General features: G+C 45.9%; 1 protein-coding gene and 1 pseudogene across 1 annotated transcript; one reads left to right on the top strand and one right to left on the bottom strand.

Annotated features, from left to right (window-relative positions):
* Positions 1-26,572: 26,572 nt before the first annotated feature.
* LOC111145907 (Kruppel like factor 4) lies at positions 26,573-31,303 on the top strand. Its single transcript, XM_022501210.1, has 5 exons — positions 26,573-26,978; positions 27,091-27,211; positions 27,866-28,859; positions 28,958-29,122; positions 30,191-31,303. Exons 1-5 carry the CDS (start codon positions 26,974-26,976, stop codon positions 30,364-30,366), a joined length of 1,461 nt encoding a protein of 486 aa, XP_022356918.1. The 5' UTR covers positions 26,573-26,973; the 3' UTR covers positions 30,367-31,303.
* A 42,009-nt stretch (positions 31,304-73,312) lies between these two features.
* Positions 73,313-131,239, bottom strand: LOC111146235 (annotated as a pseudogene).
* Positions 131,240-144,179: the final 12,940 nt, after the last annotated feature.

Below are 144,179 nucleotides of genomic sequence, written 5' to 3'. Positions count from 1 at the left end.
TGATACAGGCTAATCTCTACTGGTCCATAATGTTAACAGTTCATTTTAAAAGAAATTGTGACCATCTCTTTTCTCAATGGAACAAAACTTCAGTCCTACCTTTGGATGGGTTTGGAGGTCTGAGCATGAAACAGAGCAGTGACAGGGCAAGTGGAAGGGGCAAGATGGTAGAAAGGATTCCAAGTCCAATGGTTGAAGGCATTGGTCTAGAAAATGCTTTCTTTGGGAGGTCTCTATTCTTTAAGATATAGTTACATAATAAAGCCTAAGAACTAAGGACTACCATAAGTAAAATAACTTAGCATATTAATTAATGATGGGCTATATTCCCTCCCCCCACCCAATTTTTAAACACAACCACTTATCTATGTAAAACTTCAGTCAGAAGGGGAACCACAGGAATCTTTCTTCTCATATTTTTTGGAGAATAAGATAATAGCTACAGTTGATTGACTCCATCAAAGGTACAGTACTAAGCCCTTTAAAAATTATCTCACATAACACGCCCTCTGTAATAACTCTGAGGTTATTACCATCTGCAGTATACAGACCAGGAAAGGGAGTTTCCTAGAAATGAGGAAGTAATCTGTATGCAGCCACCATTACCAAGGACAAAGATTCAATCCCAGTGACTCCAACACCCAAGGCTCTAAAAGCCAACAAGGAACACATGACTGTTGAGATGGAATTTTGGAGAGTAGGAAGTCCAGCTTGACAGATGGGAGAAATTCCTTTCTGAAGGATTTAGTGCCTTCTATTTATATATAAACTGGTCAAGTCTGGAAGGACTTTGGAAGTCATTTAATTCAGTTTCCTCCTTGCACAGATAGAGAACCTAGAGCCCAGAACAAAGAGCTGTGGCCCAGCCAGCTAGCTATTCACTGACTGCTCCCCTAAAACTCTGGGTCTCTTCACCCTGTGCAGTGCTCGTAATCTCCACATGGCCTCAAGATCAAAGGCCCAAAGATGGAGTGGAAACATACTTCATGCTTCACAGTGTGCATAGTGGGAAAGACCTGGTCCTGGCCCAAAGAATTTGGCAAATCAGCAAGGGAGAGGATTTGGGCCCATTGACAGCAAACACAATGAACGAAAAGCTGAAAAGCACGTGAAGTCCCTCTGGCTAGAATCTGGGAAGACTTCCTGGAGGAGGTTGCAGGAGAGCTAGGTCTGCCGCACAAATGACAGGAAGGGCATTCCAGATCGAGAAGTCACACCTAGGAATACTACTAATAATGAGAGCTAACATTTATTACTTGAACCATGCAGATTCTACCCTAAAGGCCTTATATGTATTAATTCCTCCAAACCCCACATCAACACTATAAGGTGGGACAAAAATTATCCCCATTTCAGAGAAAGGGCAATTGAGACACAAAAGATAAGTGACTCGCCCAAGGACACACAGCTAGGAAATGACAGTTCCAGAATGAGAACGCCAGCGGGAGTGACTCCTGCATTCTCAACACCTGAGGGAAGACTCAGGGGTCAGCTACGGGGTCTAGGATGTAGGATGAGGGAGTAGAAGAAAGATGTTTTTTCCCCCAGGACAGGTCAAGTTCCAGTTGGCCCCAGGCTCTTCCCTGGCCATTGCAGACCTCCTGAGGTAGGCAAGGAACTACTCAGTTGGTGAGGGTCAGGACCCAGACCCACTGGCCTCTGAGCCTGCCATGAGACCTTCCAGAGGCCACCAGGACTGAGCTAAAGGGTCTTGGATGAAGGGCCATACTCTGAAACCACAATGTCCAGGAACCCATCCTGACTGATCTTACACCAGGCCCCAGGGCCTCTATGGCGCCAGGCCTTGGACCTTAGTCCTAGACTCTGGCAAATATTTTCCAAATGCCAACCATAGCTGTGCCTTAGCCCACCTGGGGGCAGTGGATTTGGAGTTGAAAGCCCAGGGTGCCACAGCAGCCCAAGTCTGGCTCCAAGAGCCGTGGGGCCTGGAGCCAACTCTGACTCCCTCTGGACTTTAGGGAACACCTGAAGGGACCATCCTGACCCTGTGGACTTAGGAATGTACAGAACCACATGGATAGGGGCCAGCACTATGCCTGGAGCCCAAGGGTGCCTAATAAATGCTGAATTCCTGCACCTGATCTTGAAACTCCTCTTCTTTTTGGAGCGGGCTAAGAATAAATAGACCAGGCCCAGACCTTGGTTCGTAAAACAGATCCAAAGGCCCTCTGAGTGTTGTGAATGTCACTGCTAAGCAGGGCTAGAAACAGAAGACAAAAGGAACAACGTGGGGAGTGATGAATCTCAGAACGGATACAAAGTCACTCATCTAGGGCGCCTGGCTGGCTCAGTCAGAAGAGCATGCAACTCTTGATCTTGGGGTCATGAGTTCAAGCCCTACGTTGGGTATAGAAATTGCTTAAATAAATAAATAAACTTTTTAAAAATTCTTAAATAACTAAATTTGCTCATCAGCTTCTTCCCGCTCTGGTGACAGCAGCCTTCCTTGGACTGTACCCACTACTTCAAGGAAGGAAGCTTCCTTCTGCTCTCCTCCACCTCAGACTTTCTCGAGGTGCCATCATCATTCATCCACTAACCACTCGCTGAATGCCTACCCAAAATGCTGGACACAAGATAACTCAAAGGCCAATCGGAAAACAACCTAAGTATCCATTGACAAATAACAGATAAACACAATGGGGTGTAGAAATACAACGAAATATTATTCAGCCTTAGAAAGGAATGAAATTCTGACACCTGCTACATCATGAATGAACCTTGATGACATTATACTAAGTATAATAAGCCCATCACAAGAGGACAAATATTGCATGATTCCACCCATGCAGGGTACACAGAGTAGCCAAATTTACACAGAAAGAATAGAAGTCACCAGGGGAGGTTAGTGTTTAAGAGCTGTAGAGTTTCCGTTTGGAAAAATGAAAAAGTTCTGGAGATGGAGGACAGTGATGGTTACACAACAGTGCAAATATACTTAATAACTCTGAACTGTACGATTAATAATGCTTAAGATGGTGAATTTTATGTTGTGGGTATTTTACCAAATTTAAAAAAAATTTACATCCAAAATCTTAAAAAAAAAAAAAACAAATTTATGTTCTGTAGTAGCTGATTGGATAAATACACCATAGTACATTCAGACAATGTACTTTAATTCAAGTGGTAAAAAGAAATGAAGCTATCTAGCCATGAAAAGACATGGAGGAATTGTAAATAGATATTAGTAAGCATAAGAAGCCAATGGGAAAAGGCTACATACTATATGATTCAAAGATTCCAACTACCTAACATTCTGGAAAAGGCAAAACCCAGGAGACGGTGAAATGATCAGTGGTTGCCGGAGATGAGGGGAGCAGGGAGGGATGAATAGGCTGAGCACGCAGGATTTTTAGGGCAGTGAATATACTCTAGGATACTACAATGGTGGATACATGTCATTATACTTTTGTCCAAATCCGTGGGACGTACACCACCAAGGGCAAACCGTAATGTAAACTGTGGACTTTGGGTGATTGTGTGTCAATGTAGGACCAATTGTTACAAATACGCCTCTCCAATGGGGGAACGTTGGTAATAGGGGAGGGAGGCTATGCATGTGTAGGGGCAGGGGTATATGAGAAATCTCTATACCCTCCTTTAATTTTACTGTGAGCCTAAAATTTCTTTAAAAAAGGATTCTTTTTTTTTTTTAAAGATTTATTTATTTATTTGACAGAGATCACAAGTAGGCAGAGAGACAGGAAGAGAGAGAGGAGTAAGCAGGCTCCCTGCAGAGCAGAGAGCCCAATGTGGGGCTCCATCCCAAGACCCTGAGATCATGACCTGAGCCGAAGGCAGAGGCTTTAACCCACTGAGCCACCCAGGCGCCCCTAAAAAAGGATTCTTTAAGGGGCGCCTGGGTGGCTCAGTGGGTTGAGGCCTCTGCCTTCAGCTCAGGTCATGATCTCAGGGTCCTGGGATCGAGCCCCGCATCGGGCTCTCTGCTCAGCGGGGAGCCTGCTTCCTCCTCTCTCTCTCTCTCTCTTTCTCTCTCTGCCTGCCTCTCTGACTACTTGTAATCTCTATCAAATAAATAAATAAAATCTTTAAAAAAAAAAAAGATTCTTTAAAAAGGGGGCGGGGAGATGCAAATGGGAGCTCTCCTGCTCCCAGAGATCTCAGTCTAGTTGGCATAGACAGATAAGGCACCAGTTACAGTGCCCTGTGCTAAGTGATCTCAGTAACACAGGTGGCTGCAGGTGTCTCAAACTTGACTTTCTCTAGCCCAGAGGGCAGAAGGTTTTCTGGAGGCAGAGAGTCCCAAGTGGGGAGGCCTGCAACCTGGGTGTGGCCATCTCGGTGGGTCCCTGACCGTCACTGGAGAAGTCCCTCCTAATAGGACTGGTAGGCCTGTGGGTCCCAACCTTTCCCACTCTGGTAACTATCAACTCCTCAACTGGAATTCACTTCTGTTCAGTGAGCTTTGACCTTTACAGACATGAATGTCATGAACTCAGCACTCCCCGTATTCCTCAACAACCCACTACTGCCCCTGAATTTCTAACCCAGACAATGGCCCTGCTTCCTCTTTTTACCCACCCTCCTCCTACCTTCTTTCTAAAGCTCTCAAATCTATCTTGACCTTTTCTTACCCTCTTCCAGGGCCCTAGGCAGGGAGAGCTGCCCGGGTGTCAGCAGGACCTGATTCTAATAAGCCATTTAACTCACGCAGGCCAGTCACAGGGCTAGAGTCAGAAGGGAGAGTAAGGTGCCCTGAAGCTTTAGGGACAAGATATGCAAAAGTGAGAAGAGATAGGATGGCTCCTCCAGAGCAAAGTTAAATTTGATTCAGGATTAAGATAATCTACAGAAGGAATGTGCCCATCAGAAGTGTCTGGGGGCAAGAACGAAAGGAGTGTCCGCCAGAGGCTAACAGAAAAAGCAGATCCATTCATTCAATCAATTAACAAAACGTAACTAAACCAAGGACCAAGAGCTGTTTTAGGTGGGAGGACAAATAGTGAACCAGACAGGAGTGCAGCTGTTGCGTAGCTTATATTCTAGAGAGGGAGTCAGGCAATTAAAAGGAAAAAAAAAACAAACCCTAAGGAAAATAAATTATATGTCAGATAGTGACAAGTGATATGGAGAAAATAAAGTCAGCAAAAGGAATGGAGATTTCCAGGTCTAGGAAGTGGAGATTGCAAAAAAAAATTTTTTTTTTTAATTTAACAAAGAGATTAAGTGCAAGCCGGTGGAATGGCAGGCAGAGGGAGAGGGAGAAGCAGGCTCTCCACTGACCAGGGAGCCGAATGCAGGACTTGATCCCAGGACCCTGGGATCATGACCTGAGCCACCCAGGTGCCCCGCAGTATTTTTATTTTTAAGATTTTATTTGTTTATGTGACAAAGAGCACAAGCAGGTGGAATGGCAGATAGAGGGAGAAGCTGGCCCCCCACAGAGCAGAGAGCCTGATGTGGGGCTCGATCCCAAGACCCTGGGATCGTGACCTGAGCAGAAGGCAGAGGCTTAAACGACTGAGCCACCTGGGCACCCTGGGATTGCAGTATTTTAAAGGCCCATTATGTTAAGAAGTTGGTTCTTGAGCAAAGACCTGAAATGGAGAGAATCTACCATTGGATGTCTGGGGAAGAGTGACCTAGGGAAAGGAAATTACAGACGTAAAAGACGCAGGGAGGTGGCACTAGAAGGGAGTTTGCAGGTGGGGGTAGGGTCGGGGTCAGGAATCAGGGAGAAAGGTCATCTAACACCTTGCAGACCATGGCAGACTGGGTAAGACTCAGGGGTTAGCACTCTTCAGGGAGAGGTCCACACCAATGTATTTTGAGTCTTCCCCTCCCAAAGGCCCATTGGGTACCCCAGGCTGTCTGGGGCTAACACCTTTGAAGAGTAAAGGCCCATAACAGACCTCCTGCTTGGTTTCCAGACCCATGAGGCAATCTTCTAGTCATACCCTGCCTGCCCAGAGGCAGGTGTTCCAGAAGGAGAGAATGCTAGCACCTAGGACATTGTCCTTACTGTGACATTTCTACTTTTTACTGTAAATCAATCTGTAATGTGGCATGATATGGCATGGTATGGCGTGGTATGGTATGGTATAAACCAGTATGGCATAATATAACATAAGTATCCATATCCCAGAACTTGGATAATGTGATTCTACCCCAAGAGTTGAAGCAGCCCTAAACAGATGGATTAATCCCATCTCTAAACCTGCCAGGACCCTGGACTAGTCCCCAAGGTCACAGAGTCCTCTCCCCAATCAGGCCACTCTGTGAGGCCACTCAACAGTCACCCAGCTGGCCTTCCCTTGGTACGATTCTGATTTTACCACTCAACTTTTGATCTAAACCACTGTGCCTCATCTGGCCTCAGTTTACTCAACTGTAAAATGGGCACAATACATCCAACCTCTAGGTGTGGCTGTGAGGTTCAAAAGCCAGCAAGACTCATGACTTCCCATCTCACTCTTCCTTTCCTCACATGGACCCTTGCCCCTCTTTGGTGGGACCACTCAGCAGCGCCTCCCCATCCTCCCAGCTCTGGTCCTCATGTCCATCTGGCACACTGCCAACAGACTCTATTCTAAAAGGAAGTCTTGATCATGCCTCTCCCCTGAATAAAACCAAACTCCTTTAGCATGCTCCTCAGAGCCCTCACTCATCCTTTCCCCAGTGGCATGTGCATCCTTGCCATTGCACGTGTCCTCCTGGTTAGAATGCCCTTCCTCTTCTCTGCCTGGTGAACTGCCAGGCATCCTTCAAGTTCTAGTTCCAAGGCTACCTTCCCTTGAAAACTACTTTCTGCCTGGTCACTTCTCACCTGCCTACCCACAGCACCCTGTGATTTCCTCTCTTGTAGCAGTTACTGCCATCCTGTTTCCCCCCTACCCAAACGTGAGCTCCTAGAGCACAAAGAAGGATCACCTCATCTACCATATTTTATCAAATTTACCCCTACCCAAACATGAGCTCCTAGAGCACAAAGAAGGATCATCTCATCTACCATATTTCATCAAATTTAGCCCACCAACAAATGTTTCATTTAAGATTTTATGTCTTTTTTTTTAAGATTTTATTTTATTTTATTTGACAGGCAGAGATTACAAGTAGGCAGAGAGGCAGGCAGAGAGAGAGAGGAGGAAGCAGGATCCCCGCTGAGCAGAGAGCCCGATGCGGGACTCGATCCCAGGACCCTGGGATCATGACCTGAGCCGAAGGCAGAGGCTTTAACCCACTGAGCCACCCAGGCGCCCCAAGATTTTATGTCTTTTTAAAGTTTTCTTTATTTAAGTAATCTCTACACCCAACATGGGGCTTAAGCTTCCGACCCTGAGACCAAGAGTTCCATGCTCTAGCCACGAAGCCAGCCAGGCAACTCCAACAAATTTTTAGTGTACCATCATTCCATGTACCACTCAGAAAGAAAAAAAATGTTGCCAACTACACCATGACCCATTTCCTTCTTATCAATGAGAACTTCTACTTTTGAACTTAATTAGAAATAGATTTTAGGGGACGCCTGGGCGGCTCAGTTGGTTAAGCAGCTGCCTTCGGCTCAGGTCATGATCCCGTCGTCCTGGGATCGAGTCCCACATCGGGCTCCTTGCTTGGCGGGGAGCCTGCTTCTCCCTCTGCCTCTGCCTGCCATTCTGTCTGCCTGTGCTCGCTCTCTCTCCCTCTCTCTCTGACAAATAAATAAAATCTTAAAAAAAAAAAAAAAGAAATAGATTTTAGTATCACTTATCACTCACACATATTATACATATTTATATATAAAATCCATTGGTTAAGGCATTCACACACCGTGACTGGCACCTGTCCTGTAGCAATCACAAGACCCATTGATTGTAAGGTATATCCCAGTTTTAGAGATGTTGAAATATAAAAACAAAAATAAAACAAAAAAAATGAGAAACACCTGTGTCCTAAACTCAAGAAAATACAAATCAGCCCTTTCTCATAGACTAGTGCCTAGCACAGAGTAGATGTTCAGGCAATGATGGTAGGTTTGCTTTGGGTTCATGACATGCTCCTATAATCTAGAGGGAGACTGGTCGTTTCCATACTGCCCCAGACCTCTCGTGTGTGTTCAAGGCTTCCAGAGGACAGGTTGGTACCAAGGCCATGCTATAGAAGGTCATTCAGGAAAGGGCAGGAGGCAGGGGAAGAGTACCGGGGTTCTTGGAGGAGGTCCTGCTTTCCTGGTGAATAAAAGGCCCAGGAAGGGGGTGGTCCTGGGAAGATAGGAGGTGGATGTAAAGTTTTTTAAATCCCCAGATGCTTGCAGAGTCCAGCTGGACTATGGGCTTCAGAGCACAAAACCTGGGCCCTTAGAAGTATGTTTTTAGTCATGTGTAAATTTTGTACCCCATGTCCAGAAACAGCAACAAGTACTGTGCTCCGTGCTCTGTCTCAGGCTGCCCCACTCTCCCTCAGTGACGTGTGAGCTGGAAAAGGGACTGTTTTTTGGGTAGTGAGACACAGGGAAACAGTTATAACCTAAGGAAAAGAATTACGCATTCAGGCCAGAAACGCCCCACTGTGCCTCCGTGTGAACATAATTTTGTTTGAATGCGTTGAACTAAATTCACTCTGGCCAGTCTTGAATTTGCAACATGCACTTGGCTCTCCTGAGCCTTACTCTGTGCACTGAGGCGTTTGCCAAAACTCAAGGGGGTTCTGCCAGCCCAGATACCTGCCATTACAGCAGAAGCAGGAGAAGGAGGTTTAACTGTGTCCTAGGGAGAGCCCTGGATTCCCAGGCAGGGGCATCATGAATCTGCTGGGGCTTCCTGTGTAAAATGGGGCCTGGAAAACCTTCCCTCTGGGCAGGGGTGACAGCACACAATCATATAGTAATGCTGGGGGGGGGGTGTTGGTTGCCCACAGGGCCAGAGTTAACTCTTCCGTTGCTGAATCATAGGCATAGGGAGGACCATAGGATTCCAGGGGGAGGGCCAGTGTGATGAGGAGCTCTTGGGACGGTGGCTATTTATTTACCAGCCATGATGCTGATATAATATCATATGAATGGCACCCTGTCTGTGGACCTCCAGGACTGAATGTGATCCTGTCAATGAATGAACAAGTGCCTGAATGAGTGAACGGGCATCTGGGGCTGTGCTCAGGAGCTAAGAATACTCTCATCCAGGAAATATTTACTGAACATCTACAGTGGGCCGGTTTGGGGGCCAGGTGCTGAAGATGAAAAGCAGATTCAAAACAAACCCTTCTTCCAAGAGTCCCCCTTGGGACGATAAGTGACTTGTGAGAAAGGGCATTCCCCAGTGCAGGGAAGCTAGTTCAGCGCAGAGACACAGAAGCAAAAAACAAAAGAAAGCAGAAGCAAGCAACCGAAAAAGCACAAGCAAGGAAACAAATGAAAAGCAGCTTACCTTGTCACGGAAGGTACAAACCATCATTGTGGTCAACATAAAGCTTGAGGCTAGAAGTAGCAAGATGTGGAGCTCATGGAGACGTACGTGATGGCCAGTCTTGGCTGAGCCAAGCACTGCTCTGCAGGAGAGGGTAGTGTTTTCACACTAAAAGAGTCACTCCATCAGCAGCGTGAGAAGGGTCCCAAGGACCCAGTGTGGAGGCACTGAGGCCACTTAAAGGAATTGCCATGGTCCAGGCAATGAGAGTATAGCCCAATAGAAACCAGTAGAGTAATTAAAAAAAAAAAAAAAAAGGAAGTATTTTGGTTGTATTCTTTCTTTGAAGTGGAAGAGTGAAAGAGAGGGGAAAGGGGCCAAAACAGGATCAGCAAATCTAGGGCCAGAGAGAAAGTGACAATATTAAAGACAGCCTTGGAAGGAAGGTTAGTAGGTCAGGGAGACTCTTTAAGACGTGTAAGGGAGAGAGTAGTCAAGGGGAACTCCCAGGCTTCCGGGCTGAGTGACCAGAGACGACAGTGTTACCAAGATCAAGAATGAGGAATCTCTGGGACCTCCGGCGGGGAGGGGTAAGTCATCTCCACAAGCCCCCTGGTCTTCCCAAGATTTGCTTTGGGCCACACTCCATGAGCCATGCGCCAAGAAAGGTTAATTCTATGGATTCCAATTTCTTTACCATGATCATTGTTTTAATGAGCTCAGCTTGTAGTTTAAAAAGTTGATCAAGATTCCGCCCAACATGTCATTTTTTTCCCCTTTGTTGTTGAGGCAGAGTTTGCATACAGAAAAGTATGTGAATCCAAAAGGTACAGCACAGACAGCATGATGTTCTGAAGATATTAAAGACCTTCACAACACAGACCTGCGCACACACGCACCACGCGAAAACAAAGCCAGATTTCTAGGGACCCTCATTTCAGGAGGATGGACTTTGAGTGGGCATGGCGAGATGGGAGTTGGGAGGCCCGGGTCTGGGTCTGAACCCTACAGCTCACCAACTGCAGATCACGGACAAAATCAGTTCGTTCTCTGAGCCCCAGATTCCTTCCATTTTTCCAACCTCCATGATCCTCAAGCCAAGAATTTAGAATCATAATAAATAGTATGTTAGAGATCTTAGTCTTCTCTTTCCACCGTCTCTCGTTTGGTCTCCACTCAAGTGAATAGAACCTGATGCAAAACATATTTCTTTTAATTTCTTACACTCCAAAATGTGAAACGGAGACACGGCCAGGGAGAGGAACAAGAGATGCTGAATTCTTCCTACACATGATACAATGGAGTTAAGTAATATGGGGTTTTAATTGTTCTACATGAGAGCCACGTAAATAGCTTGGTTAGAGTGTGTCCATTGGCCGTCTCTTTTCCTTGAGGAGGGCAGGAGCTGGAGACACCCTCGAGGGTAAACCAGCTAACCCGCTCTGCATCACTCTTTCTCTTTAACGAGGCGCCTCCATTCAGACCCCATTTTCTTGTGCACAATTCATTCTATTAACCGGCTGCAGCTGCAATTAGGAGTGGGAGAATCCAGGCATGTGTTTGGGTTCGAGATGTGTCTTGTGTGATTTTTCACATACTTTGGGTTTGGCAAAAGCCAAGACACATTTTGTCAAGTTCTTTTTCCCCTTCGTTTTTAAACCCGTGTGCATTCAAGAGAAATGTGGTCCATCTGATTCTTATTCGTTTTCGCTTAACTCAACAAAAAGTTGTCTCAGAAGAGCTAGAAAATGTCCAAGCAGCAAATCCAGCCGCTTTCATGGAAGTCTTATTAGAATCCCTTTCTCTCAAGTACCCCGACCGTTTGACATTCTCCAATCGGGCCAAGCATTTTCATTTCTTTGTGCCATTGCGCCTGCCCCCTAAACTGGAATGCCCTTCCCTTTTGCCCCCTTCTCTGCCTTTTGACGCTACTCCTCCGAGCCCAATGCAACCTCTTTCTCCTCTGTGAAACCTTTCTCCCTTGCCTAACTTGCAAATAATACATGGTCCTCTGAGCTCCCGCTATGCTGGAATCCCTAACCAGTCCTTTATTTGTCTGTTGTTAAATCAGGTCAGCCAAGCCCTCACTGATGTCTGCTTCAGTGTGAAGCCCTTGACCTTAATTAAAAGCCTTCACAAGAGATGGCAGACAAAAATTGGCATTTATGGCTAAAGCTGTTGCCAAAGGTCTTGTGTCTGACATTGTCCCCATGTGGGCTTCCAGGTAAGAAGTGGACTTGAGGCTTGGAGACCCGAAAACACAACAGGCTTCTTCCTCCGTGATAATGAGAGCTATGGAGCTCAGCTTGTTCCCTTTTTGCCTTGGCTACCAGGAAGCTGAGAAGCAGATCTGATGTCCAGTCATAGTCGTTGCATTGCATGCTAGCTTCCTTCTTCTTTCACGGACCTGGTTTCCTATTTCTGTATTAACGTTATAAAGGAAAAGAAAGCACATCATTTACTGTGAGTTACTTCAAAGTCTTTGCAGAGTGGAAGAGAAATATAAAAAATAAACATAATGAGAAGCTATTCATGATGGTTTCACCCATAGAACAGAACTGGTATTTAGGAACAACGGGAAAAGGTTTTGCTTTCCATCTTAGATTTTTTTCATAAATTATTTGATTCTTTTACCATGTGCATGTTTTAGTTGATACAAATGTAATTTTTTAACTTAAAAATTAATTAAATTTGATTGTTAAAAACATAATCGCTTCAATTCTAACCTGCCCCCGCCAAGAAAACAGCCTACCTCATTTACATTCTTCTCTGAATCTCCCTTTATTTAGCAGGGCATTTTGTGCAGAACTGACAGGATCAAATGTCTGTTAAGCGGATGAGGAACAAAGTTCACCCAAGCAAATTTAGAAGCCAAAGAGAGAGCCCTCAAGGCTCTGGATCTCCAGACAGTCCTGAATACAAAGCTTGGCTCCGGCCAGCCACATAGCCCTGAGGCTAGCCATTTGCTCGCATCCATCTCAACCCTAGTTTCCCCATCTGTAAAATGAAGCTTTAACTTACTGCTGTTTCAGGGTTGTTTTGAGGATTGGTTCAAAGAGAAGATGCTTAATTAGGGCAAATTCCCTACTTATGAGTTTCATTTATTTACTTATTTATTTGACTTATGAGTCTTCATGGGCAGAAAATACATTCTATATGTTTAAACAGGCAACTGACCGCCAAAAGCATCATCTTTGTGGAGCACAGGAGGGGATACATGGGTGGACTGTGTCACCGGGTGAACAGGGCACACTCTTCAAAACCAGATCGATGGGAGAAAATGAAATTTTCCAAGACAGAGAATCCAAGCCCAAAAGCGGAAGGATGAAATGGCCTTGAGCTGTTAGTCATAGAAATCAGTTTCGATAGAAAAGATTCTGCTCAGTTGCTGAATGTAACATGACTGATGGAAGAAATAAGTAAGCTTCAGTTTTTAACATCTAAATTGCCCTAGAGTTATGGCAGAATGGTTTTTTTTGTGAAAATGGAGTATAAATACCACTCCCAGGGCTCAAGAAGACTTTTTTTTCCTTAAGATTTTATTTATTTATTTGACAGACAGAGATCACAAGTAGGCAGAGAAGCAGGCAGAGAGAGAGGAGGAAGCAGGCTTCCCGCTGAGCAGAGAGCCTGACTCGGGGCTCCATCCCAGAACTCTGGGATCATAACCTGAGCCGAAGGCTGAGGCTTTAACCCACTGAGCCACCCAGGCACCCCTCAAGAAGACTTTTAATGGCACATGGAGAAACACTGATTATTTTCATTGTTGTGCATTTATGGTAGGATATGTTATAAAACATTAAGCTAGTACATCCACATTGTGATACTATACTTATTAAGTATGTCTTTAAAGTTTTTAAAATCAGTGGGTTTAAAGAAAATATTAATCATATTATGACTGGGAGAATAAATCTAGGACAAAAAATTTAACATAGCTCTAGGATCACTGAAAGCATACAAAGTACAACTTCAACATGTGGGTCTTGAGTAGCATCTGATTTAAGGGAAATCATCACACTGGGCCCCTCAATTTTTTTCCCCAAATGACTTTTCCAGAGATCACCAATCCCAACTATTCATTTTACATTGGCCCGCCCGGGATTTCATACCATTCCATCTACACTCTACACTGCCCCACCACCATGCTTTGTGCTGCCTGAACCCCACTAGATGTGGGGCACCCTCCCTGCCAGGGACACCCCAAGCAGAATCAATCCCTCTTCTGGGCTCCCGGGCAACCTTTTGCGTCCTGCTTGCTATTATGACATTTCACACCTTGTACGACAATTTCCTTAAGGGGGTTGTCTCCTAGGCGATGTCCTGCTCATCTCTGTGCCCTAAGTCCCTCACCTGGGGCATTAAATAACTTGAAAATGAAATAATCTAAAAATACCATTGAGGCCATGCTAGCTCTAGAAATTTAAGGCTGAGATACTTGGTCTTAATCATTTATTGGGGATCATAGCTCACAAAGAGAACGTGACTTTCATCTACACTCCTTGGGACACCCCATCCAGACCAGCTGCCCCTCTTATAAGCTTTCCAACACTGTGCATCCTCCTTCATAACTGTTTGCTATTCCCTTTGTGACTATGTGATGAGTATATTTCTCCTGCCAATAGACGGTGGGCTCACTCTGGGGTAGGGTCACATATATCTTGGTTCACCATCAAAGTTCCCAGTGTCCAGCACTGAGCCAGACCCATAGCTGGTGCTCCCTAAAAATCAGCTGTATGAAGGAGTGAATGAATTTTTCTCCCTACACACACACACACACAGACACACAGACACACACACAGACACACACACAGACACAGACACACACACACACACACAGTTGGTCTTCTAGCACTTACATTGTTGTAAAGATCATTGAGTGGGCAGATGGTTGACACAGAGACCAGTGTAAACTCTCCTGTTTGTTTTTCAGGCAGATTACAGCAGAAACATGATGCTTGCCAGCGAGAAGGGGGAGAAGTTCAAAATGGTAAGCAGAGCAGTCTCTGCACAGGGCTCCATGAGGGCTTGACAAACTACACAGAGCCAAAATAAATTTTTGAAAAGTATCCTCCAGCAGAAGAGTATTGACCATGTGCTTTCAAGAATTTCCCCAGCCATCAAGAAGAAAAACTTTAAGGTCTGGAACTTCGGGAGGATGAAGGCAATCAGGGAATCCAGTCCACACCCCCACAGCTTCGCGGAGCTGGGCGAACAGTGGGACCGCAGAAAGAAAGAAGAAAAGTACTGGTGTTCTATGAAAATGAAGGCAGAGCCGCTCTAAGAACTGCTTTGGTCCAGGCAGACCGTACATGTTTTAAAGGATCAAAGTTCCTGCGGGGAAAGTGAGGACGAAATGTCTGGGTCCTGAGAACTGGCAGTTTCCTTTTTTTCACTTCTTACCATTGTAAATATAGGTAAGGCTGAGGCCATCTGAAGTCAAGAGCAGAGCCAACCATCCAGGTTAATCCTGATGCTTTTGAGCCACAGGGGATGTGCTCCTTCCCGCCATGGGTTACAGTGGAAGAGCCAAGGTGCGGGTGAGTGAATGACTGACCCAAGGTCACTTGTGCGGTCGCGGAGCCCAGACCGGAGGCCAAGCCTTCTCACCGCATGGTCCCTCCCAGCTTGCATCCCTGCGCGCCCGGCTCTGTGACTACATGAGACGGAACATCAAGCCACCACCCCTCCTCAGCTGGAATGGGGACAAAGCTGACTGGCTTGGTTTCCGGGTCAGCCATTTTAGCACCAAGCTTTAGCTCATCTATGGTCTGTTCTCTCTTCATGGGTTGAGGCATCTACAAATGGTGCCAATTTGGAAAACAAGCCGGGAGTCTCTTTGGTACCACCTTTTCTTAACTGTTCACTGGTTTCAGGCCACCTGAACGGGTCCTGTCCCAGGGGTCTTGAATACCAGACCAGAGCGCTTTGGCTGGTCCTGGAGCTCTTTGATGGCAGGAACCACTTTTTATTTCTCTGTGGAGCCCCAGTGCCAAGGCTACCGTCTGGCTTACAAAATGGGAGGCTGTCCGGAAAAAAAAAAAAAGGAAAAATGTGCAGAGTCTGAAATCGAAGCCAGAAAGAACCGTGGTGGAACCCTCGGCCAAAAGCCGGCAAAGGGACCTAACCCGGCGGGCCTCAGTATCCTCCCCCCACAAAAGAACACAGATACCAACGGCCCCCCAGAAGGGCAGAACGAGACAGCGCTGTGTGCAGAGCACCAAGCCGGGGAAACGCTCCGTCAATCACAGCCCTACCTCCGAGTGGAGGCGAGGAAAGGATGAAGTCAGTCAAATGCTACGTTGGTTCTTTTCTAGGAGACAAGGGAGAAATAAAGAAGGAGAACAACAGATGCAACTGCCCAGCCTCTGAATGGTCAGACTCTCCTCGGCTGTTTATTGTCACAGCTTCGAGCCCTGTGTGAGAGCCCGGCCTCATCCCCGACTTCTGCTTCATCTCCCAGTGAAGTCATAAAGATGGGCTTACTCTCTGTCTATTGACACAGAGAGCCTGTGAGTCACAAATTCAACAGGATGACTTTGCTGCAGTGTGATTGACTGGAAAATGTTCCCTCATCTGAACTTTTTTTTTTTTTTTTTTTTTAAGCAAATGGATAGGCTTATTTTTGCAACATGGAGTGCGGGCCCTTTATTTATTTGACATTGGTCTCTGTGACATTCCAGCCGGCTCAGGGAGGGCTCGCACGCTCCTGATTTGCCTTGTGAAGTGACATACATTTTCCTTCCTCCCTCTCCTTCTCCTTTCCTGCTGACTGTTCTATCTAAAGCAAACAGTCCCAGCACCATAGTCAGATTGCACTTGAATTTGGTGTTTACTTGACATTTCCACACCAGCCATGCCGGACTGTTCCGTCATTCCAGAACATGGGCTCGGCCAGCAGGCATTGTGCTGGACTTGGGCTTAGCCCTGAGCGACAACAGGATCCTGAAACAGCAAGATGCCGCCTTAAGTGGCACCGATGCTGCCCGTCTTTATTCTTAACCTGAAGGAGCACTTGCTGCCGTGAGGAAGAAACAGAGGCTCTCCAAGCTTCCTGGGAAACGTCCCCCTTCCCCACACAGGACCAATTGGCCTTGCTGATACCACTCTTCCTCCCTTTAAATCTGACTCCCGTGCTGCCACAGCATTCAGTCTGTAATGAATCTCATCTAGTCCCGGAGCTAAATCTCCTGGCACTGGGCGCAGATGACTAATTTGATTAGCTGAATCTCCAGTTCCTCCATTTCCTCCTGGGTACTGGAGCTAATAACACCAACCTCGTGGCAGGATTATGGCTATGACCTCTGCAAAGTACCTGGGGGCAGGTGGAGGCTCTTCGAAGATGCCCTGAAAATGCTCTTTCTCATCCCTTCCCCGAGGTGCATGCTTCTGGCTTCAGAAGGGAAGGGGAAGGGCAGGTTATGGGGTTCCTCCGTCCAAGCAATCCGATGCAGGGAACACTTGGACTTGGCTGGGAGTTGGGACAAGGGTGGTATAGTCGCAGCTCTGCCAGCATGTCACTCCCTAGGCCTCTGGTTCCATCTGTGTACAGTGGACGCCTCCAACAACATTCTAACACGTTGAACAATTTGCCAAACTTCAGAGTCTGAAGGAAGCAACTTACTGCCAAAAGAGGCTGACCAGCCCCAAAGCTGATATACGTCAGCACCAGTGTTTAAAAGGAGTAGCAAAGGGTGCCTCGGTGGGTGGCTCAGTTGGTTAAGCCACTGCCTTAGGCTCAGGTCGTGATCCCGAATTCCTGGATGGAGTCCTGTATCAGGCTCCCAGCTCAGCAGGGAGTCTGCTTCTCCCTCTGACCGTCTCCCCTCTCATGCTCTCTCTTTCTTTCTGTCTCAAAATAAATAAATAAATAAATAAATAAATAATTTTTTAAAAAGTATAAGGTATATTTATACATTAACATGAATAGATATCTATGGTATATTGCTAAGTGAAAATCAAAGCAAATTTACAAAGCTGTGTGCAGATGATAACCCATGTTGGAAAAATAAATGTCAGTATTTTTCTATAGGCATAAAAATTCTGAAAATGTATATGCCAAACTGTTAATCACAGCCTAAGCTGGATTGGTAGGATGTGGATTTTTTTTTACTTGAAATATACATTTATTGATTTTTTTATAAATCTTTTTTTTTAAAGATTTTATTTATTTTTTTTGATAGAGATCACAAGTAGGCAGAGAGGCAGGCAGAGAGAGAGGAGGAAGCAGGCTCCCCGCTGAGCAGAGAGCCTGATGTGATGCGGGGCTCGATCCCAGGACCCCGAGACCATGACCTGAGCCGAAGGCAGAGGCTTCAACCCACTGAGCCACCCAGGTGCCCCATTTATTGATTTTTTTAAATAGCAAGCATTAATTTTTGAAATCAGAAAAAAAAATCTAACTTAAAAAAGTAAAATAATAAGAGGCACCTGGCTAGCTCAGTCAGTGGAGTATGCAACTCCTGATCTTGGGGTCATGAGTTCCAGCCCAAATAGGGCCTAGAGCTTCCTTAAAAAAAAAAAAAAAAAAAAAAAAAAGGTAAAATAATAAAAGGAGTAAGGGATTTTTGGTTTAACTATGGTGTACCAAACGTGTTTTCCAATGCTCCCTCCAAAACCCCATTTAAAATACAGTAAAATAATAGAAAAGGTAAAATCAACCAGGACAGAGGGTGGGTACTGGGAAGCAAATGGACAAATGACCACAAATATAGATCACAGAAAGTAGAAAATAAAGCAGACTGATTTCAAGGTATAGGACCATTGGAAGGCTCAGGAAGGAGAGACCCCAAGTTACTCAGAAAGTAAAGTGCATATGAGAATGAAAACAGAACTATTGCTTTGGGGGGAAAAAAAAAAGAGTAATGGTTTGAAAGTCTGTATAAGCAGCAGTTGGAATAGCTATCCACCCTGCCTCCCAGCCAGCCAGCCACCCACCCACCCACCCATCCATTTATCCTAACAGTTAGGCCCTAAGATTCCTCCCTAACCCCATGCTGCAGATTAACTGCTTTTCCCCCAACGTGGGCAGAAGATTAGAGCTTTAGTCTCTGGAGAACGTGATGTATGAATGGTGGATCCAGGGAAGCCCCACACAGCTGAGGACAGGAACAAGCAAGGATGACTAAGCGGAAGGCTACATACAGAGTCGTGATGCCATAGGCCTCCCTCCCCGTGTGGGCTCTGGGAACACTGAATGTTGCCCTTCCTTAGCTGCATGACCCTGGGCTAGTCACCTAACCACTCTACACTGCACTAAAATTGCAAAATGGGGTTCACTTATTTTTTTGGAGGGTTCACTTATTAAACAAATATGTATGGAGCACCTCTGATGCCTTTTAGAACTGTGCTATGCTCTGAAATTAGAATAAGTCAGGTTGGGTCCTCACCCCCTACTAGAGCACTCAAACTAGAGCACCAGGGCATCAGCAACCTCACAGGGGTGAAGTGAAGGGGACAGAACTTACTATATACACAGGCCTTGGCTTAGTACTGGCTACGGGGTCTCACAGCTGTGATGTTAATTATTAATTTGAAAATCGCTACTCCCTCTGAATCCTGAAGGGAGAACACAGAAGATCCTTCTAGGACTCTTCCAAGAAAGACCAGGTTAGAATTTTGCCAATATTATCAGCCAGTACATAATTCTTCAATTACGAACTTGACCTTGGAACTCTCCTCTGGCCAGCTAAGCTCTTGCATGGCCTATCAAGGGTCAAGGGTCACCGCCTTCCTAGATTTGATGCAAAGAAGACCCCTGTAAGTTGTGACATGAACCCACGCAGATACATGACCCGACTTAATGACAGCATCTTTGTGATACTCCTTCGTTGTTGCATCCGCAATGATGCTGGGATATTTGTGGGGGGGGTATAAGATTCTGTGAAAAAGCATTTTTGTCTTCATTTTCTTTTTGTCTTCATTTTTAGCTAATCTCTATGCCTAAGGTGGGGCTCAAACTTAGGACCCCAAGGTCAAGAGTCCCGAACTCCACTGACTGAGCCAGCCAGGTGCCCCAGCATTTTAGTTTTCAAAGCAAAGTACTACATCATCACACACACACACACACACACACACACACACACACACACACACACGCACCCCTACCCCACCCCTCCCGTGTTGGGTATTGCAAAACCCATTTTCAAGTTTATCAGACTGGGAGGACTGTGTCAGGTTTCACGGCCAGAGGGGAGAAACAAACATTCAGGGTAGCTTTCATAACCAAATTCTCAGCTTCGTAAGGCAGGTATATTCACAGCCCCATGACACAGACCAGGAAAGTAGAGTGTAGCTGGGTGACATCACTTGCCCAAGGTCGTGCAACCAGTAAGAGGCAGTAAGAGGCCTGGAATTCAAATTCTTGGGTGGTAGCCCCGACCATCTCCCCCAGAGTAGCTGCACTCGCTACTTTCAATGCAAGCCCTTCCTTCCTCTCCCATAACCCCGTGAATTCTGCCAAGACACCCCGCTACACTGGGTTATAGCAAGAAGGCACAGAGAATTCAACTCAGATACAGAAGGACACTGTAATCTGCATCCAGATAGCCCAAAGATACTGGCCAGTCCTTTTAAAGAATTCTGCCCAACGATCTATTTGAATGGAAAACTGAGTTTGCTGAATGAAACAGAGAACATTGAAATTCAACAGTTCAGTGTTTCCCATAAACACTTGGCTCTGAGACTTTTGTTGGGTAAATGTGGCAACCAGAAAAATTCATCAGTTAACTGACAACATAGACTGAATGCAGTCTGAATAGATTACCTTCTTGAATCTCTATTAAAATACTGGGAATTCCTCTCGGGTTAGGTAACTATTCTAGGGTTTCCTCTTTCAAAAAGCTTCTGGTCATCCCTTGATATAAGCATGTGTCTAGATTTGAGCTATTGACTTTGAAAAATGCATCGAGCACAATGAGATATTTAGTGCTGCCAGAAATTAATTTTGGCCTTTTTAAATTTTTTTAATACATTGGCACTGGCCATCCTCCTACACTATCCCCACCAGCCAGGCAGTATGTTAACATTGATTAACAAACACAATGTTTGTGAAAAAGAGTCAACCGCAGGGTAATCAAATGCATTGTTATTATTATTTTTTTTTTAATAATTTCCTTGGCTCAAAGTACATAATGTCAAATTGGCAAAAATAACCTATCCTCTTGTCCGGCCCACAAACTGAGAAGAAAATTAAACACAGAATTGTTTCTTGTTTGCATTTCTCAGGGTGTGAAGCATTCATTTTTGAACGCTCAAAATCCCTACACTTTCCATAATGCAAAATTTTTACCTCCATTCTGATTTAAACCAGGGAACCATGTTTTATTTGCGGAGAAATAACGCTGTCCCATGCTAAGAATCTGAAGTACTAATGCCTTTAAATTAAGAAAATATAACCTGAGAATATGCTTTAGTTCTCTCAATGCTAATTCTCTCCAGGAAAGAGTTTAATAAGCCAGGGAAATTTGGTCAACCAAGTCAAGGAGAAAATTCCGGCAATAGGTTTTTTTCCTGCTGATTTGCCTTGTTTTCTAGTTCTTTTACTTTTAGGTGCTATTTGTATTTTCAAATACGTATACTATCAGAAGATTCTTCTGGTGGCCTTAAAAACAATCACGGTTGATGAAGAATGTAAAGTTAGACCCTAATTTTTTTTTTAGGGCTAGAGAAATATTACCACTATGTATCTTGCTCTTAAAAGATACTACTCTGCACTAAACAGAAACCACCTAAAAAGAGGGATTTGTATCTTAACATCTCAGAACAAGATGAGGACACTGAAAACCTCTATTTAGCCCGCTGCTGCCAGTTCAAACAGCTTTAAGATAATCCCATTAACTTTAGAATTTCTTTTTGAATAGCTTAAAGAGGGTAGAGCTTAAAATTTGGGGGCTAAAAATGTAACTTAAGTGATCAAACCTAAAGGTTCACGAGAGAGATTTTAAATTTCTGAGAATTTTCAAATGTCTGTGACTCATTTTCTGCTCTAAAAACTTCAATACCCAATGTTTGGGTTTTGAAAGGCAATGGACTTGGCTACAGAAAAGAGTTGACTCTTTCTCCATTTGGTTTTAGTTTGGCTTTTGGTTATTTTTGTTTGTGTTTTCTAGTTTGTTTTATTACAATGCCTTGGCCAGGGTTGTTCTCTCCCTGCTTGTCTGTTTTGTGAGGTCAGAGTTATTATGAAGGACTTTATTTTCTGTCTCCTTCATAGCACTTTTCAAAGGAAGAAAAGAAGTGGGTGGAGGGGAGAGAGGGATTGGAAAACAGCAAACCAAGCCAGTGAACCCTGCACCAGAGAGAAACGTTACTGACAAGATAGGAAAGAGCAGGGTTTCCAGATGAATCACTTCATACCAAGGCAGCTTTGCTCCTTTCATTCTGGAATGTGTCCTCACTGGGCATTTGTCTTAAAGATGCCATGGTGGAAAAGGAGCCACGAACAAGCCACCAGACCACGGGAGTCCACTAGGTAAACGGCAGAGCAGAGTCACCACCCAGCTTTATTGGAAGAGGACTCCCCTAGATGGGGACTGAGGGACCAAGGGACAATTAGAAGGGGCTCCACAATTTGAGGATGATGAAGGCCCCCAGGGGAGAAGAGGCAATGAGATAGAAAAAGAGCCAATGGAGAAAAACACATCGTGTGTTCAGACTTGAGAGAACATCCAGTTGAAGTTTAGGGAAGGTGGGGTCAGTCTCTACAGATGAGTCCGCAAAGTTTGTTGAGGGCGCTAGTATGAAGAGTGTGGTACACCAGGCTAAGAAGGGATTTGTGATAAAAATGGATTAGATCTAGCAGGGAAGTTTCAGTGGGATTATGGGGGAAGCAGTGGAGAAAAAGGAGGAGGAGGACAACGGTTTGGGGAAGCCACAGTGATAATTAAAAGCCATAAATGAGGAGAGCTTGAACCAAGGCGCCCAATGTTGTCAAAGGTAGCAGAGTCATTTAGGAATGGAAATGGTTGAGCTCTGGAGATGCCTAAATGCCCAGGCCAAAGGAAATGAGGGAGGAGTTGAGGAGAATCTAGGTTTCTAGTTTGGGAAGCTGGGAAAGGGTGATCAAACAATGGCGGGGTGGGGTGGGGGCGATTTAGGATAAGACTTTGGGTGGATTGAAGCTCCTGACAAAAAAGGATTCATGAGCCTCCAAGGGAGAGCTGAAAGGAAAGGCCAACTTCCTGCTGAAGTACATTATTCATTCATTCAACAAACACAGAGCATTACTATGTACCAGACAGGCACTATACTAGGACGTGGGGATATGGCAGTGAACAAGACAATAGCTCCTGCCCTTAGGAAGCCTAGGGTGCCCTGGAGAATTCTGGTGACAGGAATACCCATCATGCACTCAGCACCAGGGCCTACGTTAAATACTTTACCTGGATAATTCCACTTATAATCCTTATCACTTTAAGAAGTAGGTACTGTAACTATCCCTATAAAATAGCATCAAATAACCTGAAAAGCTAAAAGCAACACAGCTGGAACACAAGCCGAGGCAACTCCGTGCTAAAGCCCACTTTCTTAACATCTCCCATGTAACCCAGGTGCAAGGAGAGGCTGGACTTTCCAAGGAATGAAAGTGGGGGCTGAGAAAAGCTTTGCCACCTTCTGAAAAAACAAAACAACAATAAACCAGCCATTCCTGAGTCCTGCGCCAGTTCTCCAGATACCCCAGGCCAGGGTGCAGCCAGGCTCCCTGGGGAGTTCTATTTGTCCAAATCTGGTGCTCAGTCCTGGGTGCAGGGGTCCTTCACTGGAAGCATGTTGAGCCTCTTTTCAACCTCTCACACCCCTCCAAGTCTCCATGCCAATCCCCTAACACTGACAGCTTCCATCACTTCTTCTGCCAACGAATGCAGTTTGTGCTTGGAAAAAAAAAAATCTATTCTATAACTCCATGGACATTAATAATTAACATCCATACCACAAAACTTGTAATATCAGTTTGCTGAAATAGTCACCAGTAAGTATGTAATTCTTCTTTAAAGGGTGTCTTCTATTATTATTATTTTAGAGTGCAATTTAGTCATCAAAGGTTTACTCAGCCTCATGTTTATAAATTATACAGGGCAGGGATTTAACTCTTCTGGACCTACCTGTTCTGAAAGAGGGAGGGTCATAACCCTGTTGTCACACCAGGCACCTGCCTTGAAAAGGAGATGATTTGTGAACTTGAAGTTCCTTACCACTTCTAGAAATCCAGAATAAATATAGAGATTTCATTTTATGATGCAATCAGAGAAATAACCAGATAGTTGCTTGCCACAAAGAGGCATTGGCTTTAGTCCTCCTGAAGGCTGTTTGGAAACTACAAGTTCATCTTTTTATTAATCGTCTTTTTTTTTTTTTTTAAGATTTATTACTTCACAGAGAGAGACACAGCAAGAGAGGGAGCACAAGCAGAAGGAGTGGGAGAGGGAGAAGAAAGGCTTCCCGCTGAGCGGGGTGCCAGACGCTGGGCTTGATCCCAGCATCCTGGGATCATGACCTGAGCTGAAGGCAGATGCTTAACGACTGAGCCACCCAGGCGCCCCCAGAATCTTGTCTTGATTGTATGACATGAGAATAGTGTCTTTCTGATTCATCTGTGTAATACTGTTTTTTTTTTTTAAAGATTTTATTCATTTATTTGACAGAGATCACAAGTAGGCAGAGAGGCAGGCTGGGGGGGGGTGGGGAGTAGGCCCCCCGCTGAGCAGAGAGCCCAGAGAGCCCCATGTGGGTTCCATCCCAGGATCCTGGGATCATGACCTGAGCTGAAGGCAGAGGCTTTAACCCACTGAGCCACCCAGGCGCCCTTGTAATACTGTTTTTTCATTGGGGTGGTTAACTTTTGTTGAAAGGGATGGGTTACTGCTTTAGATAAATAAGAGCAAAACAGAAAAAACAAAAACAAACAAACAAAAAAACCCTCATGCAGTGGCTACAAACTCCAAGTCCTGATTTACGTCGTTTACATGCCTAGGGAAATGGCTACCAATCAAGTTCATTGGGGTTTAGGAACCTAGGCCTTGATGTAAAAGTGTATAACGTTTTCATGCAATCCTCAAGTTCTAGCATCCCAAGAAATTTTTGCCATCACAATGAAAGGAGTGGGGGGAGGGGTAGCAGGTGTTTTCCTTTCTTGCCTTCTCCGTTTGAAAAGGGCAATGTTTTCAGAGTTAAAGTAACTGGGCTGCTCCTATGGAGTGAGGCCGAACCCTCCAGCCCGAGGGAGGGTCGGGTTTTCCCTGCTAAAGCAGCGCACACACCCCCCTCCCCGCAGGCCCTGGCCAAAGGATGGAAGTCATATTCAAAGGCGTCCAACTCTCTGTACCTAGAGGGATTCCTGTCGTTGGCAGAGGGGGCACAGTGGATTCACTCGGGATGAGATGCATTCCAAGAATGCTGCTGTGGTCGGCAAGAAGTGGGAAACTAGGGGATAACAAATACTCTGAGGAAACCTAATAGGTACCAGAATCGCAGAACTCAAGTAACAGGTGACAACGACTTAAAGTAGGACGCAACAACTAGAGAGCTCTGTGAGAGTAAGCGAACACTCCGCCCCGTGTTGGGGCTTCGACCCTTTTCCTCCTCCCCCTCGTCTTTCCTGGGATCGACAGCGTTCACTGGAGAGGAGGCTCCGTGGATAGGGCGGGTGGAACCCGGCACTGCGCGCCTCAATCCAAACCAAACACTTCGCAAGCCTACGTTTAGCAGGCGATACCGAACACCACACTCACGTTCGGGGGCGAAAAAAAAGTCAGTTTGCAGAGATGAGGGCGAAAACATTTCCCGGCTGGAAAATTACTGATCACAAACTAAGGGGACTGTGGGGGTGGGGAGGCAAAGTTATAAGGCTGAAATAACGATCACCATTTCCTCTTCTCTTCCCGGTGGGCAGGAACGGCTGCCGCGAGCTCGTTGTGCCCTTTTCGGGAACCGGGGTCCCCCCGCACCGCTCCACTTCCTGGCATGTGGCCACTTTCCAGCTAAGTGCCTCTCGGTGGGCTTGACCGCTCGGAACCTGAGCCAAGGGAGAGAACTCCCCGTCCGACATTTACCTCGCCGTTTCACCTCTTTATGACTCAGTTTGCCCATCCATAAAGTGGAAAGGAGGGTGCGGGCTTGCGCCCTTGAGATTCTCGGGTTGAAAGGTGTCTGCGCCTCACGACCCCTATGCCTTCTCCACCCCACAATCAGTCTTAAGCCCTTTCACTCACTTTCTGGCTCCCCGAAATATCCAAACCGTAACTCCGCTTCCCGCTCCAACCTCTTTCCACCCTTTCAGGCCTTTTCTGGCTCTCAGTTCCATCACAGTGCTGGGCACCCACCTTTCCTTGCCTCCCACCCCCATCCCACCCGGCCGGAGAACCCACGAAAAACCCCGCGAAGCCAAGCCAAGAGCCCGCACTGGCACTCGGGGGACCAGCGCCGGGCTGCTGCGTGCGCAGGAAAAGGACGGAAAGCTGAGTGAGTCACGCGGATAATCGCGCTTTTCTCTAGCGCGCAGAGTGCGCCGCGAGGAGGGGCCCGAGCGGGGGGGGGGGCGCGGAACCGACCCCTCAACCCCTACCAGACTTCTCCGCCACGGGCTTCGAACCCCCGGAGCGGACCACCGCGACGCAGACTGCCCCGGTCGCAGAGCGACCGGACGTGCGCCCAGTACGCACCGCCCCGCACTAGGACAGCCGCCGCCGCCGCCGGGGCCGCCACCTCCGGCGTCAGCGCGGCTCCTGCTCGCCAGCTGCCGGGCTGGCGTCACGGCTCGGCCGGGCCCCGCCCGCGCCCCTCCCTCCCCCCCGCCCCCCCCCCTCCCCCCCCCCCGCGCCCCTCCCTCCCCCCCGCCCCCACGTGCGCCGAGTTTGTTTATTTAGCTGCCATGGCAACGCGCGGGGGGGCCGTAGGAGGGAGGGGAGAAGAAAGGGAGGGGGCGGGGCCTGGCGGCGGGCCGCGGCGTACAGCGGGTAGGAGGCGGGGGTAGGGCGGGAGCCGAGAAGTTAAGTAAGGAGCGCGCGGCGGCCGCCGGCAGTTCCCCGGCCCGAGACAGCGAGCGCGGCTGTGGGCGCGCGGGGAGCAGAGGCGGTGGCGGGCGGCGGCGGCACCGGGAGCCGCCGAGTGCCCCTCCCCGCCCCTCCGGCCCCCCACCCACCCACCCGCCTGCGGCCAGCGCCCATGGCCGCGCGCGCCCGGCGCAGCCCCCCGGACTCCGCACCCCGCGCCGCCGCCCAGACCGCAGATCCGCGCCGCTGCGGCCAGTCTCACCTGGCGGCGCCGCCCGCCCGTCAACCCGGCCACAGCCCCAGCACCCACGGCGACAGCCGCGGCGACCGCGACAGTGGTGGAGGACGCTGCTGAGGCGAAGAGAGCGCAGCTTGGCCACCGGACCTATTTACCGCCTTGTGGATCGTCTGTTTTTACGAGTTTACAACTTTTAAGAACTTTCGTATACAAAGGAACTTTTCTTAAGGCGTCTCCCGTTTATATTCAATCCAAAAAAGGATTTCGGGCAATTTTGGGTTTTTGGTTTTGGCTCCGTTTCTAAGCCTTTTCTTTTTTCCTCCTAACTTTGGGGTTTGGGTACCCCCACTGCTTTGAATTCCCGAGGACCTTCTGGGCCCCCACATTAATGAGGTAGGTGCAGCGTGGGGCGCGGGGTGGAGGGTGGTGAAGGCCGGTGGGACGCACCCGAGCGGCGGTCGAGAGTGGCCCCCTCACTCCGGCCTCTGCCCCGCCCGGCCCGCAGGCAGCCACCTGGCGAGTCTGACATGGCTGTCAGCGACGCACTGCTCCCGTCTTTCTCCACGTTCGCGTCCGGCCCCGCGGGAAGGGAGAAGACCCTGCGTCCAGCAGGTGCCCCGAATAACGTGAGTACTATCCGGAGAGGTTGGCAGCGTCCAGTGGCCTTATGTGGGTGGGGTAGGGACGGGCGGAGCCCAGGGGTCGGCGGAGGGAAGGAGGGGCCACCGCACCGGCCCCGAAGTCGTTTTACGATGGTTTCCGTGTCTTTGGCTGGGTTGTACATGCGTGTGGTCCGGACGCTGGGGAGCCGCCGGGGGCGCACACCCAGTCCGCACACGTCTTGTAACTCTCAGGCTGCTGGGCTGGCGCGGGGGCCACTGGATGGGAGGTGAATGGGTCCCTGGACACTGGCTGGGCCCGAGTGAGCTTGGCGCGTAGGCGTACCCGTGGTGAGGGCGCATAGGGAGATCCTGGTGTCCCAATTCCAAGGGTGGCTGGAGCGTCCCCGGGATCTGGCTGGGGAAGCACCGGAGCTGCCCAGCCGCGGTGCTTGCTCTCACGCAATCGGGCAGACACAGTATTCTGAAAACCGACGCACCGCCTCTCTCCGGCCCGGGGATGGGCCGAGATTGCAGCACTGGCACCTGGAGTCTGCCGGCGCTTCGTGTCTTTATGGTCCCGGCGCCTGGGCGGTATAGGCGCGGGCAGGTTCACCAGTATGTGGTATGGCAGCAGGGGACCAGTACCGACGGTTTCTCTTCTCCGTCTTATACCCGCAGCGCTGGCGGGAGGAGCTCTCTCACATGAAGCGACTTCCCCCCGTCCTTCCCGGCCGCCCCTACGACCTGGCGGCGGCGACTGTGGCCACCGACCTGGAAAGCGGCGGAGTCGGCGCGGCGTGTGGCGGCACCAATCCTGCTCTCCTACCCCGGAGGGAGACTGAGGAGTTCAATGATCTCTTGGACCTGGACTTTATCCTCTCCAATTCGCTGTCCCATCCGGAGTCAGTGGCCGCCACCGTGTCCTCGTCGGCGTCAGCGTCGTCATCGTCCTCCCCATCGAGCAGCGGTCCCGCCAGCGCGCCCTCCACCTGCAGCTTCAGTTATCCGATCCGGCCCGGAGGGGACCCGGGCGTGGCGCCGGGCAGCACTGGCGGCGGCGGTCTCCTCTATGGCCGGGAGTCTGTGCCTCCTCCCACAGCTCCCTTCAACCTGGCGGACATCAACGACGTGAGCCCCTCGGGCGGCTTCGTAGCTGAGCTGCTTCGGCCGGAATTGGACCCAGTGTACATCCCGCCGCAGCAGCCGCAGCCGCCAGGTGGCGGGCTGATGGGCAAGTTTGTGTTGAAGGCGTCGCTGAGTGCCCCTGGCAGCGACTACGGCAGCCCGTCGGTCATCAGTGTTAGCAAAGGCAGCCCGGATGGCAGCCACCCCGTCGTGGTGGCGCCCTACAGCGGCGGGCCTCCGCGCATGTGCCCCAAAATAAAGCAGGAGGCAGTCTCGTCGTGCACAGTTGGTCGGCCCCTAGAGGCCCACTTGGGCACTGGACCCCCTCTCAGTAATGGCCACCGACCACCAGCACACGACTTCCCCTTGGGGCGGCAGCTCCCCAACAGGACTACCCCGACCCTGGGTGCCGAGGAACTGCTGAGCAGCAGGGACTGTCATCCTGCCCTATCGCTCCCCCCGGGCTTTCATCCCCATCCGGGACCCAACTACCCACCCTTCTTGCCAGACCAGATGCAGCCACAGGTCCCACCGCTCCATTACCAAGGTCAGTCCTGGGGATTCATAGCTCGGGCTGGGGAGCCTTGCCTGTGCCAGCCCTCCGGGGAGAGGGGATGATGCTGACCCCACCTTCTTCACCCTTAGAGCTCATGCCTCCTGGTTCCTGCATGCCGGAGGAGCCGAAACCAAAGAGGGGGAGAAGATCGTGGCCCCGGAAAAGGACCGCCACTCACACATGTGATTACGCAGGCTGCGGTAAAACCTACACGAAGAGTTCTCATCTCAAGGCACACCTGCGAACCCACACAGGTAGGAGAACAGAAACTGCGGGGGGCGGGGGGTTGGTCTGCAGCCCCATTGGTTAACTGTGGACATTCTTAGGGCCTCCCTTGGAGAAGTGGGGCAGTCTATCTCCTCCATCTCTTGGATCAGAGGCGAGAACAGCAAACCAAACCGGCGCCGCCTCTTTTGCCCAAGAGCCTTTTGCTTAATGGATGGTATCAGTGCTTGAATATGCGGTTCTGTTAGGCTTCTGAAAGGCAGGGAGATTCCAGGCTGCTTGTGGGTCTCTCCTTGTTTGAGCAAAGCATTGGCCTTGTAATCAAGAAATTATTACACTTTGGGGGCGCCTGGCTGTCGCAACTCTTGATCTCGAGGTTGTGGGTTCCTACCCCAAGTTGGGTGTAGAGATACTTAAAACCTTAACAAGAAATTAACACGTTGCAGTGCAAAAGTACGTTAGGTCTTGTTACTAGTTTCTAATTTTTAGGCAGTTTTCACTGGTTGGTCCCAAATTTCATACTGCTTTTTATTTTTAGTTGTAGCCTTGGTAAGTAGGTTTTACTTGAATTTCAAGAATTAAGCGGTTGTGATGGTTAAGATTGTGGTTTAAGATGGTCACTTGCAGAGAATTTTTCATCTCGTTTAAGTATAGGTACATAAGGTCATTTTAGGGGTAGGACTGAGGAAAATAATAGAAACGCTGATGCGGAAAAACTAGTTGCTGGTGGCGTTTTCGACCCAGTTGTAGTGGGATACAAGATGTGAGTGATTGGTTTGGGTGGGGGAGAGAGACTAGCAGACAGATTTTATCTACCACGGTGACATTTGGGCTTAAGAGAATGAAAATGTTAGCAATATAGAAGTGTAGGTCTGTTCCCTAACAAACACAGAAACAAAAAAACCCCAAAGAATATTTAGGTTTAATATTTCAATTTATGATACGGAATTGAGTGTGGCCTTGAATTGGTCTAAAAACTTCTCTGGCTGCTTTCAGAGTGGGATGTTTGCGGGGAGTTGGTTTGCCATTCAGGCTCCAGTTTGGTCATTTCTGCGTTAGGTATGGATGGCTTCACCGGGTTTCTTTTCCTCTGCCAGGTGAGAAACCCTACCACTGTGACTGGGACGGCTGTGGGTGGAAATTTGCCCGCTCTGATGAACTGACCAGGCACTATCGCAAACACACCGGGCACCGCCCATTCCAGTGCCAGAAGTGCGACCGGGCCTTCTCCAGGTCGGACCACCTAGCCTTACACATGAAGAGGCACTTTTAAAATCCCCAAACAGTGGATATGACCCACACTGCCAGAAGAGAGAATTCAGTATTTTTTTTTTTTAATCTTTCACACTGTCTCCCCCCTCCCAACTCCGGGGAGGGGGGGAGGGGAGAATCCCAGCTGGAAAGCACTACAATCATGGTCAAGTTCCCAACAAGCCAACTTGTGAATGGATAATTAGGAGACACAAGGAAACCAGAAGACCAATCAAAGAACAGATACGGGGTCTGTGACTGGATCTTCTATCATTCCATTGCTAAAGCCAACTTGAATATTCCTGGACTTACAAAAACACCAAGGGGGTGACTGGAAGGTGTGGATATCAGGGTATACATTAGATCCATGAGTTGTGGGGGAGGGAAGACCAGAATTCCCTGGAATTGTGTTCGAAGCAGTATAAGCATAAAGATCACCTTGTATTCTCTTTGCCTTCTAAAAAGCCATTATTATGATATTTAGAAGAAGAGGAAGAAATTCAGGTACAGAAAATGTGTTTTTAATAACCTAAACGATGGTGCTTGGTGAGTCTTGGTTCTAAAGGTACCAAAAGAGGAAGCCAAAGTTCTCAAACTGCTGCATACTTTGACAAGGAAAATCTATTTTTGTCTTCCGATCTACATTTATGACCTAAGTCAGGTAAATATGCCTGGTTTACTTCTTTAACATTTTTATGCAGACAGTCTGTTATGCACTGTGGTTTCAGATGTGCAATAATTTGTACAATGGTTTATTCCCAAGTATGCCTTAAGCAGAACAAATGTTTTTTTTCTATATAGTTCCTTGCCTTAATAAATATGTAATATAAATTTAAGCAAACTTCTATTTTGTATATTTGTAAACTACAAAGTAAAAAATGAACATTTTGTGGAGTTTGTATTTTGCATACTCAAGGTGAGAATTAAGTTTTAAATAAACCTATAATATTTTATCTGAATATTGCTTTTGTTCTGTTTCTCCTCTGGAAAAAGCATGTCCTTGAAATTTCAGTTTAAACATAGGTGGGCATGGGAAAGGCACACTGAAAGGCCAACATCATCTCAAGAGATTAAAGGTAAAGGAGGATGTTTTTAAGGCTAGTTTTACTGTGAGAACTATTTAAGTTGTGAGGCTGGAACCTATTGGAGATCATAGAAGTAAACTTGACCTGGTTCAGGTTGCTCTTTGTGTAAAAAGTACATGAAAGCAATTTCCTTACCTGAACATGAATTTCCAGGTAGACACCACCCTGTCATTCTTCAGTATGCTCAATTTTTAATAGGAAAGTATATAGGAAAGTATTCATAAAATACATTCCAGTTTCATATTTTAAAAGATCCTTATGGTTTCTCTTTAAAATTAAATGAAAATATAAAAACCTTTTAGGGGCCCTGCCTTGCACTCAGAACAATTTGAGGAACAAAAGAAATTTCCCACTGCAGAGAACCCTGAGAACATAGTTCCACAGTGCCCTCCTGAGGATTAAAGGATTCATTTATGCTTCATGTGTGTTACAGATAGAGTAGTTAAGAGTCCTCAAGAGGTTAGAACCAAATTTTCTGGCAGAATGTTTTAAAATTTCATCTGTCTTCTCTGCAAACTCAGAGCGGACTGAAATGCATTAATTAGAAAGTACTCTGTCACAAACTACGGCATAAAGTTTAAGTACATCTTTAAGTGGTGTTTTTGTAAGCTGGTTGCATATTTCTGAAGTTAACTCGGCTTCAAAACTGCACAGACCCTTTTTTGAGAGTGAGTACACAAGAGTTTGACTTTTGTTTGTGGAGGTTACAAAATGGAAGAAGCATTTGTGACCCTTGTTGGCACTTGATAAATTTGTTATGGTGATGCGGGTGACCAACATCGTTAAGCAAACAAGCTGACACCTTCTTAAGGCTGCTTATTAACTATCCATTATACGTTGTGTCCAAAGTGTGGGTGCATCTTATAAATAGAAAACAAATTCTTAAGAGCCTTACAGTGGATCAACATGAAGTATTTTCCTTGGCTTTTAAGAGTCCAGCATGACTGGAAAAACACGGCATGTGTCTTAGCTTAAAAGAAAACAGGTGCATCGATAGGATGGAATTTTATGTGGCCAAGAACATATTCAAAGCATATTTAATGACACGGAAAAATGCTCATGGAATGTTAAGTGGAAAAAGCAGGACCTAGGAGTATAAACCGTATGATTCCTAATTGTATAATTTAGTGTATGTGCATTGAAGGAGAGAGGGAAGCACCAGAAACATTTTAAGAGGAAGGACTGGAAGGAAATAGCAAATACTAACACTGGCTTTCTCCATTTTAGATTTTCTACAGTTTCCTGTAGTTTCTGCAGTTTCTCTTTAACATGGGAAAACTTTTTAAGAATGCAGGTGCAAATATTTAGGCTTGATTTTTAAAAGCAGTTAAAGGCATTTAAGCAAGAAGCCTGGAATGTATTTCTCTGTTATATTGTGGTGGTTGCTCTTCTAATTCACCTTTCTCTTAACACACACACTTCTGGCACATGGTTGTGTATGAAAAGTGTTTACTGAATGGCTGATAACCATCTTCATGTTCGCTAAGTGCTTATTACCTCAAATAGGAGAAACATCCCCAAATACCACAACATATTAATTAAAATGTTCTGATGTCACTGGGAAACATCACTTGGCGTTGACGTTTTCTAGCCTGAAAAAGCAAGCTTCAGTATCCAGGTTTTCCAAAAATGGTGCAGGACAAAACTATTTAACGTGCACACACATACAAAAAAACAAAACTATTTACTCTCGTACCTATCAGTTCTGAGTGCCGAGATGTCCTGTCATTACCACATTACAGAGCCGTTTATACTGTATAATAAAGAGCACCTAACAATTGAGATGCTTGCTTATTACATTTTCTTATGACATTTAATTTTATATGTCCTAGATTTTAACTTGTGCGCGCGCGCGCACACACACACAAAAGATGAACAATGGTGTTTCCAACACATCAACATATCTTTTCAGTCTCTTACTTGTCCAGCGAAATGTCTTCTCTGGCAAAATACGCTCCCTGAAAACCTGCTTAACTCCCTATCATCAATTCTGTTTCAGTTTGTTAGAACAAGAACCTTCACCATCTCAAATAGGATGGTCAAAGGGAATAATTTTTTTTTCCATTTAAAGACTGTTCAATTTTTAGAAACATGAAACATTTCATATTTGGAGATTAACAATTTTTACATGTAATTTCTTTGCATGGGAGAAAGCCCAGGTGAGGCACTCCTTTTGCCACGGAAGCAGGTCCACAGGAAAAATATTAAAAGATAAGCAGGGAAGGTACCTGTTTGATTTTGATATATGGGAGTATCTAAATTCAGCAGCCACCTGTTCTATTGTATGCTCCGGCTTCTGAGGCCCCATTCAATACGCTATCACACATACCTAAGTGAATTTGTAGTCCATATTCTAGTTTCTGCCCCCCCCCTTCCTCCTCTCTTAAACACATAGACACCAACCTTTTCAGTTTATGTATTCCATTCTTCTCTCATTTTACTTATTATATATTTTATGTATTCCATTTCTTCATATTAGCGCCTTCTAGTGGCTAGTGTATAGTGACATGTTTTTTGTTTTTTGTTTTAATATTTTACTTATTTGTCAGAGAACACAAGCAGGGAGAGCGGCAAAGGGAGAGGGAGAAGCAGGCTCCCGGCTGAGCAGGGAGCGCGATGTGGGACTTGATCCCAGTCCTGGGATCATGACCTGAGCCGAAGGCAGAGGCTTAACTGACTAAGCCACCGAGGCGCCCATCGTGACATGTTTTTATAGCGCTAAACTGAATCTATGGTTCCTAAAGTTTGTTTATGAAACCATCATTCGCTGTTCACATGCAGTCATTCAATCATATTTCATATAAAACTACCAAGAGCTCTCTACCTGATGAATGCTGTGGAATGTATCACGGAATGTTCTAACTGTGAAAATGCAAAGGAACTACTGTTAGAATCAGAATGCTCTACGAAAATAAAACCTTTTTTTTTTTTTTCATATTAAGTGAAACTAAAACGAAAGTTGGAAACCAACACCCTTTGGAAGCCTTTACCTTAGAACAAAAAAGTAAATCTTGAGTAAATTTCTTACCATCTCCTGAAAAACAAATATTCTTAAACCCTGAGGAAGGTACCTAGAGCTTCAATGCCCTGGTTGTGGTCAAAACAGGGAGGAAACCAACGGCTGCCATATTAGCATAAACACAGAAACTCTTTCGGGCTAACATCTAGAAGGCTCCCAGAGCCAGTTAGCTTAGCTGGGCAGGAGGAGGGTGCCTAGGGTAGGAGCGTCAATCAGACTGCTTCTCTGGCATCACGTACATGGGGAGTCCACCTTTTTTAATTGTTTTCCACGATACCATTGATGTAACACTTTCGAATCGCTTTGGTCTTCTCTGGCACCCTAGACAACTCAGCATGTTGCCACCTGCCCTCCTGAAAGTCCTCCACTTGTTCTTAAAGGAAAAGGAGGAAATAAATACAAACGCAACTTCACAACCGTGGAAAGTAACTTCACATTTCCGGAATCCTTTTGACATCTGACTGCACCTAGCACAGCATTTTTCACTCATACTGCACAATAATTATAATGATCCCCTAAAGTGGGAGGACCATTTGTCATCCTTTTATGTTTCATGTCCATCGTATGTGATCCTCTAAACAGAGCAAAAGACGAGAATAGCTCTTTATGTAGACATAGGTAGGTAGGTAGACAGACCGATTGATGGATGGGCCCTCAGGTGGAGGTTTGGCAATGATCTGAAGTCAGTGAGGGCAAGCAGTCAAACCTGTCCAGCCCAGGGGGCGTTGAGTAGGATTCTAAAACCCATGTCACCTATGCTGTTTCGATTTGTACTCACTGGCACTGAATCAGCAGGTTACTGAATGGTGGCTGAACCCCTGAGACACTCAGATGCTGTATCTGCATACCCACTTAGAAGCTAAAAGAGGAAAAAAAAAAAACACCAACTAAAATTGGTAAAGAAAACTTTACAGAGATACTGAAGGAACTCTAGATACACTCGCTGAAAGCTAGGGAGGTAAATGAATCTGTGTCAGCTACAGGCAGAGTCCCTTAGACACAACAGATGGAAGGGACTGTTTCAGGAAGCATGTGTCCTGTCTGATCAGGTCACTTTTCGCTGGTATATAGTAACCCCTTCCTTCTGCATACCCCGGTGACACCTCTGAAGCCTGTACACTCTCCTTTACCTCAGTAGATCCTCACAACAGAGGAGGGGTGGGAGTTCCCTCTCCCACCTCCATTTTATGAAAGGGGAAACTGAGGTTCCCTTTACAAGTTAGTGTTTGATTTTTGTTTCTCATTCTTGTTGACATACTCAAAGCATTTTTCTCCTGATACTTCCGTCCTCAGTCTGCTGGGCAGGTAAGGCAAAATGGATATACCCCAATTTAGAAGGATTTGCCAATATCCAGGTTCTTCCAATAAATCCTCTAAAAAGTCAAAAAAACCCAGACATTCTGTCTCCCAACCAATGTACTATTTCGGGGTAGTCTGACAGGGAAGCCCGAGTTTCCCACAGATGTTTCTTAAGCTGGTCTCTACACCAAGAGCAAAATCTATACTTTGAGTTGGAGGTGGATGAAAAAGTTCCTGTTTGATCCCCAGTCCTGGCCTAGCACATGGCTCTCCTGTTCAAACAGATCTGGCCACCCCTTCCCCTACTCCTTAATGTCCCACGGTCCCCAGTTCCTGGTGGATAAAGATTTAACATGGTCAGCCTTCCAACTGTGGCCACTACCAAGTGTCCAGTATTTTCTTCTTAAATATCCAATCACTCCTTAATTGTACCAACTGTGCTAAACTACTCTTGACCCCCAATGCAGATGTGGGTCTTTGCTTGCTGATGTGGGTCTCTAATGCTTCTGGAAAAACCCATAGTCCCCTGACAAGCTCCTATTTAACCTTCAAAGCCCAGCTTTTATTAAAAATCTCCTTCATTTCAATCGATCTAGATCTTTCATTAAACTCTTATCCTCACATATTACAAGGTTTTATGGGTCTGGCTCCTCCAACAGAAATGAGTTCCTGGAGAGCACTGGAAGCTTCCCTTATTTGCCCTTGAATACCCAGAATTACTGGATTTAATTGAAAAAAAAAAAATTAATCGGTTATGGAATAGTTAGCCCCTAGTCCTGGCATCTCTCTTCAGAGGACTCCTTCTTGCCAAGTGAATTTCTGCTTTGATTCTGGAAAGAATTTTGTTCATTTAGGGGTTTTTGTGATTTGGGGGAGGCAGATGGGTGTCAGGAGACCCACAGGAAACAAGGGATCACTGGACATGGCCTTCAGGAAGCCAGAATTTGGAAGCAGTTCCCAAAAAGGCAATGTTTTATCCTTACCCTTGGAGGTCTACTGTGCCTCTCTTCAAGAACAAAATTGTAAGTGTCCTGTATACCTATGACAATGAAGTATTCTTTTTTTTTTTTTTTAAATCACACTTTAAAAGCTTAACAAAGGGATGCCTGGGTGCCTCAGTAGGTTAAGCATCTGCCTTGGTCTCATGATCCCAGGCTCCTGGGATGAATCCCACAATGGCTCCTTGCTCAGCGGGGAGCCTGCTTCTACCTCTGCCTGCCACTCCCCCTGCCTGTTCCCTACCCCCCCGTCCCCCAACCTTGCACTCTCTCTGGCAAATGAATAAAATCCTTAAAAATAAATATAAAGAAAGAAAGAAAGAAAAAAGAAAGAAAGAAAGACAGGCTTAACAAAGACACTTTACAGGATCCTGGGTGAGCCCGTCCAGCCGAATAAGGGAGGGTCAACCGCTGGTGGCTGTGAAACCACCACCCACCTGGTTTGCTGCTCTTCAAGCTTGAACTCTCCTTCCTGCTTGCATGGCAGCAGTTCTCTGACTTTTGAACATGTCTAAGTAAACTGAATCTAGAAAATCCTGCAGGAAGTTGTCAAAGTGCCTCCTCTAAGCCTCACAGAGGAATGGGGAACGGATTGCAAACCCTAAAGCTAGAAACTAACATAGATTTTGAAATAAATAAATATATAAATAAAATTCCATGGACTTTCTGAGCTGGAAAGTGTCTTTAAGACCATTCCACTCCAGAAGAAAATGGAGGCCCATCTAAAAAGCTAGGCTTGCCCAAGGTCACATCAAGTTCAGATCAGAACACCAACCACTAATGACCTCATTTGGGGTCAACAGGCCAGCAGCTGAAGGCTGTATCCTGAGGACCCAAGGGAAGCTTAGAGGGGCATAAAGAATTTTTAAAACACCATGCAAAAAGGATGGTTTTAAAAGGAAAGTTCTGGTGCTCGCTTTGGCAGTCCATATACTAGAATTGGAACAACACAGGGAGGATTAGCAGGGCCCCCTTGTTCGAGGAGGACATGCAAATTCTTGAAGTGTTCCATATAATAAGGGCGGGGGTGGGGGGGAGATAGGAAGAAAGGAAAAATAACCCAGAGGGAATAAAAAACATTCTCAATTCAGTGTCACATTGTGAGCTGAGGTCCAAAAAAGTATTTGATTGCTCTCTCTAGTACTTCTAAAGGACTGTCAGCCAGCTGAGTCAGGTACTATAATACTAACCCCTGTTTCCTTCTACAGAGGAACATAGGAGCCATTCCACAGAAGTGTTAATATATACTTCTGGCTTTGTTCTGCTTCTTTCTCTTCTCCTGCAATTCCGTTCAAACATATATAATCTACCTACTTGACCAGCCACTGGTGCAAAGGGCAGGGGAGCCAAAGGTGAATAAGAAAATGTAAATACGCAAGTCTGCAGATATATTTCCTCCTGGTAGAACTGCCCCACGGGGGAATAAAATGTGACTGCAGTGAAAAACCAGCCAGTAAAAATTGTTTACCTCTCTTAGAAAGTGATTGGATAGTTCTTTGACAGATTCAACCACATGAACTACAATGACATACACCATTTTTTCCCCCACAATTTTCTTGATTGCTTATTGTTCTGGATACATCCAATTTGTTTATCAGGTGCATGCTAAAGCATGTTAAAACGTGTTATTCAGGTTTAGCATGAACGTCTCAGCCTTATTCAACAAAATATTTCGAACTTCTGTTGGAATTAATGATTCAGGCAAAATGAAACTTAATCTGCAAACCAAGACACCTTTCCATGGTTTTGGAGATTGTATATCTAGACCAGGGGGACAACCTGATTTTGTTAGGCACAATTAACTTTATAGCTAGGGAGCATAACTGACATCTAAGGCTCTTTTGGTGCCAAAGCTTGTAGAAACAGAGGAGTCTTTGCCTAAGGGATTCTTTGCATTAAAGACTTTGTTAGGCAAAGCCACTCTGGCATGGGAGTCTGATTTGCAATTTGTGCCTTTGTAAAAAGGATTAGAAGATCCCTATTGTTTAATGTTTGGATCTCAATTTGCATTTGGAAATGCGTGACCTCTTCAGAGTTCTTCATTTTCATTTTCTTGTCCTGATACACAATCGATACTGTATGTTAAAAAAATCGATAAAACTGCTTAGCCAAAGTTTGCACTGATTAAAGGAGTGTAATAGATTGATTTTCTCTCTGAATGGTGGAGTCTACTTGGGCTCCAGCCATACTGATGGAGTAATCAATCTATTTAGGAACTGACAAGTAATTCATAGGGTATAGGTACACACATATTTCATTTATTTCCTTAATCAGAATGCACGGGCACTTTGTTTAAAAACAACCAACCAAAAAAAGAAAGCACTACGGTGGTCCAATCGGACACTGGGTCTACAAAAGGAAATAAGAAAAAAAATCCTCTGACCGCCTCGGGACACATTTGAACACTTCTGTCCAACGTCTCCCTTTATAAATAAAGGTTAGAGAAAAATTATTTTAGGTTTGTGATAACAATACTCTCCGCTGTACACACTATTTAATTACCTGTCCCTTGGTAAACAACTTTTAACTAATATTTGCTTTGACAATATTCCCAGATTGGCAACATAAAACCTAGAATAGAAACTGCGTGAGGAGGGACGATTTCTTAGATTGTGGGTTTAGGACGCGTGGTTTATTTGTTTGTTTTCTTTTTAACTCTTTAGTTTCTTGCTCCTTTATCATCACTGACCACAGGAGAACATTTCTTGTGCGTCAGGATGAATGTGCTTGGCACCAGGACTTGGAATTGTTGACTGTATGAGCTGGAGGTTGATGAAAAGTATTCACATTCATAGAGCACCGATGATATGTCCAGGATTTTGCTAGATGTTTAAGAATTTGTTATCATACCCATTTTGTAGTGGGCAAGACTGAGGGCCACAGGAGTCAAGTGACTTGCCCAAGGTCATACCCTCCCCTGTGATCAGAACCCAGGTCAACCTGGCTCCTAGTCCCAGGCTCTTTCTGCCACATCACAACTGCCTCCCAGATAAAGTAAAGCTAATTTCATTTGAAGGATTATCTGCTCCTCACCTCCTTGGAATGTGCTTATTTTTTAATCTAAACAGGGGATATGTTTGGTGCACAGGAAGCTACATGGACAAGACTGACCTAACCCATCCCTCTTGCTAATAGAAACAAGTAATCTTATCTGTCATTCTATTAAAAATACACCGCATTCCTCTATGATCCAGTTCGGAGAATGACTCAAGAAAGGACAATCTGTTTCTGCATCACAGCACCCCCACAGCCTCTATAAAATCAAGAGTAAATAAGCCATTGCTTTTCCTCTCAAATATTTCATTCAACGATTCCAGAGCACTTTATACATGTAACCAATTAGAATAAAGACCTGGAGCCCTCTTGAGAGCACGGCCACTTAGAGGTAAGCCAAAGAAAGTCTCTGTTGCTGAAGAGCTCGCACTTTGTAGCCCCCCTCAATGGAGAACACCGCTGGACGGTGACATTAGCCCAGGGGAGTGGCCTGTCGGCAGGCAGTGCCTTGAGCCCACGTTCTCAGTCTCATCCCATGGGAGACACTCCCGCTTTGCCACCTTCCAGAACGCTCTGCCAACAAACATTCTGCTGCTGCTCCCAATACCTAAAGATAATCCTCTTTCCCCTAAACGGGATCTCAACCTAAAATAGATCTGAGTATGTGCTACAGGGCATGAACAAATGACTCAGAGGGCCATTTCAGATCTCAGAGGCAGGGAAGATGCTTCACAGCACGGGGGCAAAGCCTGGAAGTTAGCTCGTACTCAAGGAACAAACCAAAGACAGCTGGAAAGAAGTTCAAAAGAACGTGTCACCTGAAGGCTCCTTCGCTCAAGGGAGAGGGCTGAAGCTTAAGTACCCCACAGTTATGTCACTGCAGGACCTCATTCTGGCCTGACTTCTCCAGGTCTTCATTCTCAGCCTGCACATGAGGCCATAAATTAACAGACAAGGCCCAGGGGTCCCCTAACCTAGGCATAGGTGGCAAATGGACAGATTAAAAAAAAAATTCACATTTAAATTCAATTAATTAACATATAATATATATTTTTTAATTTATTTGACAGAGATCACAAGTAGGCAGAGAGGCAGGCAGAGAGAGAGGAAGCAGGCTCCCCACTGAGTAGACAGCCCGATATGGGGCTCGATCTCAGGACCTTGGGATCATGACCTGAGCTGAAGGCAGAGGCTTTAACCCACTGAGCCACCTAGGTGACCCATATAATGTATTATTGGTTTCAGAGGTACAGGCCAGTGATTCATCAGTCTTATATAATACCCAGGGCTCCTAGGGCACCTGGGTGGCTCGGTGAATTAAGCCTCTGCCCTAGGCTCAGGTCATGATCTCAGGGTCCTGGGATCCAGCCCTGCACTGGGCTCTCTGCTCAGTGGGGAGCCTGCTTCCCCTTCTCACTCTGCCTGCTGCTCTGCCTACTTGTGATCTCTCTCTCTCTCTCTCTGCTAAATAAATAAATAAAATCCTTAAAAAAAAATACCCAATGCTCCTTACATCACATGCCCTCCTTAATGCCCATCACCCAGTTACCCCATCCCTTAAGCAGACAGGTTTTTAATGTGTGGATGTGATTCAGCATCAAGGATGTCAGAAGGGAAATGAATCTTTCCTAGAAAATGTGTTGATTTGGCACATTTTCTATATTCGGGTTTTGTTCTGTTGCTGTTTTATGTTTCTCCTTTTGTTCATTCGTATCATCTGCCTTTGGTTTGTATTCAGTTCTCAGTGTTCAACAGTAGGGCAATGGTTAAGTAAATCCTAGCACATCCTTCGAACGGACTACCATGCTCTATTAAAATGATCTGGTAAACAATAATAAATAAGAGCTAACACTTATTGAGATTTACTGCATGCTGCTCCTATACTCAACATTTTACATACATTTTTTTCGTTGAGTTCCCACAATGACCCTGTGAGATAGGCATATCATTCCCCTCATTTTAAGGCTGAGGAAGCTAAGGCAACGAGAGCCTAGAATCCCAAAACCATTGAGCACTGAGGCTGGCATTTAAACCTGATTCTACGGAGTCCCATATTTTTTGTTTTGTTTTGTTTTTTAAGGTTCTATTTATTTATTTGTCAGAGAGAGAGAGAGAGAAAGCACAAGCAGGGAGAGCTGCAGGCAGAGGGAGAAGCAGGCTCCCCGCTGAGCAGGGAGCCTGAGGTGGTTTCAGTCCCAGGACCTGGGGATCATGACCTGAGCCGAAGGTACTTAACCAACTGAGCCACCCCAGGCATCCTGAGTCCCAGGGTCTTGAGCCATATATTTTCCTACACACGAAGAAGAGTGTTCTGAAGTTAATGAGACGGGGAAACTCTATATAGTAAGATCCAACTTGGTAAAATAGATTCACGTTGACGTGTTTTGGGGTATATTCCCATTGAGAAAACTCTAGAAGGACCATTCAAAGATCAATTCCTTGGGGCAGCCTTCCCTGACCATATTAAAGCCATCACACCCTGCCCCTGTTATTCTCTATCTCATTCACATGCTCGATCTCTCCTCATGGCACTTCTCGTTACTTGAGATGTAACATATGCTGCATCCGAGTGTTGTCTAGCTCCCCTTTAGAATGAAGGATAGGACAATTTCTACTAAAATGCCTGCCATGTTGCAGGTACTCAATAAATATTTGAGTTGAGTAAGTGCACCAAACCCTAATGTTGGTGGTTTTTTCCCCCCTCTCACTGTCAAAGAGGAACAATTTAGATTCTCTTTTCAAGTAGGCTCAGCACCCAGTGTGGGGCTTGAACTCATGAACCTGAGATCAGGAGTCTCATGTTCTGCCAACTGAACTAGCCAGGCGCCCCAGAACAATTTAAGTTCCTGATACTTAAACGGATTAGGCTTTTTTTTTTTTTTTTGGTTAATGTTTCATTTAAATCCTGAGTTAAAAAGAAAACAAAATTCATTCCACTTAAAGATCAAGAAGCTAAAATGGTCTCCTTCAAAATGTAAAAAGTTGATCTCCCCATAGTGGAAGGTTCTTTCAATGGCAGGAGGCCACTGGAAATCTCCTTAGATAAACTTGCTTGAGTCAAAAGAGACTCATTAATGTTTCAACTGCTAATCCATTTAGTGTCCTATTCACCTAGATGGCTTTTCTGAGCACCCCCCTGGTGGTTTTAGAAAGATAAACCTTCCAGTCACCAGGCTCATTTGGGTGAAAGCGAAGGACAATTGACGGCCTCTGAAGGGACTAACTCAGTTTTTGAGATGAATGGATAGCCGCCTATCTGGCCAATGTGAAAATGAAAGGAACACTTGGAATGAACAGATACCAGTCGGTTACGTGTTATCCCAATTATAAGCTCTCCTTTCTCTTCTAAAAAGGATCAGGCCTCCTATGAATGGGAATGTTGTCTTCAAGTCCTACGGCCTTGACCTTCCTTTGTATGGTCCTACTAGTTGAAACTATGCGTGGCAGGTTTTTTTTGAGATTTTGCGTTCTCAGCCACGTCCTTCTGGAAGGCAAGTCTTGCCCCATCGGCAGCCCCACAAACTATCTCAAAGTCAGAAGCAAAGCATCCTTGCATTCCATGCTGAGGAGGGGGCTGCCTTGGCTGGCTTCCTTCTCCTTTCCCCAAACAGAACCAAGCTCCTATATAAAATTCATAAATTCTTGGCAGGAAAGGAATCCTCCCATTGGAAGGAACAGATGTTCTACGAGTAACTTTTGCCATTATACTCTGTTCCTAATACCGTAGTTTTAAAGTGTGGGGGGATGTTAACTTTTTTTTTTAAATGTCAACATGTTCTGGGCAGCTTTTCCATCTCCATCTGTGGCATACACATCACCAATCCTCCTGCCGCCCCTTTTTAAATTTCCAGAGACTAGTTGGGAATTGGAAAGATATTTCAAAAGTTGAAAGCGGAAAATTCACTTGAATAAGTATGCTAATGTATAACCTAATGCAGGAAGTAATATGATGTTTCCCTCCCAGTTGTAAATCTCAGAAACTTTCCTTCCCTTGTCCTCTTAGCTCTTGGAGGGGTCCACCAGACTTTTAACAAGGTAATTATGACGAATTAACATTCAGGGGTTATTACTGGTAACAGAGTTCCGTGGGAGTGACCTATTCATAAACCTTCCTTTCTAAAGAAAGCCTCAGTCAGGCTTCAAATTCAAGAGGCTACTAGACCATTTTCACTTCGTTATCACCTCGTTAAATTGCCCACCTTAAATGCCAGGGTCCCACGTGACCCCGGGTAGGGTCAAGGTCAGTGGATTGATGCCTCCTAACTCCCCTGGGAGTAACTTCAGAAAGCGTGACCTCACCTTGGCTGGCCTCAGGTGGGGTCCCCTCCCCAGCGACAGCGATGCCCGCTCGCAGGGATTTTTAGTGAGGCCCAGAGCGCCTCGCCTGCTGGCTGTGGCCCAAACCACACACTCGGGACCGCGTTTGGGTTCAAAGTCAGAATTCGGTGAGGCGGCTGCTTGGGGTGTGGACTCCGCAGCATAGGAGAGTAGGTGACCGCATGCGCGGGGTGGAGTGAAGAGGCAGCAGACAGACATCGTCGCGGAGTCCCGGCTCTCTGGCCGGGTTCCCCTCCTCCGCCCGGCGGGAGCCAGAGGCGTCTAAATCCCCAGATGCCCCGCAGGGCCCAGTGCCCGGAGCACCACGTCCACCTCGGAAGACCCTATTCCTGGGGGCTTCCCGTGCCTAAGTGGAGGTTGAGCGTCAGCACACGCTGGGCGGGGCGCATGGCGCTTGGGGTCCGGGGCTGGCGGGGGCGGGGTGGGGGCGCGAATCGCGCACGCGGACGCAACGGCCCGGGGCGCCGGGAGCTGGAGGCGGGCGCCGAGGCGAGCGCGGTCTGCAGTGCCCCCAGCCGGACGGCCGGGCGCAGGGCGGCTCCGGACCGCCGCTCCCCGCGCCGCGCCTCTGCATGGGAGACCCGCGCTCCTCTGCCTCTGCCTCTGCCTCTGCGGAGGCTGACCCAGGGTTAAGAAATTTAAAGTCACGTCCAAGTGGATTGTCACCAAGTCCAAGTGACTTTGTCACTTACTGGCTTCCTGCTCGCGGGAACTCGGGAATGCTGCCTCCCTTTGGCTAACGTGAATAATACCGGACAAAAAATAAATTTGAGACCATGCACTCAAGTACCTGGGTATATAGTTAAGTAGTCAGTGAATAGCCATCATCATCATCATCATCATCACCATCAGCTGGCTAGGCCTTGGATGGGAGTTTCACTGAAGTCCACTCTTTTTTTTTTTTTTTTAAGATTTTATTTATTTATTTATTTGACACAGAGAGAGAGATCACAAGTAGGCAGAGAGGCAGGCAGAGAGAGAGGGGAAGCAGGCTCCCCGCTGAGCAGAGAGCCCGATGTGGGGCTCCATCCCAGGACCCTGAGATCATGACCTGAGCTGAAGGCAGAGACTTAACCCACTGAGCCACCCAGGCGCCCCTGAAGTCCACTCTTCTGTGGTGGGTTTGGGCAAGGGCAAGGCAGGATGGTTTCTCCTGTGAAGTGGAGGAGGAACCTGAGCACCCAGCTGGGATCCTTTCTGGGCCACCAACTCCACTTATAGCTGTGGACTTAGCATCCTCTCTTCGAACCTAATATCCTCATTGCAAAATAGGAAAAATCATATCGGACTCCCAGAGTTGCTGTGAGATAAGAAAGGCAGAACTCCTGGCACGTAGTGCATGCTCAGGGCAAACCTCACTTCCAGCTGGCAGCCAGCAGGTGCCACAACACCTGTCCCTGTAGCACATGCTGGGTACCGCGCAAAACTTGTGTGCCCGTATACACAGGCAGTCAAGACACCCAGCTTCTCTTCTTTTGCAGCATCTAGTAGGTGCTCAGGGCAAGCTGCCCGCCCCATGTCAGTCTGTACTCATTTACTGAGTACTTAGTATGTACCTGTCTGACTCAGCCAGCTTGGGCTGCAGGAGACTTTAACTGCTGGGGTCCCTCTATATCATTGCCCCTGGAAAACCCCTTCCAGAGATGCCTCATACCCTTTCTGGAAACTAGTAGTGTGAAAAATAAGAATGCATGCTCCTGACCATGGAGGAATAAAATGTACAGTGGGAGGACCTGGCTGTCAAGGGCTGCCCTACCAGCCCTGGCTGTCTTTATCCTGCAACCTCCCTGAGCCTCAGTTACCTTGACTTTAAAAACTGAGGCAACAACACCTTCTGGAATGGACCAGTGTGAGGATGAACACATACGTGTGTATTGTGGGTATAATAGGTGTTCAGCAAATACTGACTTATCATTATTTGTTATAAGCATCAAGCAGGTGCCCAGTGGATATTTGTTGGATTGAACTGGGCTGCCCTCTTTGCAGGGTTCTGTACCTGGAAAATCTTCCCTTTAGGTGTTCTCCCTGTCCTCCACTTTGTCAGATGTCTTGCCCTGTGACCTGCCTTTTCCACCTGCTTTCTAGAGTTTGGTGCCTTGTGTATAGGAAGAGTGATGGATCCTTCCAGAGTTCAAAGCCTGGTATCACTTCTCTAAGCCTGTTCTGAAACTGATCGTGTCCCATTTTCCAAATGGGGGGAAAATACAGCATCCAGTCATTTCCGGGATCTTGGCAGTCTCATTACACTACTGTGTCTGTTGTATCATTTAATCTTTAGCACAGTTCATTCTCCAGATGGACCCTATGGAGACAGAGGGACTGACACAGCACTCATTTCCACAACATGGAGCTGCCTCTTGGTCCTGCCGCATTTCTGCACTGCTCTCCTAGGCTATGACATGGGGCTGCTCATCTGGCCATCTGAGTAAGCATTCTTAGAGGCTCTTTAGAAATGATTGGCAATAGAGTGCCTGGCTGGCTCAGTCAGTAGCACATGTGACTCTTGATCTTAGGGTTGTGAGCGCAAGCCCTACACTGAGTGCGGAGCTTACTTTAAAAAGAAAGAGAAATGACAGGACATGCACTTGACTAATACATAGCACTAAGCAAATTAGAGTTTTCCCATATTGTGACAAGGTGTGTGAAAGCTGTTACTTTACCAAAACTATTCATTATGGGGCCCTTTGTTTAAAGGCTGTCCTGGTGGCTTGGGGACAGTGTCTTTGGCTCTCTGACTCACAGGAAACAAAAATAAGTTACTATCAGGTGATGGTCATACTTAGAAGCCAAACTAAAAATGAGAAGGTTTGTCATCCTCGAGAGGAGGGCAATTGGCTGCACTTTCAACTAGGAAATGCCAGGCTGCTCAAAATTTAAGCTTTTCTTCATGTTCTGCATTTTTAAAAAATCTGTTTTTTTTAAAAAAGATTTTATTTATTTATTTGACAGACAGAGAGAGAGAGAGCACAAGCAGGGAGAGAGGTAGAGGGAGAAGCAGGCTTCCTGCTGAGCAGGGAGCCCAAGGGGCTTGATCCCAGGACTCAGGGATTAAGACCTGAGCCAAAGGCAGGCGCTTAACTGACGGAGCCACCCAGGCACCCCCCTACAAATCTATTTACCAAGCATTTGTTAAATAATTACGGTGTGCCAGTTTCTCTGCTGGGTAACACACAAAGGGATATTATGTCAGCCCGTCTTTCAGTGTGGTAGAAGGGATGCATTATACTAAGTGATCCAGCAGTCACGTCTCTGCAAAGCAGGGATAAGCCCAGCAACCACTTGACGAGGGCTTGTGAGGTCAGGTCACGGAAGGCATGGGTGAGAAGCCACTGGTTGAGGGCCCACCCGCAGGCAGGCGTTCACAGGTTTTGGCAGCCTCATTTTCAGACAGAGAAGCTGAAGGCTCTGAGAGCAGAGGAGATTTGCTGTTTGGTTGTACAGGCGGGATTCAGATTCAGGGATCCAATTCAAAGCAATTTTGTATGTCTTCTTCCAGCTCAGGGCAAGTCATTGGCACTGTGAGAAAACCTTGTCTGTAACCGGTCTCTGTGTACAGAGTGGGAATTAACGTTTGTCCGGGTGTATGCTGGCTCTTTGGCTTGTTAGGTTTCTAAACCATGCCCAGCGCAACCCCATCCTCTCCTGTGTTTTGGTTTTCCATAGAGTTCTTTTGGAAGAGACGTCTAACTTGCAGTCTCTGTTTTTATGCTGGATATTGAATTATTGAATGAAACAATTTCTCTCACTCATTCCCCAAATGACTGATTTTTATTTAGCAAGCCAATACATCAGGTGTCTCAAGCTCTTTGGGGACAAAACAAGTTTTTGATTGTTGTTGTTTCTTGTTCTGTGTTATGGAGATACCCTTGTGCACCAAAACCTGCACAAATTTAATGTATAAAATTTGATGAGTTTGAACATATGCATACATCTGTGATTCTATCACAACAGTCCAGATAATAAACATAATCATCACCGTCAAAAGTTTCCTTATGCTTCTTTGTGTGTGTGTGTGTGTGTGTGTGTGTATGTTGTAGTTTTTTATGACAAGAAGAGTTAACATGAGGTCTACCCTGTTGACAAATTTTGAAGTACACAACACCCTATTGTTAACTCCAGGCACTATGCTGGAGAGCAGATCTCTGGAACTTATTCATCTTGCATTAACTGAAACTTTATGCCCCCTGAGCAACAACTCCCCCTTTCCTCCCCTCCCAACCCTTGGCAACCACCATTCTAATTTCTGCTTCTATGTTTGACTAATTTAGATACCTCATGTAAGTGGAATCGTGCAGTCTTCATCCTTCTGTGATGGGCTTATTTCACTTAGTATGATGTCCTCCAAATTCATCCATATTGTCCCAATTGTTAGAATTTCCTTCTTTCTTTCAAGGCTGAATGATATCCCATTGTATGCATATCACATGTTTTCTTGGATAGATACTGGGTTCTTTCTATATCTTCACTATTGGGAATAATGCTGCAATGAACATGGTAACATGGATGCCTCTTAGAGATCCTGATATCAAATATTTTGGATATATACCCAGAGGTGGGATTACTGGACTATTTGGTAGTTCTATTTTTTAATTTTCTGTGGAATCTCTACACTGGTTTCCATAATGGCTGCACCATTTTACATTCCTATCAACAGTATACAAGGGTTTCAATTTCTCCACATCCTTGCCAAAACTTGCTGTCTTTTGTTTTGTTCAGTTTAGTTTTGTTTTTGGTAATAACTGTCCTAATAGTTGTGAGGCGGTATTTCCTTGTGATTTTGACTTTATTTCTCCAATGATGAGTGATCTATACCCAGTGGACATATATATATTTTTGGAGAAATGTCTGTTCCAGTCCTTTGCCCATTTTGAAAATTGGGCTATTTGGTTTCTTTGCTATTGAGTTGTATGAACTCCTTGTGTGTGTGTGTGACTTTATCTCTTACCAGATAAAAGGTTTGCAAATGGTTTCTCCTCTTTCACTCTGTTGTTTCCTTTACTGTGCAGAAACTTTTTATGATGTTGTCATGATGAAATTTCATGTGTCTATTTTATTGCCTGAGCTTGTGGTGTCATATCTAGGAAATCAGTGCCAAGATCAATGTCAAGAAGTTTTTCTTCTATGTTTTCTTCCAGAAATTTATAGCTGCAGGTCTCATGCCCAAGTCTTTAATCCGTTTTGAGTTAGTTTTTTTTTTTTTTTTAAGATTTTATTTATTTATTTGTCAGAGAGAGAGAGAGAGAGGGAGAGAGAGCAAGCACAGGCAGACAGAATGGCAGGCAGAGGCAGAGGGAGAAGCAGGCTCCCTGATGAGCAAGGAGCCCGATGCGGGACTCGATCCCAGGACCCTGAGATCATGACCTGAGCTGAAGGCAGCTGCTCAACCAACTGAGCCACCCAGGCGTCCCGTTTTGAGTTAGTTTTTGTGCATGTTGTTACATAGGAGACTCGTTTCATTCTTTTGCATATGGATATCCAATTTTCCAAACATCATCTGTTTGGAAAAAATGGTCCTTTCTACATTATGTACTGCTGGCACCCTTATTGAAGACCACTTAACTGTATACGTATGGATTTATTTCTGGGCTCTTTATTCCATTCTCTTGGTTTATATGTCTGCCTTAATGCCAGTACCATACTGTTTTAATTACTATAACTTTCCAATATCTTTTAAAATCAGAAAGTGCGGGACGCCTGGGTGGCTCAGTTGGGTAAGCAGCTGCCTTCGGCTCAGGTCATGATCCCAGTGTTCTGGGATTGAGTCCCACATCGGGCTCCTTGCTTGGCGGGGAGCCTGCTTCTCCCTCTGCCTCTGCCTGCCATTCTGTCTGCCTGTGCTTGCTCTCTCTCCCTCTCTCTGACAAATAAAAAAAAAAAAAATCTTAAAAAAAAAAAATTAAAATCAGAAAGTGCAATGACTCCAGCTTTGTTCTTTTTTCTCAAGATCACCTTGGCTATTCTGGGTCTTTTCCACATGAATTTTAGGAGTTTTTATCTATTTATCTATTTTTATCTATTTCTATAAACAAACAAACAAACAACAACAACAACAACAACAAAAACAACTTCCTTTAGGACTTTGATGGCAGTTTGAATCTGTAGATCACTGAGAATAATGGGCATTTTAACAATATTAAATCTTTCAGTCCATTGACATGGGATATCATATATTTTTGTTTTCTTTGGTTTCTTTCATTAATGTTTTGTAGTTTTCAGTGTATAAGTCTTTCACCTCCTTGGGTAAGTTAGATTCTTTTTTTTTTTTTTTTAAGATTTTATTTATTTATTAGTCAGAGAGAGAGAGGGAGAGATATGGGCATTTGTTGCTATAAACTTCCCTCCCAGTGCTGATTTTGCTTTATCCTGTAAGTTTGCGTATGTTGTGTTTTCATTTGTATTTATGTCAAGATAAGTTTTTATTTCCCCTTTGATTTCTTCCGTGACCCATTTGTTGTTAGGTGTCTGTTTGATTTCCACATATTTTGGAATTTTTCTATTTTCATCTTGTTATCAATTTCCAGTTTCATATCATTGTGGCTGGAAAGATGATTTCAATCTTCTTAAATTTTTAAGACTTGTGTGGCCTAACATGTGATCTGTCCTAGAGAGTGGTACATGTGCACTTGAGAAGAGTGTGTATTGTGCTGCTGATGGGTGGAATGTTCTGTACATGTCTTATATCACTCTTTTTTAAAAAGACTTTATTTATTTATTTGACAGAGAGAGCACAGACAGGTGGGAGTGGCAAGTAGAGGAAGAGGGATGCGGGGCTCCATCCCAGGACCCCAGAATCTTAACCGACTGAGAGGAAGGCAGATGCTTAACCGACTGAGCCACCCAGGCGCCCCTGTCTTATGTCACTCTTAACAAACAAATGCATGTGTATATAAAGAGAAGATGGCCTACTAATTCCTAGTCTTTAAAAGCATAGGCTCAAAAAGTATTCTCAGAGATAAACACTAATAAAGAAGCTAATATAAATTGAAGATCTTTTTTAAAAAAGATTTTATTTATTTCTTAGAGAGAGAACACAAACAGGGGAGGGGCAGAGGAAGAAGCAGACTCCCGGCTGAGCAGGGAGCCCAGCATAGGACCCCACTGTCATGACCTGAGCTGAAAGCAGCTGTTTAATCGACTGAGCCACCCAGGCGCCCAATAAATTAAAGGTCTATTATCATTTAGTCCTCACAAGTCCTTGGATAGGAGATATTATCTCTCCTAGAACTCAGGCAACTGAAGCTTAGGTGGCAGGACAAGCCTGAGATTCCAATCTTTGCTCTGTATCAGAACTACGAGGGGATTCTCAGCAGGTATGGCCCCCAAGGCTGCCTGGTGACCTGCAGCATGAGCTTTCTGGGCAGGGGGGAGGCGACCCGTGTTCTGTCGTTCTACCGGCAGACCTCTACCAGTCCCTTGCCGTCATTGAGGTTCAGGTTCTACACCCCTACCCTCCAGTTATTAATGTCATGAATAGAGGAGATAAAAGATAAAAAAAAATTAGTGGCATTACTACTCTTACCTCTATTTGTTTTGTTTTGTTTTTGCAATTGTGTTTGGCATTTCATAAACTCAAACATAAGAGAGTTATGTATCATTACCTCGGTTCATTACTCTGTCACATCCAGAACAGTGCCCGGCATGCAATAGATGCTTAATACGTATCTGGGAGGAGTGGGTGAACGACTAAGGACACCAGTTTGGGAGAACTGGGTGTCTCAGCAGGTTCTCGTTTTGACTGAGCTCAGCCCTCTTGGGAGTGTGCGCCAGCCAAGCTCACCACGAGAAAGCTGTTTCTCCCAAATATTGGCCTCAGCTGCTGACGGTCGCTGATGGTGGCAGCTAGTACATGAAGAAGTGATTTGTTAAAGATGAAATAATCTGAAAACTTCAGGACTGGGAGCCTTAATGACCACTGTCCTATTCTGGCATACAGGAAGTAGCATTATTTATTTATTTATTTTAAAAATATTTTATTTATTTATTTGACAGACAGAGATCACAAGTTGGCAGAGAGGCAGGCACAGAGAGAGGAGGAAGCAGGCTCCCCGAAGAGCAGAGAACCTGACGTGGGGCTCGATCCCAGGACCCCAGGATCATGACCCGAGCAGAAGGCAGAGGCTTTAACCCACTGAGCCCCCCAGGCGCCCCCCAGGAAGTAGCATTTTTTTAAAAAGACTTTTTTTTTCTTTATTTGAGAGAGAACATGCATTCAAGAACATGAGCAGGGGAAGCGGCAGAAACAGACTCTCTGCTGAGCAGGGAGCCCGATGTGGAGCTCCATCCCAGGACCGTGGGATCATGACCCGAGCCAGAGGCAGAGGCTTAATAGACTGTGCCACCCAGGCATCCCCAGGAAGCAGCATTTAGATCAGCAGGTGGCTTTCAAGTTTGTTCAGGTAACACAGCTCTTCTGACTTTCTTTACAAAACACCGGGCATTTTGAAATTCCTAAATATATCATTCTATGCTTGCTCACATCTCATCTGCCTGCTTGGGTAGCAGAATTGTAAAAAACGTAGGCCAAGGTCAAATCTCCACTCCATCAGGGTGTGGGGCCTGCTTAGGATTCTCTGTCTCCTTTTCCCTCTGCCCCTCCCACTCCCTCTCTAAGGGGGGAAAAATGAAAATCTCCACTCAGTCAGAATAGCCATGGGACCCTGTAGAATTCATGGAACGACCTTGAAGCTTATGTTCATCTTTTTGCAAATGGGCAGGTGGAGGGACAAAAGGAAACAACCAATGGGAAGTGTCTGCAAACACCCAGTTGTGAGGAACAGGAATTCTGGAACATATTTGAGAAGCCCTACCTGACCTCCTCCAACTCCTCCAAAACCCAGACCCCCGAAGGCCCCGGTGCTCACTCCCTTCCTCCTGGAGCTGTGGTTAAAGAATCTTGAGACCGGAAGCCTAGAATCAAGTGCTGATGTACCTGCTTTCTAAGGGCGGGAACTTGGTTAGGTTACTTAACCTGCCTAAGCCTCAGTTGCATCACCTGTAAAATGGGGAAGACAATATGGTTTGTTAACAGTAAGGTGGTTAATAAGAATTAAGTGGGACACTGCATAAAGGTGTTGAACATCGTGTCTGTCTCATAGTAAGCATGCCCTAAGTGTCACCTGTTTTTATCAGTATTATTACTAACTGGGTCAAATTTCTCGGGTGTTAGGAAGAGGAATGCAAGCTGAGGTTCAGTCACGAACGCTGACAATGCCATCTCTGAGAAGAGCTCTTAGGAATGAAGCTTTTCGGGCCCCAGATATTTGGTGGTTTCTGGCTCCGGTTCCTCCCCTGATTTGCTCCCTGCCCTTAGGGTCTAAGACATACAAAAATTCCTTTTTCCTCTATCCAATTCCAATTCCTTACCCCGCAAGCAGAAAAGAATCCAAATTAATTTTACTCACCATGGCTGGGAGTTGTGCACCCCAAGGACCAAATCTGGTGCCTGGAGACAAGACTCCATATAGTCAAAACCTCTTACACATTGACTGACACCACTTGGAATATGGATGGTACAGAAGACAAAAGTCCTGTATCAGTGGAAATCTATGGAGTCAGTCACTGAAATTGAATGGAGCTGAGTGTCCTTAGGGCAACAAACCATGATGCATGTAACTCACTCTTAAATAGAGTCAAATCTTAGCAGTAGGTGAATCTGGGTAAAGGGTAAATGAGGTGATTTGTACTTTTTTTTTTTTTTTTGCAACTTTCTGTAAGTTGGAAATGATTTCCAAGTAAAAATTTAAAAATATAGAACCCAGTAAAGGACACGAACCCCCTGACTGTTTTGTTAATCCTTTCCCAGCTAAGGGGAAGTGCTCTAAAGCAAAAAGATGAGGTTCTGGAATGAAGGTTTGCAAGCAAATACTCCATTGTAAAGTCCTGACTTTCCAGGGGTATGCAGAGCCTCTGCGAGCCGGTCACCGGATGGGCTTCTATGCAGTGTCTTCTAGTTCTGCTACGAACAGCTGCCAGGTATGACCGAATTAACCGGTCACACAGCCAGCATGTGGTCGAGCCTGCCTTTGGTCCAGAGACATCTGTCTTCGAAGCCCAGTGCCGTTGACACCATGTCCCCACCACACGCCAACGTGGGCCCTGTGCTTCGTGGAGTTTACTAAGGTTCCAGGGTCAGTACATACCTACCTAAAAAAGGAACCAGATCTTGCATATAAATCCTATATGTGATTGTAGAAACAGCTGTAAAAATAATGGGATCACTACAGAAGGATTAAAATGGAGCACATTTCAGTCAGAGGAAAGGCTTTGGGAGCTTTTGGTAGGAACTCCGCAGACTGAACCTGCAATTAAAAGGAAACCCCTGGATGTGCTCTAAGCAATGTGTTTCTAAACCAGATTCACGTGAGGAAAGAAATATGTTGGCATTTGTTACCACATTTACCATTCTGTATCTTATCTTCCCAAACACTTACGTTGCTACATCATTGTTTTGCCCGTTTCTTCATTTCCAACAAAGTCGCTGGGCATTTTCACGATCAGTACAAGTGTTGGCTGACAATTCATTCCAAGTTTCCTTTTCCTGGGAATTCAGACCTCCTCTGGACAAATGACAGATGGGCCATCTTCATCCCGTTTGGCTCAGAAAGGACCATCCTGCTGAAGGGAGGATGGAGCTGATTTCTAGAGACTGACAGAAATGACGCTGTCCATTCAGGTCCCCTCACCAGAAGCTTTTATTTATTTATTTATTTATTTGTTATTATTAGTATTAGTATTATTTACCAGAAGTTTTTAAACAGGATCATCCACATTTCATAAGATCTGGCAGAGGCACCTGGGTGGCTCAGTCACTAACCATCTGCCTTCGGCTCAGGTCATGATCTCAGGGTCCTGGGATTGAGTCCCACATCGGGCTCCCTGCTCAGTGGGGAGCCTGCTTCTCCCTCTCCCATTCTCCCTGCTTCTGTACCCTTTCTCACTGTGTCTCTCTCTGTCAAATAAATACAATTAAAAATATATATATATATTTTTAAAAAGAATAAATCTCTGGCACAAAAGCAGATGAGAAGTCTTCCAAGGACGCTCTTATGAGCAAATTCTCAGATCCTCAGTTTCCTTCCCATAAGTCAGGGTTAATGATATGCCCTTGGCCAGTTTCCTGCAAAGGCTCCGTGAGGTAATGGGTATGGAGGGAGCTGCGCCAGCATACAGCAAGCGCCTGGCAATAGGACCTGTAGGAAGAGTAGTAAGAGTATGAGCAACAATAACCTTTTCTTGAATGCTGACTCCGACCCAAATTCTGTGCAGAGCATCCAAGACGGCCTGTTAGGGAGACACTACAGAAGAACATGGCTGAATGTGGCTTCTAGAGTTAGCCTGGGTCTCAGTACTGGATCTGTCATGTACCAGCTGTGGCCTGGAGCAAAGAAGTCAACCCCCATCTCCCTTGGTTTCCTGTTTGTAAAATGGGGAGCAGTGTGGATGGGAAAGCCATGTAAAGTACTTGGTACAGTGTCAGGTGCCCTGTAGGTGTTACTGGCTGCTGTGAGCTCATTTGAGTACCCCAGCAACCCTTGGAGATCAGGACTGCTACTACTTTCATTCACAGAGGAGGGAGCTGAGGGCCTGGGGGTCATGGTCTCAATCTCCTTCCTCTTCTCATTGCTCCCCAACAGGTGCAAATGTTAATGCCCCTCCCCATTATGTACCCAAACTTGCATTTACATTGTAAGCCCCTATGTGCATTCATACATAGTCAAGGGTGCACGGGGCCAAAAGTGTAGTACATGCCCATAGGGTATTTGTAAACTGTATACATGAGCTGTTGTACTAACACAGCATGTACATTATAAAATGCATGGGTATTATTAAAGAATGACATGATAGTAGGCAGAAATTAGAGTTCAAGTGCTTTTTTTTTCAGCCCCACAGGGGGTCAGGCAAAACTTCCGGATCACTGTTCCAAAGCAGCAAGGTGCAACATGGCAGGATGGCCAGGATCAGATCACAGAGGGGGCTTGTTACAAATGTCCATTCAGGACCACTGCCCCCCATCAGGATCTCTGCAGAGGGACTAGGAACTAGCATGTAAAAGGTGACCCCAGGTGATTCTTAAGTTTAGGAAGTTGGAGAAGATTTCCAAGGCCTTAGGTCTAAAACATGCATATAAATCTGAGATCATGTATCTTCTGGAAGCTTCAATCGGTTCATTTGTAAATGAGGATAACAATCCCCATTCTCCAGGGAGACGTGGGTAAAGGGGCCTAACAGGGCATGCACCGTTTTTCAAACTCTAAAAAAAGGGTGGCCTGTGGTAGGGAATACACTTTGCATCACAACCAGCGCACACATCCAGAAACGTGTGCCTGTGCACATGTGTGTAAGTGCAGTAGACACTACGAAACACTCCTCGGATCCTTCCTTCAGGCAATGTCTTTGGAGTTGATTCCGATTTTGTTTAAGAAAACATGCTGGTAGAGATCCTGGGTGGCTTTTTTGAATAATATATGCCCCTTAAAAAGTTCTCCTGCGTGAATGATTTCACCATCCTTTGGATATTCTCAATAACCCTGTGATATTAGGAGTAAGTTGGTAGCCGAGGAAGCAGAAGACAGGACTAACAGTCTGGGTCTAGGGCCTTCCCTTCAGCTCACGTGACTCCATGCTCTCCCCAGGGTCACCTCACCCAAGCCTCCCAGATGGTCCCCACAGGGCTTTTTGGAAACCAGAGCTGAGGTCATTCTCATTTTTTTTTTTAAGATTTTATTTATTTATTTGACAGAGATCACAAGTAGGCAGAGAGGCAGGCAGAGAGAAAGAGGAGGAAGCAGGCTCCCCGCTGAGCAGAGAGCCCGATGCGGGGCTCGATCCCAGGACCTTGGGACCATGACCTGAGCTGAAGGCAGAGGCTTTAACCCACTGAGCCACCCAGGCGCCCCCTTTTTTTTTTTTTTTTTTTTAGATTTTTTTTTTTTTTTGACGGACAGATCACAAGTAGGTAGAGAGGCAGGCAGAGAAAGACAGGAGGAGGGCAGGCTCCCTGCTGAGCCGAGAGCCCGATGCGGGACTCGATCCTAGGACCCTGAGATCATGACCTGAGCCGAAGGCAGAGGCTTTAACCACTGAGCCACCCAGGCGCCCCGGTCATTCTCATTTTTGAGGTCCTAGTTTATTTTAAAAAATGAAGAAGTTGGGTGGCTCAGTGGGTTAAGCCTCTGCCTTCAGCTCAGGTCATGATCCCAGGGTCCTGGGATCAAGCCCTGTGTCGGGATCTCTGCTCGGCAGGGAGCCTGCTTCCTCCTCTCTCTCTCTCTGCCTGCCTCTCTGCCTACTTGTGATCTCTCGCTCTCTCTCAAATAAATTAAAAAAAAAAAAGAAGAAGAAGTGCCAAAAGAGGAGGAGAATGATCCTAGTTAGCAGATCAATGCCCTGAACATACAAACACATCAACAGCAATGACTGCACATTATTATCCTTATTTGGAGATTATATCAGAAACCTACATTTGAGGCCACTCGTGATGCAGGACCCTATTCAAATAACCTTCCTGTGCCCCTCCCCCTTGACAGGGGAGAGGTCCTCATGGCCAAACACATTTTGCATGAATTTCCCTTGACAGAGGTTGTTGGTACCTTGCTGGGACAGGTTCCCTGCAGGCTGGGGCTGGAAGCCGGCCACCAGCGAGCCAAGGAATCAGAGGAGCTGAAGTCATGGATAAAGTGAGTAAAAATGCCTTCCCAAAGCACGGCTGTAAAAGTCAGGAATGAACCAGGATAGCAACTGTAGCCTGGGCTGCTTGAAGGATATTGATATGAGAGGAGACAGATTGAGCACATAGAAAATGATAGGAGGATTTAGCTAATGGACAGGTTGAACTTGAAGTCACAACAGAAGAAATTCAAGTGTGGGAAGATGGGGGAAATATGCACAGGCAGGCTGGGAGGAATCAGCCTCTTACACAAAAAGTCACCTACTTCCCCTCCAGAATCAGATGTGCTGGGTAAACCACATCACCCTGCAACCAAATAACAGATGAAGAAAACTGTCTCCTTATAAGATTTTCCAAATAAAGGGCACCTGGGTGGCTCAGTGGGTTAAAGCCTCTGCTTTCGTCTTGGATCATGATCTTGGGGTCCTAGGATTGAGGCCAGAGTCAGGCTCTCTGCTCAGCAGGGAGCCTGCTTCCCCCTGACCCTCGCCTGCCTCTCTGCCTACTTGTGACCTCTTTAAATAAAATCTTTTAAAAAAAAGATTTTCCAAATAAAGTATGAAAGACATGAAAACCAGACATTATGTGTCCCCTGATGAAAGAATGCAGTGTCCTCTATAAGATTGCCAAAGAGATCACTTCTGTGTCTGACAAAGACTTTGGGGCCAGCTACCAATTTGCAAGGAATACAGGGGATGGAGGGAAATGTTGAGCTGCACCAAGAGTGTGTAATACAACCAGAAAATTCAGAGTGTGAGAAACCACAGCTCATTCTCTAGAGTTCTTCAAAATATAAAGTGTAGGGAAAGGAAAAGGATGAAGGGGAAACCCACAGAGGGAAATAGACCTAAGAGATATATCAAGTTTTTTAAAAAAGAAAAAATATTATTGGGGCGCCTGGGTGGCTCAGTGGGTTAAGGCCTCTGCCTTCGGCTCGGGTCATGATCCCAGGGTCCTGGGATCGAGCCCCACATCGGGCTCTCTGCTAGGAGGACCTGCTTCCTCCTCTCTCTCTGCCTGCATCTCTGCCTACTTGTGATCTCTGTGTGTCAAATAAATAAATAAAATCTTAAAAAAATATTATAATGTTTAAATATGCCTAATTAGATGATAAATTCAAGCAAATGGCTATTTTTAGAGGGAAGGTCAGGGCTGTGACTAGGATAAGGCATGTAGAGAGCTTCTGGGGGATAGCAAAGGTCTTTTTTTTTTTTTTTAATTTATTAGAGAGAGAGAGAGGGAGAGCGTGTGCACGGGCAAGTGGGGGGAAGGACAGAAGGACAGAATCTTTCAAGCTGTCTCCCCACTGAGCCCAGAGGAGCAGAACTTGGGGCTCTATCCCATGACCTTGAGATCATGACCTGAGCCAAAACCAAGAGTTGGATGCTTAACTGACTGAGCCACCCAGGCACCCTTCAAAGTTCTGTTCCTTGACTGGTGGAATTTAAGAAGGTGTGTGCCTCATTAGAGCCTTGATAAAAATGAAATACAATTTCTAAGGCCTTGGGTACCAGCAACACAGTTGGCAGAGGGATTGTGTTTATCAGGAGAGAATGATGTCTGGGATTTGTCTTATAATAACACAGGAGAGGGGTCAGAGGATGGTGGTATGGCAGGGACGTGACTGGCCATAGGGTAGTGATTCTTGGGGTTGCTTGATAGGTCCATGAGTGTTCGTTATGATCCCACTCCATCTACTTCTGCGAAGGTTTTAAGTTCTCTTAAATAAAAAATATTAAAATTAAAAAAAAGATGTGTGCCTTATAATAATTCACCAAGCTGTCTATCCGTGTGGTTTTCTGTACCTGAGCTTAATTTTACAAGGTTGAAAATATCAGAGGCAGGTTATTCCGGTTTTATGTGCATGTGGCTTTAAGCTCGGGCACCCAACTCAACAGTTAGGATGTCAATGACAGCGGTTCTTCAAAACCCTCACAATTTCGCAGCTGTCTTCCTTCTCACAGCGCCACTAAGAAGGAGAACTTGTAGCCCAACACAAGAGAGATAACAGAGGATTTGGAATTAGATAGAGCTGGACTAAACCCTCCTATCTACACGGTTCACTTGCTGTCTTCTGTCTAATAGTTGAGCAATGTCGTGTAAATTTCCAGATCCCATGGAGCTTCAAGTTCCTCATGTATCAAACAGGAGTAATGTATTGTTGTGAGGCTTAGGTAAGTGTGTACAAGGGTATACAGTAGATGCTCAAGTGATGCTATTACCGTAATTATTTTTATGAGTCAAAGAACAGGCTGGCCAGGTTCTGGGACCTGGAGTGTGTGTAAGTCCTCTGCCTTGTTGGGTAGTCATTCTGATCATTCCCATAGTTGCTCTAAGCCCAGTGGTCGTTTCGCTTCCTGTCTTCTGCTTTCTCATGAGGACAGGCCCAAGCAAGGAACCATAGAGTCATACCTTTGAGTGATTGGAGCATGTGATGCTCTCTGGGGTGTCTTTCCCTGAGGACATTATATAAGGAATCAATGAGTCACCCTTTCAGTAAGAAAGTCAATGACAAAACAACACCTTCACTGACTATTCCTTTCCATCTGGGGTTCTGGACTTGGGAGATATGGGCCCATCTACGAGAAACCCCTACTTACTCTCCTGGGCCCGTCCCGAGCCACACCGCTGAGGCTGCCAGGACCTGTCTGACAGTCCACCTCTTCAAAGATAAGTCTGGTTAACGCTGTGCTCCTCCAGGGGGCATTTGGCAATTTCTGGAGACTTGGTTGTCATAACTGGGAAGATGCTCCTGGCATCTACTCGGTAGAGACTAGGGATGCTGCTAAACATTCCACATCACTAAAGACAGATCCTTGCCACAGAGAATTATCAGGCCCAAACTGTCAATAATGCCAAGGTTGAGAAAACTGATCTGGAGGGAAGTGGGCAAGGAGGCCAGTGGCCTGCAACCTGCAGGTCCTGCCCCAGGCACGTAGGCCTGTGCCCAGTTTATAGACAGAATGCTTGAGGTTTTGAGAGGTTCTATGGCCTGCCCAAAGTCACTGAGCTGTTGGGGAGGTGGCCTCCTGACTCTAAGGCTCCTTCTCTGTTAGAGATCACCTCCTCAAGGTTTCCTGATCGTTGAGATTTATGGCACTCCTTTAAAATATGACCTTCAAGGGGCGCCTGGGTGGCTCAGTGGGTTAAGCCGCTGCCTTCGGCTCAGGTCATGATCCCAGGTCCTGGGTTCGAGCCCCACATCGGGCTTTCTGCTCAGCAGGGAGCCTGCTTCCTCCTCTCTCTCTGCCTGCCTCTCTGCTTACTTGTGATTTCTCTCTGTCAAATAAATAAATAAAATCTTTAAAAAAAATAAAAATAAAAATAAAAATAAAATATGACCTTCAAAGGACAACCTGAACCCCAAGAAGGAAGTGGAACCTTCCTTAGGAGTTGCTCATACAACATTCACTGGTTTCCCATTCCCAACTCAGGGATGATCCAGCCCAGCTTCTGAGTTGGGGCATACAAGCCCTTTCAAGTTGGGCTGCTGTTCAGCGCTCCAGCCTCCTGTCACAATTCCCTCAGCTCCACAAGGCTTTCTCCACTGCCCTCCCTGCTCGGTCTCAGAGCCATGCCTTTGTTCCCTGTTGGCCAAATCCGTACCTGTTCTACCTGAAGACACCAGGTGATTTTAGGGGGATAAAGGGATGACTGTTTTTCACTGGAACATAGGTATTTGTTTTAATGGATATTAGCAGAAAAGAAACCAGCAAGCAACCCCATGATACAGTGTGTGGTTTTAAAAAAGATTTTATTTATTTATTTGGGAGAGAGTGATAGAGAGCACAATGGGGTGGGGGGCAAGGGGCTGAGGGAGAGGGAAAAGTAGACTCTCTGTTGAGCACGGAGCCTGACACAGGACTTGATGCTCGGACCCTGGAATCTTGACCTGAGCTGAAGGCAGATGCTTATCCGACTGAACCACCCAAGAACTCCCAGTGTGTGGTTTTTAAATGAATGGATTTAAGTTTAGAAATTGTCAATTAAAAATGTCACCTAGAGGGACGCCTGGGTGGCTCAGTTGGTTGGGCAGCTGCCTTCGGCTCGGGTCATGATCCTGGGTCCTGGGATCGAGTCCTGCATCGGGCTCCTTGCTCGGCAGGGAGCCTGCTTCTCCCTCTGCCTCTGCCTGCCACTCTGTCTGCCTGTGCTTGCTCTCTCTCTCTCTCTCTCTCTCTGACAAATAAATAAACAAATCTTTAAAAAAAAATGTCACCTAGATACTGTACAGGTAGTGGTAAAAATTGTGAAGGTGGTGTGAATGGGCCCGAAGTGTATCTTTACACAAGCTCTTTTTCAGTCCCAATGCCTTTCCCCTGCCTGCTCCCCAGCTCGCCTCCCTGCCTCCTAACCCGTCCCACCACGTGTCCCGATCCTGCCTCTTCAGGCTTGAAGACCCAGCTGAGGCTTTCATTCCTCCAGAAGCCTTTCTGATTGCCATCCGGCTTCTGACCCCAGCTCGGTCCAGGGTTTCCTTTGTGAATTCCAGGAGGCAAGACACACAGCCGCCTAATGCAGCCTGAGACTGAGCGGCGGGGGCTCTGAGCAATTCCAGAAGAGCAGGCACAAGGCGAGGTTTTTTACCGTGACATTCCTGTCTCCAGTTCATGCAGGAAAGAGCTTCTGACCTAAACAGAACTTTAGTGACAAGCCAGGGCTCCAGAGCATTTCAAGGTCATGTCCGCATTTATCCTGACAGGAACCAAGCATCAGGTAGCATTGGACCCCCGCTGAGTCTACACAGCCTGTCGCCTGTGTGCCAAAGAGTCTCTGAACTCGGGCCTGGGAGACCTTGCTCTGTCTGCGTTTGGCCAGATCCCTTTTCCCCTCTGAGTCCAAGTGTTCCCATCCATAAAATGGGACCAGGGAGGGATACCCACCTACCTCCCATGGTTGCCATGAGTTCTGACCTGAGTGAATGGCTGTGGGAGCGTTTTGGAAACCGTAAACACTTCTCAATGAATGGAAAGGGTTGTTATTTTTAAACTCCTAAATGAGGACAGCCTGGTGCTCTGGGGTTTTCAGTGTGATGCTGTGTAACTAGAATAACCGGATTGCATGTTCGTGCGTCTATGCGTGTGTGCACACACCCTGCTTACAGAATGCGGTTTTGAGGCCTCTTTGAGATCCATCAAATGCAAGCAGCTCAGAGAAGACAATTAGGACACACACTCACCAGCTCTTGCTTGAGTCGCACCGCTGAGCTGGGCCCTGGTGACACGGAGAGGAAGGACATGTCTCTGGCCTGGACAAGCATCTATTTCAGCAGACAGAACCCAAGCGTGACGAAGGACTTCCGTGCTGAGCTAGGAGGACCACGACTCACGACACATAGGGTACTGCGGGAATTCCCCGATGTAGCCCTGAATCCTGGGAAACCTGCAAACCGACGAGAAAGACGTTGTTTTAAGATGAAAGAAATGGAATGCTACTTTATTACTCATCTTAGACACGATTCCCCAGAAAAATGTAATGTCTTTATTTTTCAGAGGTGTTTTTAAATTGCATTTGGGGAGAGGATCAGATGGGCACTGAGAGGCTCAGCTTTGTCCTGAGCTGACCTGAGGCCTAGAGCCCGGGTTCTGGTACTTCCCAGCATGGCCCCAGTGGCAAGCAGAATACTCGACGCCAACCCTCAAAGCTGTACATAAATGCACAGTCGACATCAGCTCACGATGACCGCCAGCCACCACTGCCTGGCCGAGTCCTGTGTGGGGTCTGGGGGCTGGAGGAGGACCAGGGTGTGTGTGCTGGCTATGCGTCAGCAAGTCAGACCCACCGAGGGGGAACAGTGTGATGATACCTGATGCCGAGAGGGACCAGGGAGGTCTGCCCAGAGGATGACATCCATGCCAGTAATGAAAGCTGCTCCCTGCCTGCCAGTTGTGGCTTCCTCCGAAGCATGCCCTGGGGGCCACCCTCTGGGGGCCAGACGAGCCAGCCCTGGTGCCACAACTCTGTGGGTCCCTACCATTCACATACTCCCAACTCTGGGCTCCTCTAGATCAAGGACTGACGCTTTATCTCCAAATCCCTGGCACAGTGTAGGGACTCTGAGAATGGTTGTTGAGTGAATGCAAGATTGGAAAGGCATTACAATGGATAGAAGAGCTTTGAGGGAGAACACCACTGCCCTGAAGCTTGCATTTTCAAGGGTTACAAATGGCTCTGATTTAGAGTTCCCTCATTTAATTTATCTCAGCATTTCCATTAGGCCTTTCTGCCTTTTCTTGTTAAAAGTACAAATAGTATTAAGAGGCAAGATCTATATACTACATATGTAAATTATGAAACATAATTTGGAAAAATGAATACCCTAGGGGCATCTGGGTGGCTCAGTGGGTTAAGCCTCTGCCTTCAGCTCAGGTCATAGTCTCAGGGTCCTGGGATCGAGTCCCACAATGAGCTCTCTGCTCAGCAGGGAGCCTGCTTCCCCCCCACCCCCCGCCACTGCCTGCCTCTCTGCCTGCTTGTGATCTCTGTCAAATAAATAAATAAAATCTTTTAAAAATGAATACGCTTAAACCACTAACTAGCTCAAGAACGGGACCATTCCTAGTACTAATGCGTCCACCTCTCTCAACTCCTCCCCCTGAAGACCCTCACAGACCATCTCTATGGCCACTTTCCTCAACTTTCTGTTGGTTATTCCATTTATGACTTCATGGCTTCACTCCAAATGTATGTAGAATGGAATGAATCTATTATTGGGTTTATTTAAAAAAATTTTTTTTTATTTTTTAAAGGTTTTAATTTATTTGACACAGAGATAGGGAGCACAAGTAGGCAAAGCAGCAGGCAGAGGGAGAGGGAGAAGCAGGCTCTCCACTGAGCAGAGAGCCCAACGTGGGGCTTGATCCCAGGACCCTGCGACAATGACCTGAGCCAAAGGCAGCAGCTTAATCAACTGAGCCTCCCAGGTGCCCTATTGGGTTTATTTTGTTTTACTTGTTTTGAGCTTCGTAAAAAGGAATACTCTGTGAAATCTTATGCACCTTGCTTTCTTTACTCATTAGTTCCATGTAACTGAATGTGGCCATAATTCATTCATGCTCACTTCTGAATTGTATAACATTGTGTAAATATACATTCATTGGTTCGTTCATTCATTCATTCATTCATTCATTCACCAGCTGATGCACCTTATGCTTGTTTCCAGTTGTTTGCCATTATTTCCAATGCTATTGTGAACATTCTCTGTGTATTTTCTGGTGCACATGATTAGGGCTTCATCTCAAGTATATACCACGAAGGAGATTGCTGGAATGTTTCAGAATGTTTGGGAGCTGGTGAAGTGTATTCATGGCCTGACATTCAGAGCTGTCTGAGACCTGGCCCAGAATCTCTCCAGCCTTGCTCCCGCCACCACTGCCACGGCCACCCTCCCTGTGCCCTTCCCAGAACGTGGATTTGCCCTGCACGTCATGGGCTCTAGGACTTTGACCATGCCCAGAGCGCCTTTCCAGCCCCTCCTCCTTTCTTCTCTCAAAGTACAGCTCAAAGCCTCACTTCCCTGCTTCATGGCCAGTCTCCTCTGCACCACTGCACTTTGCTTGGGTTCAGGGAGGAAATAACCACTACCAAGCCCCAGCTCTACCCCATCTCATGGTGGTGTGATTTTAGAAAGTTTTTTCATCTCTGAACTACTGGTCCACACCCCTAGGACAGAGGGATCATGTCATGACTACTGAATATTTACTGAGGCCAGGCTTACTTTTTTTACATGCATTCCGCAATTAACACAATGTGGTATCATGTTGTCGTTAGGGTCATACGCTCTGGAATTAGATCATCCTGGGCTTGAGGATTAAGTGAGTCAACATATATAAAAGACTTAGCACAATGCCTGGCACATAGAAAACGTGCAGTAATTTCTAGCTGTGGCTAGTATCCACCTCAAGCCCTCATAAAGGAGTCACTTATGAAGGCATCACTATTTTTATTCCCAGTTTACAGAATAGGAAACTGAGGCACGTAGAGATTCTTAACTTGCCTGAGGGATACGGTTGAGTTAGGATCTGAACCTTAACAACAAGCCTAAGCCCCTAATGACTTTCCATAACTACAGTTTGAAGATGAGAGGCAAAAAGAAAGTATTAAAATCCGAAAGTATTTTCTTCTTTTCTGTCTGTTGACTATTTGGCCAAACTCCTCTGGCCGGTGCTCAAGTCTGTATTTTCTCTCTTTAAAAATGAATACTTTCAGGGGCGCCTGGGTGGCTCAGTGGTTAAAGCCTCTGCCTTCAGCTCAGGTTATGATCTCAGGGTCCTGGGATCGAGTCCCGCATCGGGCTCTCTGCTCAGCAGGGATCCTGCCTCCTCCTCCTGTCTCTCTCTCTGCCTGCCTCTCTGCCTACTTGTGATCTCTGCCTATCAAATAAAAGAAAAAAAAAAAGAATACTTTCAGACAGAAAAGCCTGGTTATTTTTACATCTAATGCCTTCCTGGTATAGCCAGAGCAGGCCAAAAGGATGCATTTAAACAGTCACAATGGTTCATTCAGGGGGAACCTCCTTGCTAAGAGTCACTGCTGTTTTCTGTCTTTCTCTCACCTTAAAAAAAAAAAAAAGTTTATGAAGCAGTAAGGCAGCACTATAAACATGTTTTCCAATTCACTACCAGCTGTCTGGTGAATCATAAAGCTCCCTGAAATGAGTGTGAATGAGGACCATCCCAACAGTGAAAAGATTAGGAGGCTTTAGGGGCACCTAGCTGGCTCTGTCAGTAGAGTGTGCAAGTCTTGATCTCAGGGTCGTGAGCTCAAGCCCCATGTTGGGCATAGAGCCTACTGAAAAAAAAAAAATAAAAGATTAGGACATTCGTGGTTTTATTTATTTATTTTTATTTTTTTTAAAGATTTTATTTATTTATTTGACAGAGAGATCACAAGCAGGCAGAGAGGCAGGCAGAGAGAGAGGAGGAAGCAGGCTCCCCGCTGAGCAGAGAGCCTGACGTGGAGCTCGATCCCAGGACTCTGAGATCATGACCTGAGCCGAAGGCAGCAGCCTAACCCACTGAGCCACCCAGGTGCCCCTTAAAGCGGTATATAAACTAGTACCCAGAAGACTTCAGACCATATAGGTCTTTTAAAGAATAAGCGCTCTGCTTGAGGCTTCCCAGGACTTTTCATCTGGGTCTTCTAAGCACTTTTCAGTGGGATTTGGTGTTTGGGTCTTTCTGCCCACAGACGGGTGTGGGGGAATCTTTAAAGGGCCTCCTCTCAAAATTCTGACTGTGGCCTCCCTGTAGGATGAGGTTAGGCTGAAGGAGTAGTGGGGGATACAGCTTGGAAGGAGAGCAGAGTTGTCCCCGGGGCTGCCGAGGAATGGACCCAGGACTGAGGATGCACGCTTACGCTCCACATTGAGCAGAACTCTCTAGCAAGCCACAGTGTTCAATGGTGCTGGCGGTGGGGGGGGGGGGCAGCTGCTGGAGGAATGTGGGCAGTCATTTGAGAGGACTCGGGGGGGAGGGTCTAGCAGCCTGGCGGTCACATTTCCTGAAGCCTGTGTCCACCAGGAGCTGAGACTCTGAACCTATAACTTGATCAGAGCCGGGGTTCCCTGACGTTAAGCTCAGGGCTCTCTGTACCCAACTTTGCCTCCCCTTATCTCCCAACTTCCATCTCGCACTCTCAAAGGGGCAAGGATTTTTTTGTTCTTTATCTTTAATTGTGATGAAATACACACAACATAAAATGTCCCATCTGAACCATGTTGACGTGTCCAGTTCAGAGGCATTAAGGGACATTCACACTGTCATGCAGTCACCACAACTGGCCATCTCCAGAATATCTTTGTATTCTCATTCTGACACTCTATACCTATCAAACATGAACTCCCCGTTTCCCCCTCCCTCCCAGCCCCCTGTAACCACCATTACACTTTCTGTTCCCAGGACTTTCACTACTTTTGCTACCCCAAACAAGTGGAATCACACAGTCTTTTTCTTTTTTGTGGCTGGCTGATTTTACTTAGCATAATGTCCCCAGATTCACCCATGTTGTCCATATGTCACAATTCCCTTCCCTTTTTAAGGCTGAATAATATTCCATTACATATATTCCATATTTTGCTTATCCACTCATCTGTTATTAGGCACTTAGGTTGTGCCCATCTTTTGGCTACCATGATTAGTGATGCTATGAACGTGGGTGCACAGTATCTATTTGAAATCTGATTTCAGTTCTTTTAAGTATATATCCAGAGCAGGTATTTTTGGGTCATATGGTAAATAATTTTTTGAAGAACCGCCATACTGTTTGCCATAATGGCTACACGGTTTTTACATTCTTACTAACAGTGCGAAAATGTTCTAATTGTTTCAGAACCCCATGAACCCTTGTTATTATCTATTTTTGTTTTTTTTTATGGTAGCCATCTTGATGGCTGTGAGACAGTATTTCATTGTGGTTTTGAAGACACTAACTCTTAGTCATCTCTCGTGTTAGTCCAGGCCCTCCACCAGTGGAAGATGGGGTTAAACATGGGGGGATTTTCTTAAGAGAAATAGCTGGGAGGGAAAACCTATAGGGAGCCGCGGGAGGCTAGGGGAGCTTGGGGGGGTTGGAAGGGGAACAGAGTGGTCTGTGGAGTCATCTCAACAGGCAGAACAAGGGTGGCTGCAAGTATGGCCCCAAGTGAAGGGGACGAGGGAGAAAGTTGGGCAGAAGCATCCTAGACTGCCATGCAGTCTCAGGTAGGTTCAGCAAGGTCTTTGGGGAGACCTTAAGCCAGTGTCACCTTGCAGAGGAGTCCAGTGTCTCCCAGGATCAGGTCTGCCTTGGTATGCCTGCCACACTCAGTCAATGGCTAGGAGCAGCCCGTGTAAAGTGCGGCCAGTACCAACACCATGAAGGATTTCAGAGCAGCTCGGGGTCAGTTACAGTGAATGACTCTTTCCATCGTTGGAAGCTGAAGTTAACTTAGGTCCTACTAGAGTAGGACGGGCCCCTAATCCAACATGGCTGTCATTTTCATAAAATGGGAGAATTTAGACACAGACTCACATCCAGGGACAGTGTCATAGGAACATGAAGGCAGCGATGGGTGATGCTTCCACCAGCCAAAGAATGTCAAAGATTGCTAGCAAGACACCAGAAGCAAGGCAAGAGACATGGAACAGATTCTCCCCAAGGCCCTCAGAAGGAACCAGCCTCGTCAACACTTGGATTTCAGACTTCTAGTCTCCAGAACTATGAGAAAAGCCGTCTCTGTTGTGTAAGCCACTCAGTCTGCAGTATTTTATGGGGCGGCCCTAGCAGATTGAAAGAGAAGACGAGGAAGAAACCAGGTTATCATGGTAATCACATTGGATATTTACTTTTTAAGGAGCTCTACCCTACCGTATGATGACACTAAAGAAAATTATATTACTAGAAAAAAATAATTGCTTATCAGGAGATTATTCTGATGTGGCAATACACAAATGTTTTCAAACAGCTGGTACCTTGTAAAAGAAGGCTCTTGTAAACAGGATATTCCTGTTGGCATGGGACTGCATATTTGCTTAAAAAAACAGTGCCCTGTTTCTACAACAGTCAACCAACGCAAACAAGGAAATATAGCTGGAGAAATTAGAAAATGCATACATCGTAGAAAAATCCCCTGGACACGAAGGTAGGCAAGACCAGCTCAAGAGTGACAAAGGATGTCTGGCAAACACAGAAGCTTGCCCTTTGAAATGTCTGACATTTTCCTGGAAAAGTCACACTTGGGTATATTGAAAAGAAAAAGCATACAGTGTCAAGGCAGGAAGGGAGCTTAGAGATAATCTCATCTCTCTACAAAGTTTTACTGGTTGAAAGAACTGAAGCCCAGAGAGGGGAAGGGACTTGTACAACGTCACACAGCCAGCAGCAAGTGGCAGCTGGGACTCCTGGACCCAGCTTTTCTAACTCCAGGTCAAGGAGTCCTTCCCTCTCTACCATCCTTTCCTCTTTCATTCTTCTGCCTCTCCCTCTGTGCCTGGTTCCTAACTAAGTTAAATCCATGGGGGAAACAAAATCACTTTCTACCTGGCAAGTGAGCTCTTCTCATTGTTCCCATTGTCCCTGGGACGTTGGCTCAGCGCTTTCACCCACTGACCTGGGACCTTTGGAGACTTCTTCCAAGTTATGTCAGTGGAGCGGGAGGGCAGGGCGACACCCTTCTCCCCCAGTGCCTGACTTAACTGCTCCAGGGGATAAACCCAATGCCCAGCAGAGTCCTCCCTCCCTCGCTCCCTCCAATCCCAGAAGGAATTGCAAGAAGGCCCTTTACCTTTTTGCAACTGGGACAGGAGGGTTTGGCAGGCAACTCCGTCACAGCATCCAGCACTTACAACACAACACCCTCCCAACACACACAGCCACCAAGCCCCTGGAGAAATGAGGCAAGCTCCTAAGGAGCCTGGATATGGGGAAATGTGCAATGGCAGAAGGAGAATGGGCTTCACCTTTGCATTTGCTTCTGGCCGTCCTACCCCTAGGCAGGTTCCAGAACTCTGAGCTGCCACGGTAGCATCTAACCACAGGCCGTCAGGAGGACTGGAGGAGAGGATGCTTACTGCAGACGGTCAGCTGAGCTCTTGTTCCTGTTGCTATTTTTATAGGGACTGCTGCTCTTCGAGACTTCTGATGACTTCCCGCTGCCGGGTCCCTGGTTACCAGTAAGTCCAAGGCTAGTGGGATCGGGCAGGCCGAGTGTGACAGCGTCCAAACTCATCCCTCCCCCTCCCGTCTCTCCTCCCTGCTCCCCCTGCCCTCTGAAGCGATCTTGCTGAAATGCCAATCTGCTCGTGTTCTTCCCTCCTCAAGAAAACCTCCTTTGGCTGCCCTTCACTTCCGGGATCAAGTCCAAACTCGAGGCTTGGCACCCGAGCCCATCATCATCTGCACCTGGCAACCCACCGTGCTCGAGCCTCATGGATTTGCTCTTCACTCTCTAAACATCTGTTGCTTTTCACCCCTCTGGTCCCTGCACTGCTTCCCCTGCCTCCTGGCACATCCTTTCTGTTCTTCTTGATCTAGCTCAGTGGTTCTCAAAGTGCCACAGCAGCTGCAGCACCGGGGAGCCTGCTGGGTATGCCAACGCTTGGGCCTTACACTTGACCTGCTCAATCAAAAACACTGGACAAGGAAACCAGCAGTCTGAATTTTACCAAGTCCTCCAGGGCACTCGGATGCATGAGTAGGTTTGAGAACCACTATCTAGTGAAAATGTCCTCATTCAGATGTTGCTTTAAATTTTTTTTTTAATTTATTTGAGAGAGAGAGAGAGAGAGAGCATGAGCAGTGGGAGGGGTAGAGGGAGAGGGAGAAGTAAACCCCCGCTGAGCAGGGAGCCCAAGGTGGGGCTCAATCCCAGGACCCTGGGATCATGACCTGAGCTGAAGGCAGAGGCTTAACTGACTGAGCCACCCAAGTGCCTGCCAGTTTTCTTTTAATTTTATTTTTTGATTTTGGTGAAATACATAGAACATAAAATTGACCATCTTAACCATTTTCAAGGGTCCAGTGGTGTCAAATAGTCTCGCTCTATGACAGTTTTCATGGGAACAAAAGGATGATTCAAATTACTTGAAAACAAGCAAAATTGGCAACCCAAAAATGATTAATCACATCCACACTGAGATTTGGAACTCTCCAGAAGGTATGCTTGCCCCTCTTTGAGAACAAGAGTAACAGTTAACGTTTGCTGAGTGCTTACTAGGTCCCAGGGAACCAGGCTAAGTGCTTTCAAACATATTTTATTCAGTGTATGCACCAACTCTAGGAAGCAGATACTACTACTACCTCCATATCACCAAAGAAGAAAGTAATGCACAGAGAAACAGAATAACTTACTAAGGAGCCATGGATCCCTAGATTCAGATCTCAGAGCTGCCCCCAAGCTTAGGTCCTAGCTTTCTACATACAGCACCGCTCGGGGGAATAGTGGTTCTTTCTGCCTCCCAGGGCTATTCTCCATGAGCTGGCCTTTTCATCGGTGCCGTAAATGACCCACACAGTCTTCTCTTCCATCAGGCCATCTCACTGTCATCCAGGCTCAGCCTCTGCTCAGTCTCATGAAGTCACAGTCCCTTACTGGAGACCAGACCAGGGCTGGAGTCCTCCACTTTGCTTTGGCACCTCTGGGGTCCAAGGCAATTTGCTTCTCTTGCTCAGTTGCAGTTTTCTCACTTGGAAAATGGGAATAATCCAGGATCACCATCTCCTACCTCAAAACCCTCCGAGCCAGGTGTCTCAGAATTCAGCCTTTTCCAGGTTTTAGACAGCCAACACGCACCCCATATTGTGTATTATGTAACACCCCACTGGAGTCTGAAAGGCACTCCCCAAATTGAACACGTGATGATTTTTGCAGCAAAAGGATAAATGTTCACATGGAGTGGGATGAAGACACGGTTGTTTCAAATTAACTTTTACCATCAAATATGCTACAGAAGTGTTTTTGTTTGTGGGGGAGCTCTCTGGAATTTGGACTTGAGATTATAGATTTGTACCTGCCCCCGGAGCTTACTGCGAGGACGACACACCCTGAAAGTACACGCAAGAGCTCTTAAGTGAGGGCTCCGGCTCCGGAGGAACGGACGTACATAGATGAGGCAGGTATCCTGTCCAAACCCTCCACTCACGCAAGCCCCTTCCAAATTGTCTTCTTTGACTTTCCCGTTCATTGACCCACCCCTCCGTGGGCTCGTCTCATCCCCAGACTGGCTTTTTCATCTTCCTAACTGGAATCTCTCCAGACATGTGCGACTAGTCATTTGGCCTCATCCTCCTCCTTGGAAATGTCAGGTTGTGAGGACCTCTCTGAGCCGGCCTTGGTCTCTGTACTAAGGCCGTTTGACGTAAGCTCCTCCTAAAGTTGACTGCTTTCCTACAAGAGCATGGTCACAAGCAACCCAGGTCTTTCTAGAAATATGAACACGACCGCCCCACCCTACCAGGAAGCCCACCCGAAACATCCTCTCTCTGCCTGACACTCGGCTGAGGGAAGGTCACCCGGACATGATGAAGTAGTTGGGCTAGTCTCTTGTCTTGTAGGGTCAGCCAGGTCCCCGTAGGGTCTCACACCTGGTCGTCAAGGTGTTACCACACTGTGTTTCAGGAACCCCCCCCCCCCGGGGTGCCCAGAAATGTGGGAAGGGCAGAGGCGAGGCCTTCACGGTGTATTTCCAGCAGCTCGTAGAAGCCGTTGTTGCCACGACGAGGATGTTGCACCACAGAATGGGAAAGGCTCTTCCCCAATCCAAGCCATGATTATGTGGGTCCTAGTCTGGCCACAGACACCACGTGGGGAGTCAGGCCTCTGCTGTTATTTCAGCCCCAGGGGTGAAAACATCCGAACAGTGGGATCTTTTTTTGTACCTGGCTCCAGTTTGGAATGCACAGACTTTGGATTCACCGTTGTTTGTCTCCACCTATCACCACGCCAAACATAAGGGCCTTCTGACGCACATCTATGCTCCCTCTTTCTAAGGCTGTCCTGTTCCCAGCGGCACCCTAGCCACCACCTTGGCAGGGGCCCGAGACCTGGAAAATTAAGGGACCTAGGCCACCCCTGCGGACACGGACTGGCTAGGTTAGGGGTGGGACTGGTGGGAGGAACAACGGGGTGGGAAGTGGGGTATCCGCTGGGCTAGCCAGCTTGGGGTCCAGGTAGGGACAGAGGGGAGGTCCTGCGGTTTGGGGGCTGGGGAGCTGCTGGTACGGGCCTTATCAGCTCGTGCCCCTGGTGGCGGTCGCAGGAACTGCAGGCCGATGTCCTGGCTCACTGTTCTTGTTGATTTCGCCGGCTTTGATGAGGCCTGGAGGGAGAAGCCTTCTTCAGAGGAATGTAGACCTGTCTGTACCCGAAAACCAAAACTGAGTCCAAGGGGCGTGGCTGGGCGGCTGGAGGGCAAGCCCCACCTTACCTGGGCGGACCCTGGCATCTGGAATGAAGCCTGGCCCAGTGGGCCTCGGGAGGTGGCTGCAGGCCCAGGGCCAGCCAATGCTGCTTTCCCATGTGTGCAGGTGTTGGCTTCCCCCAAACAAGACTGGGGTGGGGGGTGGGGGGCAGAGAAGGAGCCTCCCAGGAGAGGAGAGCTGGGGGCTTTCCCCTCTGTGTGCACTGACCTGTGCCAGGAGGAAACCGCTGCAAAGAGGCCGACTGGGCCGTTGGCAGGATTTCTCGGGACCCCTCAGTTGGGATCCCTGGCTTGAAGCGCTCCCTAAGCTCCTGTTACCGCCCACTGACCTGTCCAATACTAGCTACTAGGTACCTGTGTCACTGAGCACCTGAGCTGTGCGCCTAATCTGCCCCAGATTTCAGAGACTTAGTATGAACAAGAGAATGTAAATACCTTATTAATAATCTTTTTGGCAAGGGCACCTGGGTGGCTTAGTCGGCTGAGCTCCTGACTCTTGATTTCAGCTCAGGTCATGATCTCAGGGTCTTGGGCTCTAGACCTCAGTTAGGTCCTTGCTCAGCAGGGAGTCTGCTTGGCTATTCCCTCTTCCTCTCCATCTGCCCCTCCCCCCACCTGCATTTTTTTCTCTCAAATAAGTAACAAATATTTTTTAAAAAGAATTTATTTATTTGAGAGAGAGAGAGAGAGAGAATGAGAGGGGGGAGGTTCAGAGGGAGAAGCTGATTCCTGCCGAGCAGGAAGCCGGATGTAGGACTCAAACCCAGATCATGGTCTGAACCGAAGGCAGACTCAACCGACTGAGCCACTCAGGAGCCCCAATAAATAAATCTTTAAAAAAAAAAAAAAGACCTCTTTTGGCTATTGAGTTAAATAGCATATATTAAAATTAATTTTACCTGTTTCTTTTCATGTTTTAAGAATGCGGCTGCCAGGACATTTACACACGTGGCTCGCATTTAATTTGTTGGGAGCGCAGCATGCCAAGCTTCCTTCTGGCCCCAGGGTCTCTGTACTTGTCTTTCTCTCTGCCTGGAGCGCTTTCCTCTCAGCTTGACTTTCTTTTTTTCTTTATTCCGATCTCTATTCCAGTTTCCCAGATCTGACTCCTAAAGAGTCCCCTCCACCTCCCTTTCATCAGATGAAGACGATCCAGTTCTACTGTCTTCACAGCACTCAACACTCTTTTCTATATCCTGTTCACCAACCCCCATCCCCCAGCCCCAAGTCGCTCTCGTCCTTACAAGGTAAACTCGGGAGCTGAGACCTTGAACATCCTGGTCACTGTGGTCTTCCTGGTGCCCACAGTCAGTATTTGCTGAATGAATGCTGAGGGGCCCCTCTGATGTGGACCCATAGATCCTTCAATTGCCTTCGTTTGCCTTCAAAATTCGAAGTCAACAAAAGTCAAAATTCTAGTCTGTGTGCTTGACTTGGCCATTCTACTGGATCCTTTGTTTTGCCTTTTCTGATCACTTGTCCTGGGAAGTGGGAAAGCAAATGTGGATTTGCATGACTGTAACAGTCCTTTCTTTTACTAGTTTGCAACCTAGTCTGAAGGTGAAGAGTTCAGTCTTTAGACATCAAAGGTTCTGGTCTCCGTTTTATCAATTAGTCCATGCCTCTGGCCTGGTCAGAGCCTTCTTGGAGCTCTGGTGCCCTTGAAGTGCTGATCTCTAGGGGTTCCTCTTGCCCAAAGGTGAGAATTTAGGTGTTAGGACTTGGGCAACTGCCAAGGGCATGTCACCCTGTTTTGAACTCCGAAGTCACTTGGCTAGCATGGCAAGGTCTCCATTAACCACGGAGCTGGAGTGCTTGGGGGCAAGAGATGTCCTTAACTTCCTGGCTAAGGATCAACTAACTAGAACATCCCTACTGAAAATTTGAATAGCATATGAATCCATTTTCCAGCTCTAAGACATCATGGCGTTGAATACGGTGACATATTCTTAGAAAGGACAGTGAAGTGGCATTGCTGTTTTCCTCTCAAACTTACAACTGAGTGCTGGGGCTGAGTCACAGAGAGGCTTTGGGGGTCCCTGGTTCTGTTAAGTGCAGCTGTGTGACTCTAGGCAAGTCAAGGCCTTAACCTTCAGGTTATCCGTGTCCCTCTGCGGAAAATGGGGGTGATATGACCCAGCTTGCAGAGAAGACACAAGAGGAAAGTGGGTAACACATGGGAAATGCTTAGCACAGTGTTATACGTATTGTTCTTGTTGGCAATGTCTCTGGCCGCTGCAAAGCACTGAGCCACATATGTAATCAAAGGAGGGCAAGCACTAGGACATAGAGGGCCTCCAGTCCAGGCCGGTCTGTAAGACATGCCGGGGCCCTGGGCGGCCTCCACCACTCCCTGGCCTCGGCTTCCTCTCAGGTAAGATGAGGCTGGGGCTTAGCCTCTGATTTTCACTCCGGTGCTGAGAAGCTGCCAGTCTCGGGATGCCTTAGGGTCTTTTCTTCTGTCAAGCTTGTGTCTCAGCCTGGCTCCAGAAGGCTGAGCCCTCCTTCTCTCTTGGCCGGACTGGGACCTCCCCAGGTTCTGGCTTCCAGCCCAGCCAAACTGCTGTTCTCAGCCCCTGTCTGCTTGCAGCCCTGGCAAGGGCATCGGCCCCGACCCTGGAAAAGTGGTCCTGCGACGCCCTCTAGAGGACGCAGGGCTTCCCTCGGCTGCCAGGTGCTCAACCTTGAATCCTGGGGCCTCAGGCATCTGACCTAGGACCCTGCTGGAGAAAGGGGTGGGGAGATCGTCAGGCATGCAAATGAATGCCAGCTGGGAGCAGAGGTACGGTATTCTTCTTCATAATCTTATGTCTCTCTCTAATCTTGTCCCCTGCAGGGCCTCCTCTCTGGGCTCTCTGCCTCTAGACCCTCCTACGAATGCCCTCCTAGTCTGCCCACCAGCCCCTGCTTAAAACCCTTAAGGCTTCTCGGGCCAACCTCCCTGAAGGACAGCCAAGACCCACTTGGATGGCAGCTTCCCAGTGTTTCTAGGCTCCTTTCTCTCAGGAACCCACTTTCCAGGACTGATTTATCAATTAGGTATTCGAGATGTAGCTACAGAAAGACTTCTTTCCAGAACCTCTGTTTCTACACAGGTGTACGTTCTGCCCAAATTCTAAAACAAAGAAGCTCCCAAGTTGAATACACGTGAAATGAAACGTCTGCAAAATATAACATTGTGGGGCGCCTGCGTGGCTCAGTGGGTTAAGCCACTGCCTTCGGCTCAGGTCATGATTCTGGAATCCCGGGATCAAGTCCCACATCATGGCTGCCTGCTCAGTGGGAAGTCTGCGTCTCCCTCTGACCCCTCCCCTTCTCATGCTCTCTCTCAAATAAATAAATAAAATCTTTTTTAAAAAATGTAACATTCTGTCAACTGTCTTTGCGGCTGGCCTCAACTGTTACACACTGCATATTGCTCATATTAAACATGCAGTGTGGGTGACTTTTCATAGGCACGATGTGAGGTGGGGTGGGGCCATGGAGGGTAACAGCACCTGGGGCCTCCAAGGTCTAAAGCCATCCCTGCCCTTCTCACCCTCTGCTGCAGCCATTCTGGGACACTTGCTGCTCCTCCCACACTCTTGCTCTCCCTGGATTCCAGGCCTCAGCTCCTGCAGTTGCCCTGCTCTGCTGCTCTCTCTTCTCCTTCCCCACCCTTCACCTTCTCCACCTCGCCTGGCTAATTCTTTTTTTTTTTTTAAGATTTTATTTATTTATTTGACAGACAGAGATCACAAGCAGGCAGAGAGGCAGGCAGAGAGAATGGAGGAAGCAGGCTCCCCGCTGAGCAGAGAGCCCCACGCAGGACTCGATCCCAGGACCCCGGGACCATGACCCGAGCTGAAGGCAGAGGCTTCAACCCACTGAGCCACCCAGGTGCCCCCACCTGGCTAATTCTGATGAATCTCTCACTAGACATCTCAGGAGCCACTGCTCAGCACCTAGGTTATAGTGTCCTCTCATTGGATGGCTGGTGGATGGTCAAGGAAAAGTGGGTGGATGGATGGAAACTTCTAGCATCGGGACAGTGTAAGAAGGGAGTTCCACAGTCTGGTATCTGAATTTCCTCTTGGATGCCTCTGTCAACTTGTGGTTTAGACTCTGCTGGAATGTCTTCAGAGGGCAGAAAACTTCTGGTTCCGCTGCTCAGTTTGTGAGACTGGCCATGCTGCTCTCCTTCTCTAAGCTTGTCTTTTCCTCTGTAAAAGATTTCATAATCCCTAGGCCATAGGATCCCAGGGGGTTGACTAAGACAACTTCCTTGAACTGTAAAGTCATTCTGACACCTGAATTTTTATTATTGCCCTGGTTCAAATTCTATTCGGCTGCTATAAGAAGCTTCTTCTTTAACTTGATTTAAAACTTTCTTCCCATACTCTACCTGGTCACTAGCCACTCTGTTCTCTGGAGTCCCACATGCTGAGAATGGCCCTCTGGCTTTGGTGGCAAGCCTGGTCAGGACGCTGATGCAGAGAGGGGCAGAAGAAACAAGTGCCCTGCCCGTGTCCTCAAACCAATGACCCTCTCCTGTCAGAGCACTCAATGTCCCCGCTGGGCCACAGGCCCCAAAGAACCAGCCACGGAGTTTATGACGTCTTGAAGTTGCAATCCGCAAGCTCCAGAATGTGGCTAACTCTAGGTAATAGGACCAGACTTGCAAGGGAAAAACAAACAAATTGCAGAAGGAAGAAAAAGGTGAAGAAGGAAAGTTTATTATTTATTTATTTTAATGACTTATTTATTTTAAAGATTTGTTTATTTGAGAGAGAGAGAGAGCATACACAAGCACGTACCTGTGGGGGCAAGGAGCAAGGGGCGGGGAGAGGAGAGAGAAAATCTCAAACAGACTCTGCCTTTTATGGAGTCAGTCACGGGGTTCAGTCCCACAACCATGAGATCATGACCTGAGCCGAAATCAAGAGTCAGATGCTGAGCTGACGGAGCCACCCAGGCGCCCCTGGAGAGGGAAACTTTAGACTGAAAAGACATAGCAACCATGTGCTACATGTGGATTTGGTTTGTATCTAGACTGGAACAAACCAACTATTTAAGATGATACAATCAGGAAAAGGTGAACATTATCAATAAAAAATAATAAAATTATTTTTAATTTTTGGTTTGTGCATATATGTGGTATTGTGCATATATGTGTGCTTATTATCTTTTGGAGATATCCACTGAAATATTTATCAGTGAAATGATTTGTGATTGGTTTGAAATGATCCTAGGCAGAGAGGCAGGCAGAGAGAGGAGGAAGCAGGCTCACCGCCAAGCAGAGAGCCCGATGCGGGACTCAATCCCAGGACCCTGAGATCATGACCTGAGCCAAAGGCAGAGGCTTAACCCACTGAGCCACCCAGGTACCTCTCTATATGTCCTTTAACCTAAAAACTCCACTTGTAGGAATTTACCCCATAGATACACTCAAACATGTACAAAACAATTACGTACATAAGTATTCATCACAACTAGGTTATAACAATGAAAGTTTGGAAATCTCTATAGAGAGAACTTGCTAAATAGAGGATGGTCATTTGTACGCTGGAATAAAATGCAGCTGTTAACAAACAAAGGAAGGAGTTAAATATGCTGATAGAAGATTACCATCAAGATTAAAAGAATGTTTTAAAGCAAGAGGAAAAGGTACAGAAAGGAGGCCAGTGTAGGTGCTCTGCAAAGGTGAAACGTACATCATATCATCTTCACTACTGGCCTTTTTGTACTTGACAGGTTTTATTCCATGTGTGACTGTTACCTTTTATAAAATTTATAATTTATAATTTATAAATTAGAAAATTAACTAATTAAATTGAAAAGACAGCCTGAAGCCACAGGAAAATTTTTTTTAAAACTCTAAAAGACGGGAAATGACATCAAAGAGAAAGGGCAGGAGCTCTTTCTGCCCACGGGTCCTGCCTCTGAGCTTTAATAAAACCACCTTTTTGCCCCCAGAAAAAACAAACAAACAGACAAACCAAAAAACCCAAAGATATCACTAACTTAGCATCAGGCAATATTTATATAGCCACTATACTGTAAATGCTCCTTATTGATTTTTTAAAATATATTTTTAACTTTATTCTTAAAAATGAGATTAATTCACTTATCATAAAAGTTACCCCCTTTTAAGCATCCAGTTCAGTGGTTTTTAGTATATTCACAGTGTTATGCAGCTATCACCACTATCTAATTCCAGAATATTTTCATCAGCTCCCTAAGAAACTCTGCACTAATTAGTAGTCACTCCCCATCCCCCTTTCTTCAGCCTCTGGTAACCACTCATCTATTTTCTGTTCCTGGCATTTTCTGTAAGTGGAATCATACAAAATGTGCTTGGAGTCTCTGATGTCAGGGAAGATCTGGGCCCCTTTTAAAGGGCTCATCTAATGGATAAAGAAGATATGGTCCATATATACAATGGAATATTATGCAGCCATCAGAAAGGACGAATACCCAACTTTTGTGTCAACATGAACAGGATTGGGGGAGATTATCCTGAGTGAAATAAGTCAAGCAGAGAAAGTCAATTATCATATGCTTTCACTTACTTGTGGAGCATAAGGAATAACATGGAGGACATTGGGAGAAGGAAAGGAAAAGTGAATTGGGGGACATCGGAGGGGGAGACAAACCATGAGAGACTGTGGACTCTGAGAAACAAAGTGAGAGTTTTAGAGGGGAGGGAGATAGGAGGGTTAGGTGATTCTGGTGGTGGGTATTAAGGAGGGCACATATTGCATGGAGCACTGGGTGTGGTACATAAACAATGAATCTCGGAACACTGAAAAAATAAAATAATAAATAATAAAATAAATAAATAATAACAAATAAAAATAAATAAACAAACAAAATAAAGAGCTCATCTGATTCGGTCAAGCCCATCCTTTTTGACTAATTCAAAGTCAACTGATTAGGGACCTTAATTATATCTGCCAGCTCCTGTCACGTTTGCCACATAATATGAAGTAATTAAGGAGGGCTACCCTCTATCAGCTCTACCATATTCGATAGGCTGGAAGCAGGTCACAGGTCCTACCCATACACAAGGAGTGGAGATTCTACAGGCAGAACTCCAGAGGGAGGAGATAGCATGGTGGGTCTTAGAATTCCCAGCCACACTCTTCCTGTCAAGGATAATGCTGTGGAGGTTCCTCAAAAAGTTGAAAATAGAGCTACCTTACAACCCAGCAATTGCACTACTGGGTATTTACCCTAAAGGTACAAACGTAGTGATCCGAAGGGGCACGTGCACCCAAATGTTTATAGCAGCAATGTTCACAATAGCCAAACTATGGAAAGAACCTAGATGTCCATCAACAGATGAATGGATAAAGAAGATGTGGTATGTATATACAATGGAATACTGTGCAGCCATCAAAAGAAATGAAATCTTGCCATTTGCGATGACGTGGATGGAACTAGAGGGTATTATGCTTAGCGAAATAAGTCAGTCGGAGAAAGGCAACTATCATATGATTTCCCTGATATGAGGAAGTGGAGATGCAACATGGGGGTTTTGAGGGGTAGGAAAAGAACAAATGAAACAAGATGGGATCGGGAGGGAGACAAACCATAAGTGACTCTTAATCTCACAAAACAAACTGAGGGTTGCTGAGGGGAGGGGGTTTGGGAGAGGGGGGTGGGGTTATGGACCTTGGGGAGGGTATGGGCTATGGTGAGTGCTGTGAAGTGTATAAACCTGGCGATTCACAGACCTGTACCCGTGGGGCTAATAATACATTATATGTTTATAAAAAATAAAAAATAAAAAAATAAAAATAAAAAAAGGATAATGCTGGCTGTGGTCAGAATATCTAGACTTGGGGGCGCCTGGGTGGCTCAGTGGGTTAAAGCCTCTGCCTTTGGCTCAGGTCATGATCCCAGGGTCCTGGGATCGAGCCCCGCATCGGGCTCTCTGCTCAGCGGGGAGCCTGCTTCCTCCTCTCTCTCTGCCTGTCTCTCTACCTACTTGTGATCTCTATCTGTCAAATGAATTAAAAAAAAAAAAAAGAATATCTAGACTTGCAGATTTACAACATAACATGTCCGTGATGATCAATAAGCTACTTGGAACCCTCCGTTTTTATATACTTAAGAACAGATACATAATACCTTGGACCTGAGCCGAGGAAACCGTGGTTCTGATCCCTAGTTCACCACGAGCTCACGGTAGCAATTTAGATGACTTCTTTTCTCTCTCTGAGCTGACTTTCTTATCTGACTTGTGGGGATGGTTGAATGTCATGCCTACCTCTCAGAGCTGGTGTGAGGATTTCGGGTGAGAACTCACACGCACTGTCCACCCCTCCCCCACCACATCAGCACTCACACCCACCCTCTTAACCATATAGTGGCCTCAGCCCACATGTGCCTCTCCCAGAGCCATAGGACAGGCCTCTGCAGTCCCACTCCTCCCTCAAAACCACTTAAGGGCCTGGGATCCCATGTCCCTGCCACCCAGTCAGCCTCCCTATCCCCGGGCAGCGGGCATGCACGTGGATTTAACATATGGCTGTCTCCTAAGAAGTGGGGAGAAAAAGCAAAAAAGAAAAGCACGACCTTCTGTGGGAAAATGAGCACAGGGCACACCTGTCACATTGAATACGAATGCCTACCCTCCTGACGGCCTCCAGAGCAAGAACCAAGAGCTGCACTCAGCCCCACCAAAGGTATCATTAGCTTCTATTCCCTCTGCATTTATGATGACAGTGGGTCCAGAGTGGCACGGAACCAGCTTTAACACCTGCTATAAAACTTTGTTCACGTGAGCCCATCCATTAAAACGCGACTGGAGCACCAGATGAAAGCCCAGGGCCTTTGGGGGTGATTCTGGCTTCCTCTGTCACACCCCTGGGCCACCACAGCAGCCTTCTGTGCCTCCAAGTAATGCCCTCCTTCCTTTTTTTCTTTTTTAAAAAATTACAGTAAAACATTACAAAAATTACATAAAACATTTTTTCTTTTTTTCTTTTCAAAAAAATCACAGTAAAACATTACAAAAATTATAAAACATTTACCATTTTAACCATTGTTAAATGTGCAGTCCAGGGGTGCTAAGTACATTCACAGGTTGTGCAACCGTAGTAAATATCCATCTCCAGAACCTTTTCATCTTCCCAAACTGACACTTCGTACCCATTAAACAGTAAGTCCCCCTTCCACCCTCCCTCTAATCCCTTGGTGCTCACTATTTGACTTTTTGTCTCTGAATTTGACTATTCGAGGTACATTGTATAAGTAGGATCATACACTATTTGTCCTCTGTCTGGTGAATTTCACTTAACACAATGTCTTCCAGGTTCATTTACATCATAGCAGGTTCCAAATTACTTTTCTTTTTAAGGCTACAGAATATTCCATTGCATGTATAGACCACATTTTGTCGATCCATTATCTGTTGATTGACATCTGTGTTCCTTCTATCTTTTGGCCATTGCTGTGAACCTGGTATACCAAACACTGGGGTACAATTATCTGTCCGAGTCTCTGCTTTCAATTCCTTTGGAAATATGCACAGAGGTGGAATTTCTGGTTCAGGTGGTAATTCTATGTTTGATTTTTTGAGGAGCCACCTACGCTTTTTCCCCAGATGCTGCCCCGTCTTGCGTTCCTACCAGCAAGGCAGAAGGGTTCCCGTTTCTCCCCATCCTTACCAACACTTACTATTTTCTGCTTTTGTTTGCTTGTTTTCGTTGATCAGAGCCATCCTCTTGGTTATGAAGTCGTGGCTCATTGTAGTTTGCATTTGGGTTTCTGATACCCCTCTTGACCCAATCAAAAGTTCGTCCCTCTGCTTTGATTGAGCCGCTTCTCAAGGGGCAGCATGCCCACTGGATTTGTCCTGCGAGGGACCCGGGCCATCCCTGAGATACCAGGTCACCACTCGCCCAGAGAGCCTGTGCATCGACGAGCAGCACTTCTTTCCTTGGCCAATTCACTGCAGACATCGAGTCCTGCTCTTGTCTTGGACTGCACGGCTCAGAGGCTCCTGCCGGATGTGGGAGTGCCGTAGCCAGCACGTTCCTGGGCCTGCCTCACTCGGAGCCAGGCATCGTCTAGAGGTCGAGCGGCTGGCAGCTGCCAAGGCTTCAGGGCTCAGCCTCGGAGGAAACGTGAAGGCCGGCAGACAGCACAGCCCTACAGAGTGATGTCCTTGGAGTGCTATTTTCATCTGGCTGTCATTACACCGTTCAGAGCTGAGATGGAACACTTGGATGAATTTCCTTCATGCTCTGAGCCCACAAGAATTTATGCTGGTCAGATGGGATACATTATGGAGCCCTGTTTGGGGACAGGGAAGCTTCTAGAGGAGATTTTTGGTAAATTTGATGTATCCCTGATACACGGTTGCTTCGAAACAGCCATTTGTATAAGGTATACAGTGACTGTATTTTCTGAACCTGAAATCAGAAGACTAAGTTCTGGCAAGAATGACTGCATTTATAGAAATACAGCACATTTAAAATTGGAACTCTACCACCAAAACCCAGAGGCATGGACTCGTGGAAAGGCATGACATACTAATGAAGCTTGCAAACAGAATGCGATTCAGGGTGATGGTGTCCCCCACACTCACAGTCTTGATCTCCAGAAACGTGCTTCTGCACAGACTGGGAACTGTGTTTTTCATTTGATTTCAAGAACCCAAACAATACATAAGTAAACTCTTACTCGAGAAAAAAAAAGAAAATAATACTAATAAGGCCGGTATCTTCTTTGACTATTATTCCTAATGCTTGTCTTGTTTTAGTAGTAATTACTGCTGTAAGTTTGATGGATTGCCTTCTTAAGCCTTTTCTATCAATTTACAGACAGGTATCTATTTATAAATACGTTATTTTGTATTTTAAACATAAATTGTGCCATATTTATATTAGTTTGCAATTTAACTATTTTCACTTAATATATGTTAGAGATTTCTTTTTTTTTTTAAAGATTTTATTTATTTAGTTGACAGAGATCACAAGTAGGCAGAGACGCAGGCAGAGAGAGAGAGAAGGGGAAGCAGGCTCCCCACTGAGCAGAGAGCCCTATGTGGGGCTCGATCCCAGGACCCCAGGATCATGACCTGAGCTGAAGGCAGACACTAAATGACTGAGCCACCCAGGCGCCCTATGTTAGAGATTTCTAAAAGCCTGAGCATATAGTGGTATTCAAAAATGAAGGAATTTTCTAGAAAGTCAACTTTCCTGTTGGGAGTGTGTTGTACCTTGGTCCTGGGTGAAAATGAACTGTTTACACAAAAGAGAGACCCCGCCGAATGGAGCACTGGAGGCGAGACTTAATGCTCAGGTATCAAATATAAATAAGGTAAGCCAAATGTGTGGAAGACAGTCAGGAGAGGGGAGGAACGTGGTGAACAGCAGACCGCTAAGCCCCCATGTCTGGGGTAGCCTCTATGCAACTCTTAGTATATGGGAATGAAGACTTGGTACTGATAGATACTGCATCAGAACCCAGATTTTTTTTTTTTAGTTATTATTTATTTATTTTTATATTTATTTATGTATTTATCTATCAAGAGAGTGCACGCACAAGCAGGGGGAGCGGCAGGCAGAGGGAAAAGCAGACTCCCGGGTGAGCAGGGATCATGACCAGAGCTGAAGGCAGACACTTCACAGACTGAGCCGTCCAGGCGCCCCTGCATATTTGCTTTTGTGATGTTCCCAGTCAACTCTGTTGAGAGCCTCAGAATCACCTGCCTGCATCTCTGTTATCCAGAAACGTTTCCTCCCTACCCTCAGCCTGCAAGATGAGGAGCCCTACCTGCCAACACGGGTGCCATTTCTTCTTCTGGGGCAGAGCAAAGATCATCTCAGAGTTGGTTCTCAGATGCCCTGACCGTAGAGAGGTGACAATTGTGCTTTCAGCTTTTAGTTTTCAGGGCAATCCCGGCTTTGACATTGTGAGCCCTCTGTTGTTGCAGATCGAAGCCCTCAATTCTTCAGGAGGCTGTTGGCTGCCAGTAACAGAAATCCAGTCACAGAAGTTTAACAACCATGGGCTTTCACTTTTTTCAAGTCTCGGGAAGTCTAGCAGCAGCCAGGGATGAGCCGTGGTTCTGTGGGGCCCCAAGGAACTAGACACATCCATGATCCTGCTCTGCCGCCCTCAGCACACAACTCTGTCTTGCAAGCTCAGAGCCGTAGCACCTCCCGGCTATACTGCTCTTTTCTGGGGGGATGTGGAGGAAGAACAAAGGTAAAAACCATAAACGGGTTAAGCCAATTATTATTTCAAAAAAAATTTTTTTAAGATTTATTTATTCAACAGAGGGAGAGACAGTGAGAGAGGGAACACAAGCAGGGGGAGTGGGGGAGGGAGAAGCAGGCTTTCCGCAGAGCAGGGAGCCGGACAGGGTACTTGATCTCAGGACCCTGAGATCACGAGGGGAGCAGAAGACAGACAGACGCTTATTGACTGAGCCACCCAGGTGCCCTAAGCCAATTATTTTTATCAGGAAAACCAACAGTCGATTCTCTGGAAGCCCCACCCACTGGCTCTCACATGGGACAGCCTGGGACATGGAGTTTGTTTTCGCTCAATATTGCTACCCCAATAGGGGGTTGTTAGAGAGGAAATGGGGAAACCCAATGGATACTGGGCAGGCTCCTGCGGTGTCTGCCATATTAGACACGTTCTTTGTTTACAAAATACATTTCGGACTTCAGCTGTCATCCAGGGTCATGCCGGCTCGAAAACGAAGCAATCCATGGGTCTAACCCAACCACGGAATCCACAGACTCTAAAGGGCGACAGGGTTCACCAGGCTGGGGCATTACTACAGAGGTGAGGGACGCGGTCACAGAGCAGGGCTTTGTCAGAGACAGTGGCAGACGGTCATTTCCACCCGTGACTCTCATTCTGGTGCCGCATTGCAACCTGCTGGGGTCCCCTCTTGGAAACAAGGTCCTGCTCACCTTTCTTTTTATTTTTCAAAAATATTTTTATCTAACAAAGAACACAAATATTTGTTACAAATATTGTAGCAAAGAGCACACATTGAGTTCAGTCGGGCTCACTTTAAACATTTGACGCATCTTTTCGATATGTTCTTACCTAGATGTGTCTCCTCCAGCTCCTTCATATCATTGTAGCTCATGAGGGGATGAACCAGACTTTTTGGCCCCTAGAGTTTCCATGGTCAGTTTTGCTGACTGCACATTCTTGGTGTACTTCTTCTTCTGTATTTCCTGGAAATTTACAGCTGGGTCCAGACACGGGATCAAGCTTAATCCTTTTGGCAGAATTATCAGTGGTATTTGTTAAGACTATAGGAGACACGCCATATCTGGTTTCTCTTTTTGTGATCTTAGCGGCCAGTGATAGCCACGTTTTCTTTCAGTGTTAAAGGAGGAATGCAGCATCTGTAGGAACTAAAGCTTTCTCCCTGGGGATGCTGGGCTCCTAACTCCTGCCATCTGGAAATGTCTTTATGCAAAAGGATGGGCTCCCATGCTTCTTCTGGAGCTTTCTGAGGCCCCAGTGCAGGTGAGGTGGGCTTAGGATGGATGCCCACCTCTCAGGTCTACTTAGGTCTTAGCGGGTGAAGGAGAAATCCACCAGTTTCTGTCACGACACACGTGAGGTGTCAGGAGTCATGCAATGCTGGACGATGGAACATACTTGGGGAATGGGGGTCTGCAAACTGTGGGTGGTGTCAAAGACGGATGCGGCTGCTTGTATAGCTGTGCCCAGACACACTGGAGTCTTCTGACGCTGAACACTCCTGAAGAAAACCACACTTCCACCTACACCAAGGCCATTTCCCCAGCAAAGTCCTTGGATACTGGGTTAAACTGATGAAGATGAAGGGCTCACTCCTCCCCTTGTCCTGACATTACCCAGCCATCCATAACAGAGCCCCGAAGCATCACCACCTGGGGAAGGACAGAGGGACAGCAATGGAAATGGGAGCCAGACAGGCCAGTCAAATCCTCTTCCCTTCCACAGGCTACACTCTCCAGCTTTCCTGCTGTCCTTGTGACTAGGAAGGGATGAGAATAAGGCCCTCCAGGGCACTGAATCAGAGAGGGGCAGGGAAACAATCTGGAGAGAGAATATGCAGAGTCAGCTACACTGGAGCTATGCACAGTGCTTGAGCTGGTGTTCCTGCAGTCGGATGAAATGCTTACCACCCTTCCTGGTGGTGAGAGAGGTAACAGCTCCCTTGGAGCCCAGTTCTGTTCTGTTGTGTCATTCTAGGAACCATTTCCAAAGCTCAGCCCAGAGCCTGTCCTTCAACCCTATCAATTATTTCTTTCAGCAGTGAATTCCCAGTTTTGCTTTCGCTTTTTTTTTTTTTTAAGATTTTTAAATTTATTTTTGAGAGAGAGAGAGAGCGTGCAAGCATGAGTGGGAGGGGCAGAAGGAGAGGGAGAGAGAATCTCAAGCAGACTCTGCATTGCGTGTGCTCTATGGCTCAAAGGATTCATGAAACCATAAAGAAGCTACATTTTCTTTCGGAAAGAAAGAAATTCTATCTTTCCTGATCCTGAAATTCTACTTTGAATTGTGCATATATTCCAAGGAATCATAATCTCTTCAGCCAAGCACATAGAACAGAAATATCAAATCCATGTTGTGCTTGCCATTTACCCATTCTGCACTCATGACAGACATTACTAATCAATCATGTACTCTTTCTCCACCAAGGCCAGATGTGGCTTTATCCAACTCCATATAACACTTCAAGTAACCACTTCTAATCATTCAGATAGAGAAGCAAGACTAATGCTGTTTGGTCATGTCTGCCCTAGAACAAAGATGAGTTCAAAAATGCCACAATATTTTTAAAGTCTCTCTCTCTTTCCTTCTACAATTTTTTTACTGAATGCCTGTTATGTGCAAGGCTCTGAGGTATATGCATTAGAAGAATGTAAGTATTATTTTATCTCATTTTTTAAAAGATTTTATTTTTAAGTAATCTTTATACCCAAGTGGGGCTCGAACTTAACAACCTTGAGATCAGGAGTCACATGCTTCACCAACTGAGCCAGCCAGGAACCCCACAGAGGAATACAATTATTTTAATATGGATTCAGTCTCAGGAAACCTCTAGAACACCAGGAGGGAAGTCAGGTTAACATTAGATCACAAGCTATGCAAGGATAACACGGTGATGCACCCAATGTATTATGAGGGATGAATGTTTTCTGCCAGGAGCTGGTAGGACGAAGTCTTGTAGAATATATGAGATTTTAATATGTGGCAGTACAGGGACAGAAGGAGCAGTGGAAGGGATTCTAGAGGGAAGGAACTACACGAGCAAATGAAGAGAAGTCAAAGTCAGCGTGAGCAGAGCAGAGAGCAGGGGGCACCATCTGGCTGAGTAAACAAGACAATGTGATAGGGAGTGACAGTGGCTGAGGTTTGCAAGGAAGGATGGCATTCGATTACCAAGGCCTTGAATGCCTAGCTCAGGAGGTAGGGCCTGATTCAAGCAACAGGGGGAAGCCAAGGAGTGGGGTTCAGGGTGGGAGAGTGGTAGACCAGGGCTTTGTTAGGAATGTGGATCTTGCTGCCAAATGAATGAGGCATCAAAATGGGAGGCCAGAAGGAGGAGAAGCCACTGGAAGGCTGCTACCTTGCCTCTGAGTATCAGCCATGGTCCAACCAAGAGAGAAACCACACCTATAATTCGGGAATGGAATATAAAAACTTTTTTTTTTAATTGTGGCGAAATATACACAACATAAAATTTGCTGGTTTAACCATCCTTGAGTGTACAGCTCAGCGGCATGAAGCAGTAACACCGTTGTACTATCCTCACCACCATCCCTCTCCAGAACACCTTCATCTTCCCAAACTGGAGCTGTCCCCACTAACTATCTCCTCCCCCCCTTCCCCCCCCGCCCAGCTCCTGGCAACCACTATTTCACTTCCTGTCTCTGTGGGTTGACTACTTTGGGTATCTATATAAGTATAAAGGACTTTGAACTAGCGAAGTATGGTTAATTAGTAAACAGGACAAAAGATACAGAAGCAGCAATAGCAGAGAGCAGCTATGAGTTCTGGAGCACAGTGGATATAGAAGGATACCCCTTCACCCTTCTCTCTTCCTTCCAGGGCTGGGATTCAAGTCCTTTTGGGGAGCATGTGGCTGCCACAAGATTATGAAACCTACCAACGGCAGAGAAACATGTCACAAGCTACTGCAAAGGACTAGACTTCCAGGTGGCCAAAAAGGTTACCAGAAGCACAGACAGGCTCGAGTCAGTCAGTAGGAGCAGGCTCGCGTGGAAGACATGGTGGATTCTTTCATAGTGGTACCACCCACGTGTGCACCCCAAGGTTGAGTTTAGTCTAGCTCATTTTCGAAACTTGATGTGATGATCTGATATCCATATGTATTGTGAAAGGATTACCACATAAGATGAGTTAACACATCCGGGATCTCACATAGTTACTTTCTTTTATTCTTTTTGGTTCCATGTATAAATGAGATCATACATTCGTCTTTCTGTGACTAATTCCACCTAGCATAATGTCCTCGAGGTCCATTCATGGTATTGCAAATGGTAGGATTTTCTTTCTTTTTATGACTGAATTATGTTCCTGTGTGTGTGTGTGTGTGTGTGTGTGTGTGTACACTGATCAGTTCATCCATTGGCAAACACTTAGGGTGTTTCGGTCTTGGCTATTGTAAATGCTCTCACAAATATAAGGGTGCAGGTATCTCTTTGAGGTCCTTGAGATCTTTGAGTTCAGCTACATCCCTAGAAGTGGGATTGCTGGATCACACAGTAGCTCTATTTATAATTTTTTGAAGAACATTCCATACTGTTTTCCAATTTACACCAATTTACATTCCCACCAACAGGCCAGGAAGGTTCTCATCCCACATATCCTTGCCAGCATCTGTTATCTCATCTTTCTGGTAATAGCCATTCTAACAAGTATAAGGTGATACCTCATTTTGATCTTTTTTTGCATTTCCCTGGTGATAAGTGATGTTGAGCATCTTTTCATGTACATTTTGGTCATCTGTATATATTTTTGGGAAAATGTCTTTTTTTAAAAAAAGATTATTTATTTATTTATTTGACACACAGAGAGAGATGACAAGTAGGTAGAGAGGCAGGCAGAGAGAGAGGGGGAAACAGGCTCCCTGTCGAGCAGAGAGCCCGATGTGGGGCTCGATCCCAGGACCCTGAGATTATGACCCAAGCAGGAGGCCGAGGTTCAACCCACTGAGCCACCAGGTGCCTCAATATTTGGGAAAACGTCTATCCAGGTCCTCTACCCATTTTAATCAGATTATGTGTGGGTGGTTTTTGTGTTTGTTTGCTTTGTTATTGAATTCGAACATTTCTTATATATTTAAGTTATAACCCCTTACTAGTAGATACGTAATTTGCAAATATGTTCTTCTGTTTTGTGGGTTACTTTTTTATTTTATTGGGGTTTTTTTTTGGTATAAGTTCTTTAGTTTGATGTAGTCCCACTTGTTTATTTTTTTGTTTCTGCTTTTGGTGTCATATCCAGAAAATCATTGCCAAGACCCATCCATGTCAAGGAACATTTTCTGTATGTCTTCTTCAAGGAGTTTCATGGCCTCAGATCTTATCTTTAAGCCTGTAAGTCACACTTTGTGTGAGTGGTGTAAGGTAGAGTTCCAGTTTCATTCTTCTGCATGTGGCTATCCAATTTTCTAAATATTATTTATTAAAGAGACTGTCCTTTCCTCCATCGAGTATTCTTGGCTCTCTTGTTGAATATTAGGTGACTGTATATGTGTGGGGATTTTTCTGGGTTTCTGATCCATCCCCTTGGTCTGTGTATCTATTTTTATGCCAGCACCATAAGTATTGTGATGACTACAGCTTCCCAGTATAGTTTGAAATCAGGAAAGATGATGCCTCCATTTTGTTGTTCTTTCTCAAAATGGCTTTGGCTATTTAGGATCTTTTGTGGTTGTATTCGAATTTTAGGATTGTTTGTTCTATTTCTATGGAAGGTGTCATTAGATTTTTGATAGGGATTGCTTTGAATCTGTAGATTTTGGGTAGTATGGAATCCTAACATTAATTATTCTGATCCATGAACATGAAATATTTTTACATTTATTTGTGTCTTTGTCAGTTTCTTTCATCAATGTCAGTTTTCAGGATGAAGACTAGATTTTTCTTTTTAAAGATTGTATTTATTTATTTGTCAGGGAGCGAGAGATAGTGGACAAGCAGGGGGAGCAGCAGGCAGAGGAAGAAGCAGGCTCTCCACTGATCAAGAAGCTAGATGTAGAACTCCATCCTAGGACCCTGGGATCATGACCTGAGCCAAAGGCAGACAATTAACCAACTGAGCCACCCAGGCACCCCAAGACTAGATTTTAAGTAACAAGGCTCATAAACACTAGTTCTCAAACTTGGTTGAAAACTGGAATCACCTGGCCAGCTTTAACTTATACACATATTTAAGACTCACCCTCAAAAATTCTCATTTCATTGGTTCAGGGTAAGTTCTGAGCAGTGCGATTTCTAAAGCACTAAGTTCTTCTAAAGCAGAAGTTATAGGTGGGTGGCCTGAGGGCCAAGCCCAATCAGCTCATCTATTTGGTTTGGCCCACCTAGTATTTTAAATTTGTTCACTAACAACATTTAAAAATGGAAATTTCATAGACATTCACAAACAAAGTCTACAATTCCAGCTTTTCCTGAAAAATCAGAAAATACGGTGCACTCAGTCGGATTCCGACAAGGCCATAGTGGGCAGATATGGAGTAGCTGTTGCCCCTGTAACTGTCCTTCAGAAGCTCGGCCTACTCATTCCTCACCATTATCTCACCGTGTGGACATTTAGCTTTGCTAACCCAGATTAGACTCTAGAAGTACGTTGGAACTTCTCCCTTGGATTCTGTCTTTGGCTGCTTAGCTGTGAGAGAAACATTTCTTCCCAAAATTTGGTTTTTGATTTTCAAATTGCAAAACAGCCAGTGTGTTGTATATCTGGGTATTGTGCCCATACATCTTCATCTTCAATATGTTACCTCCTGCACAGTATTGTTTTATAGGAGTTTTTTGAATGTCCTAAGACGAATTATGATCCCTGGTTGGAAACCCATATGAACCACTTGCTGAATCTGACACCTGGTTGGTTTTGCCTTTTCAAATTAGAGCATCTATTCCACAATTCACTTGCAGGCACCAGCTGTTTGCATTTGCACAGAGAATAACAATGCCTTATGTATTCAGAATTCTGCATAGCTTTAAAAGCACTTCCTCGGACTTTCTTTCATAGGATCTTCACAGCAAACCTAACAAAAGCAACTATATTATTCTCATTGACAAGAAAAATGAGAGTAAGTGACTTTCTCAAGCAGACCTGGCCCGTTATTCAAGACTCTTGCTGTTTACCTGACGCCTGCCCCTGCTCCTTCTACTTCCCCCACCACCTCCAAAGAATGCTCTTCTAGGAAATCCCATGAGAAGTGTGACCCCCTCATTGCAAATGTTAATCTGGAAAACACAAGGCTTTGGAAAGGCTCACTCCTGAGGTCACATCTGCTTTCTGGCCTCATTCTGTTCAGATTAGATTGCTCTTGGAAAAGCTTTGATTTATCAAGAAAAGAAAAAAGTTATGAAAGGATGCTTGGTACAGTGGAAAGGACATGGACTATGGAGTCCCTAAACCACCCTTCCATCAGCTCATTCAAAGGGAAACCAGATGCACCCAACTGGCTGAGGGTGACTCAGAGTAAAGAAAAAGAGAAGCAGAACCTGAGGTGGGGGGTGGGACTAGAGGGCAGGCAAAGACAAAAAAAGCGAAGAGGACTATTTGATGTAAAGGAAAGGTGGGGCGACAGAGAGGCAAACTTTGATGTCTAGCTTAGGTGGGTTTGGAAGGATAGGGGGCTACCCCAAGGGAAAGCCAAGAACTGTTTTACACAATCTTTGGGACTTAGCTTGTATGCACAATAGTTTGCTAGAGGCCTCTCTGGTCTCAGGAAGCCCCCTCCCACCCTCCCTTCCACTAGAATAATAGTTTCGGTGTTTGCTTGCTTAGCCAAACTCACTTTTGTGCTGGAAGGATGTACAATGAAGAGGAACTAGGGGAAGGTGTAACAGATTTTGTATCCAAGAATATTTTTACTAATTATGCATCTGGGCTTGAGGGAAGTCAAAAAGGGTCAGTGGAGTTCACCATCTCCATCCTGTTCTCATTTTTTGCTCATCATCTTTTCTTCGGACCTTTGCATCCATGCTACAGCTAAGAGAAGTGGTGTCATTCTTGCTTATATACTGGAATCACCTAGGGGAGATAAGGCAATAGATGAGGGAGGCTGGGGTCCGGTTGGGAATGGTTAGGTAATGCAGTTATAGGATTTAGACTTCACCCTGTTAAGCAGTTTCAGAAAATTATTTTAGCCTAGTAGCCCTCAGCCTTGACTTGACTTTAGAATCAGCTGAGGAACATTTAGGTCTGGGTCACACCCAGGCTAATTACATCTGAGTTTCTGGGGTAAAACCCAGGAAGGAGTGGTTTAAATCATCCCAGGTGATCCCAGTTACATCAAGGATGAATACTACTGCTCATGGATGCCATGTGGAGGACAGACCAGAAGAAGAGGTGCTCATGAAAAAGCAAGAAGACAGGTTTGGAGGCTGATACAGTGGTCCAGGTGAGTGATGATAAGGCAGAAACCGAGGCAAAGGTGCTGAAAATAGGAAAAGAAGGATAGGCGCTAGCTTAGGGAAGGAGTTGGCTGGGATAGGCAGGACGGGGGAGATATCAGGATGATTTACAGGGCTCTGCTTGGTCAACTGGTTGAGTATGGCACCATGGCCTAGGAAGGGAAGACTGAGAGAGAAGAAGGAGGGGGAGGGGAGGAGATGTTGAATGTGGTAGGACCGTGGGTCGCTCAGGAGGACATACTGAATGTGTGGTCTAGAGTTTATGGTGATGCCCACAGGGAAGAGTATATGGTCCTGCCCCGGATCAAAAGGATAGTTTGAGAATCCTTGGCATCTAAGTGGTAGTTGAAACTATAGGAGTTGGTGCGATGGCCAGGGGAGAAGGTGGGAACAGAGTCAAGAACATCAACTCAAAGGGGGAAATAATTAATAAGAAAGTAATGGTAAACTAACAAAAAATTTATGACTGCAGCTAAGGTCAAGGATTCTTTCTTTCTTTTTTTTTTTTTTAAAGATTTTATTTATTTATTCGACAGAGAGAGATCACAAGTAGGCAGAGAGGCAGGCAGAGAGAGAGCGGGGGAAGCAGGCTCCCTGCTGAGCAGAGAGCCCAATGCAGAGCTCGATCCCAGGACCCTGAGATCATGACCTGAGCCGGCAGAGGCTTAACCCATTGAGCCACCCAGGTGCTCCAAGGCCAAGGATTCTTATCTCTCAGTAACCTAGAGAGCAAAACACAGAAAAGAGAATGGCTAAGCAGACTTGGCTCCCAGCTAAAGCTGAAACTTTGCCTAATATACTACTCAAATATTTGGAAGAACACAGTCTCTGACCCCCTACCCTACCATGTGCCCCTAGTCTAGTGAGGGATAACATCTGAGTTGAAAAAAATAAATCTGAATGCAACATCCTATTCTTACCAAGTAGGCATCAAGAATCCCTGTTCATCTCATAGATCCAAAATCGGGAAGGAATTCAGCCTTATTCCATGGAGTTGAAAATGGAGGTTCAGAGGATGGAAATGCCTTGTATAAGTGCCACAGCCAGTTGGTGGCGGGGTCAGGGAGTGGGAATCCAGGTGCTTGGAGACCAGTCCATAGCGCCCCTCATTGTCGTTTTGGACCCCATGTCTCACTGTTACGAAGACCAGCACAGTGCTCAGCATCTACTTAGGCACTCCACACTTAAAAGCATATTAAAAAGATAAATGTTTCAATACTCTGTGAGACCTGACAGAATGATTATTAGGGAGAAGAGAGGGGGTGTCAAGGATCATCAACTTGAAAGCATTCGTTTGGGCACAGTATTTGCCGTGAAAAATATGAAGTCTCCTGTAAAGAGTATTTTCTTTGATCATTAATGTTGTCCACAGGCTGGTCTAACAACCATCAACAGAATGGCTGAGAAGTGTCATCCCAGTCTGGGCTCAGCAGAATCAGATATGTAGGAGAAAAAGCAAGGGAGGCCATGCCCAGTTCTGCCAATTCCCAGCATCTTTTTTTTTTTTTTAAAAGATTTTATTTATTCATTTGACAGACAGAGATCACAAGTAGGCAGAGAGGCAGGCAGAGAGAGAGGAGGAAGCAGGCTCCTTGCTGAGCAGAGAGCCCAGTGTGGAGCTCGATCCCAGGACCCTGGGAGCATGACCCGAGACAAAGGCAGAGGCTTTAACCCACTGAGCCACCCAGGCGCCCCAAATTCCCAGCATCTTAGGTTGATCATGTCCCCTCTCTGGGTTGCCTGTAAAATGATGAGGTCAGACTAAATAAGCTTTGAGATCCTTCAAAACCAATGACTTGGTTTATCCATTGCCTTTCTCCAGATCGCCATGAGATAGCTACTGTAAATTCTTTCCCAAACATGGAATAAGAACTCTTCCTTCTCCAATGCCTGATGCTCTCCTCCAGGTGGAATTAATTAGTAATCAAGGCTTGATGTGGGGAAAAAGAATTCCATTCTCATGTTATATTTGTTAAAAACACATTTCCATATAAGCACATCCATCTGTCTTCGTACTTGCCCTGAAAGATACTTCTGCTGACAGTTTCTTGGAGGGTTCAGAGACTAGAGGCCTCTTTTCCAGCACTCACCTCACTTGGGAGTGAGGGCTTTGAAGCCCAATTAATGTAATGGACTTCATGGTGTTGGAGTGCTGGTATCTTCCTTTCTAGCTTACAAGGTCTTTCTTATACTTTATGTGATTGGGCCCTCACTGCAGCCCTATGAGGTAGGTAGTGTGGGTGTTATTATTACCGTCTTATTAGTGAGGCATTTGAGGTTAGGTGAGGTCAAGTGACTTGGCCAAGATCACACAGTGGTCGTTGGCAGTGCTGGGGTACCAATCAAGGTGTCCTGATCCCACAGCCAGTGGTTTTACCATTATCCATCCACCCATCCATCCATCCATTCGACCTACATTTACTAAGAACCTCACATGAGCCAAAGATGGTGACAGGCTCTGGAGATACAAAGCTGTGTAAGACAAGGTCCCTCTCTTGAGACGCTAACAATCAAACGAGTTGGGAGGCAAATCTCTACAGCACTGATGGGAATACCACTGTTGTGCTTTGGGAGGAGAGAAGAGAAGGAAATTAACTCTGCCCGGGGAGACCCTCTCAGGGCAGCGGATGTGGAGGAGGAGTGTTCCCAGCTGTAAAGAAGGGAGACAGCACTGCAAGGAAAAGGAACAGCATGGGTAAATAAAGGCATGGAGGCATGAATAGTCAGCATGTTCAGGGGACACTGCAAAGGGTGACTCAAGATGAGGGTGCATGGTGGGTGTGGACAGAGATGAGGCTGAGAGCAAGGGACCTGGTGTGAAGGCTCTCTAGTTTTCTGAGTGGAGCTAGCCTTGACCCAATAAGTGAGGGGTCGTTGGATAGTCAGCACGTAGGTGTTCCAGATTTTCCTGTTTATCTAATAGTGTGTCTGCCTAATCCACAGTCACCTACACAGTCTTCTCCTCCCCATACATGGCTGACTTGACCCAATTGTTCCAGAGTATTGCTCAATTTCAACATAACTCCCATAAGAGACCAGAGAGAGAGACAGAGAGAGAGAGAGAGAGAGAGAGAGAAGAAGGAAGAAGAGAGATGTTTGAGCAATGCAGATGGCCCAGCTGGGCTCTGGTCTCTTGGAGCCCATGTGGGTTTCACATTCTCAGGAAAATATTTGCCACCCTCACTGGCAGAGGGAAAGTGGAGATTCTTCACGAACTATTTGAGCACAGGTCTAGGCCTGAATGGGAATGAGTCATTGGCCTTGGGTGGAGCTGGAAGGGAGCCTGGAGGCTGATGGTGGGTACCAGTGGAGGGAGGCTAGGAGGGTCCTCTCCTGGCCAGGGAGATTTTCCTGCTCCTGAGGCTCTGTCCAATCCTCAAAACTCTTTGGGTTTACTCTTGTCCCTCCTCCCACACCAAAGAGAAGGGTAGGAACAAGGGGGCCAGATCAAACGAGGAAGGTAGAAAGAACCATTTCAACTCCTGTGTTTCCAGTTATACTGTACAATTAATTTCCAACTACAATACAATGTACTTCCAACTACATATACAAATATGTATATAACTTCTAACTCTAAATACAATGTACAAGTATTTGTACAAACCTAGTATTTGCACTGCCCCTTAGAGTTTCTACTTCATCACTCAAACTGGGACCCTTGAGGGGCACCTGGGTGGCTCAGTGGGTTAAGCCTCTGCCTTCGCTCAGGTCATGATCCCAGGGTCCTGGGACTGAGCCCCGCATTGGGATCTCTGCTCAGCGGGGAGCCTGCTTCCCCCTCTGTCTCTGCCTGCCTCTCTGCCTACTTGTGATCTCTCTCTCTGTGTCAAATAAATAAATAAAACCTTAAAAAAACAACAACAACTGGGACCCTTGAGAGGATCATACTGCTAAACAGGACAGGACATCGTGTATATACTGGAACTATTCTGGAGGTACCGTGATGTATAGTCACTCTCCATATTTCCAAATCTAGTGGTTCATGAAACCCTCACATTTTCATTTTACGTTGGAAGAGAAGCACGTGTTTCCTGGGGGCTTGATGCCAAAGGGATGGAAGAGGAAGACGAGCCAGCAGAGACTGGGCAGGGTCAGCAGCTCCCCTGCCCAGCCACTCCCAGGCAGCAGAGGCTGTGTTAGAAGAGGAGCCGGGAAGGGACCCCCCTGTGTGAGTGTTTGAGATGAGGCAGGTCTTGCCTTCAGCACGTACCCATTCATTGCCTCACTTAATCCTGACATTCTGCAAGGAGCTAATAATTTACCAGTGAGGAAAACAATGTTCAGAGAAATCAAGTCACCCGTCCAACACCCAGAGGCTTTAAGTGAGGAGTTGAGATTCGAGTTCAAACCAGTACCTTTCCCATCATGCTAGGCGGCCCAGTGGGGCACCTGGGTGTACTTAGCATGGAAGTTCTCAAGAAGAACTAGGTCTGGGGGTGAGAGCCATTCCCCAGCATTCTGTGCCTGCCTCTCCTAACCAACTAGGTTTCAGCAGTCACTTATCTGAATGTGCCTTGGGTCAGGCCAGTCTTGTACCCGACAGGAGATACGTGCATTGAAAAAGCCAATACACCATCTTAACTGGGCTCCCTTGTGGCAGGAAGGCTGCTCCAACAAGCATTCCCTGCCGAAACGGAGGGAGAAGGTGCAGAAGCGAGCCACAGAGGTGACCTCTGGTTGGTGGCTTATGCTCCAGGACTAACTCTGGCCTTGAAAAAGCTACAGCTACCAATGCCAAGGGCAGAGCCCCTGGCCACTCACTCTGCTCCTGGGAGACTTTCCTCTACACCCGTCCTGATCCCGGCTAACTGCAAGAAATCTCCTGGCAGCCTGCTTACTGCCTCTCTGCCCAAGTGGCAAGGCAAGGTGCCCAGCAACCATCACCCTTCTCCACTCATGAGCAGCAACCTGCATACAAGGCGACAGGCATTTGGAGAGAGTCTTCTCTTCAAGCCACTCATGCATTTCATAAGATGAGAGCGCATGGCCGAGTTACCTCATCCTGGATTGCTTCTCCAGGTGGCTGCACGATCTTGCCAAGTTTTCTCTAGAACACTGTGAGCCCTATTAGGTTCCTGTTTGTCTGAGATTTTCCCCTCCTCTCTGGTGAGTCATTGCCTAACACAGTCGATTCCCTCGTTACTCAAAGTGTAGACCGTAGTTCATTCAGCTGCATCGGTGCCCCCTGGGAGCTGGCTCACAATGCACCATCTCAGCTCCCACTCCAGACTCACCACACAGCCTGCCTTTGCCATGATCGTAACACTTGAAAAGAGCTGCTCTCAGACACCCATGACCGTTCCGTTCCAAAACCCCATCATCTCAAATCAGTTTCATATAATGAAAGATGGCAGATGATGGTCAAGTATAAGATACTCTTAAAACATGACCAAACACTCCTCTCCTCAGACTAGAGAGATTTATTTGGGCACCAGCTCAATTGGCAAAATTGTCCTAGCTCAAGAATATTCACTGTCTGTCTTGTAGGCCAAGGCCAAAGTACAGGTTGTGGCAACGTGGGGCTCTATGCTGAGAATGTGTTTAGGTCTGGGTTAGATTAGAGGCTAAATTTAGGTTTAGTAGGAGTGAGTGGTGATGGATTAGCAGTGTCTGCCGTGGACCCAGGGCTACAGAGTGACTGCATGTGTGCCACACATTGCCCTCCCTATCCTAGGCACTACCTGCTTTCCTGGCACTCAATCTCATTTACAACACTACTCAGCTCCTGGCATTTCCCTGTAACTCCTGGGAATAATAATAGGATGACTTCAGACCTGACCATTTAGGATAAGCACTAAATCCAGCACCTGTTCGCTACCATGTAGACAGGGACCACTCTTTCTGGCCATTTTCCACCCTATTGTCCCAGCTACATTTCTACAGGAAGAAAGCACAAATATGGCCCCAAAATGGGCTCCCCTGCTATGTTTGATCCATTCGTCCCCATGCAAGGGCTGGAGGACCATGGTCTTCTTACCACAGGCACTAGAACTTCTTATACACCCAGAAACTTGTCCAAGTGACAGGAGTATTATCCCCAATAGCAATTTTGCTCAGAACATACCCTTCAAGGTTTTATGCTGCAAGTCAGTCACCTTTAGCCTCAATCCATCCTGCTCAGTCCAGAACTCAATAGGAGTGAGGATAGTGACCAACTGGTATGAAAACATATGACCTCGAACTTCATTAGGGAAGATCCCTGATGACACACCAAGAGGCTAAGGGCTCAGCCTGAGTTGCAAGGGGAAATCTGCCCTCATTTCCCTCTTGGACAGAGTCAGCTGCCCAAATTTTCTGGCTTCTGGGTCAATAACCCTTTCCTTTTCTTTGAAAATGAGCACTGCGGAGGTTTCCAAACCAGAACCTGAACACACCAAGACCTCTTCCCTGGGACTGTCTCAAGTTCCCTGCCTTTCTACAGCTGCCTAAAAAATGGGAACCAAAATGAACTGGATGCTGTGTAATTTCGTGTACTTGATCGTGTACTTGATGGACACTTTACAACAATCCCATCAGGGAAACATCATTATCTAAATTTACAGACAAGAGAAATAACATGTCCAAAGTCACACAGCTAATAAGTGGTGGATCAAAAATTCAAACCCAGTACTACTGGGCTCCCAAATTGGCATGCCTTCCATGTTCATAACATCTGCAGAAATTCAATGAGGTCCCTGTTGCTAGAACCTTGTGTTTACTTCTTAGTTCCCATCTTACTTGATGTTTTAGCAACATTTGACACAGCTGACCTGTACCCTTCTTCTTGGAACATTTTCTTCTCCTGGCTTTTGCACAATCTTACTTGGTGATGTTCCTCCTACCTCCGTGACTGTTCCTCCTCACGTGGCCTTTTCAGATTCTCCATTTTTTGCTTAATTTCTCAACTTCAGAAAACTCAGGACTCAATCCTGAGCTTTGTCATTCTTTTTTTTTTTTTTAAGTTTTTATTTTTAAGTAATCTCTACACTCCACATGGGGCTCAAACTCACAACCCCAAGATCAAGAGTCACACACTCAGAGGAACAAGATGGCAGAGGAGTAGGATTCAAAATATCATCAGGTCCCAGGAGTTCAGCCAAATAGTTGCCAAACTGTTCTGAACACCTACAAACTCAGCAGGAGATAGAAGAGAAGAGCAGCAATTCTAGGAACAGAAAATTGACCACTTTCCGAAAGGTAAGATGTGTGGAGAAGTGAATCCAAGATGGCATATGGGAAGAGAGACTGCAGGGGGGAGGGGCTGGCTCCTGGCAAGTGGTGGAACAGCAGAGAACAAAATCAGAACTTAGAAGTCTGCTCCACTGAGGAACATCGTTCCAGAGGCTACGTGGATGTGGAGCCCTCATAGAGACAGTGTGGTATCAGGTCCCACAGGGTCACAGAAAGATCTGTCTGAGTGTGGCAGAGCTGCCAGGTATTGGAGTGGGAAAGCAGGCAACAGAGATGGAGCCAAGGAGTGCGCTCTCATCTCGGGCTTACCTTAAACCGTGATCTGAGGCACAGCTGGGCCACTGCTCTTTGGGCAGGGATGCCACAAGTGGCAGATCCAGGGAGACAGCCCACTTCCTCCTCCAGGAGAACCAGCACAGTTAGGAATCTGCTGGGTTTGGAGACTCCAAATGGGGCTGTGTGCCAGATATAGAAACTCTTGGTCACAAGCCGGATGAGCACAGAGCGCGGCCGGAGACCAGGGAGGGATTGACTGCTTTTCTCTGAGGGTGCACTGAAGAGCGGGCCCTGAGCTCTCGGCATCTCTGGGCGGGAAATTGGGAGGCCGCCATTTTCATTCCCGCCCTCCAAAGCGGTACAGAAAACGTTCAGGAAACAAAAGCTCCCAGAGGGAACCTGAGCATATTTCTTAGCCTGGCCCCTGGCTAGGGCGGTGCAATTCCGCCTCGGGCAAAGACATTTGAGAAACACTACAACAGGCCCCTCCCCCAGAAGATCAGCAAGAATATCCAGCCAAGACCAAGCTCACTGATCTAGGAGGACAGTGGAATTCTAGAGGAGGGGAAAGCAAAGCATGGAATTCATGGCTTTTCTCCCATGATCCTTTAGTCTTTCAAAGTTAAATTTTTTCAATTTCATTTTTTTCTTATTCTATTTTAAAATTTTTTCCTCTTTCCTATTTTAATGTTTTTTAACTATTTAATCTTATCAATACCTTTTAAAAATCTTTAAAAATTTTCATTGTTACAGTCGTATTTTATCCCTTCATTGTATTTAACCTTATTTTTTTGTATACATATACATGTTTTTTTTTTTCTTTAAAATTGTGGGATACAATTTCTTCTAATAGATCAAAATATACCCTAATTCTAGTGCATGGCTTTGCTCTAGTCTCCAGCCTAATCACATTCTTTCCTCTTTTTTTTTCTTTTTTCAACCAACTTCTTATCTTATTAATTCCTTCTTCAGAATCTTTTTAATTTTCATCTTTATAGTCATATTCCATTCCTTCATCATGTTTATCCTTATTTTTATGTATATTTATAAGTTTTTCTTTCTTTAAAATTCTGGGATGTAGTTTCTTCTAACAGACCAAAATACACCCAAAAATCAAGTGTGTGGTTCTGTTCTATTTACCAGTCCCAGTCTTATATATATATATATATATATATTTTTTTTTTTTTTAAATATATATGTATATATTTTTTTAAACTGTTTTTCCCACTTTCTTCTCCCCCTGGTTTTGGGTCACTTCTGACTTGGTTAGTGTATATTTTTCTTGGGTTGTTGCTATCCTTTTAGTATTTTGTTCTCACATTCATCTATTTTTTTCTGGATAAAATGACAAGGTGGAAAAACTCACCACATAAAAAAGAACAAGAGGCAGTACTGACAGCTAGGGACCTAATCAATAAGGACATTAGTAATATGTCAGAACTACAATTTACAATGATGATTATCAAGGTGCTAGCTGGGATCCAAAAAAGCATGGACTATATTACAGAATCCCTTTCTGGAGAAATAAAAGTACTAGAATCTAACCAAGTTGAAATTTAAAAAGCTATTAATGAGATGCAATCAAACACAGAGGCTCTTACTGTTAGGATAAATGAGGCAGCAGACAGAATTAGCAATACAGAAGACCAAATGACAGAGAATAAAGAAGCAGAGCAAAAGAGAGACAAATTACTGGACCATGAGGGGAGAATTTGAGAGATAAGTGATACCATAAGATGAAACAATATTAGAATAATTGGGATCCCAGAAGAAGAAGAAAGAGAGAGAGGGGCAGAAGGTATATTGGAACAAATTATAGAGAATTTCCCTAATATGACAAAGGGAACAAGCATCAAAATCCAGGAGGCACAGAGAATTCCCCCCTCAAAATCAATAAAAATAGGTCCACACCCCATCATCTGATAGTAAAACTTACAAGTCTTAGTGACAAAGAGAAAATCCTTAAAGCGGCTCAGGACAAGAGGTCTGTAACACACAACAGTAGAAATATTAGATTGGCAGCAGACCAATTCACAGAGACCTGGCAGGCCAGAAAGGACTGGATTGATATATTCAGAGCACTAAACGAGAAAAATATGCAGCCAAGAATACTACATGCAGCTAGGCTGTCATTGAAAATACAAGGAGAGATAAAAAGCTTCCAGGACAAACAAAAACCAAAAGAATTTGCAAACGCCAAACCAGCCCTACAGGAAATATTGAAAGGAGTCCTCTAAGCAAAGAGAGAGCCTAAAAGTAACAGACCAGAAAGGAACAGAGACACTATACAGTAACAGTTTCCTTACAGGCAATACAATGCCACTAAACATATCTTTCAATAGTTACCCCTGAATGTTAGTGAGCTAAATGCCCCAATCAAAAGACACAGGGTATCAGAATGAATAAAAAAAAAAAAAACAAGATCCATTGATATACTGTCTACAAGAAACTCATTTTAGACCCAAAGGCACCTCCAGATTTAAAATGAGGGGGTGGAAAACAATTTACCATGCTAATGGACATTGAAAAAAAGCTAGGGCAGCAATCCTTATATCAGATAAATCAGATTTTAAGCCAAAGACTATAATAAGAGATGAGGAAGGATACTACATCATACTCAAAGGTTCTGACCAACAAGAAGATTAATTAACAATTTTAAATATCTATGCCCATAACATGGGAGAAACCAATTATATAAACCAATTAATAACAAAATCAAAGAAATACATAAAAATAATACAATAATCATAGGGGACTTTACCACCTCCTCACTGAAATGGACAGATCATCTAAGCAAACGATCAATAAGGAAACAAAGGCTTTAAATGACACACTGGACATCACAGATATATTCAGAAAATTCTATCCCAAAGCAATGGAGTACACATTCTTCTCTAGTGCACATGGAACCTTCTCCAGAATAAATCACATCCTGGGTCACAAATCAGGTCTCAACCAGTACCAAATGACTGGGATCGTACCCTGCATATTTTCAGACCACAATGCTCTGAAATTAGAACTCAGCCACAAGAGGAAAGTTGGAAAGAACTCAAATCCATGGAGGCTAAAGCGCATCCTACTAAAGAATGAATGGGTCAACCAGGAAATTAAAGAAGAATTTAAAAAATTCATGGAAACAAATGAAAATGAAAACACAAATGTTCAAAATCTTTGGGACACAGCAAAGGCAGTCCTGAGAGGAAAGTATATAGCAATACAAGCCTTTCTCAAGAAACAAGAAAGGTCTCAAATACACAACCTAACCTACACCTAAAGGAGTTGGAGAAAGAACAGCAAAGAAAGCCTAATCAGAAGGACAAGAAAAATAATAAAGATCAGAGCACAAATCAACTAAATGGAAACCAAAAGAACGGTAGAACAAATCACTGAAACTAGGAGCTGGTTCTTTGAAAGAATTAATAAGATTGATAAACCCCTGGCCAGACTTACCAAAAAGAAAAGAGAAAGGATGCAAATTAATAAAATCATGAATGAAAGAGGAGAGATCACAACCAATACCAAAGAAATACAAACAATCATAAAAATATATTATGAATAACAATACACCAGAAAATTTGACAATCTGGAAGAAATGGATGCACTCCTAGAGATATATAAACTACCAAAACTGAGCCAGGAAGATATAAAAAACATAAACAGACCCATAACCAGTAAGGAGATTAAGGCAGTCATCAAAAATCTCCCAACAGGTGGTTTAGTCGTTAAGCTGCTGTCTTTAGCTCAGGTCATGATCCCGGGGTCCTGGGATTGAGCCCTGCAGTGGGGAGCCTGCTTCTCCCTTTCCCATTCCCTCTGCTGTGTTTCCCCTCTTGCTGTGTTTTTCTGTTAAATAAATAAATAAAATCTTCAAGATCTCCCAACAAACAAGAGTCCACGGCCAGACGGCTTCTCAGGTGAATTCTACCAAACATATAAAGAAGAATTAATACCTATTCTCCTGAAACTGTTTCAAAAAATAGAAATGGGTGCTCGCTTCAGCAGCACATATACTAAAAAATTGGAATGATACAGAGAAGATTAGCATGGCCCCTGCGCAAGGATGACATGCAAATTTGTGAAGCATTCCATACTTTTAGCCCATCCGAATAACGTTAGACCTGTCCACAGAAACCTGGCAAGCCAGAAAGGGCTGGCAAGATATATTCAGGGCACTAAATGAGAAGAACATGCAGCCAAGAATACTTTATCCAGCAAGACTGACATTCAAAATGGATGGAGAGATAAAAAGTTTCCAAGACTGGCAAGGCTTAAAAGAGTATGCAACCACCAAGCCGACACTGCAGAAAATATGAAGGGGGGTTCTATAAAGGAGGAAAAATCCTAAGAATATCATTGAACAGAAATATGGAGACAATCTACAGAAAGAAAGACTTCAAAGGTAACACAATGTCAATAAAAACATATCTATCAATAATCACTCTCAATGTGAGTTGCCTAAATGAGCCCATAAAATGACACAGGGTTGCAGATTGGATAAAATGACAGGACCCATCCATTTGTTGTCTACAAGAGACCCATTTCAAACCTAAGGATACACCCAGACTGAAAGGGAAGGGATGGAGAAGCATCTTTCATGCCAATGGGCCTCAAAAGAAGGCTGGGGTAGCAATTCTCATATCAGATAAATTAGATTTTAAACTAAAGACTATAGTCAGAGATACAAAAGGACACTACATAATTCTTAAAGGGACTATCCACCAAGATGATCTAACAATTGTAAATATCTATGCCCCCAATATGGGAGCAGACAATTACATAAGAAAACTATTAATCAAGATAAAGAGTCATATTGATATGAATACATTAATAGTAGGGGATCTTAACACACCTCTCTCAGTAATAGATCATCCAAACAGAAAATCAATAAAGAAACAAGAGCATTTAATGACACATTGGACCAGATGGACCTCATAGATATATACAGAACATTCCACCCTAAAACAACAGAATACTCATTCTTCTCAAGTGCACATGGAACCTTCTCCAGAATAGACCACATACTGGTTCACAAATCAGGGCTCAACCGACACCAAAAGACTGAGATTATTCCCTGCATATTCTCAGATCACAATGCTTTGAAACTGGAGCTCAATCACAAGGAAAAATTTGGAAGGAACTCAAACACCTGGAAGCTAAAGACCACCTTGCTTAAGAATGCTTGGATCAGGGACGCCTGGATGGCTCAGTTGGGTAAGCAGCTGCCTTCGGCTCAGGTCATGATCCCAGCGTCCTGGGATCGAGTCCCACATCGGGCTCCTTGCTCATCAGGGAGCCTGCTTCTCCCTCTGCCTCTGCCTGCCATTCTGTCTGCCTGTGCTCGCTCTCTCTCCCTCTCTCTCTCTCTGACAAATAAATAAAATAAAATCTTTAAAAAAAAAAAAAGGAATGCTTGGATCAACCAGGAGATCAAAGAAGAACTTAAACAATTCATGGAAAGCAATGAGAATGAAGACACTTCAGTCCAAAACCTATGGGATACAGCAAAGGCAGTCCTAAGGGGGAAATACATAGCTATCCAAGCCTCCCCCCCCAAAAATTGAAAAATCCAGAATACACCAGCTCTCTCTACACCTTAAAGAACTGGAGAATCAACAAAAAATTAAACCAACTCCACACACAAGAAGGGAAATAATCAAGATTAGAGAAGAGATCAATGAGATAGAAACTAGAGATACAGTAGAACATATCAATGAAACTAGAAGCTGGTTTTTTGAAAGAATCAATAAGATTGATAAACCATTGGCCACACTAGTCCAAAAGAAAAGAGAGAAAGCTCAAATTAATAAAATTATGAATGAAAAGGGAGAGATCACAGCTAACACCAAGGAAATAGAAACAATCATCAGAAGTTATTATCAACAGTTATATGCCAGTAAGTTTAGCAACCTAGATGAAATGGATGCATTCCTGGAAAATATAAACTCCCAAAATTGAACCAGGAAGAAATTGACAACCTGAATAGACCAATACCTAGTAACGAGATTGAAGCAGTGATTAAAAACCTCCCAAAAAACAAGAGCCCAGGACCTGATGGATTCCCTGGGGAATTCTACCAAGCTTTCAAAGAAGAAATAACACCTATTCTCCTGAAGCTGTTTCAAAAAATTGAAGCAGAAGGAAAACTTCCAGACTCTTTATGACGCCAGCATTACCCTGATCCCCAAACCAGGCAAAGACCACACCAAAAAGGAGAATTTCAGACCAATATCACTGATGAATATGGATCCTAAGATTCTCAACAAGATCCTGGCAAATAGTATCCAACAGCACATTAAAAAGATTATCCACCATAACCAGGTGGGATTCATCCCTGAGTTACAAGGATGGTTCAACATTCGTAAATCAATCAAAGTGATAGAACAAATCAATAAGAGAAGAGAGAAGAACCACATGGTCCTCTCAATTGATGCAGAAAAAGCATTTGACAAAATCCAACATCCATTCCTGATTAAAACGCTTCAAAGTATAGGGATAGAGGGAACATTCCTGAACTTCATAAAATCTATCTATGAAAGACCAACAGCAAATATCATCCTCAATGGGAAAAAGCTCACAGCCTTCCCATTGAGATCAGGAACACGACAAGGATGCCCACTCTCACCACTCTTGTTCAGCATAGTATTAGAAGTCCTAGCAACAGCAATCAGACAACAAAGAGAAATAAAAAGTATCCAAATTGTCAATGAAGACGTCAAACTCTCTCTCTTCGCAGATGACATGATACTTTATATGGAAAACCCAAAAGACTCCACCCCCAAACTACTAGAATTCATACAGCAATTCAGTAAGGTGGCAGGATATAAAGTCAATGTACAGAAATCACTAACAATGAAAATACAGAAAGGGAAATTAGAGAATCAAGTCCAATTACTATAGCACCAAGAACCATAAGATACCTGGGAATAAACCTAATGAAAGAGGTAAAGGATCTGTACTCGAGGAACTACAGAACACTCATGAAAGAAATTGAAGATGACATAAGAAGATGGAAGACCATTCCATGCTCTTGGATCGGAAGAATAAACATTGTTAAAATGTCTATACTGCCCAGAGCAATCTATACTTTTAATGTCATTCCGATCAAAATTCCACCAGTATTTTTCAAAGAGTGGGAGCAAATAATCCTAAAATTTGTATGGAATCAGAAGAGACCCCAAATTGCTAAGGAAATTTTGAAAAAGAAAAACAAAACTAGGGGCATCATGTTACCTGATTTCAAGTTTTACTACAAAGCTGTGATCACCAACACAGCATGGTACTGGCATAAAAACAGACACATAGAACAGTGGAACAGAGTAGAGAGCCCAGATATGGACCCTCAACTCTATGGTCAAATAATCCTCAACAAAGCAGGACAAAATATACAGTGAAAAAAAGATAGTCTCTTCAATAAATGGTGCTGGGAAAATTGGACAGCTCTGTATAGAAGAATGAAATTCGGCCATTCTCTTACACCATACACAAAGATAAACTCGAAATGGATAAAAGACCTCAACGTGAGACAGGAATCCATCAGAATCCTAGAGGAGAACATAGGCAGTAACCTCTTCAATATCAGCCACAGCAACTTCTTTCAAGATATGTCTCCAAAGGCAAAGGAAACAAAAGCGAAAATGAACTTTTGGGACTTCATCAAGATCAAAAGCTTCTGCACAGCAAAGGAAACAGTCAACAAAACAAAGAGGCAACCCATGGAATGGGAGAAGATATTTGCAAATGACAGTACAGACAAAAGGTTGATATCCAGGATCTATAAAGAACTTCTCAAACTCAACACACACAAAACAGATAATCATGTCAAAAAATGGGCAGAAGACATGAACAGACAATTTTCCAATGAAGACACACAAATGGCTATCAGGCACATGAAAAAATGTTCATCATCACTAGCCATCAGGGAGATTCAAATTAAAACCACATTGAGATACCACCTTACACCACTTAGAATGGCCAAAATTAGCAAGACAGGAAACAACGTGTGTTGGAGAGGATGTGGAGAAAGGGGAACCCTCTTACACTGTTGGTGGGAATGCAAGTTGGTGTAGCCACTTTGGAGAACAGTGTGGAGATTCCTTAAGAAATTAAAAATACAGGGGCACCTGGGTGGCTTAGTGGGTTAAAGCCTCTGCCTTCGGCTCAGGTCATGATCCCAGGGTCCTGGGATCGAGCCCCGCATCTGCCTCTCTGCTTGGCAGGGAGCCTGCTTCCCTTCCTCTCTCTCTGCCTGCCTCTCTGCCTAGTTGTGATCTCTGTCTGTCAAATAAATAAATAAAATCTTAAAAAAAAAGAAATTAAAAATACAGCTTCCCTATGACCCTGCAATTGCACTACTGGGTATTTACCCCAAAGATACAGATGTAGTGAAAAGAAGGGCCATCTGTACCCCAATGTTTATAGCAGCAATGGCCACAGTCGCCAAACTGTGGAAAGAACCAAGATGCCCTTCAATGGGTGAATGGATAAGGAAGATGTGGTCCATATACACTATGGAGTATTATGCCTCCATCAGAAAGGATGAATACCCAACTTTTGTATCAACATGGATGGGATTGGAAGAGATTATGCTGAGTGAAATAAGTCAAGCAGAGAGAGTCAATTATCATATGGTTTCACTTATTTGTGGAGCATAACAAATAACATGGAGGACAAAGGGAGATGGAGAGGAGAAGGGAGTTGAGGAAAATTGGAAGGGAAGATGAACCATGAGAGACTATAGACTCTGAAAAACAATCTGAGGGTTTTGAAGGGGTGGGGGTTGGGAGGTTGGGGGAGCCAGGTGTTGGGTATTATGGAGGGCACGTATTGCATGGAGCACTGGGTGTGGTGCATAAACAATGAATTCTGTTACGCTGAAAAGAAATAAATAAAAAAAATAAAAATATGCATGGCAAAATAAAAAAAAAAATAGAAATGGAAGGAAAACGTCCAAACTCATTTTATGAGGCTAGCATTATCTTGATCTCAAAACCCGACAAAGACCCCATCAAAAAGGAGAATTACAGACTAATATCCTTGATGAACACAGATGCAAAAATTCTTACCAAAATACTAACCAATAGGCTCCAACAGTACATTAAAGGATTATTCACCACAATCAAGTGGGATTTATTCCCAGGCTGCAAGGTTGGTTCAACATCTGCAAATCAATCAATGTGATATAATATATTAATAAAAGAAAGAACAAGAACCATATGATACTCTCAGTAGATCCTGAAAAAACATTTGACAAATTACAGCATCCTTTCTTGATCAAAACTCTTCACAGTGTAGGGATAGATGGTACATACCTCAAAATCATCAAAGCCATCTATGAAAAACCCATAGTGAATATCATTCTCAATGGAGAAAAACTGATAGCTTTTCCCCTAAGGTAAGAAACATGGCAGTGATGTTCAGTATCACCACTGCTATTCAACATAGTACTGGAATCCTAGCCTCAGCAATCAGACAACAAAAAGAAAGAAAAGGCATCTGAATCAGCAAAAAGGAAGTCAAACTCTCACTCTTTGTAGATGATATAATATTTTATGTCGAAAACCCAAAAGACTCCACTCCAAAACTGCTAGAACTCATACAGAAATTCAGTAAAGTGTCAGGATATAAAATCAATGTACAGAAATCAGTTGCATTTCTATACACCAACAGCAAGACAGAAGAAAGAGAAATTAAGGAGTCAGTCCCATTTACATCTGCACTCCAAACCATAAGATACCTAGGAATAAACCAAACCAGAGGCAAAGAATCTGTACTCAGAAAACTATGAAGTACTCATGAAAGAAATGGAAGAAGACACAAAGAAATGGAAAAATGTTCCATGCTCATGGATTGGAAGAACCAATATTGTGAAAATGTCTATGCTACCTAAAGCAATCTACACATTTAATTCAATCCCTATCAAAATACCATCAATTTTTCCCAAAGAAATGGAACAAATAATCCTACAATTTATATGGAACCAGAAAAGACCCCAAATAGCCAGAGGAATGTTGAAAAAGAAAACTAAAGTTAGTGGCATCACAATTCCAGACTTCAAATTCTATTACAAAGCTGTCATCATCAAGACAGTATGGTACTGGCACAAAAACAGACACATAGATCAATGGAACAAATAGAGAGCCCAGAAATGGACCCTCAACTCTATGGTCAACTAATCTTCAACAAAGCAGGAAAGAATAAGCAATGGAAAAAGTCTCTTCAACAAATGATGTCAGTAAAATTGGACAGCCACATGCAGAAGAATGAAACTGGACCATTTCCTTACATCACACACAAAAGTAGACTCAAAATGGATGAAAGACCTCAGTGTGAGACAGGAATCCATCAGAATCCTTGAGGAGAACACAGGCAGCAACCTTTTTAACCTCAGCCACAGCAACTTCTTCCTAGAAACATTGCCAAAGGCAAGGGAAGCAAGAGCAAAAATGAACTCTTGGGACTTCATCAAGATCAAAAGCTTTTGCACAGCAAAGGAAACAGTCAACAAAACCAAAAGACAACCGATAGAATGGGAGAAGATATATTCACAAATGATGTATCAGATGATGGGCTAGTATCCAAAATCTATAAAGAACTTACCAAACTCTACACCCAAAGAACAAATAATCTAATCAAGAAATGTGCAGATACGTGAACAGATATTTCTGCAAAGAAGACATCCAAATGGCCAACAGATGCATGAAAAAGTGCTCCACATCACTCAGCATCAAGGAAATACTGTCAAAACTGCATTGAGATACCACCTCACACCAGTCAGAATGGCTAAAATTAACAAGTCAGGAAACGACAGATGTTGGCAAAGATGCAGAGAAAGGGGAACCCTCCTGCACTGTTGGTGGGAATGCAAGCTGGTGCAGCCACTCTGGAAAACAGCATGGAGGTTCCTCAAAAAGTTGAAAATAGAGTTACCCTATGACCCAGCAATCACACTACTGGGTATTTACCCTAAAGATACAAATGTAGTGATCTGAAGGGGCACGTAAACCCAAATGCTTATAGCAGCAATGTCCATAATAGCCAAACTATGGAAAGAACCTAGATGTCCATCAACAGATGAATGGATAAAGAAGATGTGGTATATATACACAATGGAATACTATGCAGCCATCAAAAGAAATGAAATCTTGGGACGCCTGGGTGGCTCAGTTGGTTAAGCGGCTGCCTTCGGCTCAGGTCATGATCCCAGCGTCCTGGGATCGAGTCCCACATCGGGCTCCTTGCTCCTCAGGGAGCCTGCTTCTCCCTCTGCCTGCCATTCTGTCTGCCTGTGCTTGCTCTCTCTCCCTCTCTCTCTCTGACAAATAAATAAATAAAATCTTTAAAAAAAAAAAAAAAAAAAAGAAATGAAATCTTGCCATTTGCAATGACATGCATGGAACTAGAGGGTATTATGCTGAGCCAAATAAGTCAATCAGGGAAAGACAATTATCATATGATCTCTCTGATATGAGGAATTTGAGAGGCAGGGCAGGGGGTCATGAGGGATGGGGGGGGAATGAAACAAGATGGGATCGGGAGGGAGAGAAACCATAAGAGACTCTTAATCTCAGGAAACAAACTTCGGGTTGCTGGGGTGTGATGGGGATAAGGATAGGGTGGCTGGGTGATGGACATTGGAGAGGGTATGTGCTATGGTGAGTGCTGTGAAATGTGTAAGCCTGATGATTCACAGACCTATACCCCTGGGGCAAATAATACATTATATGTTAAAAAAAAAACATAAAATGAGAAAAAAAATAGAGTCACACACTCCACCAACTGAGCCAGCCAGGCACTCCTCCTGGACTTTTTCTCTTCTCCATCTACGCTCTGCCCAGGTGATCCCACTGATCTTCTGGTTTAAATACCATCCATGTATGGAGGTTTCCAAACCTGTGATTCTTGCCAGGCATCTCTCTGAAGATCCAGACTTGCGTAAACAACTTTGATATTTCTAGTTAGATAATTAATGAGATTATTAGTTTTTTTCTTGAAAAATTTGATTCTCCTTCAATTTCCCCCTTCAAAGTAAATGGCACCCAATTACCCAAGCCAAAAATCCAGTTGTCTTGGATTCCTACCATTATAAAAGAATTTCATCAATCTACATAAACTAGAAAGGAATAGATGTCATTAAGTAAAAAAAGTAAGATTCAGAATATTACATCATTGTGGTCCCATTATATTTTTTTTAATTTAAAAGTTATATGTGAATGGATAAGCAAAGTGTGGTATAGAAATACAATGGGTTATTAAGCAGTCTTAAAAAGGAAAGAAATTCTGGTCTATGCTAGAAAAACCTCCAAGACATTATGCTAAGTAAAATAAACCAGTCACAAAGACAAATATTATAGGATTCCACTTATATGATGCTATAGACCAGTGTTTGTGTCTCTCCTACATTCATATGTTGAAAACTAATCCCCAGTGTGATGGTGTTTGAAGGCTGGGCCTTTGGGAGGTGATTAGGTCATGAGGGTGGAGTCCTCATGAATGGGATTAGTGTCCTTACAAAAAAGGCCCCAGAGGGACGCCTGGGTGGTGAGCCGTGGTTAAGCGGCTGTCTTCGGCTCAGGTCATGATCCCAGCTCCTGGGATCGAGTCCCATATCGGGTTCCTTGCTTGTCAGGGAACCTGCTTCTCCCTCTGTCTCTGCCTGCCTCTCTGACTACTTGTGATCTCTCTATCTCTCTCTCTCTCTGATAAATAAATAAATAAAATCTTAAAAAAAAAAAAAAAAGGCCAGAGAGTTGCCTTGACCTTTCCACTCTGTGAGGGCACAGAGATAAGACAGCCATCTATGAACCAGGAATCAGGCCCTCTCTAGATATCTAGTCTGCTGGAGTCTTGATCTTAGACTACTAGCCTCGAGAATGATGAGGAATATATCGTCTTCCCAGTCCGTGGTGTTCCATTAGAGTTGTTGAAATGAACAGAGACATATGAGGTACTTGGAGCAGTTGAAATAATAGAGACAGAAAGCTGAGCAGTGCTTTCCAGAGGCTGGGAGAGGGAGGAATGAGGAGGTACCTTTTAATGGCCATAAAATTTCAATTTGCAGGATGGGAAGAGTTCTGGAAATGGGTGGTGGTGCTGATCCACTGAATTGTACACTTAAACGTGGTTAAGATAGAAAATTTCATGTTACAGACATTTTTGCAAAGAAGACATCCAAATGGCCAACAGACACATGAAAACGTGCTTCACATCACTTAGCATCAGGGAAATACAAATCAAATCCACAGTGAGATACCACCTCACACCAGTCAGAACGGCTAAAATTAACAAGTCAGGAAACGACAGATATTGGCAAGGATGCGGAGAAAGGGGAACCCTCCTGCACTGTTGGTGGGAATGCAAGCTGGTGCAGCCACTCTGGAAAACAGTGTGAAAGCTCCTCAAAAAGTTGAAAATAGAGCTACCCTACGACCCAGCAATCACACTACTAGATATTTACCCTAAAGATACAAATGTAGTGATCTGAAGGGGCACATGCACCCGAATGTTTATAGCAGCAATGTTCACAATAGCCAACTATGGAAAGAGCCTAGATGTCCATCAACAGATGAATGGATAAAGAAGATGTGGTATATATACACAATGGAATACTATGCAGCCATCAAAAGAAATGAAATCTTGCCATTTGTGATGACGTTGATGGAACTAGAGGGTATTATGCTGAATGAAATAAGTCAGTCAGAGAAAGACAATTATCATATGATCTCACTGACATGAGGAATTTGAGAAATAAGACATAGGATCATAGGGTAAGGGAGAGAAAAATGAATGAATGATTTTACAAGGTGAAATCAGAGACGGAGACAATCCATAAGAGACTCTAAATCTCAGGAAACAAACTGAGGGTTGCTGTGGGAGGGTGGTGGTGAGGGGGGGAGGGATAGGGTGGCTGGGTTATAGACATTGGGGGAGTGTATGTGCTATGGTGGGTGCTGTGAATTGTGTAAGTCAGATGAATCACAGACCTGTATCCCTGAAACAAATAATACATTATATGTTAATAAAAATAAATAAATAAAAGAAAGAAAAAAAATTTCATGTTATACATTATAAAAATCAGATGTAAGATATGTGTGTGTGTGTGTGTGTGTGTGTGTATACACACATATACATGCATGCATACGACTTTCCATGTAAAGAGGGAGGGCTGGGAGAATGTACACGGAACTATTGCCATTGGTGGAGGAGAGAAGAAGTTGAGGAAGTGCCATGTGAACGGGGAAACTCATTTCCATTCTATTTTTTACCTTGAGAATGTACTGGAAATGGGTATTCATACTTGGAGTCCTTCTGTCTTCCACGATGTCAAGTGATTAGCTTCATGGTTTTCATACTGCCCTTCCACACTGGTGCCAAGGAGAGGGCATAGTTGTCTCTAGATTCCAATGTGGAAATTCATGGTAAGGTTTTACATTCATACTGCAAGATAAATTGCTACTTTTCAAACTGTGAGCTCACCACAGGGTGACAAGGGGGTTTGACTTCGAATTTGCTTTGAAAAGTGGATGGGGAGAGGAGTGTGAAACACTGTGGAGGGCCACTCCTTCCTTCCTGCTCATTCCAGGCCTTTCTCTGTTGGGCTCCTTTATTTTGAAGGGTCGTTAGGGCATACGTAGTAAGTTCTCAGTGGGTGGGTTAGAGAGGGAACACTCCATCTGTCACATAATAACTAACAATAAATGGTTGTTGAGTGAACGACAGAGAGCAATAAGACAAACGGAAGGAATCACTTCAAAGGAACCATGAGCTACACCGATCTCCGGTAATGGCAACCGCACAGTGCCATCCCGTGGGGATTAAGGATGAGGCCACTACCTTGGTTGCCAGGGTGGAGCTGGGCCATTCCTTTCTATGTCAGGACAGCGGTAGATGGTGTGGATAACTATCATCCCCTATTGTTCTGAGGAGGAATATCAAGCAAGTCAGGCTGCGGAGCTCTCGTCTTGGTGATGCTGGCTGCTTTGAGGTGTTTTCTGCCTGGTGGTACACAAATGCCATTAATACCAACACATCAAACATCAACCCGAAGGAGTAGTGATGAGCCCAATCAACTTGTTTGGGTTCTTAGAAACCCTCTCACGAGATTGGCCACATCGTCTGCAGGTCCCAGGCAAAATGTTCATAAAATATGAGGCATTCTGGGGTTCCTGGCTCAGTGGGTAAAGCGGCTGACTCTTGATTTCGGCTCAGGTCATGACCTCAGGACCCTGGGATCCTGTGCTCAGCGGGGAGTCTGTTTGAGGACTCTCTCTCCCTCGGCCCCTCCCCTCACTTGCACGCACTCTCTCTCTTTCTCTCTCTCAAAGAAATAAACCTTTAAAAAACCGAAAAAGCAAAAAACGAAACAAAATATGAAGCATTTTAAGAAGGTGACAGCGGAGGAGTTAGCCAAGCCCAGGGCCCTGCTAAGCAGGAAGCTGTGTGTGACTGCTCGGGCCCAGGAAGCCGCCCTGCCCTCCACATCAACACCCCCGCCCCCCACACCACTACCACCATCTTTCTCTGACTCCTCAGTCTCCTCATCTGATTCCTCCCACACACTCTCCTCAAGCCACTCCCTCAACCCAGTGTCCCCACCTCCCTAACTTGGGTAACCCCTCCGTCCTCCTGTGGGAAGCTCTGACTCAGTTTTTGCATCTTGCAAACTCTGGAACCCTGTTCCACCAGTTGTTATGGGAAATGCTGCCCTACCTGTTTTCTGAATCAGCCCCTCGGATTGGGATGAGGAAGGGGTGTGGAGGCTCCGGGCACTCTAGCTGCAGTCTGATCTCTGTGACAGAGGAAGATTTTGCCCATTTCTTCGGAACTACCTGCGGACAACACCCTTTACCACTGAAACCATTCGCTTTCTCCCAAAGGGAACAGTCTCGTCTCAGAGAATGAATACACATTTTTTTTCTCTGAGAAACAAATCCACCCTTTTCCTAGTAACACCATGGCCCTGGCCTTATTGTGCTCAAAGAAACTTCTTTGTCCTCTTTTTACTACAGAGAGCCCCACATTCGCTGAATTCCTTTCTGACTGAGCTGTCTGGAACTATTCTAAAGAGCTCCTCTCTGATTCTCCAGTTTTTTCTTTGACAGAAAGAGGAAATTGAGTTTCTGTCATCCCACCACATGGCAACAGGCCAGGAACAGCAAGGACGGTTAAGCCTGATGCTTAGAGGTTATCACAGCGGGGGAAGAGTGCCTCCATAACACTTCACAGGATCCTTATGGTGTCGAGTCTTCCTGATCTGGGGATGTCACATTATTACACTTTCTCCTTCGGTCACATTTAGTTGCCTCCTCTCTGGGCGAGCAGGGAACATCACCAGGCTCTAAACTCATGCTGGTCGCATCAGTGGGCCCATGATGTGGCTCCAAAATCCTTTCGCCCAGCTCTTGCCTCTTTGCTGATCCAGCCTTTCAAAAATGTCTTGCCTCATTTTGCATTTCCCAGAGTCCCTCATCCTGTAGAACTCTGTCTTCTTCTGTACCAGCTGGATACCTACTGAACATCTAACTTCTCCTTCTCAACTCATGTCTGTATTTTCACTTATCTTCTTTCCTCCCCTTTACCTGCACTAGGAAGACCTTCCATCCCCTTCTAAACCCTTTTCCATGGACTTCCCTCCCTTTCTGTCTTTGACCTTTAATCCTTTCTCCCATGGGTCCCCCCTCTCCCTCCTAAACCCTCCAAATGTCTCCCAACCTGAAATAAATTTCCCTTCACCCCAGCTTGCCCTTAGGTGATCATCACGTCTCTTGCCTTACACTTCACAGCACATAAATTGAGCAAATATCTCTCACACTTCGTCTCCATTTCCTCACCTCCACACATCCTCAACCCACAGCCGTCTGGTTGCTTCCCGACCTCTCCGTGGCAACTGGTCTGACAAAGGTCAACAGGCTCCTTTTGCCAAACCCAGTGGGTGCATTTCAATTCTTATCTCACTCGACCTCTCTGTGAGGCTCATGTTAATCACCCCATTCTTCATGAAGCTCACTTCTCTGGGGCTCCACACCTTTCCCTCAAGTTTCTCCTCCTACCTTCTTGGCATCTTATTCCTTTTCCTGCTTATATCTTCCTCAGTCTTGATGACAGCAGGAAGAACAGACCGGTAATTAGAAGTGGGACATGAAAGCTGGGGTCCTAGTGAGGTTGTTTCCTGGGAGCTAGACAGGATCCCAACTAACTGTTAACCGAGAGCTTGGAAACCCAGGACAGAAGGTGCCTGAGGAGCTGAAGATTGTGTGTCAGGTGGTCAAGCAAGCACTACGGAAAATTTGCATTGTCTCTCATCTCTTCAAACTGACTTCCAAGCTCCCCGAATCCTTCCTCCTTCCTATCAGGGTGGAGATATCCCCAAAACAGCCATACGGCTCCACAACGCTGAAAATCAGGACAATGCAACCGTACCACGCTGATGATTAAGGGTGAGGAATGATTGACGTTCAGTCTCCCCCTTCATGAGCTACAGGAATATTTTTCTAACAATTCTTCCCTTCTCTGCTCTCCAGGATCATTCCCATCAGCATACAAAGACGCTGTTACTCTTCCAGTCTTTGAAAAAGTAGTATCCTATCGCATTTGCCTTTCTATGTCAGACTTAACTCTGACTTACCATAACGCCCTGAAGATCCATTCATGTTATAAAAAAGGGCAGGATAGCCTTCTTTCTCATGGCTGAATAATATTCTGGGATGTGTGTGTGTGTGTGTGTGTGTGTGTATCACATCTCCTTTATCTGTTTATCCATTAATAGACACTTAGGTTATTTCCATATCTTGGTATATATAGATACAGAAATATATATATATTTCTATGTCTACCTATATATTTATATATATCTATATGCATATATAAATATATGTTTCTATATCTATACAATCTATACAACATATATACATATACTATATGATATATACTATATATAAATATATATTTCTATATCTATACAATACAACTTTATATTATAAATAATGTTACAATAAACATGAGAGCTCAGATAAGTTTTTGGTACCTTGTTTTCATTCTCTTTGATGATAGACCCAGCAGTGGAATTGCTGGATCATATGGTGGTTCTGTTTTTAATTTCTTGAGGACCCTCCATACTATTTTCCACAGCGGCTGCACCAAATTCATATCCCCATCAACAGTGTACGAGGGGGTTCCCTTTTCTCCACAGCCTTGACAATGCTTTTTATCTCTTGTTTTTTTGATAATTGCCATTCTAACATGTGGGAGGGATATCTTACGGTGGTTTTGACTTGCTACAATTTCTAGAGGAAACAATGGAACAAAGGAAAGATGCTCTAAGTATTAAAACTTAAAAACTTAAGGGACACCTGGGTGGCTCAGTCAGTTAAGCATCTGCCTTCCACTCAGGTCATAATCCTGTGGTCCTGGGATCGAGTCCCATGTCAGCCTCCCTGCCTGTGGGCAGCCTGTTTCTCCCTCTGCCTACCCCTCCCTCTGCTTGGGCACTCTCTTTCTTACAAATAAATAAATAAAATCTTAAAAAAAAACAAAACCCAAATCTTAAAAACTTAGAAGAGGAACCCCATGGAGCTGAAGCTCAGACCTTGGAGTCTTTCCCTGACTGGGCCAGTGACCCTCTGTCTGAGGTGGTTCAGAGAGCCTTGTGCTAACTCTGCTGGTTATCAAAGCTATGTTACCCCTCAGACTCCGTTCCGTCACTTGTATCAGAGAACTAATGATGCTGACTCCATAGGGCTGCTAAAAGGATAAATCAGGCAGCATAAGCCAAGCACCCTGTTCCTGAAAAGTGTAGGACAACCAGCGGACCAAGATCAATTTAGTTGCTCAATCTATAAGAATAGGACTAAATAAACAAACAGCTTGGGGAATGTCAACTGTTACACTATTTTATTTCCTTCACTGTCTGGGGGGCCATAGCGGCAAAGCAGCAGGTATCCCAGCTGCCACCTCTCCTGGGGCCGACGACGGGGTGGCCGTGGGGACCAGACAAGGCAGGCACTCCCTCCAGGGAAGCTGACGGTGAGGCGTGGGGCAGCCGTGAAGTTGGCTCTCGGGTGAAGTGGGGTACTGACTGGTGGCGCCAGGACGTTCTGGCTAATTAATCACACGGCTTTGTTCCCTGAGAGCTCCTCTGATGGTATGGGACGGGCTGGTTGGGAGGCCTGACCCCGAGCCAACCTCAGGGTGTCAGCGGGAAGTAGCCGTATGCATGTGTATGTGTGTATGTGTGTGTGTATGGACTGGAGGAGTCTGGTCGCTAGAACACTGTCCCTGGCACTCATTTCTGCCATGGGCCTGGCTCACCCAGGGTGACATTGAAGGGAGAACAGTCCCCCATCCTGAGGAACAGCTTGGGGGATGAGTATCAGTAGTGGCCATCAGAGGACACCGCATCTCAACCAGAGAATTTTGAGGTGGGGCTGGGGTCCGGAGAGGGAGAGCCATAGGGGGTGGTAGCACTGGGGGTGGGCACAGTGGGCACCATCAGCAGCCAGCCATCCCTGCAGCCGGCCACAGAGAGGCCGGCACCGGTGGCCTTGCTCCCCACATGTGAAGCCACGATGTCCCAGGACAGACCTCTGAGGTCTGAGCCACCTCTCTGGACCTTTTGGATTCACCAGAGTAGGGGGAAGTACAGAAGCAGAAAAAGGCCTCATTGTAAACAGTCTGGAATCATTCCATTTGCATTTTTTGAAGAAATCTGACCTTATTTGTAATTCCAGCTGTTAACGTGGTACAGTATCAGTTACTTAGTTTGTCTTGGTTATCTTTCACATAGAAATTCGATTTTTTTTCTGATTGCATAAATAATACATAATAATTCTTTTTTTTAAGATTTTATTTATTTATTTGATACAGAGAGATCACAAGTAAGCAGAGAGGCAGGCAGAGCAAGAAGGGGAAGCAGGCTCCCTGCTAAGCAGAGAGCCCGATGCGGGCCTTGATCCCAGGATCCTGGGATCATGACCTGAGCCGAAGGCAGAGGCTTAACCCACTGAGCCATTATTAAGAATTAAGAATTATTATTATTAAGAATTTAATTAAGAATTTAATTCATTATTAAGAATTAAGGATTGTAATTCTTAATAATGAGAACTGCAATTGACCCTCCAACCATGCAGGTTGGAACCTCAAGGGTCCGCTGACACGTGGATTTTTTTTTGTAAATACAGTAGAGTACTATAAATGTATTTTCTCTTCCTTGTGATTTTCTTAAGATTTTCTTCCCTCTAGCTTACTTTATAGTAAAAATACCATGTACAATAATGTATAATACGTGTAATATACAGAACATGTATTAATCAACTATTATATTATTGGTAAGGCTTCTGATCAATAGTAGGTTATTAGTACTTAGCTTGGGGGTAGTCAAAAGTCGTATGTATGTGGATTTTTTTTTTTTTTGTATGTGGATTTTGACTGTGCTATTCTGTGTTGTTCAAGGGTTAACTGTATTCATATACAGATTTGAACAAAAAATGTCACCTAGAATGGTAGCACCCTGAGATAATCACCATTAACACTGGTTGTCACCTTTCCTTGTACTTCCTTTTGCATTTCGTACATGCACATATATACATCTGCCTAAACGAGAAGGCATTATTAATTTTCTAAATCATTCACACCTTGTCCTCCCATCCCCCCGACCCCGCCCACAACCTGTGGGCAGTCCTTCTTCACAGTCTGGTCCGTGTCCTTCCTTTACTCTGGACCAGGACCGTACAAACGTCTACTTTGTTGTTTGTAGCAGCCTGCTATTGGTCTTTGTTTGATAAAATGAGGTCACCTGTTTCCTTGCATCTGATTTGTCTCTGTCAGCAGCATGCCTGGAAATCCATCCAGGGTCACCTGAAAGGGCCTCGGCTCCTCTTAAGTGACTACTGTACATTCTGTGGCCGATTACATGAAGGGGAAATTTCTCCACCCACTTTCCCCAAGGAGTCTGATCCTTGCCGTTGCGGAAGAAATCGCAGTCTGCTGGGAAGGCGGTGAGGTGCGGTGGGAAACCAGGAATCATGCAAACTGAGAACCCAGTTTTCTCAGTGCCTGGTATGCATAAACTAGGACGGTTATGGGAAATATTTGCATATATTGGTTTTGACTTTCTTGCAGACTTTGTTTTTTTCCTAAGTTTACCTTTTCAATAAATAATGCCTTCCCATGGTTCAAACTCCCCAAACGTACAAAGGGTACACAGGGAAAAGATTCCTTCCCACTCCCGTCTCCCAGCCGCCCAGCTCCCCACACCATGGAAGTACCACTAGTGGCTACTTTCTAAATTAGAAATAATTTTGATTTTCTTTCTTCCCTTTACTCATCCTACCAGAGTAAAGTAGGTTGTGGAACAGTTGTCGCTCTGTGTTACAAACGAGGAAGCTGAGACTCCAAGACTCCCTGATGGCAACAGATTCAAGCCCAACGTGGATAGGGCCCCGCAATCGGTCAGACCCCAGGTGCACTTGGCCAGGCTTTCTACTCACCTAATGAGCTCACTGTGTGGTTCAACGAAAGGAAGCCAGTCATAAATCCTCATCCAGAGTGAGTGCTTCCCCCTTCAACTCCCATCCCCGATTGAGCACTTTAGCAAGCCTGGATTTTTCGCCCCAGAGGCTTTTTATTTTTATTTTTTCCTACTGCAGAGCAGAGCTGATTCCCTGAGCAGTGGGAGGTGACCAAGCCAAGGACTGTCCCACCTACATGCTTGCAGCATCTGGAGCTTCTAGAGAAAGCCGGTGCTTGTGCAGCTGGGCCCCTTGTGCCTTCTCTCTATCTGCCCAGTGTCTGCCCTGAGGGCCCCAGGACAGAGGCTGTCTGTTTCTGCTTCTGTTTTTGCTACCTCTGCCAAGAAGCCTTTCCCAATACCCCTTGATAATTCCCTGATGCTCAGTTGAGAAACCTCCCCTTGGCTTTCATGGGCTCCATCCACCTGATCCTCGCGACAGTGAGAAAGGCACGAGGAATCCGAGACTCAGAGAGACCAAGCGACCCACCCGGGACTCCACAGCAGGCAAGAGTCCCCTTGAGGATGGACACCAAAGTTTTCTCAGGCCAGTTCCCAGGCTTGGTCTATGGCTCCAGGCCACCTGCAAGGACTGCCTGTGCCCTTTGCTTCTGCCTCTGGTGTTGGAGGCAGTACTCTACGGGGGCTAAAGTCATGGGTTTGGGGATTAGCAGAGGGCTGGTTTTGGCACTTGCCAGCTCTGTAATTCGGGACATGTTCTCTATTTCTCTAAACTTTGGCCAGCCAAAAAGTGGAGATGGTGAGCTCTGTCTCCTAAGGTCCCAGAGAGGAAATGAGGTCACGGACAGAGCATACTTGTCACAGGGTTTGGTTGAATGTCAGCAATGGAGATTTTCTATGAGGATTTTTTTTTAAGATTTTATTTATTTATTTGACAGACAGAGATCACAAGTAGGCAGAGACACAGGCAGAGAGAGAGAGAGAGAGAGAGAGAGAGAGAGGGAGGAAGCAGGCTCCATGCCGAGCAGAGAGCCCAATGCGGGGCTCGATCCCAGGACCCTGAGACCATGACCCAAGCCGAAGGCAGAGGCTTAACCCACTAAGCCACCCAGGCACCCCTCTATGAGGATTTTAAAAACTGGCTCATTAGCTCTGGTTCTCCTCCCTTGCTCCCAGCAGACGGAGGCCTAGGCCCACCAGTCTTTGAATGCGTGGCACTATTTTGCACGAGTGGCTGACATTTTGATCTGGGGTTCAAAGGGTGACAAGTTGAACAAACAAGGGAAAGGTTGCCAAGGCCAGCAGGTGTGAGGGTGCTGGCATTTTCTCTGAATGAAGGCTCTTGCATGTCCTTGGACCTCACAGGTGGCTGGAGGGGGTGTGGAGAGAGATAAGCCTGGAGAAGTGAAGAGGAACCAGATTCATACCAGGGGTGGGTAAAATGGAGAACAAAATTAGCTCGTGGCCTAGCAGGTCCACGACGGGGATCAAACCAGACTCCCATGTCTAAGATTATTTTAGGCAAGTTGGAAAAGTAATGGAACTTCCTGAGTGCCTCCAGCTACCCCACAACAGATTGGCAGCAAGAAAGAACTTTTGTTGTTGGAAGAACCCATCTGTTTCTCTGCCCGGTCGCAAGTTTTCCTTCTGGATCCCTCTGATTTCCCTAGATTTACCAATCTACCCTTCCCACTGCTAGGATAATTCCAGATAAAGATGATATCTTATGAATTTGGGAGTGGGAACACTTGGGAACGTTCAGTTACAAAGTCAGAAAGGTTTTGATTATTGAAGGGAAAGATCACACTAAAACAACCAGAAACAAAGGAACAAACAAAAAGCTGCATCAGCTTCATCTGTTTGCAACAGAGCAACCCAAGCATTTAGGTTTCTTCCTAAGGCCAACGGAGGGAAATTCTCTAAAGTTTACAGTGAGGGAGAGGTCGTACTTAGAAAATGACAACAGGGTGCCCATAATTTCTAATCTCACATAGAAACCAGGTCACCAGCACTTACTTGCTTTGCTGAACGTGACAGGTTCATCAGACTATTCTCAGGAAGGGAAAAATGTTCCTAAGAATGACCTAGTTTGCCCAGACCTTGTCAACCTGCGGGTAGTCTGGGGGTTGCCCTGAACACCAATAACTTAGTTTCTTTAGTCTATGCCTAGCACAGATAGAATATCGGTCCCCAACAGAGGTCCGCACCCTGATCCCCAGCCCCTATGATTATGTCAGAGTACACAGCAGGGGTAATCAAGGTTGACGATGAAATTAAGATCGCTGATTGGCTGACCTGAACATAAGGGGACAGTCCATGTAGGCCCAGTGTAATCACAACGGTCTTGATAAGAGGGAGATGGGGGTCAGAGCGGAAGGGCATGCAACAATGGCATCAGAGGCCTGAAGAGTGTGGCCGCAAGCCAAGGGATGTGGGTGGCTTCTAGGAGATGGGAAAAGGCAAGGAAAAATGCTCTTGAGAAAGGAGCACAGCTCTGCTGACACCTTGATTTTAATCCCATGAGACACCCTGACGTCCAGATCTGTGCGATAATGAATCTGTGTTTTTTTTTTTTAAGATTTTATTTATTTATTTGACAGAGATCACGGGTAGGCTGAGAGGCAGCCAGAGAGACAGAGGGAAGCGGGCTCCCTGCTGAGCAAAGAGCCTGATGTGCGGCTCGATCCCAGGACCCTGAGATCATGACCCAAGCCGAAGGTAGATGCTTAACCCACTGAGCCACCCACGTGCCCCACGTGTTATTTTAAGCTGCTCCTTTTCCAGTGATGGTTGCAGCAGAAATGGGAAACAAATATAATGCCCTTCCTTGCTGACGGAGGAGCGAGCCCTTTCTACCCACTGCAAGTCTCCTGCTTCTTCTGGACAGACGTCCCTGGGCTGACTCACATAGCTCCTGAACACACCTCCTGCATTCTTCCGTTCCAGCTCCTGCAGTGAGGTGTGATGCCCATGTCGCCCTTGGCCATGCATTGTCACCATGGCAGGGATCATCTGGGAGCACCCAGGCCCATCCTCAGGGGATCACCTTACAGGCGATCCAGAGCAGCACTTGCTGGGGTTTCCAAAGTGACGCTGTCCCTGCTGCCGTCACTTCAAACCCCACCATTGTCTATGAAGGAACTGGAAGAAGATTGCCTCTCCCACTCCATGCTTCGCTCGGGCCTCTGGTCTCAAGGGGCTGCTCCTTGTGTTCCCGGGCAACACAGGCAGCTGGGATCCCATGTTCTCCAGGGCAGGAGAGGGATCTGCCCGTCCCGGCTCTCCCAGAGGCTCTTGGCTGTGACCGCCCTGCTCCTTCAGCCTGATAGTGTCACGTCCACCAACTCCCTTTCCCCCTATGTGCATTCTCACCAGACATGCCAGATGCATTTTCATCCCTGCTAAGCCACAAGGAGGCCCTTCCACAGCCACAAAAGAGCTTTACAGTTTGACTTGCCCCACGCTGCTCCCCAATTCATGTTTCTAGACTCTTCGTTTTCTCCACAGTGAACTCGGCCACTGTGGAAGTTTTAGAACCTTGACTAGCCAGTAGGAAAGAGCCACTGAAATGCTTTACTCTGGAGAAGGGGGATCCCATCACCCCACTTCTCATCTGCGGCTGGGTGTGCTGAGCACTGAGCTCAGCACCTGCTCCCCCCCACAACCATGTGCCCTCAAAGACTTCTTTACAAAGAAGCCTCTTTTGGGGAAAGGTGAGGATGTGGCAGGAACTCAATGCCATTCCCCCTCCCTCATCCCATTATACCTCTCCCCCCTAACCTTACTTGCAAAGCTGTTCAATCCTCCTTCCTGATGGGCTCAGGAGCAGGCCGGGGTGACCCCAGACCCCAATCCAGTCCCAGACTCTGTGATGGGCCCCAGGTGGCTGCCTTGGCTGATAGAGAGGTCTGGGGGGGAAGAGGAGGGATCTCCCGCAAGCTGGGCCCACCAATCAGCCCCCGTCTCTGCAGCTGAGTCTCTTGTGGAGCTCTTTTGCATAATTTGGTTCAATATTTACTGAGCCAACCTCATTTTCTGGGCTGTCTCCATGGCCGACAGCTGCGAAGGCTGCAATTACGGCATTACTTGCGCGCAGGGAAGCCACCGCGAGAGCACGCTGAGCGGAGGCTTCCAAACACATGCAGCCCTAGGGGAGCCCCCGCCGTGGGCGACCCCATCCCCGCAGCTGGAACTCTGCCTGGGCCCCAGCTGCAAGCCAGCCTGCTCCCAGATGCGGCTGACAATAACAGCAACGGCAGCAGTAACAGTAAGCCTCATAGCCGGCTTCTGCTGGGTGCTTCGGGGTGGGCACTGAAGGGGGGATGTTGCTTCTCCAGGGCCACCCCTCTGGGACACACAGGGGAGCAAGGGAACGCAGGGAAGGATCTGAGAGCAGACAGGCAAACGCGGGTTCCCGCATCCGCTGACTCTGTCGCTGGCATGCAGGGTCATTTAAAGCAGGGGCTGATTGTGGTTACTCCCCAGCACCTAGAAATGTCTGAACATGGGAGCCTTTCAGATAAATAGGATGATTCCTGATTCTTGAGGGATGGAACACATTTGAGGCTTAGTTTAGACAGCCATTAAATGTGTAAAAACAGCTATCCCCAGGGCACCTGGGTGGCTCGGTTAAGCCTCTTACTCTCGATTTTGGCTCAGGTCATGGTTTCAGGGTCATGGAATTGAGCACTCCCTGGGCGTGCAGCCTGCTTAAGGTTCTCTCTCCCTCTCCCCCTCCCCCCACCTCTCCCTCTGTCTTAAACCAAGGAGGAAGAGGGGGAGGAGGGAGAGGGGTGAAGGGAGGAAGGGAGGGGGAAGAGGAAGAGGAGAAGGAGGAAGAAATAGTCGTCAGTTTGGTGATGATTAAATGAGAACATTTAAGTACACATGCCTAAAATTCTAGATAACACACGATTAAGGACTGTAGACTTCGTGAACTCATCCCTTTTCTAGCTGTATTGACCATGGGAATCGACCCAGACAGGTAATAGTTTCCTATGGATGGCTTGCGTCCCCTGATATAATAAAGTGGTTTTTAAAGGCAATAACACTAACCACCTTTCAGCATGCCTTGCCGATTACAACGCACCTTTTGATTAACGATCTCATTTGATTCTCTCTAAACATCCATGTCAATTACTGGAGAGCTAATATTCATTGACAGTGTGTCCATGCCAGACACAGCTCTAGATGCTTTGTCTTCAAAGATGATTCCCTTCATCTTCACAAGAGCCTTAAAAAGTAGGTACAGATGAGGGAGCTGAGGGCTAGGAGGTTAAGCCAGTGGTCGTATAGCAAATAGCAGAGCTCCAGATTGTCAGCCTCGGTGTGCCCTCTTTAACCACGAAGCAAGATGCTGTTCTCGTTGGTTCCGTGAGAAAACTGGACAGGGAATCACACAAAGGTCTCCCAAGTAAGTGGTAATTGGCAGAGGTGGGAGTGGAGGGCAATAATTCAGATCTTCGATTCCGAGCCAGCAAAGCTCCGTCTCTCTCTGTCATTCCAGAGCAGAAAGGTCATGTGCTTTCAGTGGGCAGCTGCCCCTGGGGCTCAGGACCCAGAGCAGACGCACAACACATGACAGGGGGCTATGTGGTCTGTGAGGTGGCACAGACGCACAGGAAAGCACCAGGAAATGTCTGATGGGTGAAATCAAAACAAGCACATGACTGAGTGGAGGTGGGAGTTTTCTCCACACGCCAGCAGAGAGGAGACGCAGGGAAAACAGTGAGCCAGTCAGTAGGTCACATTCTGGGGCTGCCCACACACACCTGGGGCGGTGAGCGGTCCCTGAGGGGTTTATCGCCACAGAGCCTTTGTGGGAACAGCAGGCAATGAGGTGGACAGGTCAAAAGTTTACACTGGAGAGTCCAAATCTGTGGGACACTACATGCAACATAGTATCTTGGTTTGATTTTGAAACAGTAAAAGGATATTGGTGGAAAGCCACATAAAGCCTGTGGTTTAGTTAATGGTAATATACCATTAGCTAAATTAACAGTGTTAATTTCTCAATTGTGACAAGCCTAGAACGTCTGTGCAAGATCAGAGGACCCTGGGTGAAGGGTGTGCAGGAGATCTCTGTATTACCTATTCCTGAAAATTTTAAATTCCAAAAGTATTTTATAAAACTGGGACGCCTGGGTGGCTTAGTCAGTTAAGCGTCTGCCTTCGGCTCAGGTCATGATCTCAGGGTCCTGGGATCAAGTCCGGCATCCAGCAACTTGATCAGCAGGGAGCCTGCTTCTCCCTCTCCCTCTGCCACTTGCCCTGCTTGTGTGCTTGCTTTCTCTCTCTGACAAATAAATAAAATCTTTTTTTTAAAGTTATATATATATATATATTTAAAGATTTTATTTATTTATTTGACAGAGGTCACAAGTAGGCAGAGAGGTGGGCAGAGAGAGAGAGGAGAAAGCAGGCTCCCCAAGGAGTGGAGAGCCTGATGCGGGGCTCGATCCCAGGACCCTGAGATCATGACCTGAGCCGAAGGCAGAGGCTTTAACCCACTGAGCCACCCAGGCGCCCCTGACAAATAAATAAAATCTTTTTTTAAAAGTCAAAAAAATAATTTTATTAAACTTTTTTTTTTTTACATCTCCAGACGGAATCTCAATTCTGTCCCATGCCATGCAATCTTGACTGAGTCATTTAAGCACTCTGTGCCTCAGTTTCTTCATTGGTGCACACAAGCATGGGGATAATAACAGTCCCTGCCTTTGAGGATCCATGACACTGAGCCTCATCCGGCCCTGGAAATGAGTGTTAACTGTTATTATTATCAGTAAGGTCTGCTTTCAAGTGTAAACTGCATTCCTGGGTTGTGGTTGACATGGGGATGGCTCCCCACGCCCCCTAGCTTCAGTGAGTAGTCCTTCCCAAGGTCATGTCCTCCCCGAGGCAGAGTGATGGGAGGGGTGGTGTAAAGGCTCCATCACTTAGGCCAGACTGGGGGACAGCTCTGCCCAGCAAGCCTTGCTCCAGGCCTCCCAGGGGACAAGCCAGGGTTTTGTCAGGCCTGCATGGCAGGGGACTTCCCTAGCCCAGTTCCTCACAGTCCTCGATCCCTGATCCACATCTTGCCCCCACCTCCATCCAAACCCCATTTCATTGTTTTCTTGCCAAGATCCTTACCTGCTGCAGCTGGTGCTGGGAGTGGTCCAAGAAAGCAGGTGGTTAGAATGGGGGCTTGGGAGCTGTATTATCCCCCCTCAGCTGGCAGGGAGGACCCCATCACTGGCTTGGGGGGAGAAACGCAGGCACACCCTAGGGAAAGGTGGTTCTCAACTGTTAGAACATGTAGCGGTGCTGGGGCGCCTGGATGGCACAGTCAGTTAAGCGTCTGACTTGGTTTCGGCTCAGGTCATGATCTCAGGGTCCTGGGATGGAGCCCCGCATTGGGCTCTCTGCTCAGTGGGCAGCCTGCTTCCCCCTCTCTCCCTGCCTGCTTCTCTGCCTACTTGTAATCTCTCTCTCTCTCTGTCAAATAAATAAACGAAATCTTTAAAAATTTTTTCTTTAAAAAAAAAAAAAACAGAAATATAGATACCATCCCAAACTTTTCTGATATCCTTGTTTTTAACTGCTGTGACTTGCTGAATCAAAGCAGCTGAGTCTGATATAAGTTCAATGTAATTTCCTTCCAGAATTAACTCGTCTTTCTGGGCTTGAGATGCTGAACAAGCAACACCTGGCCTCATCTGAGTCCTGTGGACATATTCCAACAGGAGAACCATTTTCCTGAATAACAGCGTTGATGGAGAAGTGAGCATTCCCAGACCTCATCTGGTAAGGGAAGCCCAGTAGAACAGGCCTTTGGTCATGTCCTGTACGTACTACAGATAGTGCGAACAGTAGCCAGTTCTTTTCTTTTTCCCACCGTTTGTCAGCTAGGAGCCTCTTCCTTTTCTTTCCAAGGAGACTTTCTTTCTGATGACTTCTACATCGATAGGACTGAAGCCCTTTTGCAGGAGGCTTCCCAGGAACCGCGCATCCCTTCAGAGTGATGTTGACATTTTCTGGAATGTCGACAGTCTGATTGCTGAGAATGGTCTTCATTCTTGCAGGAGATTTGGCAAAGAGAGCTGTTTATATTCCTCTTATCAGTTTATTTTTTCCCCAGCATCCAAAATCTTTTTAATAACAAGGCAGGATCTGAGGTTAGTTTTTGTAGCCACAATGGGCCAGTTGGTCTCCAGTGCACTTGGACTTCTGGTCCTTGGAGCACTCACAGGGACTGGTGGGGTTGTGTAGGGTTCACAGGGCCTTGCTGAAATGCCTGTACACCTCTGGGCCCTTTCGAGGATCAGAGAACAGGAGGGTGGCACAGCCCTTGTGGGAGTCTGGGGCCAACTGGTTGAAGGTGACAGTCTTGTTCCTGGCCTTGATGTGGTTCATGTGTGTAGCGTATACACCTTTAGTTTGGGGACCTCTGGGACACGTACATCCCCCACTGCAGATCCTACAAGCACAGTTGTTTTGTCTTCCTGGCAGCAAGCTTCATCTTCTTGGGCATCTAGAAAGGAACAGAGGCCATCAGTTAGTGCATCAGTTAGTGCAACTCGTGAACAACCTCTTCAGCACAAACCGGTTGAAGGTAGAGCTGGTTTGTTCTGCCAGAGATGTGTGCAGATTTACCAACAGCCTCATAGACGTCCTGGCTCTTGGGCTCTTGTGCCAAACCTTTTGGTCCCCGTTGTGGTGGATGTCTCCTCCCAGGATGGTGCCTCCTGCTCAACCAGGTCCGTAAAGCCCTTCTATTATTTCTATAGTTTTATGTTTCTCATTTAGGTCTTTAGTCAACCAAAGATAACTGAAGACACACACATGATTAGGAGCCTTTATTTTTGTCTGGATAGAAGACAGCTTCCCAACACCATTTACTGCTGATTCCATCCTTTGTCCATCCGTTCTTGATGTCACTTCTTTCCTACAACAAGCTCTCATGGATTGTTAAATCTGTTTCACAATGTCATGTTTTCTTCCATTTTCTGCTTTGTACCCTGCCTGCTTCTTTGGCTATGGCTTCCTAATATGTCTTAATAGCTGGTGAGGGAGGTGAGAGTGAGTGATAATTATTATCACTGCAGATGAGGACACGCAAGCTCAGACAATCTAAGTGACTTGACCAAGATCACATGACTAATAAGTGCCCAAACCAGGATTTGAACCCATGTCTGCTTTATTTATTTTTAAAGATTTTATTTATTTATTTGACAGGGAGAGATCACAAGTAGACAGAGAGGCAGGGGGAGAGAGAGAGAGGGGGAAGCCGGCTCGCTGCTGAGCAGAGAGCCCAACGCGGGGCTCCATCCCAGGACCCTGAGATCATGACCTGAGCCAAAGGCAGAGTCTTAACCCACTGACCCATCCAGATGCCCCAACACATCTGCATTATTTAGAAGACTGGGCTCTTTCCACTCCTCCAGGCTGTCTTCAGAGCTGTTTTTGACCCTGGGAAGAAGGAGAAGAGGTTGGGTGGGTATTTTGATTACACTGGCTTCATGCTTCTGGCCTCAAAGGAGGTCACGTTTCTTCCCAGAAGGAAAGAACATTTCTTTTTGGCTCCTGGAACCAAAGGATAAGAAGGCTTATCTTTGGGAGCATCCAGTAGGGTAGAGACAAGCAGCCTAGAGCTCGGGGCCTAGAGAAACAGCCCTTCAGGGAGTGGGCTTCATGCTTCCTGTCCTATGGCTGCAAGCAAAGGCTGAGAAACCACAGAATTATCTGTATCTTTTTGAAAATAGATCTGACCATATCGATCTCCCCTGCTGAAAACCAAATGGAGAAATGACACTACACGCCCGCCCACCACCACCCACCGAGAGAAAACAAAACCCGCCGTGGCTCCTCAATGAAGCAATAGGGTGCAGAACTTTTTTGTTTTTTTTTTAAAGATTTTATTTATTTATTTGACAGACAGAGATCACAAGTAGACAGAGAGGCAGGCGGGGGGGGGGCGGGGGAAGCGGACTCCCTGCCATCCCAGGACCCCGGGATCATGACCTGAGCCGAAGGCAGAGGCTTTAACCCACTGAGCCACCCAGGAGCCCCAGCTGCAGACTCTTTTGTGTCTGTGTTTCTTTTTAGTCAATAAATCTTTTTTTTTTTTTCCCCTAATAGAATTGCATGCAGGAGGCCCAAATGTAAAACAATAAAGTGTGGCTTTATTAAGTGTAGATTTTTTCTTCTTTCTTTCTGTGCAAAATGTTGGTTTTATTAAAGCATGCATGGGCAGAAAGAGCTGCCTAAAAGTGTAGCTTTTTTTTTTTTTTTAAAGATTTCATTTATTTATTGGACAGACAGAGAGGCAGGCAGAGAGTGAGGGGGAAACAGGCTTCCTGCTGAGCAGAGAGCCCAATGTGGGTCTCGATCCCAGGACCCTGGGATCATGACCTGAGCCGAAGGCAGAGGCTTTAACCCACTGAGCCACCCAGGCGCCCAAAGTATAGCTTTTTAAAGCCTAAAGTGTAGATCTGCTTAGCTCCCTCCTGGGCCTAGCACCCAGTAGGTGCTCAGTAAATATGTGTGGATTTGATAAGTAGGCTTGAGGACCTGTCCATGAAACTCTTTTGGAATCCACTGTCCTTGAAGTCAAGCATGAACCTCCACGACGGCACGTAAATGCCTAACTTTGGCCTTGTCCTGAATTAACCTCCCATCTCCTAGACCGACACCAGAGCCATGCTAATCAGCTCACCATGCCCAAATGTGCCCAGTCCTTTCTTGTATCTGTGCCTTTGCAAAAGCGGTTTTCTCAGCCTGGAGTGTCTTTTCCTCCCATGTCTCCTGCTTTGTGAACCACCAAATCTTCGTAACCCAGCTCACACATCCCCTGCTCCATGAAGCCTTCCTTGATTTCTTGCCAGCTACCTGGAAGCCCCATCTTTGTGCTGATTGTGCACCTGCTGTCATACTTGTCATGGCTGCCAGAACTCTGTCCCACAACTCCTCAGGGCAGGGTTCGGGCCCTTTGTCCCCATCCTCAGTCTAGCATTCAGTCTCTTGGTGCTCAACGAATGCCATGTGAATCAACGAATGAAGGAGGGAATCAATCCATGAATATGGAGACACCAGTCAACCCACTGGAGGTCTGCCATGGGAAGATCCAGCCCAGGACAGCCCTCGTAGAAGGACCACAGGAGTCAACACCCAGCAATGTGTGGCAAGCCCCAAGAAGGTGGCTCTAGCTATGTCACAGGCCGGGAGGGGTAGGAATCTATGAGGCTAGGTTCCTATGAACTACAGCTGTGAAGTGGCAGCCAATCAAGGGTCGGTTCTTGCAGGGGTAGGGGCCTCTTCCTGCCCGAGGGCTCCTCTCTTCCAGCACCCACACGCCCCTCTCTGTTCATCCCAGTCCTGGGCCATAGAGAAATCACTTCTACCTTCATAGCCTCTGGACCGCCCTGGGGAAGAGCCCCTTCCTCATTCTAAGTCCCGAGTTTCCTTGGGCATCTCGTAGTTGGCTGTTCATGGGCAGATACCAACAGCTCCTTTCATCCAGGAGAACTTGCCTGAGGCTCCTTCCCAGACAGTGATCCTTCTGGAGGTCTTGGGTCCTGACTTATTAATCATTCTCTCTGCTGGTCAATGGGGGGCCTTGTGCTGGGCGTCTTAGAGGCTCAATGAATATCAACAATGCAGCAGATCTGTGGGAACACAGAAAGGTCACCGAAACCATCAACAAGCTCTAGCCAGCCCTGGAGCAGGGACAGAACCATGAGGAGCTCCACTCCAAGGGGACACAATAGTAAATGGCGACACTGTGGTCTGCTGTATACATGGGTATGCTTTCAGTAAGCACCAGCCTGATGTCAGACACTAGTTGCTGTGGTACATGGTAATGTCTGGCTCATCAGACTGTTGAAGAGCAAGTATAAAGATTCCCATTTTTTAGATGAGGAAACTAAGGCTTACAGAAGAGAGATGACTTGCCCAAAGTTTCACAGTTCAATGAATATCAGAACTGATATCAGATCCCACATCCCTCTGCTACAGGAAGCTTGAAAATAAGGCCATTCCCTGGTTGGTTGGTTGGTTGGCTGGTTGTTTTCTTGGGTGAGAGAATCATCAGAGAAGCCTTCATGGGTGTGATCCTTAACTGAGCCATTATGAAACCCCTTAACTTTGGTTCATTTATTCAACCACAATGTATTGAGCACCTATTGGATGCCAGGCACTAAGAGTACTTAGTGCCTGGATGAATAAGATACAGACCTTCTCTGAAGGAGCACAGGGTCTAGTGATGGGAAAAAAAAAAAAAAATCAGACAAAGGCAAAGCTTGTATTGGTGGCAAGTGTGACAGGACAGTCCCCAGGAGGCTCTCCATTCCCATGGGGGATCATAGGAAGCTCCTACAGTAGTCTGGGGCATCGTGGGAAACTCTTTGTCCAGGGTGGAGGGTGTGGGAGACTCTCCAGCCAGTGTGGGCATCATGAGAAATTCCTGGGCTAGTGCAGGAGATCTGGTGAGGCTTGTTGGGGAGGGGATATCTGGGCTGAATCTAGAAGGCTGGATGGGAAAGCAAGGGAAGAAGTGCGAGGAAGACCCTAGAGCAGTATGTGCAAAGGTCTGGAGGCCAGGCCTTTTCTGTAGGCCCCGAGAATAGGTGGACAGACAGCCATTGGTGTATGTGTATATGTTCCAAGCCCACAGTGGGAAATTTATGAGGCCTCAGTCAATTCCTGGGGTTTGTGCAAGCCCAACGTTGCTCAGAATTGCATTGTGAAACTTGAGATGATTAGTTTTGTGAAGTTGTAAAGAAAGGGACACCAAGGGGCGCCTGGGTGGCTCAGTGGGTTGAGCCTCTGCCTTTGGCTCAGGTCATGATCTCAGGGTCCTGGGATCGAGCCCCACATCAGGCTTTCTGCTTGGCGGGGAGCCTGCTTCCCCCTCTCTCTCTGCCTGCCTCTCTGCCTACTTGTGATCTCTCTCTCTCTGTCAAATAAATAAATAAAATATTTTTAAAAAAAAAAGAAAGGGACACCAAAAGGTTGTAAAAGCATTCCAGGCCATAGGAAAAGAATGGCCCTTTGGTAATGTTGTCTGTTCACTTCTTCTAGGCACCCTCCTCTACTCGGGGGCTGTAGGGGCATCTGCTTGGAGAAGCCACACGGTCACATGAGGGTCATTCCACTTCGAGTTGGAAGGTGGCTCTTGGACTGGGTCAGGGACAGACACAAGGAGCAGGGAGTTTCAGGTGATTCGTAGCCCCTTGGAGGGGCCAGCTGTTTGGTTGGTTGGGTTCTGAAGGTGAACAGCCTGATTTTTCTTCTTTTTTAAAAAAGATTTTTAAAATCTATTTGACAGAGAGAGGGAGAGCTCAAGCAGGGGGAGCGGCAGGCAGAGGGAGAAGCAGGCTCCCCACTGAGCAAGGACCTCGGCTATGTTCTAATGGGAACTTGGCAGATGGCTCATTCGGAGACTGACTTCCTCATCTGCCCAGCAGCTCTCCATGGGGACTCAATGAATCAGTGCAGATAAGGCTTGTGCCCACGGTCCTGCCAGTAGGTTTGGTTCCCTTCCCTCCATTCCCCTGCATGGCGTGGGCACTAGAAGTCCAGAAGGGCTGGGTTTTCTAGCCTGGCATCTTCCCCTCCTCTCTCTGGATGGGTTCCCCACAGCTCACTTCAACTTTTCCATGACCCAGAAGAGCTGGTTCCTCCTCACCTGCCTGGCAAGCCCCACTTCGCCCTCCTACCTGAAACACAGGATGGTTCTCCCTCACCACAAGGGGGCATGTGAGGGCATGGTGGAGGGTGGTCACCTTTCCAGCTTGTTCTCTGTCAGGTCCTGGCATTCTCCCATCCCTTACCTGGACTTTTCATTTTACTTTTCCTTTACGATGTCAGACCCTCCCTCCTCCCACCCCAACCCCATAGCCAAGCCTTCAATGCACCATTTCTAACAGTTCCCTTGTTAGTGGTGGAGGCTGAGCTCCTACTGCCACCGATTGGTATGGCAAGTTTTGCTTTTTTGGCTTTGACCCAGTGTCTAAAAAGCAAATGTCCAAATAAGTAATAATTATGCTCAGAGAGGCATCTTTTGTATGCTACATGCTCAGAAAGTAGAACAAGGAGACAGTCCTCTGCTGGTTCCTGGGCAGGAAAGCCTTTGTAGAGCATGTAAAGTGAAGTGGGTTGTGCAGGTTGGACAGGAGTTCCCACAGGAGGGAGGAACACTTCTAAGCAGAGAGAGAGCCCAGCATATGTAAACATGTAGAAGTGTGGAAAGGCATGGGTGATGAGGCCCGGCTGTATTGTGGTAGAGAAGGAAGGAGACAAGGTGAAGATATAAATTGGAGCAAGCTGGACTGCAAAGGGTGTGGGAAGTCAAGCAGAAGAGTTTCATGTTTGTTTTCCTGAAAGTAGGAATGGAGGGCAGTATGCAGAGGGGTCTCAGAAAGTTCCAGAAGTCTGATAGCCCAACCATGTCTCCAGCAGACAAGAGACAACACTTCACCGGTGCCCCATGCACCTTCCCAATGGTTTCTGGGTCACTTAACTGGTGAAAAGTGGAAAAACCACCACCTAGAGCAGTTCTCAAACTTCCTGCCCTTAGGACCTCTTTTCCCTCTTACAAATTGTTGAGCAGCCCAGGACTTTTTGTTCATGTGTGTTCTATCTATCAGTATGTACTTGATCAGAAATTGAAGTTGAGAAATCTAAAAAATATTAATTTACTTAAGAGAAACCCACATGTCAAAATTTTAAGAAAGTCTTCATGAAAAATAATTATTTTTAAACCATGAGTGAGAAGAATGGTGCTGTGTTTGGTTTTTGCAAACCTCCTTGTTGTCTGGCTCAGCGGAGGCCAGGTGGATGGCCACTTCTGCTCCTTCGATCTGTGGTACTATCGCAGGTCACACAGCCTCTGGCAAGCTCCACTATGTGCCTCTGAGAGTGGGAGTGCGAGCAGCAAGCAGAGTCGCAGGGTTATTCGAGAAGTACCGCCAACCTCACAGATGCCCCCTGTGACTGGCCCACAAGTTACCTGTGAAGAACTGCTAGTCCAGCGAAGCCAGGCAGGTCACCAGAGGAGCAAAGAGCTGTCTGAATAGCTAGGAGGAATCAAAACAAAACAAAATAAAGCAACATCACAGGAGGAACAGACCTAAGGCTTGGACACAAAGAAGAGACGAATGCAAGGCAGTGTTACCTTGGGTGATTTGGGAGCTAATTGACATCAGTGTGCCTCTTGGCTCTGCCACATTGGCCTGATTGACCTCAGCTGGCCCATCTGTAAAATGGCAACTAGTACAGATAAAGCACTTAGCACAGGGCAAGGCACCTGGTCTTGTTAACTCTCTCCTTTCGGGCCAGAATAGGACTTTGTTAAAACAGCATTTGTTTAGGAGCTAGGAAGTACATGTGAGTTTGTGGTGGGCTGCTTTTACTTCTGTAACACAGATCAGATGTGGACTCCAAATGAAAGAAAACCTTGAAAACTCTGATGTAACAGCATAGCTGCTAGGATGTGATGTGGCTGTTAAACCTATCAATCTCAAATTCAGGGTGCATTAATAGAGGTATCAGGCATAGAACAAGGGAGGTAAGAACTCCTCCTACAGTTCATACTGCCCCTCCCTGAAGTATTTCCCTCATCAGTGTGGGGAAGGGACTTGCCATAATACATTAGGTGAAGGATTTTTTTCAGCATCTACAAGACTTGACTAGAGGGTGAGAGGTGGTCGGGGAGAGATGATCACTTTTTTTTTTTTTAAAGATTTTATTTATTTATTTGACAGACGGAGATCACAAGTAGGCAGAGAGAGATGAGGAAGCAGGCTCCCTGCTGAGCAGAGAGCCTGATGCGGGGCTCGATCCCAGGACCCTGGGATCATGACCTGAGCAGAAGGCAGAGGCTTTAACCCACTGAGCCACCCAGGCACCCCAAGAGGTGATCACTCTTGAAAGGTTGACAGAGTGACCCACAGAAGTGACTAGAGCCTGAGTCTGACCTATGCTGGGAAGCAGAGGGGTTTGACAACCACTAGAGTGTCTGAAATTTAAGGAGTCTGGGCCTGCAGTAAGGTCACATCACTAGAAGTATTGAAGTGGAGGCTAGAGGTCAGGCATGAATGAGGCACTGCGCTTGATCACTGGAGGGCACCCACAGACCCCTTCCAAATCCAAGTTCCTGTGTAGCTGGCAGGCTGGAAAGACTGTCAGAGAAAATGGAAAGAAAACATGGAGAAGAGAGTCCCTAAGGATGGGTGAGAGGACTAGTCGCCATTTTGCAGGCAGGTTGGCTGCATTCTCTGCTGAATTTTATCTGGAGATGAGATGTACCTGCTAATTGCTTGGCCTGGAACCTGATAGGAGAAAATTCAGCATCGCTCAGAAACAGTTCACGGAAATTAAATCTTTCCGTGCCTGAAATGCCCAATGTTTGAGCCATGCTGCCCAGCTGAGTGGGAAGCCCACCGGCCTTGTGCAAATACAGTGAGAATACTAACGCAGGGAGGACAAAGGCACCGTATCAGACACTCAGCACTATTGGAAATAACTCAGCCACACTCAGTCCTCTTGTGGCAACCTTCAAATCACTGGAGAAAGGTGGAGAGCTTCTTCCAGACTGCAGGGTGGGCAGTCGGCACCCACATCAGAACACAGGCCTGGCCTTGGTAGGGTGTCCTTCCATCCAGCAGCTCACTCGAGAAAGGTTCAATGTGCTGGTTGAGGAAATCAGACACAGATGGAGAGAGGCATGGCTGATGTCACACAGCTGGTGTGGGGTATGAAAGCAGAAATCCAGGCCTGATTAGTCCAGGTCCTGACCCCCACGTCTCTCTGACCTGGCTTTGGCCTGGGATTCTCAGGAGAGCAGCTGTTGGTCCACTCTCCACCTGAGTCTCAGATGGAGCCCCATCTGGAACATGTCACCAGCTGCTGCTGTTGTCTACAACCAGCTCATGGATTGCGTCAGGTCTTCTAGAATCTGCTGCAAGGGTCCCTAGGGTGAGGACACAAAAACAGAGCAGCCTTCAGGATATTGTTCACAGTCCCTTAACTTTTTAGCTTTTAGAACAGAAGGGGTAGCAGAAGGCACAGGAGAGCCCAGAGCTCCAGGAGAGAGGAGAGACGTCCTGACGAGGTGTTCATGGACCATGTGTATCCAATATTGACTGGGCATCTCCTTTGGACTAGCCCTTCACCGGGTTCTGGGGATAAAGAGGTGAGAGGTACGGGTTTCCAGGAAGAGGTGCCTTGTCTAGTTTTGGATGTGTATTTGCTGAATATATGGATCACGGAAGCATCTCTGTCAAGACAGAGATGTGACTAATTCTTGGGGGTGGGGAGACTGGAGACCACAGAGAGCCCAGCATGGGGGCTGTACTCCTCTACCCCAGCCCGCCCCTCCTGCTGCCTCCCTGACCATTGCCAGCACCTAAAACGCACACTGGTCCCAAGGAGAAGACACTGGAAAAACTCACGCATTTTAACTCCATGTGCTAACATGTGCTAAGACATCCCAGGGCATTTAGCGATTGATCTGGTGGCCCAATAATGGGAACGAATAAGGCCTTCTTCTCCAGTGCAGATAGGTGCTATTACTGGAGTGCTGAACTCAGAACTTCTCTAAATATGCTATCACCTCCATTTAAGTCCAGTGAAAAATAACATTTAAAATATACATGTTCCAGCTGTGGAAAGAAGTGGCTACACAGCCAATGGCTTGGCGCTCAACCAAGAAAGGAGCCCGAACGCCTAAGCGGATGGGTTACGGGCTGAGCATGACGAGAGCCAAGCTGTTCAGTGACCAAGGAAGGACTTAGAACATGGGCAGTGAGAAGCTAGAATGGGCCTTGTGGTGCTGGACTAGCATGAAAAGTACCAGTGTGAACTTATCAATATTTGTATGCAGATGCGGAAACAGACGTGCAACTGTGTGTGCACGCACGTGTGCTTAATTCCTACGTTGAGACTCAAGTAGCAAAGAGCACACCTAGCACCCAGTGGCGGTTTCTAAATACAATTTCCACTGAAGGAACATGGTCTCCTTGAAGAAATGGCGAATCCCAGGGCTGTGGCACAGGGAGGACAAGAGCCTAGAACACACACAGTGTTGTGCCACAAAGGAGGGACTCGAAAGAGTGATAAGAGCAGGCCAAGCACAGAAAGCAGCCCTCAGAAGGCACACAGTGACAGAAGCTGGGACAGTGTGCCCATCAACCCCTCTACAGTAACGGATCATATACCCCTGGGTAAGACAGCGATCTGAGCCCATACTCACGCAGATTCTGAATGGGGGAAAGAGAACGCCAGGATCCAGGAGATTGCTAACTAATAAACGTAGAAATTATGCAATCTGAAAATCACTTGGCAACCATCTTAGTAGTAATTCAGGCAAGAAACATCAGTGGATACTAAAATGAATGGGCCAAATTTTCAGGAGAAATAGGATATTCTGTCTCAGAATACCTTATCATAAAACACTTACTAAATACAAAGGAACAATGAGTAACTGTCCAGTAGAGAAGCTAGGCAGACATCACCTTCCCTGAACGACCAGAGTGAATCAAAGTGGGAGAAGCTGACACTCTGTGCCGCCCTCATGGGATGCAGTGAAAAAAAGCAGCTTTTTTTGGTTGTTTTGTTTTTTTTTCCAAAACCACAGAACTGGAGTCTATTCATGAGGAAACAACTAAACATACATTGAGGGCCATTCTAGAAGGCAACAGTCCTGTGATGTTAAAATAAAACAAAATGTTAAGATCATGAAGACCAAGTAAGGACTGAGGAAGGTATAAAAGTGGCTTGTTATCCTGGATTGGGTCCCTTTACTACAAAGACGTTTACTGGGACTCCCGCACACTGAAAAAGGTTCAGGGGTGGGGTGGGGGTGAATGGGAGCACTTTGTACTGTCCTGGGACTTTTCTGTAATACATGTGAAATTATTTGCAGGTGAAAAGTTAATGCTCTTTGCAAAAATGCAGACAGGGTCTAAAAATTTTACCATCAAAGTTAAAGACATGAAAATATTGAACTTCCCTTTAGTTTTCTTAGAACTGGAGACAAAATAAAAATTAGCAAAACAGCTATCAAACCAGCACAGGCAGGCCTAATTGACCAAAAATAAGTTTGAACCCTCCCCACCCCAAGACCTCCTAAAAGTTGCAAAAACCACTCCAGGGTTCCTTTTTTTTTTTTTTAAAGATTTTATTTACTTATTTGACAGAGATCACAAGTAGACAGAGAGGCAGGCAGAGAGAGAGAGAGGGAAGCAGGCTCCCTGCTGAGCAGAGAGCCCGATGCGGGACTCGATCCCAGGACCCTGAGATCATGACCTGAGCCGAAGGCAGCGGCTTAACCCACTGAGCCACCCAGACGCCCCAACACTCCGGGGTTCCTAACATTGTTCAAGACCTCCACCTGAGCTGTTCCAAGGCATCTCCAGCCCCAATCATTCTCATCCAGTTTTTGTCAATCACTTTTGAGTAATTTACCAAGTATCCTTCTAATCCACTATTGCAGGCAAATTAAAACCCAGATTGGCTTCTACAATTTACAGCCAAACTTTTAGGAGCATTTTTTTTTTTAATTTATTTGACAGAGAGAGAGAAATCACAAGTAGGCAGAGAGGCAGGCAGAGAGACAGGGGGAAGCAGGCTCCCTGCTGAGCAGAGAGTCCGACGCGAGGCTCGATCCCAGGACCCCGAGATCATGACCTGAGCCGAAGGCAGAGGCTTTAACCCACTGAGCCACCCAGGCGCCCTGGAGCATTTTTTTTTTTTTTAAAGGATTTTATTTATTTGACAGAGAGAGATCACAAGTAGGCAGAAGCAGGCAGAGAGGCGGAAGCAGGTTCCCTGCTGAACAGAGAGCCTGATGCAGGGCCCTGAGATCATGACCTGAGCCAAAGGCAGAGGCTTAACCCACTGAGCCACCCAGGCGCCCCTAGGAGCAGTTTTGAGACAACTGGGGGCTTTGTTAAAGAGATGGAAGTTGTCAGTTCCACAGGCTTCCATGCAGAAGGCCCATCTGGAAAGCTAGCTTACAGGATAAAGCCTCCCAACGTTCTCGTCACAGCAAATGTAGTTGTCCAAAACATGGGGTGGGGAGAACACGAGGTTGCTTGAGAGGCAGCCAGAGTTGAGAACAGCTTTCCCAGGAGCTCTGAAGACCACCTCACTGCCTGGGGAGGATTACGTGCCTTCAACATCAATAACTCATGGCAAACCAGCTGGGAAAGGATGAGGGCCTAGGTTAAGAAGAATGGAAAACATAGTTTAAGTGCAACATGAGCCAGAAGTCTGCGATGGCTATCTTCTCATCTGTGCTCCTAGAAGACAAATTCCGCCATATCTGGTAAAAGCATTCATTCCTAGTTAAATGTTCTGTCAAAGAATTTAAAACTCAATGGCAGAGTCCTGGTCTCCATTCATTCTGCTATCAGCAGCACCAGGCACATGAAGCGAACTTGTCACCACTGTTCTTCAGTCATCCCAGCCTCCTCGCCACTGAATACCCTCCCTGGGGAATGACTGTCTTCCCGACTGAACATCCGGAGAGAAAGCCTTTTACAGCCAATTTGTCTCCACCACCGTCCCTGTGCTTCCCCAGGCACTGCTGTGGTGCTTGATCTCTTCCCTAGCAAGCCCAGGCCTTCTCTCCCTGTCTCCTTGTCACCGCCCCTCCCAGGATCCCATTCCCAAACTACATACACTGTGCTGGAAACTAGTCTGCCACCCAGACAGGTCCAGCAGCTATATTCCCCCTCTAGGGTTCTACCCACTCTTTTTCCAGCGATGGCTAAGTTGCTTCCTTCAACTGTCTCAACTCTTACCCTAGGGCCCAAAGATTCCCAGATGTATTCATCTGATTGCTTTGTTCTGGCCAATTCATCACCATACCAGGTGCTTCTGAGTGTTGAGTGCTGAATGGCATTATCTGACTGTAAGAGCAAGGAACAGCACAGCAACAGAATGAGTCATTCCAAGGTGGTACCCTAGGGCACCACATACGTTAGGAGAGCATATAAGGCACACACTGCTT

This window comes from Enhydra lutris, unplaced genomic scaffold (genome assembly GCF_002288905.1).
Source record: "Enhydra lutris kenyoni isolate GAN:26980312 unplaced genomic scaffold, ASM228890v2 scaffoldscaffold13, whole genome shotgun sequence".
NCBI lineage: Eukaryota > Metazoa > Chordata > Mammalia > Carnivora > Mustelidae > Enhydra > Enhydra lutris.
This window is presented reverse-complemented; position numbering and strand designations above follow the sequence as displayed.

Excerpts from the sequence above, each read along its gene's own strand:
- LOC111145907 (XM_022501210.1), top strand. Across the intron at positions 27,212-27,865 it reads CAGCAGGTGCCCCGAATAAC|CGCTGGCGGGAGGAGCTCTC; the intron begins GTGAGTACTATC and ends TTATACCCGCAG. Across the intron at positions 28,860-28,957 it reads CCCACCGCTCCATTACCAAG|AGCTCATGCCTCCTGGTTCC; the intron begins GTCAGTCCTGGG and ends CTTCACCCTTAG.